Source organism: Rhinoderma darwinii, unplaced genomic scaffold, assembly GCF_050947455.1.
Source record: "Rhinoderma darwinii isolate aRhiDar2 unplaced genomic scaffold, aRhiDar2.hap1 Scaffold_931, whole genome shotgun sequence".
In the NCBI taxonomy this organism is placed as follows: domain Eukaryota; kingdom Metazoa; phylum Chordata; class Amphibia; order Anura; family Rhinodermatidae; genus Rhinoderma; species Rhinoderma darwinii.
Window position 1 is genome coordinate 7126 of NW_027464505.1, and position 124020 is coordinate 131145.

General features: G+C 43.4%; 1 long non-coding RNA gene across 2 annotated transcripts; it reads right to left on the reverse strand.

Annotated features, from left to right (window-relative positions):
• Positions 1 to 41651: 41651 nt before the first annotated feature.
• LOC142732896 (uncharacterized) lies at positions 41652 to 120781 on the reverse strand. Of its 2 annotated transcripts, none has more exons than XR_012879731.1 (6): positions 120680 to 120781; positions 114898 to 115042; positions 99510 to 99607; positions 99230 to 99344; positions 88620 to 88725; positions 41652 to 42909 (listed from the first exon to the last, which is right to left on the reverse strand). It is a non-coding gene; the product is annotated as an uncharacterized LOC142732896 (long non-coding RNA). The 2 variants fall into 2 exon arrangements; XR_012879730.1 differs by lacking the exon at positions 41652 to 42909 and adding an exon at positions 68474 to 69545.
• Positions 120782 to 124020: the final 3239 nt, after the last annotated feature.

The following is a 124020-nucleotide window of genomic DNA, read 5'->3' on the forward strand; positions in this document are numbered from 1 at the left end:
TTACTTATATAGGAGATAGGACACTTATAATGTGGTGACAGAGCCTCTTTACTTATATAGGAGATAGGGCACTTATAATGTGGTGACAGAGCCTCTTTACTTATATAGGAGATAGGGCAGTTATAATGTGGTGACAGCCTCTTTACTTATATAGGAGATAGGACACTTATAATGTGGTGACAGAGTCTCTTTACTTATATAGGAGATAGGACACTTATAATGTGGTGACAGAGCCTCTTTACTTATATAGGAGATAGGGCACTTATAATGTGGTGACAGAGCCTCTTTACTTATATAGGAGATAGGGCACTTATAATGTGGTGACAGAGTCTCTTTACTTATATAGGAGATAGGACACTTATAATGTGGTGACAGAGCCTCTTTACTTATATAGGAGATAGGGCACTTATAATGTGGTGACAGTCTCTTTACTTATATAGGAGATAGGGCACTTATAATGTGGTGACAGAGTCTCTTTACTTATATAAGAGATAGGACACTTATAATGTGGTGACAGCCTCTTTACTTATATAGGAGATAGGACACTTATAATGTGGTGACAGAGCCTCTTTACTTATATAGGAGATAGGACACTTATAATGTGGTGACAGAGTCTCTTTACTTATATAGGAGATAGGGCACTTATAATGTGGTGACAGAGCCTCTTTACTTATATAGGAGATAGGGCACTTATAATGTAGTGACAGAGCCTCATTACTTATATAGGAGATAGGACACTTATAATGTGGTGACAGAGCCTCTTTACTTATATAGAAGATAGGGCACTTATAATGTGGTGACAGTCTCTTTACTTATATAGGAGATAGGACACTTATAATGTGGTGACAGAGCCTCTTTACTTATATAGGAGATAGGGCACTTATAGTGTGGTGACAGAGCCTCTTTACTTATATAGGAGATAGGACACTTATAATGTGGTGACAGAGCCCCTTTACTTATATAGGAGATAGGGCACTTATAATGTGGTGACAGAGCCTCATTACTTATATAGGAGATAGGGCACTTATAATGTGGTGACAGCCTCTTTACTTATATAGGAGATAGGACACTTATAATGTGGTGACAGAGCCTCTTTACTTATATAGGAGATAGGGCACTTATAGTGTGGTGACAGAGCCTCTTTACTTATATAGGAGATAGGACACTTATAATGTGGTGACAGCCTCTTTACTTATATAGGAGATAGGACACTTATAATGTGGTGACAGAGCCTCTTTACTTATATAGGAGATAGGACACTTATAATGTGGTGACAGAGCCTCTTTACTTATATAGGAGACAGGGCACTTATAATGTGGTGACAGAGCCTCTTTACTTATATAGGAGATAGGACACTTATAATGTGGTGACAGAGTCTAATTACTTATATAGGAGATAGGACACTTATAATGTGGTGACAGAGCCTCTTTACTTATATAGGAGATAGGGCACTTATAAGGTGGTGACAGAGTCTCTTTACTTATATAGGAAACAGGACACTTATAATGTGGTGACAGAGCCTCTTTACTTATATAGGAGATAGGACACTTATAATGTGGTGACAGAGTCTCTTTACTTATATAGGAGATAGGGCACTTATAATGTGGTGACAGAGCCTCTTTACTTATATAGGAGATAGGGCACTTATAATGTGGTGACAGAGTCTCTTTACTTATATAGGAGATAGGACACTTATAATGTGGTGACAGAGCCTCTTTACTTATATAGGAGATAGGACACTTATAATGTGGTGACAGAGCCTCTTTACTTATATAGGAGATAGGGCACTTATAATGTGGTGACAGAGCCTCTTTACTTATATAGGAGATAGGACACTTATAATGTGGTGACAGCCTCTTTATTTATATAGGAGATAGGACACTTATAATGCGGTGACAGAGCCTCTTTACTTATATAGGAGATAGGACACTTATAATGTGGTGACAGAGTCTCTTTACTTATATAGGAGATAGGGCACTTATAATGTGGTGACAGAGTCTCTTTACTTATATAGGAGATAGGACACTTATAATGTGGTGACAGAGCCTCTTTACTTATATAGGAGATAGGGCACTTATAATGTGGTGACAGAGCCTCTTTACTTATATAGGAGATAGGGCACTTATAATGTGGTGACGGCCTCTTTACTTATATAGGAGATAGGACACTTATAATGTGGTGACAGAGTCTCTTTACTTATATAGGAGATAGGGCACTTATAATGTGGTGACAGAGTCTCTTTACTTATATAGGAGATAGGACACTTATAATGTGGTGACAGAGCCTCTTTACTTATATAGGAGATAGGGCACTTATAATGTGGTGACAGCCTCTTTACTTATATAGGAGATAGGGCACTTATAATGTGGTGACAAAGTCTCTTTACTTATATAGGAGATAGGACACTTATAGTGTGGTGACAGAGCCTCTTTACTTATATAGGAGATAGGACACTTATAATGTGGTGACAGAGCCTCTTTACTTATATAGGAGATAGGGCACTTATAATGTGGTGACAGAGCCTCTTTACTTATATAGGAGATAGGACACTTATAATGTGGTGACAGAGCCTCTTTACTTATATAGGAGATAGGGCACTTATAATGTGGTGACAGAGTCTCTTTACTTATATAGGAGATAGGACACTTATAATGTGGTGACAGCCTCTTTACTTATATAGGAGATAGGGCACTTATAACGTGGTGACAGAGCCTCTTTACTTATATAGGAGATAGGGCACTTATAATGTGGTGACAGAGTCTCTTTACTTATATAGGAAACAGGACACTTATAATGTGGTGACAGAGTCTCATTACTTATATAGGAGATAGGGCACTTATAATGTGGTGACAGAGTCTCTTTACTTATATAGGAGATAGGACACTTATAATGTGGTGACAGAGTCTCTTTACTTATATAGGAGATAGGACACTTATAATGTGGTGACAGCCTCTTTACTTATATAGGAGATAGGACACTTATAATGTGGTGACAGAGCCTCTTTACTTATATAGGAGATAGGACACTTATAATGTGGTGACAGAGCCTCTTTACTTATATAGGAGATAGGACACTTATAATGTGGTGACAGAGTCTCATTACTTATATAGGAGATAGGGCACTTATAATGTGGTGACAGAGTCTCTTTACTTATATAGGAGATAGGACACTTATAATGTGGTGACAGAGCCTCTTTACTTATATAGGAGATAGGGCACTTATAATGTGGTGACAGTGTCTCTTTACTTATATAGGAGATAGGGCACTTATAATGTGGTGACAGAGTCTCATTACTTATATAGGAGATAGGACACTTATAATGTGGTGACAGCCTCTTTACTTATATAGGAGATAGGACACTTATAATGTGGTGACAGAGCCTCTTTACTTATATAGGAGATAGGACACTTATAATGTGGTGACAGAGTCTCTTTACTTATATAGGAGATAGGGCACTTATAATGTGGTGACAGAGCCTCTTTACTTATATAGGAGATAGGGCACTTATAATGTAGTGACAGAGCCTCATTACTTATATAGGAGATAGGACACTTATAATGTGGTGACAGAGCCTCTTTACTTATATAGAAGATAGGGCACTTATAATGTGGTGACAGCCACTTTACTTATATAGGAGATAGGACACTTATAATGTGGTGACAGAGCCTCTTAACTTATATAGGAGATAGGGCACTTATAATGTGGTGACAGAGTCTCTTTACTTATATAGGAGATAGGGCACTTATAATGTGGTGACAGAGCCTCTTTACTTATATAGGAGATAGGACACTTATAATGTGGTGACAGAGCCCCTTTACTTATATAGGAGATAGGGCACTTATAATGTGGTGACAGAGCCTCATTACTTATATAGGAGATAGGGCACTTATAATGTGGTGACAGCCTCTTTACTTATATAGGAGATAGGACACTTATAATGTGGTGACAGAGCCTCTTTACTTATATAGGAGATAGGGCACTTATAGTGTGGTGACAGAGCCTCTTTACTTATATAGGAGATAGGACACTTATAATGTGGTGACAGCCTCTTTACTTATATAGGAGATAGGACACTTATAATGTGGTGACAGAGCCTCTTTACTTATATAGGAGATAGGACACTTATAATGTGGTGACAGAGTCTCTTTACTTATATAGGAGATAGGACACTTATAATGTGGTGACAGAGTCTCTTTACTTATATAGGAGATAGGGCACTTATAATGTGGTGACAGAGTCTCTTTACTTATATAGGAGATAGGACACTTATAATGTGGTGACAGAGCCTCTTTACTTATATAGGAGATAGGGCACTTATAATGTGGTGACAGCCTCTTTACTTATATAGGAGATAGGGCACTTATAATGTGGTGACAAAGTCTCTTTACTTATATAGGAGATAGGACACTTATAGTGTGGTGACAGAGCCTCTTTACTTATATAGGAGATAGGACACTTATAATGTGGTGACAGAGCCTCTTTACTTATATAGGAGATAGGGCACTTATAATGTGGTGACAGAGCCTCTTTACTTATATAGGAGATAGGGCACTTATAATGTGGTGACAGAGCCTCTTTACTTATATAGGAGATAGGGCACTTATAATGTGGTGACAGAGTCTCTTTACTTATATAGGAGATAGGACACTTATAATGTGGTGACAGCCTCTTTACTTATATAGGAGATAGGGCACTTATAACGTGGTGACAGAGCCTCTTTACTTATATAGGAGATAGGGCACTTATAATGTGGTGACAGAGTCTCTTTACTTATATAGGAAACAGGACACTTATAATGTGGTGACAGAGCCTCTTTACTTATATAGGAGATAGGACACTTATAATGTGGTGACAGAGCCTCTTTACTTATATAGGAGATAGGGCACTTATAATGTGGTGACAGCCTCTTTACTTATATAGGAGATAGGACACTTATAATGTGGTGACAGAGTCTCATTACTTATATAGGAGATAGGGCACTTATAATGTGGTGACAGCCTCTTTACTTATATAGGAGATAGGACACTTATAATGTGGTGACAGAGCCTCTTTACTTATATAGGAGATAGGGCACTTATAATGTGGTGACAGAGCCTCTTTACTTATATAGGAGATAGGGCAGTTATAATGTGGTGACAGCCTCTTTACTTATATAGGAGATAGGACACTTATAATGTGGTGACAGAGCCTCTTTACTTATATAGGAGATAGGGCACTTATAATGTGGTGACAGAGCCTCTTTACTTATATAGGAGATAGGGCACTTATAATGTGGTGACAGAGTCTCTTTACTTATATAGGAGATAGGACACTTATAATGTGGTGACAGAGCCTCTTTACTTATATAGGAGATAGGGCACTTATAATGTGGTGACAGTCTCTTTACTTATATAGGAGATAGGGCACTTATAATGTGGTGACAGAGTCTCTTTACTTATATAAGAGATAGGACACTTATAATGTGGTGACAGCCTCTTTACTTATATAGGAGATAGGACACTTATAATGTGGTGACAGAGCCTCTTTACTTATATAGGAGATAGGACACTTATAATGTGGTGACAGAGTCTCTTTACTTATATAGGAGATAGGGCACTTATAATGTGGTGACAGAGCCTCTTTACTTATATAGGAGATAGGGCACTTATAATGTAGTGACAGAGCCTCATTACTTATATAGGAGATAGGACACTTATAATGTGGTGACAGAGCCTCTTTACTTATATAGAAGATAGGGCACTTATAATGTGGTGACAGCCTCTTTACTTATATAGGAGATAGGACACTTATAATGTGGTGACAGAGCCTCTTTACTTATATAGGAGATAGGGCACTTATAGTGTGGTGACAGAGCCCCTTTACTTATATAGGAGATAGGGCACTTATAATGTGGTGACAGAGCCTCATTACTTATATAGGAGATAGGGCACTTATAATGTGGTGACAGCCTCTTTACTTATATAGGAGATAGGACACTTATAATGTGGTGACAGAGCCTCTTTACTTATATAGGAGATAGGGCACTTATAGTGTGGTGACAGAGCCTCTTTACTTATATAGGAGATAGGACACTTATAATGTGGTGACAGCCTCTTTACTTATATAGGAGATAGGACACTTATAATGTGGTGACAGAGCCTCTTTACTTATATAGGAGATAGGACACTTATAATGTGGTGACAGAGCCTCTTTACTTATATAGGAGACAGGGCACTTATAATGTGGTGACAGAGCCTCTTTACTTATATAGGAGATAGGACACTTATAATGTGGTGACAGAGTCTAATTACTTATATAGGAGATAGGACACTTATAATGTGGTGACAGAGCCTCTTTACTTATATAGGAGATAGGGCACTTATAAGGTGGTGACAGAGTCTCTTTACTTATATAGGAAACAGGACACTTATAATGTGGTGACAGAGCCTCTTTACTTATATAGGAGATAGGACACTTATAATGTGGTGACAGAGTCTCTTTACTTATATAGGAGATAGGGCACTTATAATGTGGTGACAGAGCCTCTTTACTTATATAGGAGATAGGGCACTTATAATGTGGTGACAGAGTCTCTTTACTTATATAGGAGATAGGACACTTATAATGTGGTGACAGAGTCTCTTTACTTATATGGGAGATAGGACACTTATAATGTGGTGACAGAGTCTCTTTACTTATATAGGAGATAGGACACTTATAATGTGGTGACAGAGCCTCTTTACTTATATAGGAGATAGGACACTTATAATGTGGTGACAGAGCCTCTTTACTTATATAGGAGATAGGGCACTTATAATGTGGTGACAGAGCCTCTTTACTTATATAGGAGATAGGACACTTATAATGTGGTGACAGCCTCTTTATTTATATAGGAGATAGGACACTTATAATGCGGTGACAGAGCCTCTTTACTTATATAGGAGATAGGACACTTATAATGTGGTGACAGAGTCTCTTTACTTATATAGGAGATAGGGCACTTATAATGTGGTGACAGAGTCTCTTTACTTATATAGGAGATAGGACACTTATAATGTGGTGACAGAGCCTCTTTACTTATATAGGAGATAGGGCACTTATAATGTGGTGACAGAGCCTCTTTACTTATATAGGAGATAGGGCACTTATAATGTGGTGACAGCCTCTTTACTTATATAGGAGATAGGACACTTATAATGTGGTGACAGAGTCTCTTTACTTATATAGGAGATAGGGCACTTATAATGTGGTGACAGAGTCTCTTTACTTATATAGGAGATAGGACACTTATAATGTGGTGACAGAGCCTCTTTACTTATATAGGAGATAGGGCACTTATAATGTGGTGACAGCCTCTTTACTTATATAGGAGATAGGGCACTTATAATGTGGTGACAAAGTCTCTTTACTTATATAGGAGATAGGACACTTATAGTGTGGTGACAGAGCCTCTTTACTTATATAGGAGATAGGACACTTATAATGTGGTGACAGAGCCTCTTTACTTATATAGGAGATAGGGCACTTATAATGTGGTGACAGAGTCTCTTTACTTATATAGGAGATAGGACACTTATAATGTGGTGACAGCCTCTTTACTTATATAGGAGATAGGGCACTTATAACGTGGTGACAGAGCCTCTTTACTTATATAGGAGATAGGGCACTTATAATGTGGTGACAGAGTCTCTTTACTTATATAGGAGATAGGACACTTATAATGTGGTGACAGAGCCTCTTTACTTATATAGGAGATAGGGCACTTATAATGTGGTGACAGCCTCTTTACTTATATAGGAGATAGGGCACTTATAATGTGGTGACAAAGTCTCTTTACTTATATAGGAGATAGGACACTTATAGTGTGGTGACAGAGCCTCTTTACTTATATAGGAGATAGGACACTTATAATGTGGTGACAGAGCCTCTTTACTTATATAGGAGATAGGGCACTTATAATGTGGTGACAGAGTCTCTTTACTTATATAGGAGATAGGACACTTATAATGTGGTGACAGCCTCTTTACTTATATAGGAGATAGGGCACTTATAACGTGGTGACAGAGCCTCTTTACTTATATAGGAGATAGGGCACTTATAATGTGGTGACAGAGTCTCTTTACTTATATAGGAAACAGGACACTTATAATGTGGTGACAGAGCCTCTTTACTTATATAGGAGATAGGGCACTTATAATGTGGTGACAGAGTCTCTTTACTTATATAGGAGATAGGACACTTATAATGTGGTGACAGAGCCTCTTTACTTATATAGGAGATAGGGCACTTATAATGTGGTGACAGTCTCTTTACTTATATAAGAGATAGGACACTTATAATGTGGTGACAGCCTCTTTACTTATATAGGAGATAGGACACTTATAATGTGGTGACAGAGCCTCTTTACTTATATAGGAGATAGGACACTTATAATGTGGTGACAGAGTCTCTTTACTTATATAGGAGATAGGGCACTTATAATGTGGTGACAGAGCCTCTTTACTTATATAGGAGATAGGGCACTTATAATGTAGTGACAGAGCCTCATTACTTATATAGGAGATAGGACACTTATAATGTGGTGACAGAGCCTCTTTACTTATATAGAAGATAGGGCACTTATAATGTGGTGACAGTCTCTTTACTTATATAGGAGATAGGACACTTATAATGTGGTGACAGAGCCTCTTTACTTATATAGGAGATAGGGCACTTATAGTGTGGTGACAGAGCCTCTTTACTTATATAGGAGATAGGACACTTATAATGTGGTGACAGAGCCCCTTTACTTATATAGGAGATAGGGCACTTATAATGTGGTGACAGAGCCTCATTACTTATATAGGAGATAGGGCACTTATAATGTGGTGACAGCCTCTTTACTTATATAGGAGATAGGACACTTATAATGTGGTGACAGAGCCTCTTTACTTATATAGGAGATAGGGCACTTATAGTGTGGTGACAGAGCCTCTTTACTTATATAGGAGATAGGACACTTATAATGTGGTGACAGCCTCTTTACTTATATAGGAGATAGGACACTTATAATGTGGTGACAGAGCCTCTTTACTTATATAGGAGATAGGACACTTATAATGTGGTGACAGAGCCTCTTTACTTATATAGGAGACAGGGCACTTATAATGTGGTGACAGAGCCTCTTTACTTATATAGGAGATAGGACACTTATAATGTGGTGACAGAGTCTAATTACTTATATAGGAGATAGGACACTTATAATGTGGTGACAGAGCCTCTTTACTTATATAGGAGATAGGGCACTTATAAGGTGGTGACAGAGTCTCTTTACTTATATAGGAAACAGGACACTTATAATGTGGTGACAGAGCCTCTTTACTTATATAGGAGATAGGACACTTATAATGTGGTGACAGAGTCTCTTTACTTATATAGGAGATAGGGCACTTATAATGTGGTGACAGAGCCTCTTTACTTATATAGGAGATAGGGCACTTATAATGTGGTGACAGAGTCTCTTTACTTATATAGGAGATAGGACACTTATAATGTGGTGACAGAGCCTCTTTACTTATATAGGAGATAGGGCACTTATAATGTGGTGACAGAGTCTCTTTACTTATATAGGAGATAGGACACTTATAATGTGGTGACAGAGCCTCTTTACTTATATAGGAGATAGGACACTTATAATGTGGTGACAGAGCCTCTTTACTTATATAGGAGATAGGACACTTATAATGTGGTGACAGAGCCTCTTTACTTATATAGGAGATAGGGCACTTATAATGTGGTGACAGAGCCTCTTTACTTATATAGGAGATAGGACACTTATAATGTGGTGACAGCCTCTTTATTTATATAGGAGATAGGACACTTATAATGCGGTGACAGAGCCTCTTTACTTATATAGGAGATAGGACACTTATAATGTGGTGACAGAGTCTCTTTACTTATATAGGAGATAGGGCACTTATAATGTGGTGACAGAGTCTCTTTACTTATATAGGAGATAGGACACTTATAATGTGGTGACAGAGCCTCTTTACTTATATAGGAGATAGGGCACTTATAATGTGGTGACAGAGCCTCTTTACTTATATAGGAGATAGGGCACTTATAATGTGGTGACAGCCTCTTTACTTATATAGGAGATAGGACACTTATAATGTGGTGACAGAGTCTCTTTACTTATATAGGAGATAGGGCACTTATAATGTGGTGACAGAGTCTCTTTACTTATATAGGAGATAGGACACTTATAATGTGGTGACAGAGCCTCTTTACTTATATAGGAGATAGGGCACTTATAATGTGGTGACAGCCTCTTTACTTATATAGGAGATAGGGCACTTATAATGTGGTGACAAAGTCTCTTTACTTATATAGGAGATAGGACACTTATAGTGTGGTGACAGAGCCTCTTTACTTATATAGGAGATAGGACACTTATAATGTGGTGACAGAGCCTCTTTACTTATATAGGAGATAGGGCACTTATAATGTGGTGACAGAGCCTCTTTACTTATATAGGAGATAGGACACTTATAATGTGGTGACAGAGCCTCTTTACTTATATAGGAGATAGGGCACTTATAATGTGGTGACAGAGTCTCTTTACTTATATAGGAGATAGGACACTTATAATGTGGTGACAGCCTCTTTACTTATATAGGAGATAGGGCACTTATAACGTGGTGACAGAGCCTCTTTACTTATATAGGAGATAGGGCACTTATAATGTGGTGACAGAGTCTCTTTACTTATATAGGAAACAGGACACTTATAATGTGGTGACAGAGTCTCATTACTTATATAGGAGATAGGGCACTTATAATGTGGTGACAGAGTCTCTTTACTTATATAGGAGATAGGACACTTATAATGTGGTGACAGAGTCTCTTTACTTATATAGGAGATAGGACACTTATAATGTGGTGACAGCCTCTTTACTTATATAGGAGATAGGACACTTATAATGTGGTGACAGAGCCTCTTTACTTATATAGGAGATAGGACACTTATAATGTGGTGACAGAGCCTCTTTACTTATATAGGAGATAGGACACTTATAATGTGGTGACAGAGTCTCATTACTTATATAGGAGATAGGGCACTTATAATGTGGTGACAGAGTCTCTTTACTTATATAGGAGATAGGACACTTATAATGTGGTGACAGAGCCTCTTTACTTATATAGGAGATAGGGCACTTATAATGTGGTGACAGTGTCTCTTTACTTATATAGGAGATAGGGCACTTATAATGTGGTGACAGAGTCTCATTACTTATATAGGAGATAGGACACTTATAATGTGGTGACAGCCTCTTTACTTATATAGGAGATAGGACACTTATAATGTGGTGACAGAGCCTCTTTACTTATATAGGAGATAGGACACTTATAATGTGGTGACAGAGTCTCTTTACTTATATAGGAGATAGGGCACTTATAATGTGGTGACAGAGCCTCTTTACTTATATAGGAGATAGGGCACTTATAATGTAGTGACAGAGCCTCATTACTTATATAGGAGATAGGACACTTATAATGTGGTGACAGAGCCTCTTTACTTATATAGAAGATAGGGCACTTATAATGTGGTGACAGCCACTTTACTTATATAGGAGATAGGACACTTATAATGTGGTGACAGAGCCTCTTAACTTATATAGGAGATAGGGCACTTATAATGTGGTGACAGAGTCTCTTTACTTATATAGGAGATAGGGCACTTATAATGTGGTGACAGAGCCTCTTTACTTATATAGGAGATAGGACACTTATAATGTGGTGACAGAGCCCCTTTACTTATATAGGAGATAGGGCACTTATAATGTGGTGACAGAGCCTCATTACTTATATAGGAGATAGGGCACTTATAATGTGGTGACAGCCTCTTTACTTATATAGGAGATAGGACACTTATAATGTGGTGACAGAGCCTCTTTACTTATATAGGAGATAGGGCACTTATAGTGTGGTGACAGAGCCTCTTTACTTATATAGGAGATAGGACACTTATAATGTGGTGACAGCCTCTTTACTTATATAGGAGATAGGACACTTATAATGTGGTGACAGAGCCTCTTTACTTATATAGGAGATAGGACACTTATAATGTGGTGACAGAGTCTCTTTACTTATATAGGAGATAGGACACTTATAATGTGGTGACAGAGTCTCTTTACTTATATAGGAGATAGGGCACTTATAATGTGGTGACAGAGTCTCTTTACTTATATAGGAGATAGGACACTTATAATGTGGTGACAGAGCCTCTTTACTTATATAGGAGATAGGGCACTTATAATGTGGTGACAGCCTCTTTACTTATATAGGAGATAGGGCACTTATAATGTGGTGACAAAGTCTCTTTACTTATATAGGAGATAGGACACTTATAGTGTGGTGACAGAGCCTCTTTACTTATATAGGAGATAGGACACTTATAATGTGGTGACAGAGCCTCTTTACTTATATAGGAGATAGGGCACTTATAATGTGGTGACAGAGCCTCTTTACTTATATAGGAGATAGGGCACTTATAATGTGGTGACAGAGCCTCTTTACTTATATAGGAGATAGGGCACTTATAATGTGGTGACAGAGTCTCTTTACTTATATAGGAGATAGGACACTTATAATGTGGTGACAGCCTCTTTACTTATATAGGAGATAGGGCACTTATAACGTGGTGACAGAGCCTCTTTACTTATATAGGAGATAGGGCACTTATAATGTGGTGACAGAGTCTCTTTACTTATATAGGAAACAGGACACTTATAATGTGGTGACAGAGCCTCTTTACTTATATAGGAGATAGGACACTTATAATGTGGTGACAGAGCCTCTTTACTTATATAGGAGATAGGGCACTTATAATGTGGTGACAGCCTCTTTACTTATATAGGAGATAGGACACTTATAATGTGGTGACAGTCTCTTTACTTATATAGGAGATAGGGCAGTTATAATGTGGTGACAGCCTCTTTACTTATATAGGAGATAGGACACTTATAATGTGGTGACAGAGCCTCTTTACTTATATAGGAGATAGGGCACTTATAATGTGGTGACAGAGCCTCTTTACTTATATAGGAGATAGGGCACTTATAATGTGGTGACAGAGTCTCTTTACTTATATAGGAGATAGGACACTTATAATGTGGTGACAGAGCCTCTTTACTTATATAGGAGATAGGGCACTTATAATGTGGTGACAGTCTCTTTACTTATATAGGAGATAGGGCACTTATAATGTGGTGACAGAGTCTCTTTACTTATATAAGAGATAGGACACTTATAATGTGGTGACAGAGTCTCTTTACTTATATAGGAGATAGGGCACTTATAATGTGGTGACAGAGCCTCTTTACTTATATAGGAGATAGGACACTTATAATGTGGTGACAGAGCCTCTTTACTTATATAGGAGATAGGACACTTATAATGTGGTGACAGAGTCTCTTTACTTATATAGGAGATAGGGCACTTATAATGTGGTGACAGAGCCTCTTTACTTATATAGGAGATAGGGCACTTATAATGTAGTGACAGAGCCTCATTACTTATATAGGAGATAGGACACTTATAATGTGGTGACAGAGCCTCTTTACTTATATAGAAGATAGGGCACTTATAATGTGGTGACAGCCTCTTTACTTATATAGGAGATAGGACACTTATAATGTGGTGACAGAGCCTCTTTACTTATATAGGAGATAGGGCACTTATAGTGTGGTGACAGAGCCCCTTTACTTATATAGGAGATAGGGCACTTATAATGTGGTGACAGAGCCTCATTACTTATATAGGAGATAGGGCACTTATAATGTGGTGACAGCCTCTTTACTTATATAGGAGATAGGACACTTATAATGTGGTGACAGAGCCTCTTTACTTATATAGGAGATAGGGCACTTATAGTGTGGTGACAGAGCCTCTTTACTTATATAGGAGATAGGACACTTATAATGTGGTGACAGCCTCTTTACTTATATAGGAGATAGGACACTTATAATGTGGTGACAGAGCCTCTTTACTTATATAGGAGATAGGACACTTATAATGTGGTGACAGAGCCTCTTTACTTATATAGGAGACAGGGCACTTATAATGTGGTGACAGAGCCTCTTTACTTATATAGGAGATAGGACACTTATAATGTGGTGACAGAGTCTAATTACTTATATAGGAGATAGGACACTTATAATGTGGTGACAGAGCCTCTTTACTTATATAGGAGATAGGGCACTTATAAGGTGGTGACAGAGTCTCTTTACTTATATAGGAAACAGGACACTTATAATGTGGTGACAGAGCCTCTTTACTTATATAGGAGATAGGACACTTATAATGTGGTGACAGAGTCTCTTTACTTATATAGGAGATAGGGCACTTATAATGTGGTGACAGAGCCTCTTTACTTATATAGGAGATAGGGCACTTATAATGTGGTGACAGAGTCTCTTTACTTATATAGGAGATAGGACACTTATAATGTGGTGACAGAGTCTCTTTACTTATATGGGAGATAGGACACTTATAATGTGGTGACAGAGTCTCTTTACTTATATAGGAGATAGGACACTTATAATGTGGTGACAGAGCCTCTTTACTTATATAGGAGATAGGACACTTATAATGTGGTGACAGAGCCTCTTTACTTATATAGGAGATAGGGCACTTATAATGTGGTGACAGAGCCTCTTTACTTATATAGGAGATAGGACACTTATAATGTGGTGACAGCCTCTTTATTTATATAGGAGATAGGACACTTATAATGCGGTGACAGAGCCTCTTTACTTATATAGGAGATAGGACACTTATAATGTGGTGACAGAGCCTCTTTACTTATATAGGAGATAGGGCACTTATAATGTGGTGACAGCCTCTTTACTTATATAGGAGATAGGACACTTATAATGTGGTGACAGAGTCTCTTTACTTATATAGGAGATAGGGCACTTATAATGTGGTGACAGAGTCTCTTTACTTATATAGGAGATAGGACACTTATAATGTGGTGACAGAGCCTCTTTACTTATATAGGAGATAGGGCACTTATAATGTGGTGACAGCCTCTTTACTTATATAGGAGATAGGGCACTTATAATGTGGTGACAAAGTCTCTTTACTTATATAGGAGATAGGACACTTATAGTGTGGTGACAGAGCCTCTTTACTTATATAGGAGATAGGACACTTATAATGTGGTGACAGAGCCTCTTTACTTATATAGGAGATAGGGCACTTATAATGTGGTGACAGAGTCTCTTTACTTATATAGGAGATAGGACACTTATAATGTGGTGACAGCCTCTTTACTTATATAGGAGATAGGGCACTTATAACGTGGTGACAGAGCCTCTTTACTTATATAGGAGATAGGGCACTTATAATGTGGTGACAGAGTCTCTTTACTTATATAGGAAACAGGACACTTATAATGTGGTGACAGAGCCTCTTTACTTATATAGGAGATAGGACACTTATAATGTGGTGACAGAGCCTCTTTACTTATATAGGAGATAGGGCACTTATAATGTGGTGACAGCCTCTTTACTTATATAGGAGATAGGACACTTATAATGTGGTGACAGAGTCTCATTACTTATATAGGAGATAGGGCACTTATAGTGTGGTGACAGCCTCTTTACTTATATAGGAGATAGGGCACTTATAACGTGGTGACAGAGCCTCTTTACTTATATAGGAGATAGGGCACTTATAATGTGGTGACAGAGCCTCTTTACTTATATAGGAGATAGGACACTTATAATGTGGTGACAGAGCCTCTTTACTTATATAGGAGATAGGGCACTTATAATGTGGTGACAGAGTCTCTTTACTTATATAGGAGATAGGACACTTATAATGTGGTGACAGAGCCTCTTTACTTATATAGGAGATAGGACACTTATAATGTGGTGACAGAGCCTCTTTACTTATATAGGAGATAGGACACTTATAATGTGGTGACAGAGCCTCTTTACTTATATAGGAGATAGGGCACTTATAATGTGGTGACAGAGCCTCTTTACTTATATAGGAGATAGGACACTTATAATGTGGTGACAGAGCCTCTTTACTTATATAGGAGATAGGACACTTATAATGTGGTGACAGAGCCTCTTTACTTATATAGGAGATAGGACACTTATAATGTGGTGACAGAGCCTCTTTACTTATATAGGAGATAGGACACTTATAATGTGGTGACAGAGCCTCTTTACTTATATAGGAGATAGGGCACTTATAATGTGGTGACAGAGCCTCTTTACTTATATAGGAGATAGGACACTTATAATGTGGTGACAGAGCCTCTTTACTTATATAGGAGATAGGACACTTATAATGTGGTGACAGAGCCTCTTTACTTATATAGGAGATAGGACACTTATAATGTGGTGACAGAGCCTCTTTACTTATATAGGAGATAGGACACTTATAATGTGGTGACAGAGGCTCTTTACTTATATAGGAGATAGGGCACTTATAATGTGGAGACAGAGCCTCTTTACTTATATAGGAGATAGGGCACTTATAATGTAGTGACAGAGCCTCTTTACTTATATAGGAGATAGAGCACTTATAATGTGGTGACAGAGCCTCTTTACTTATATAGGAGATAGGGCACTTATAATGTGGTGACAGAGCCTCTTTACTTATATAGGAGATAGGACACTTATAATGTGGTGACAGAGTCTCTTTACTTATATAGGAGATAGGGCACTTATAATGTGGTGACAGAGCCTCTTTACTTATATAGGAGATAGGACACTTATAATGTGGTGACAGAGCCTCTTTACTTATATAGGAGATAGGACACTTATAATGTGGTGACAGAGCCTCTTTACTTATATAGGAGATAGGACACTTATAATGTGGTGACAGAGGCTCTTTACTTATATAGGAGATAGGGCACTTATAATGTGGAGACAGAGCCTCTTTACTTATATAGGAGATAGGGCACTTATAATGTAGTGACAGAGCCTCTTTACTTATATAGGAGATAGAGCACTTATAATGTGGTGACAGAGCCTCTTTACTTATATAGGAGATAGGGCACTTATAATGTGGTGACAGAGCCTCTTTACTTATATAGGAGATAGGACACTTATAATGTGGTGACAGAGTCTCTTTACTTATATAGGAGATAGGGCACTTATAATGTGGTGACAGAGCCTCTTTACTTATATAGGAGATAGGGCACTTATAATGTGGTGACAGAGCCTCTTTACTTATATAGGAGATAGGGCACTTATAATGTGGTGACAGAGCCTCTTTACTTATATAGGAGATAGGACACTTATAATGTGGTGACAGAGTCTCTTTACTTATATAGGAGATAGGACACTTATAATGTGGTGACAGAGCCTCTTTACTTATATAGGAGATAGGACACTTATAATGTGGTGACAGAGCCTCTTTACTTATATAGGAGATAGGGCACGTATAATGGCGTCCGGCTATGCCATCGACGGAAGCCTAGTGGGTCCTGACGAAGTCAGGACCCACTATTCTTGCTGTCAGTGAGTAGCTGACCGCTCCAATACACTGCACTACGCATGTAGTGCAGTGTATTAGAATAGCGATCAGGGCCTCCTGCCCTCAAGTCCCCTAGTGGGACAAAGTAATAAAGTAAAAAAAAGATGTGTAAAAATAAGAAAATAAAAGTTTTAAAAGTATTAAAAGTAAAAATCCCCCCTTTTTCCCTTATCAGTCCTTTATTATTAATAAAAATATATAAACAAACAAATAAACTATACATAATTGGTATCGCCGCGTCCGTAACGGCCTGAACTACAAAATTATTTAGTTATTTATCCCGCGCGGTGAACGCCGTAAAAGAAAATAATAATAGACCGTACCACAATCACAATTGTTTGGTCACTTCACATCCCAAAAAATGGAATAAAAAGAGATCAAAAAGTCGCATGTACCTAAAAATGCTCCTGATCGAAACTACAGTTCGTTACGCAAAAAATAAGTCCTCGCACGGCTTTCTTGATGGAAAAATAAAAAAGTTCTGGCTCTTAGAATAAGGTAACACAAAAAGGGAATGGTTTTTTCCAAAACGTATTTTATTGTGCAAACGCCATAATACATAAAAAACCTATAAACATCTGGTGTCACCGTAATCGTATCGCCCCGCAGAATAAAGTCAATGTGTCATTTATAGCGCACGGTGAACGCTGTAAAAAAAATAGAATAAAAACTGATCAAACAGCCGCATGCACCCCATGAAAACTGCAATGAATTCCTCAAGGGGTCTAGTTTCCAAAATGGGGTCACTTTTGGGGGGTTTCCACTGTTTTGGCACCACAAGACCTCTTCAAACCGGACATGGTGCCTAATAAAAAGGAGGCCTCAAAATCCACTAGGTCTTCCTTTGCTTCTGAGGCCAGTGCTTCAGTCCATTACCGCACTAGAGCCACATGTGGGATATTTCTCAAAACTGCAGAATCTGGGCAATACATTTTGAGTTGCGTTTCTCTGGTAAAACCTTTTGTGTTATAGAAAAAAAATTGCATAAAAAGGATTTTCTGACAAAAATAAATATGTAAATTTCACCTCTACTTTGCTCTAAATTCCTGTGAAACACCTAAAGGGTTCATAAACTTTCTAAATGCTGTTGTGAATACTTTGAGGGGTCTAGTTTCTAAAATGGGGTGTTTCATAGGGGTGTCTAATATATGGGCCCCTCAAAGCAACTTCAGAAATGAAGTGGAACCTAAAAAAAAAAAAAAAATAAGGCAATAATTTGCTTCTCCTGATGAGCATGGCCTACTCCAAGACGAACCCAGTTTTGCCCGTTTGTATAAACGGAGACCCCTATTAGACCGTGTCAGTGTCCGGTTTTCCCAAGCATACACCCCCGAGAAGTGTATTTCTATTGAGGAGTCCTTGGTACATTTTAAAGGGAGGCTTCAATTCCGCGAGTACCTGCCGAGTAAGAGGGCAAGGTATGGCGTGAAGATGTATAAGCGGTGCGAGAGTGCATCAGGGTATACCTACAAATTTAGGATATATGAAGGGAAGGACACCAGTATTCAGCCCCCAGAATGCCCTCCCCCCCCTTACTGGGAGTTAATGCAAAAATTGTGTGGGATTTGGTGCACCCACTGCTAGACCAGGGTTACCACCTCTACCTGGATAATTTTTATACCAGCGTCCCTCTCTTCAACTGCCTCGCTTCCAGAAGTCATGCGGCACCGCTAGAAGAAATCTGAGAGGCCTCCCTAAGACTCTGCTTGGGCAAACACTCAGAGGGGGTGAGAGCAGGGCACAATCTAGCAGCAACATATTGTGTGTCAAGTACAAGGACAAGAGAGATGTCACACCAGTACCCATGTACCTGTACGAGGTACCAGTACAAAGACCCCTAAACCAGACTGCATCCTGGACTACAGTAGGTACATGGGAGGGGTGGACTTGTTAGATCAAGCCCTGAAGCCCTACAGCGCCATGCGGTGTGGTATAAGAAGCTGGCCGTGCACATCATACAGATGGCATTGTACAATGTGTACGTGTTACGTCGATGTACAGGCCAGAGGGGAACTTTCCTAAAATTTCAAGAGGTGGTTATCAAGAAACTAATTTTTAGGGACCAAGAAGGGGGGGGGCACCCAGTACTTCTGGAAGCATGGCCACACGCATCATACCAGGGCAACACTTTCCAGGAGAAGTTCCCCAAACTGGCAAGAAAGGAAAAAGTGAAAATAGGTACAAAGTCTGCTATAAGAGGGGGATAAGGAAGGACACAATATATCAATGTGACACGTGTCCCGAAAAACTAAGGCTCCATATGAAAGAGTGCTTCAAAATTTATCATACATCCTGTAAAGGATTTGCCAGACACAGGTTCTGTGTCGACGCCCGTGGGCAATCAGTCTGCACCTGCTCCTATGTCTGTGAGACTGACTCCATCTTCCACCACTCAGGATGTCAGGCTTAGGAGTGGGAGAGCCTATCACAGCCTGGCCAGACGGAGCTAGTTCCCGCCCACTGTCTATTTATAGCTGCCTTTCCTGTTCCTCCTTTGCCTGTGATTCTTCTATGCTTGTTTCCTGGCTTGCTGCTGCTGCTGCTTGTACTACTGATCCTCTGCTTGTTATTGACCTTGGCTTTCTGACAACTCTCCTGCTCAGCGTTTTGTACCTTGCTCACTCCTTGTTTGACTCGGCTCGTTCACCACTCTTGTTGCTCACGGTGTCTCCGTGGGCAGCTGCCCCGTTTCCCTATCTTCTGTGTACCCCTGTCTGTTTTGTCTGTCTTGCACTTACTGAGCGTAGGGACCGTCGCCCAGTTGTACCCTGTCGCTTAGGACGGGTCGTTGCAAGTAGGCAGGGACTGAGTGGCGGGTAGATTAGGGCTCACCTGTCTGTCTCCCTACCTTGTCATTACACATCCCTTGATTTTTAATCTACCCCAGTTTTACTTACCCTGATGCACTCCGCACAGCTTATCCCCCCTTTCCCCTCTGAGCCCTGCTGCATGCCCAGGCAGCTGATAACAGCCACATGTAGGGTATTGCCATACCCGTGGGAACACACATTACAGTTTATAGGGTGTATGTCTCCGGTCAAAATGCTCACTACACCTCTAAATGAATGCCTTAAGGGGTGTAGTTTTTAAAATGGGGTCACTTCTTGGAGGTTTCAACTGTACTGTTACCTCAGGGGCTTCTGCATACATGACTTCGCACCAGAAAATCCCCAGTAGGCCAAATGGTGGTCCTTTCCTTCTGAGCCCTCCCATGGTCCCAAACGTCAGTTTATCACCACAAATTGGGCATTGCCGCACTCAGGACAAATTGGGCAACAAAATGGGGTATTTTATTTCTTGTGAAAATAAGAAATTTTCAGCCAAAACTACATATTATTGGAAAAAATAAATTTTGTTTGAATTCCCAGCCCAATTCAAATAAGTTATGTGAAAAAACTATGGGGTCAAAATGGTCACAACCCCAATAAATGAATTCCTTGAGGGGGTAGTTTCCAAAATGGGGTCACTTCTGGTGGGTTTCCATTGCTTTGATACCTCTGGGGCTCTGCAAATGCGACATGGCACCCGAAAACCAATCCAGCAAAATCTGGACTCCAAAGAACAAATAGTGCTCCTTTCCTTCTAAGCCCCCCTATGGGCCCAAACGGCAGTTTAGCACCACAAATGGGGTATTGCTGCACTCAGGACAAATTGGGCAACAAAATGGAGTGTTTTATTTCTTGTGAAAATAAGAAATTTTTAGCTAAAACTACATATTATTGGAAAATATATATTTTTTTTAAATTCCCAGCCCAATTCAAATAAGTTCTGTGAAGAAACTATGGGGTCTAAATGGTCACATTACCCATCAATTAATTCCTTGAGGGGTGTAGTTTCCAAAATGGGGTCACTTCTGGTGGGTTTCCATTGCTTTGATACCTCTGGGGCTCTGCAAATGCGACATTGCACCCGAAAACCAATCCAGCAAAATCTGCACTCCAAAGAACACACAGCGCTCCTTCCCTTCTGAGGCCACCCATGGGCCCAAACGGCAGTTTATCACCACAAATGGGTTATTGCTGCACTCAGGACAAATTGGGCAACAAAATGGGGTATTTTGTTCCTTGTGAAAATAAGAAATGTTGATGAAAAATGACATCTTATTGGAAAAAATGTATTTTTTTTTCATTTCACAGCCCAATTCAAATACGTGCTGTGTAAAAACTGTGGGGTCAAAATGGTAACAACAACCATAAATTAATTCCTTGAGGGGTGTAGTTTCCGAAATGGGGTCACTTCTGGTGGGTTTTCATTGCTTTGATATCTCTGGGGCTCTGCAAATGCGACATGGCACCCGAAAACCAATCCAGCAAAATCTGGACTCCAAAGAACAAATAGTGCTCCTTTCCTTCTAAGCCCCCCTATGGGCCCAAAGGGCAGTTTAGCACCACAAATGGGGTATTGCTGCACTCAGGACAAATTGGGCAACAAAATGGAGTGTTTTATTTCTTGTGAAAATAAGAAATTTTTAGCTAAAACTACATATTATTGGAAAATATATATTTTTTTTAAATTCCCAGCCCAATTCAAATAAGTTCTGTGAAGAAACTATGGGGTCTTAATGGTCACAATACCCATCAATTAATTCCTTGAGGGGTGTAGTTTCCAAAATGGGGTCACTTCTGGTGGGTTTTCATTGCTTTGATACCTCTGGGGCTCTGCAAAAGCGACATGGCACCCGAAAACCAATCCAACAAAATCTGCACTCCAAAGAACACACAGCGCTCCTTCCCTTCTAAGGCCACCCATGGGCCCAAACGGCAGTTTATCACCACAAATGGGGTATTGCTGCACTCAGGACAAATTGGGCAACAAAATGGGGTATTTTGTTCCCTGTGAAAATAAGAAATTTTGATAAAAAATGACATCTTATTGGAAAAAATTACATTTTTTTAATTTCATAGCCCAATTCAAATACGTGCTGTGTAAAAACTGTGGGGTCAAAATGGTAACAACAACCATAAATGAATTCCTTGAGGGGTTTAGTTTCCGAAATGGGGTCACTTTTTGGGGATTCCTACTGTTTTGGCACCTCAACACCTCTTCAAACCTGGCATGCTGCCTAAAATATATTCTAATAAAAAAGAGGCCTCAAAATGCACTAGGCGCTTCTTTGCTTCTGGGGCTTGTGTTTCAGTCCACGAGCGCACTAGAGACACATGTGGGACATTTCTAAAAACTGCAGAATCTGGCAAAAACATATTTAGTATTGTTTTTCTGGTAAAACCTTCTGTGTTACAGAATTTTTTTTTATACAATTGAAATTCAGCAAGAAAAATTTAATTTGCAAATTTCACCTCTACTTTTCTTGAATTTCTGTGAAATGCCTGAAGGGTTAAATAAACTTTCTAAATGCTGTTTTGAATACTTTGATGAGTCTAGTTTTCAAAATGGGGTGTTTTATGGGGGTTTCTAATACATAGGCCTCTCAAAGCCACTTCGGAACTGAACAGGTACCTTAAAAAAGGGCTTTTGAAATTTTCTTAAAAATATGAGAAATTGCTGTTTATGTTCTAAGCCTTGTAACGTCCAAGAAAAATAAAAGAATGTTCAAAAAACTATGCCAATCTAAAGTAGACATATGGGAAATGTGAACTAGTAACTATTTTGGGTGGTATAACTGTCTGTTTTACAAGCAGATGCATTTATATTTTGAAAAATGCTATTTTTTATAAATTTTCTCTAAATTTTGCAATTTTTCACCAATAAACACTGAATATATCGTCCAAATTTTGCCACTAACATAAAGCCCAATGTGTCACGAGAAAACAATCTCAGAATCGCTTGGATAGGTTTAAGCATTCCGACGTTATTACCACATAAAGTGAAATATGTCAGATTTCAAAAATGCGTCCTTAAGGGGTTAATAATGTAATTCCCCCCAAAAAATTTAGTTCAGGGACATTGGGGGTCCATTATCTGTAATTGATAGCAGTGGGATTTTGTACTGGAAAATGTAATTCCAGGACTTGATCACCCACAAATAAATAAAATCATAAAGAGTAAAATTTGTTTCAAGGTCTGAAAAAATATGCTCTATGACCTTTCCCAAAAGAAATCCTCCCTACTTGGAAATCCCACAAACTAAAAAGAAAATATAAATAAATCGACTCCCTAAAAAGACCCACACCCCCTTTTTTTTTTTTGTGTTAATATTAGTAATTGTAATCTGTGTGATCTGGTTTTGAAAGAGGGGTAGTTTCAAAGGCCTGGTTTTGATAGACACATGGGGAGTAAAAGCGGGTATCCCTACTCCTTCCCTGCTTACTACATACCCGGCACCTTTTTTGGAGATATTTTTGGGTCTCGGTGAAAGGGACGGGGTGTAAAAAGTGGCGCTCTGAAAGTCTGCGCACATATTCAGACTCGCAGGTATAGTGGAATCAAAACTCCTGCTCCTGGTACTGAAAAAAAGTGAGCGTTACTTAGGCCTTTTTAAAAAGAACAAAACTGTTATACGTAGTAATCTGAATTAAGGAGATTGGCACCTTTTTGTACTAGGCATATTTTTTCTTCACCGGGTAAGGTTGAAGCACCTGGTCTGAAAGATCTACACCCCCAATAAATTTGTTTCATTTTTACCCCATATCTGGCTCGTTTGGAGGGGATGAATTGACAAAAAGAAATACGGCCTTTAAAGCTCATAAGTGATTCATCTACAGATAAATCCCTTAGAAGGGCGATTAATGGCATTAATTTATTAAGCCAATCACAGCCTGGGTCACTTCTTGGGGGGACTTGGGAATTATTGGTAAAATACATGAACCGCATTAGGGCTTCATAGCGGTTTCTGGACATCACTGCTACAAATACAGGGATAGCGTGGACAGCACTAGAAGTCCAGTAGGACCGGACAGATGTTTTTGTTTTTTTAACCAAACCCAAATTGAGAGTAATGCCTAAAAATATTTTAATTTCTGGGACACTTGTGCCATTCCACATTCTTAAGTAAATAGATGCAGACTTTTGCAGAACAAATTAAATAGCATAAAGATTAGTCTGCTGGACAATTAATTGTAGGACTGTATCACATACGTATAAATAAAAAAAATCATAGGCTGTAATATTTGCAACATCGACATTAATTCCTGGAGTCGCTTCCATTTGGGGTACTTGGGGAGAAAACTATAGTGCGGGATCCCACATTGCAGGAGGGACTGCAACACTCAGCCCTGCACTTGACACCTCGACAGCGACGGCTGTATCTACCACCATAGGGCTATGGGGTCCAGTGGTAGAATTGGAATCGCCACTGTCGGAAAAAGGTTCCGCTTCTGAAGCGGTGTCGGTCTCTCAGAACTGTCGAAGCATAGTGAGGCTTGCTCCGCACGGTACATTCTCTGAGACATTATGTGTGGGTACATACACAAGCTCTATACGTCCTAATATAACCTAAAGTAAGCCTAAGAATAACACTAAGGCCGAGTTCCTACACGTAGCGGAAATTCCGCAGCATTTTCAGTAGCAGCAAAGTAGGTGAGATTTACCAAATCTCATGCCCACGCTGCGGAAAAAAACCTGCAGTGTAAACGTCAATAAATTTACCTGCGGTGCAGAATTTAATTCCGCAGCATGTCAAATTATTCTGAGTTATTGTTGATTTTCCATTGCGAGTATTCCCATTCAATTCAATGAGGATTCAAAACCCGCAACAGAAAGCCAAGTTTTGCGGCGTAATCGTAAAGATCGCACTTCCGGAAAAAAAAAACATACTTACCCAAAATGCCCTCCTTCCTCCTGGGATGACGTTGCGTCCCATATGACCCCTGCAGCCAATCACAGGCTGCAGCATCACAGTTCTTGCAATGTCATCCAGGGAGGCTGGAGCGGACATCAGAGGAGGGAGGGTGTAAGTATGAACGGCTTTTTTCCGCAGCGAATATTCCGTTAGAAAAACTGCACCACAATGTAGTGCGATTTTGGGACTAAATATACTGCGGGTTCTAGGTTGGACACGCTGCGTGATTTTTACGTAGCGTATCCGCCCCTGTGGGTACCCAGCTTAAAACTTTTTTTTTTCTTTTTTTTTGTTTTGCTTGTTTCGTTTTTGTTTTTTATAACAGACGTAAAAATAAAATAAAGCCCTAACCCTAATAAAGCCCTGATCTAGCCTTACAGCTAGTACTGCTATTACAGCCCTAAATCCTAACCTTAATCTATTATATAATATATATATATATATATATATATATATATATATATATATATATATATATATATATATATATATATATATATATATATTAGGTAGAAAAAAGTTGCACTTCTTGACCGTCATCCACACGGTCCTGAATTGGATACACAAACGAGGAAATAGACGCAGCACTCCAAAAGTAGTTGCAAATATAGTGGTTTATTCACCCATGTACAGAAATAGCTACGTTTCAGTCCTCTCAGCAGGACCTTTGTCAAGCTTGACAAAGGTCCTGCTGAGAGGACTGAAACGTAGCTATTTCTGTACATGGGTGAATAAACCACTATCTTTGCAACTACTTTTGGAGTGCTGCGTCTATTTCCTCGTTTGTATATATATATGTATATATATATATATATATATATATATATATATATATATATATACGTATGTATATATATAATTAGGTGATCGGGGTGTTTTTTTCGTAGTGCACACTGATCTACTTTTGATAGTTCATTGTACGACCGCAAAATAATTCCCAACAGTTGCCGGGTTCCTCGATCAGCACGGGGGGGGGGGGGGGTCTATGGCTCTTCTTGTAGGGACAGTCCATCAGCATTTTGGTGTTGGCTTCCCCGTTTGTATTGGATGGAGAAGCTGTAAGGTTGTAAGGACAGGCTCCACCGCAGTAATCGTCCATTGTCCCCTGACCCTCGGTTCAGCCATGTGAGGGGATTGTGATCCGTTACAATTGTAAAGTCTCTGTCATAAAGGTATGGCTGTAATTTTGAGAGCCCATACGATGGCAGGGCACTGTCTTTCAATAGTGGCACAGGCAACTTCCCGATCTAGTAGTTTACGACTGATGAAAGCAACTGGATGTTCAAGCCCAGCCGCGTTTATCTGGCTAAGAACTGCTCCAATACCGTAGGTGGATGCATCTGTCTGCACAAGGAACCTGTGCTTGTAGTCTGGTGCGGCCAAGACAGGGGCAGTGGTGAGAGCCGTCTTTAATGCTATAAAGGCTTCCTCACAGGCAGGTGTCCACTTCACCATACTAGGCATGTTTTTGCGGGTCAGGTCATTTAGGGGCATTGCCAGGGAACTGAAATCGGAAACTCATTTTCGGTAGTAACTGGCGGTCCTCAAAAAGGCCAGTACTTGTTTCTTATTTTTAGAGGTAGGCCAGTTGCTAATGGCTTCCACCTTGGCAGGCTCAGGTCTTAGGTTCCCCCTCCTACTCTGTGCCCCAGATATTGCACCTCAGCCATACCCAACTGGCATTTATCAGGGCGAATTGTCAGTCCTGCTGCAAGAACATGGTCTAACACTATGCCTAAGTGTTTAAGATGTTCCTCCCATGATGTGCTGAAAATGGCAATATCATCCAAGTATGCACAGGCAAAGTCCTGACATTGTTCTAACAGCCGGTCTACCGATCTTTGGAAGGTTGCTGGGGCATTTTTCATCCCAAAGGGCATTCCCAGGAACTCAAGAGTCCAAAGGGGGTAATAAATGCAGATCGCTTCCGGGTGTCCTCTTTTAGGGGTATCTGCCAGTACCCCTTGCTCAAGTCTTATGTAGTTACAAATTAAACACTGGCCAGCCGATCCAACAGATCATCAATCTGGGGCATAGGGTACTCGTCACATTTGGTGGCATCATTTAGGCTCCGGTAATCTACGCAGAATCGCGTTGTGCCATCCTTTTTGGGAACCAGTATCAGAGGGGAGGCCCAGGGGCTCTGAGATGGCCTAATAATCCCAAGTTGTTTCATGTCCGCCAGTTCATTCTTGATCATGTCCCGAACGGCCTCAGGAACTCGGTAGCGGGCCTGCTGGATCGGGCGTTGTCCTGGAGTTTCCACGTGGTGGTTAGTGAGTGTTGTCCGTCCGGCGCTGAGGAAAACACGGAAGCCCTCGGTCCCAGCAAGCCGAGAATATCACCCTTTTGGATATTCAACAGATGGGGTCCCAGGGGCACTTGGTCCAGAGTACCCCCAGCTCGAGCCAGATATAGAAAGTCCGGGAGGGAGTTGTCTCCTTCCTTATCACTAGGGGGATAGCAAATGGCCAAAACAGGTAGGGACCGGTCGTGGTAATCTTTCAGCATGTTGATGTGGACAGTCTCTTGTCGCCGGCCACTAGGGTTCATGGCAATGACGTAATTAGTGTCATTACATTTTCGGATAACTCGGTAAGGGCCATCCCATGTTGCTTGAAGCTTGTTGGCAGGGGCAGCGATAATCATGAGCACTTGTTGCCCTTCAATAAATTCACGGGTCCTTGCTTTCCGATCATACCAGGTCTTCTGGCTATACTGGGCCCCTTGCAGGCGTTCTTTAGCCAAGGTCACTAGTCGGGTAAGGCGTTCTCAAAATTCCAGAACATAAGGAATGACAGGTACTCCAGTGTCGGTGATATCTCCCTCCCAGTATTCCTTTAGAAGGGTGAGGACCCCACGGACCCTTCGACCATAGAGCAGTTCGAAAGGGGAAAATCCGGTTGACTCTTGGGTAGGCAAACAGGAGATGTGGCAGGTATTGCTCCCAGTCCCGTTCAGTGTCTGCAAAGGCACGTAGCAAATTTTTAGGGTTCCATTAAAATGGTCACACAGTCCATTGGTTCGGGGTGGTATGGGGTGGTGCGAATGGCTCGGACGCCGCAGGAACTGGACCAAGTCTGACGTGAACTGGATCCCTTGATCTGATAGTATTTCACTGGGAAATCCTACTCGGGTGAAGACGGTAACAAGAGCCTCTGCTACCTTTATGGCTGTAATGCTGGACAGAGCCACGGCCTCAGGATACCGGTGGCATAATCCATCACCGTCAGGATATACTGTTTCCCTGTTCTGCTGGGGTGCACTAGAGTTCCTATTATATCTACAGCTAAAAGCTGAAATGGCTCCTCAATGATTGGCAGGGGTTGCATGGGTACCTTGTGACGGGCGCCTGGATGTCGCATCCATTGGCACAAATCACAGGTACGGCAGTATTGAACTATCGATTGCGAAATGCCAGGCCAGTAAAAGTTGTGGGTGAGTCTTTTCTCTGTCCGTTTCCTACCTTTATGTCTCAATAAGGGGATGTCATGAGCCAGTTGGAGTAGTTGCAGCCTATACTTTTGAGGGACAATGAGTTGCTTGGTAGTCACTTCAGGGATGATCCCACCCCGGGCCTCTACTAAACGATAATACAATCCCTTATCTCTGGTGATCCTATCCCCATTCTTTCCCTCCTGCCCAGTTTCTGCCCTTAGTTTAATAGCTGCCAAGGTCGGATCATCTTCTATTTCTTGCCTAAACTCTTCTCGGTCCCAAAAGTCCCCCAATGTAGAATCAGTTGATGCAGCTCTTACCAGTTCGGTTGGGGGTCCTGGAGGCTGCTCCACAGTCAATTCCGAAACTCTCTGTGCTTGGGCAGCTTGGTGTCGGGTGACGGCTCCCACAAAATGGCACTGTAATTCCCCAATGTCATTCCCAAGGAGAACATCCACAAGGAGTCCCCCCATAACACCAATCCAGAGTCTTTCCCCGTAACCATAATTCAAATGTACAGCAGCCTTCTGGATATATTTGCGAGTACACCCTACAAGTTCGATGGGTATTCCTGGGCCTTGATCGATTGCCTCTGGCCGAACAACACGGGGGTCAGCAATGGGCAGGAATGCCCCAGTGTCATCCTGCAGATGGCGCTGCCTTTGCTCTGGGTAACTTTGCGTAAGGGGTTGAATGCTATACATGCCAGAGGGTGTCTCCATGGTGCAGGGTTCAGCAGTCCACTCTGGTGGGGGTGGTGGTAACTCTTCCTCAGGCAGGATGGAGTGCACAAGATGCCGAGGGCGAGGGGGAAAAGATCGGAGCTCCCTTCGATTTCTTGAGGGGCACCTGGACTGTAAAGGGCCCGGCTGACCCCACCTATAACATTTACTTTCTGAGAACCTTCCATATCGTGGTCAGAATTGTGGGGTCCCCGGATTGTTTGGCCTGGTTGTCATCGGCCTGCGGATGGGTTGAGGGGCATATATGACAGGAAGTGCCCGGGGGGCTGGGTTCGGCTGAGGTTTATTGTCCAGCAGACTCCTCCACTGAGGTTTGATGGTTAGTGCCTCATCAGCCAGGGCTGCAGCTCTATTCAATGTTGATGGCTCCCATTCCCGGAACCATTTCCGTATTTCCTGGGGGCACTTGGCTTAAAACTGGAACCCATGCAGAATATCTTCCACAGTGAATCCACTTCCAGCCATCTCCGACACGCCTGGGACATTTTATGGGCATACATCCTAAAAGATCCTCCAGTAGTACAGGGAAGGTCTCAGAATTGGGCCCGATGTGAGTCTGGCATGACTACATAGTAATACAAAATAGTTTGTTTCACAATGTTTTAGTCCCGGTTCCACTGTGCGTCTAGGGTCCGGTATGCTTCTGCGGCTCCACCTTCAAGGAGCCCCACTAAAAAACGCATCCAATCAGAGGTGGGTACATCCAGCAGGGCGCTCTGATGTTCAAAGTCCTAGAAAAACCCTTCCACATCCCCAGTTACCTCATAAAATGTCTTGAAGTACTTCTGGGTGACCCGTAAAGGTTCCTGGATTCTCTGGTTCTCACCCCAGGTAATATTCTAGCCTCTTTCAGCCTCCATTGCAGCTTGTCTCTGTTTTTTGCCATGCGAGCAGCTTCCAACTATTACTCCGGAGTAACGACTGGTCCCAGATCTGCCATTTCCTCCTCTTACCACACCAACCATTGGCTCTTAGTGGTAAGAGCCCCTGTCTCTGGAGCATGTCCATTAGCCACCTGGGAGGAGGTGATCTGGCTAGCACTCACCAGTAGATCAATTAATGGCTTTTTAGATAGTCACTGGTAGTTCAGTCCAAGTTCTCGGGCTCGTTCTTGGAGACTAAGGACGGTCCAGTTACGGAACTCATTCGCTGGGTGGTTCTCCATGGGGCTGCGCTCTGTTGATCCCGCTTCTGACACCAGTTGTCATGGGGTTCGTTAGGTTAATATACGATCAACAGAGCCAGTGAAGACAGGGCAACTCCAACAGGATTTATTGTATCCAATGCTGACAGACCAGGTCGCCCTTCACGCAGGGACAGCACACAGTCCACAAAATCAGGTAAATACAGGAAACTCCTCAGAGCGCTGGCATCAGCTTCAGCTCTCATTAAAGTCTACATCCAGGAGATCCCTCTCTTCCCCACGTCAAGCCCTTATATACCCCTCAGGGGGAGGAACATCTTGGCAGTTTCTAGTCACCATCATTTGTTATAATGACTTTAGTTTGTATTTCTACTGTCTGTATGTGAGTTGTGGTCTTTTGTACTACCGTATTATGTGTATTGTCCAACTATTGTCTGCCACAGCAAGGATGAGAACACAGGTGGGGGAGGTAATTGGATCTGCTTGGTTTGCTGCTCTGCACACTAGCTGAGTGATGGTGGTGCCTCCTGATGATCCCCTGTGGGGACTGGACAATGAGGACACTTTATGTCTTATGGCTGCGCGACCTGTGGTACCTGATTACAAAATGCATCCCTGAGGGCTCACAATAAACCACACAAAATGCATCATCACAACACATATAGCTTTTGAGGCAGGTTTTTTTAACTGAAGCCAGGTATTGATTCAAAGGTCTTTGCTTAAACTTCTCCCTCCTGCTTGATCCACTTCTGGCTTTGGCTCAAAAGAATGCATGTGTGTTTCCAGCCTAATATGAACGTCATACATGTGTCAACTTTGTGTCAACTTTTGTGTTTTGTAACAAAATCACACAATACATTTTTAATCCTTACAGAAATTCCCAGTACGAATTCTGAGGGAAACTTCATGTTATCGATTAATTATAAAGTAGAAGATGAAGAGATCATGCAGCAGTCTTCAGGAGAAAACCTCATTACCCTTAATGTACAGCCAGGACTTCAAAGTACAGATCTGTTACATAATTCCACTAATCATGAGGAATCTTCTCCTGACCAACCACAGATAGTTGCAACAAGTACAGGTCAAAGAGTGGGTAAAAGGTTTCAATGTTGTAAACCGTTCACAAAATGTTCTCGTCATTTTACAAACAGAAGAATTAACGCGGGAGGTAAGCTGTATTCATGCTCAGAATGTGGGAAAATTTTTACAGATAAATCACATCTTGTTTTACATGTCCACTATGTGAGAAATGTTTTTCACAAATATCAGATCTTGTTAGACATGAGAGAATTCACACAGGGGAGAAGCCATACTCATGTTCAGAATGTGGGAAATGTTTTACACAAAAATCAAGTCTTGCTAAACATGTGAGAATTCACACAGGAGAGAAGCCATATTCATGTTCAGAATGTGGGAAATGTTTTAAAGATAGTTCAAGTCTTGTTAGACATGGAAGAATTCACACAGGAGAGAAGCCACATTCATGTTCAGAATGTGGAAAATGTTTTGCTACTAAAGACAAACTTAGGGATCATCAGAGAACTCACACAGGAGAGAAGCCTTATTCATGTTCAGAATGTGGGAAATGTTATACAGATAAATCAAGTCTTGTTATTCATGAGAGAATTCACACAGGAGAGAAACCGTATTCATGTTCAGAATGCAGGAAATGTTTTATAGATGAATCACGTCTTGTTAAACATGAGAGAAGTCACATGGGGAAAAGCCATGTTCATGTTCAGAATGTGGGAAATGTTTTAATAGTATAGGCAAACTTGGGGCTCATCAGAGAAGTCACACAGTGGAAAAGTCGTTTTGATGTTCAGGAGAATCCAGAGTGACAGTAAGGACAATGTGAGTTTTTGTTTTTAAAATAAATGGACATTTTTATATTTGACTTTCATTAAAACAGTATAACAAGATATAGGTGATGGAATTGAACAAAAAAACACTAACAAATTAACTTTGCAGTTAGAAAAAAAAAATGCAAAAGATTTTTTATTTTTTTTGTAAATATCAGAAGTGTATTATCACTACCTTAAACACCTACAATTAGAATCAGGTGTGGAGCACGAAATCACGCACATATGCGGTGGCGAATGGATACATGATTTTTCTGGTAATACCACAGTATTTACCTGCTACATCGTGTACACATTCGTCACTTATGTAAGTAATGTTGCGGCTGGCGATTTCATTTGTTCTTACCCTCAGGTAAGATTCACTTCTGGGAAAGATTTGTAGCAGAAATTTGTGAAACTGAAAACCATTCCATACAGGGTTGTTTCTGCAGCATGCACATGGATACTAGAAAGCCCCATTCAAATAAATGGGACAGCAGCAGACATTTCTGAAACACTACTATTTGTGACCTGGAGTTTGACTCATTCCTTCATTTATATTTTACATGTCTTTTTAATACACTCTTGGATTTGGCTAAAAAAGCTGCAAGTGTGATTACAGCCTTAGAGAGGATCTAGGAGGAATGTGTCTCATTTAAACCTTTGACATTTGGTTTGCCCTTTGTTATTGAAATGTGTGGTATCACCATGCCAGAATGCTCTGAGGCCTTCAGAAAGGTTATGGATGTCTATAATTCAGGAACGGGAAGATGGCCAAAATATTAGATGTCAATCATTCCACTGTCCAGAAAACCATCTACATGTGGAGATTTCAGACAACTGCCAATTGGTCCAGGCCAGTCTGTCTCCGTAAGATCAGCCTGAGAGCAGAACACAAGATGCTGAAATAAGTTTCTGAGAACCCCATAATTTCTTTAAAGAAAACTACATGTGGGTGTGCCAAAAGAAAACCTTAGCTATCCAGAAAAAAACATCAGGGAAAGAGTGAAGTTTGCTCATGAACCCCTTGGAAAAAAGCATGCAACTGTCTGCTATGGAAAGAAGAATCAAAAATGTATTTGTCCCCTGTATCAGAAGACATGTTTGGCATAAATTATAGACTGCATTTCACCAGAAAAATAACGAAATAACATACAACTTGTTATGGTTTGGGACTGCTAAACCGTATCAGGACCTGGGCAGCTCCTCATCCTAGAATCCACTATGAATTCTACATTGGCAGAGTGCCACGAACCTGGCTGGGAGGATGGGATTCCATTTTGTCAGCTTTTAGTGGCGCTTAAAAGCACCGAGGCGTCGATACTAACAGACCCCCCGGTTTTCATCAGGGACCGACGCAAGGCTGTTTGGACTTCTCTGCGGGGAATCTGCAAATTGGGTGCCTTAAAAGAAGTAGCCTTGAATCGTGCAGATGTTACCACAGATGCAGCTCATGATCAGGATATAATAGCGTGGTCAGGATCACAGGCACAGATGCAGAGGTCAGAGATACAAGCAGAGTCGTAACACAGGAAGTTAGATCAGGTATAGTACAATGCTGGAGCTAGGTAGAAATGACCTGATACTCTGGCACCTGTTGGTGCTCAGAGAGAGGCATATATGGGCTGTCCTATAGTTAGGCGTCATGAATTGGGAACTGCGGGCCCAAGAGAAAAGTCTGGGCTTAGAAGGCACCATGGCTTTACCAGGAGGAGGATTTGGCAGCATCACTGATGTAGCTGCCAGGACAATCCTTTTGGGGTCAACTATAAACTCTGGCTCATAATGTACATCCATTGACGTTCTTGGAACCTGCGCAATAAGTGATGGGTAGATTGAACTGTGAGAATAACCACGACCATCTGGCTTGACGAGGGTTCAGATGTCGATTAGAGTGTAGGTACAGGAGATGCTTATGATCGGTATAATTCGTAACAGGATGTGAGGCTCCTTCCAGTAGGTGCCTCCATTCCTCTAAAACAAGCTTGATGGCTAGGAGTTCTTTGTTCCCGATCCCATAATTCTTCTCCGTGGGAGAGAAACTTCTGGAAAAGAACCCACAGGAGTGCATTCTTTCCGAGACCTGCCGTTGGGACAGAACACCTCCCACAGCGAAGGAGGAGGCATCCACTTCCAGGAAGAAGGGAAGAGACGAATCAGGCTGGTTGAGGATTGGAGCAGAGAGGAACTCTGCTGTCAACTGATTTAATCCTTGATTGGCCTCTGGAGTCCACAGTTTGGGATCGGCCGACTTACGGGTGAGGGCTGCAATCGGGGCTATCAAGGAGGAGAATCCCTGAATAAATCGCCGGTAATAGTTGGCCAACCTCTGAACGGCCTTTAGCCTACTGGGTTGCGGCCAGTCTTGAATAGCCTCTACCTTGACTGGATCCATCTTGAGTCTGGTGCCCGACTAAATGTATCCCAGAAATGGAACAGAGGATTGCTCGAAGAGACACTTCTCCAGTTTACAATAAAGCGGATTGTCTCTCAGTTGGGTTAGGACATGGCAAACGTGGTTGCGGTGATCCGAAAGTGAACGGGAAAAGATCAAGATGTCGTCCAGATAAAGGACAATGAAGTGGTACAGCATGTCACAGAAAATCTTATTTATTAAACTCTGGAACACTGCGGGTGCATTACTCAGGCCGAAGGGCATGACTAAGTACTCGTAATGGCCATTCCTGGTGTTAAAGGCCATCTTCCATTCATCGCCAGGCTTGATGCGGATGAGATTGTAAGCGCCTCGCAGATCGAGCTTAGTGAACACTGTTGAACCACGTATCCGGTCAAATGCAGATACTTATCCTATAACATGTCATAATGACATGTCATAAGTTTTTATTGGTGGGGGTCCGAGCATGGAGACCCCTACCAATCTTTAAAACGAAGCGGCAGAAGTGCTCGTGTGATCGCTCAGCTGCTTCGTTTCTGTTTGGCTTTTTCCGGAAAGCTGATGTATCGGAGTACGAGCTCATAGACTTTCTATTGAGCCCGTACTCAGATACATTGTTTTCCGGAAAAAGAGGAACAGAAATGCAGCGGCTGAGCGCTCACACGAGCGCTTCTGCCACTTCATTTTAGCGATTGGTGGGGGTCTAAGTGCTCGGACCCCCCAATCAAAACTTATGACATGTCAGAAGTTTGTTGAACATTTAGTTACCCTTTAAAGTAGGCTTTGGATCATGGCAATACAAGTAAACCCACCAAGGACTGGCCAAAAAAAAAAGAAATGGAGGATTCTTGAATGGCCAAGTGAATGCCTAGTTCTAAATGTTAGCAAGATGCTGGGGGGGGGGGGGGGGTGAAAACTAGTTTTGCATGCTCCCCATGAAAGAGTAGGAAACAAAATCTCCCATATAAGAGACTACTAAACCGTAAAGCCTCATTTACATTTGCATATTTTGGTCAGTATTTTGCATCAGTATTTGTAAGGCATAACTAGTACTAGGTCCAAAGCATGGAAGACATGCAAATCTTTCCATTATACTTTTCTCTGCTTAAGTTCCGTCCCCAGTTTTGGCTTACAAATACTGATGCCAAATGGTAGCCAAAATACAGTGTGAATGAGGCCTTATAAAGGGGCAGAACCAGGTAATTGAGCCATAGAAGGAAGTGGCATATCTGTGAGGTATTTTTTTAAATCTTTTTATACTGTATGAATGAACATTAAATATTGATGCACATGTCAAAATATGTAAAGAAAAAAAGATTACATGGGGTGTCCTTACGTGACTGAAGTCGGAGACACTGCAGGCTCCGTACACGTGTACTTGTGAAGGGTATGATGATTGTGAGTAAGCCCAAAACGACATTAGCGTTTTACCTTACACTTGAAAAAACTTTGTAGTTGTGTTACCATCCACAGAGCAGGTTTTTACATGAACTACCGTTCCTATTCTGACACAGCCGCAATGATCTCCCATCTGACACTAAACCTTATGTGTAACGTGTTGTTAGAATTTTATTTTTTTTAATAAAGTGCTTGTTTTATTCTCCGTGTTTGTTGAATTAGGTTTCATCAATGTACCTAGAAAGGGTTGTCTGTCTGTCTCTGTTTACAAAGCAATGATGTCACATCACATGGTGAAGATTGGCTGCCTTGGAGACAAGACATGGTGCCATCACGCCTCATAATCATAGGGAAGCAGGAAGCTGCAATGTGCGAATAGAGCAGAATAAAGGAGTATTTCCAACGCAGGATGTGCCATAAATTGCTGGTAGATGGAGGTGGTACCCGCACCTATGTGGAAAATAGGGGTCCCCTGACCTGCCTGATGAGTCGACTGCTGCATCATGGCGGAGAATTATTGGAGAAGTGGCTGTGCATGGGCATATACTAGATCCTCAGATACTCAAATCTGGATGTTTCCATCTGAGGAAGTCTGCAACCATGTTTTCTGATCCTTTTAGATGGACAAATGAGAAGAACTGATTTTACCTTGGCCCAGATGACATACAGTTAGGTCCAGAATTATTTGGCCAGTGACACAATCCTCATAATTTGGGCTCTACATGCCACCACATTGGATTTGAAATGAAACAACTGAGATGCAATTGAACTGTAGACTTTCATGTTTAATTCAAGGGGTTGAACAAAAATATCCTGTGAAACGTTTAGGAATTGCAACCATTTTTATTACACAGTGAAGAGTACATCAGGGTATATGTAATATGTAGGAGTATATCAGGATATATGTAATCTGTGAGGAGTACATCAGGATATATGTAATCTGTGAGGAGTATATCAGGGTATATGTAAGATGAGGAGTACATCAGGGTATATGTAATCTGTGAGGAGTACATCAGGGTATATGTAATATGTGAGGAGTACATCAGGATATATGTAATCTGTGAAGAGTACATCAGGGTATATGTAATCTGTGAGGAGTACATCAGGGTATATGTAATCTGTGAGGAGTACATCAGGGTATATGTAATATGTGAAGAGTACATCAGGGTATATGTAAAATGTGAGGAGTACATCAGGATATATGTAATCTGTGAGGAGTATATCAGGGTATATGTAATCTGAGGAGTACATCAGGGTATATGTAATCTGTGAGGAGTACATCAGGGTATATGTAATATGTGAGGAGTACATCAGGATATATGTAATCTGAGGAGTACATCAGGGTATATGTAATATGTGAGGAGTATATCAGGGTATATGTAATATGTGAGGAGTACATCAGGATATATGTAATCTGTGAAGAGTACATCAGGGTATATGTAATATGTGAGGAGTACATAAGGGTATATGTAATATGTGAGGAGTACATCAGGGTATATGTAAAATGTGAGGAGTACATCAGGATATATGTAATCTGTGAGGAGTATATCAGGGTATATGTAATCTGAGGAGTACATCAGGGTATATGTAATCTGTGAGGAGTACATCAGGGTATATGTAATATGTGAGGAGTACATCAGGATATATGTAATCTGTGAAGAGTACATCAGGATATATGTAATCTGTGAAGAGTACATCAGGGTATATGTAATATGTGAGGAGTACATCAGGATATATGTAATCTGTGAGGAGTACATCAGGGTATATGTAAAATGTGAGGAGTACATCAGGGTATATGTAAAATGTGCGGAGTACATCAGGGTATATGTAATATGTGAGGAGTACATCAGGGTATATGTAATCTGTGAGGAGTACATCAGGGTATATGTAATCTGTGAGGAGTACATCAGGATATATGTAATCTGTGAGGAGTACATCAGGGTATATGTAATATGTGAGGAGTACATCAGGGTATATGTAATATGTGAGGAGTACATCAGGGTATATGTAATCTGTGAGGAGTACATCAGGATATATGTAATCTGTGAGGAGTACATCAGGATATATGTAATCTGTGAGGAGTACATCAGGGTATATGTAATATGTGAGGAGTACATCAGGGTATATGTAATATGTGAGGAGTACATCAGGGTATATGTAATCTGTGAGGAGTACATCAGGATATATGTAATCTCTGAGGCGTACATCAGGGTATATGTAATATGTGAGTAGTACATCAGGGTATGTGTAATATGTGAGGAGTACATCAGGGTATATGTAATCTGAGGAGTACATCAGGGTATATGTAATATGTGAGGAGTACATCAGGGTATATGTAAAATGTGCAGAGTACATCAGGGTATATGTAATATGTGAGGAGAACATCAGGGTATATGTAATCTGTGAGGAGTACATCAGGATATATGTAATATGTGAGGAGTACATCAGGGTATATGTAATATGTGAGGAGTACATCAGGGTATATGTAAAATGTGCAGAGTACATCAGGGTATATGTAATCTGTGAGGAGTACATCAGGGTATATGTATTCTGTGAGGAGTACATCAGGGTATATGTAATATGTGAGGAGTACATCAGGGTATATGTAATATGTGAGGAGTACATCAGGGTATATGTAATCTGTGAGGAGTACATCAGAATATATGTAATCTGTGAGGAGTACATCAGGGTATATGTAATATGTGAGGAGTACATCAGGGTATATGTAATCTGAGGAGTACATCAGGGTATATGTAATCTGAGGAGTACATCAGGATATATGTAATCTGTGAGGAGTACATCAGGGTATAGGTAATCTGTGAGGAGTACATCAGGGTATAGGTAATCTGTGAGGAGTACATCAGGATATATGTAATATGTGAGGAGTACATCAGGGTATATGTAATGTGTGAGGAAACATCAGGATATATGTAATCTGTGAGGAGTACATCAGGATATATATATAATCTGTGAGGATTACATCAGGGTATATGTAAGCTGTGCGGAGAACATTAGGGTATATGTAATCTGTGCGGAGTATATTAGGGTACATGTAATCTGTGCGGAGTACATCAGGGTAGTATAATAAGAGGGTATAATAATGGGGTAAATAATACATATCCATACATGTGTGTTATGCTGTAAAACAATCCTTTCTGAAAAGGCCAGTTTTACACTAATAAATAATGTCCTTTCTGATCACCCTTTTGGTCGACACTTTGCACCTCTGTAGTTTGGGGAATTTTGCTGGGAAAGTGTTGTCCTGGTATAATACGGGCGACCTCACTTCCAGCAGATATGTTTGGGCCCTTCTCTTCCTGGTTCCCAAATATTAGAAGGAAAGTTCCCCTCGGGCCTGCTCATCTGCTTATTTTTATCATCCTCGACTAAGGCCCTTATGCACACGCCCGTAGCCATTTGCACGGCCATGATTTTCGGGTCGTTGGGCCGCATATTGTCACCCGCGAGCCGCCCGGAAATCGTGGCCATGTACATGGTCGCGTCCATTATTTTCTATGAACCTCGACCGCAGAACACGGCTGTAATAAGACATGGAGCCTGGACCGCAGAAAGAACGGACATATCTTATTACAGCCGTGTTCTGCGGTCCAGTCTCCTGGGCCATGCACGGACCGTGGAAAACACGGTCATGTGCACGGGCCCATAGAAATTAATGGTGCCGCAAGACTCCCGTGGATTTTAGGGGGCATTGCGGCCGCATAAGCACGTTCCACTTAGGCCCCATGCCATATATGGCATCGCCATACCTGGGGTAACCAGCTTAGCAGTTTATGAGATGTGTGTCTTCTGTGGCACAAACTGGGCACAACATATTGTTCACTAAAATGGCATATCAGCGGAAAATTGCAATTTTCACTTTTCACCATCCGCTGCGCATTAATTACTAATGGAAAAACACCTGTGGGGGCAAAATGCTCACTACACCCCTTAAAATGCCTTAAAGGGTGCAGTTTCCAAAATATGGGTAACTACTTGGGCGTTTGTTTTACTATTTGACCTCAGAGCCCTGCAATTGTGGGCCAATGCTGTGAAAATCACCACAATGGACCTCAAATGCGCATGTTGCTCTTCACTTCTGAGCTCTGTCATATGTCCAGGCAAATGTTTAATGCCTTGAGGGGTGTAGTTTCCAAAATGGGGTCACTTCTTGGGGGCTTCCACTGTACTCTGGTACCTTAGGGTTTTGCAAATGCAGCATGGCACCCAAAAACCAATCCAGCAAAAATCTGCATGCCAAATAGCGCTCCTGCCTTTCTGAGCCCCGCCCTGTGTCCAAACAGCAGTTTATGACCACATATGGGGTATTTCCGTACTCTGGAGAAATTGCTTTGATATGTGCCCTGTATGTCTCACACCTGCAGCAGCGATCAGCATTAGGAAGAGCCAGGAGTTCCTGCGGCACCGTTCTGTGGTCTGTGATGGCCCGGGAGTGGACCGCTCCAGTCACCTGACCTCACAGTGACACGAGGTCAGATGACTCAGGTCCAGTGTTCCCTATAAGGTGCGCGGCTGCCCACATTCCGCGATCTGCACGCTCACTAAACTTTAAAGCCCGCCTCACGGGTGGTGGGCTGATGCAGTGACATTGCGAGCACTGGAGGGGGCACCGGTGCTAGTGACAGACACATTCACTTGTATGTGCGTCCTCAGGACGCACATACAAATGTATACTATAGGCAGCAGGCAGGGCCGGCCTTAGGGATGTGCGAGCGCACAGGGCGCTGCACCCTCCCAGCATGTAGGGGGTGCCACTGGGCTCTGCCTCTACTCTGTGCTCTGCTCTTAGTTACATACACGTAAATAAGAGCCAAGAAGCAGAGGAAGCTCCGCCCAGAGCCCATCCTGTCCGAAGCCTGTGATCCTGTCCGAAGCCTGTGATCCTGTCAGCAAGGAGAGATGGTGAGTATCTATGTGTGTATATACAATGTGTGTCTCTGTGTGTATATAGTATGTGTCTCAGAGACTACCATATTAATACAATACAATTAATAAAGTCTATTCGCATATGAGGTTACTGTGGTTGCACCATTGAAGTTTTTGCTAGGGTGGAGATACTCGCAGGCTTTACATCCTCCACATTTAAAAGAATGTTAGTTTTACCCAGCCATGTGTTTGATGCGGCAGGTGTTGAAAGATGACTTTTAACTAGCCTGTCCCTTAAAATCCATCCCCCGACGATATGTGACAGAAGGATATTTCATAACTTTTTCACTGACATCTGGGTCTAAGCCGAGGATGCCCCAATAGTTTCTCAAAATTTCAAGCGCGTTATAAGATTGTAATTCTATAAACTCCTAATGCATGATAGCAATGGGCTAGGTAATGTCACTATCGGACACCCTCCCACATTTAATGCAAAGGCAACTCCATAATAGATATTTATATATAGAAAAATCAGAGTACGAAGCCAGGTATATATAAAATATAACAAATTGTATTATTTACACATATAAAACAAACATTTAAAAAGGTACATAATGAAATGGAGAGACTCTATAATATTGTATAATACAAGTAAACAGGCTATCCACGTGTATATAGCAATAAATATTGCACTGTATTCCTTACACTGAGGAGATATGAGATGGGAGGTGTGTTGTCCTATAAACAGCTAATCCCTCATGTGAACACCCATAAAGTAATATACATAATAGTCCTAGGGGCAGTTTTTCAGAAGGGAGAGCTTGAATATCATAAATAGGTATGGAGAACCTTACCCATGTCAGTATTCCTGGAAGGCTGGATAGCAAGTATTAAACCCAACACGCGTTTCGCGATGTCTGCTTCCTCAGGGGATGTATAGTGTCTTGTTGCAGTCTTGGTTTTAAATAGTGCAATGCCCAGGTGTTTTCTGTTTATTCAGCGTCCATAGAATAGCGGCGCATGTCCACCGACGCAACCGGAAGTGAGGCATGCCCCACTTCCGGCCTCCAGCTCCGTAGCGCACATCCGGGTTCCTGACGTGTACCAGGAATACCAGACATGCACATTGCGCTATGGGAGGTGGAAACGGAGCAAGCAACACACCCGGTCACGTGCACTTGGAGTGCGCACCTCATAGGACAACTGGGACAAGGAGAATCGCAAGTAACATGTTGCTAAACTAATGACGTAGCAAACCCCACCCATTCAATATATCCCCAAGGACCAAATGATAGCCAATGAGTATTGCGTGTATTGCCAAGGATTGTGATAGATGCGTGAATGTTGACATTCAGAAGAGGGGGAGAGAAATAATCTCCCAGAGAATGCTTATATACAACTCGATGACTAGTGGGAAAATATAGTGAACATAATACAACATTAATTATATTAGACCTCGTGAGACAAGTTTGGTTACACTAATTAGTGAGGTCACTGTGTAAAATTTAGGGGAATATAGATGTGGATGTGATTACACATCACACATATATCCCACGGCAAAGAAATATGCAAAAGAGACCACAGTTAGGGTCATTTCATAAAAAACAACAACATGTGACATAAAACACTTCTCAAAAGGAAACTAAAAAAAAGAGGAAGACATAGCAGGGTATCAATATTGAGCTACGTCACTGTACACGAAATTTATTGGCATTTTCTCAGTCCGTATTATAGGGGGTCATCTGGGTCCAAAGCTCATATTTCCTATATACAGGCACTCAGACTGAAGAGAGATGGTACATCAGATACCTAATAAAAAAATATTGTTTAGTACAAGACACAAAAACAATTGTAGGGTTAAAAAACGTGCTGATGGTAGGGTGGTTACACTTATTTAAAGAGAAGGGGGCAGAGCTTGACAGCGAGCAGAGAAGGTGGCTTGATCCGGAGCTACTGCTGCAACCCGACTTACCCGAACTCATAGCGAGATAGGACACGGCAGTATGGTGAGGACCATCAAAGATAAGGGCAAAGACCCCTCAATCACCCCCAAACCGGGGAAAAACCAAGCCAATTTGGACAAGTTTTTGAAGAAAACTCTAGAGCGCTCTCCGACGCGTACATCCAAGATGGCGCCGGAAGCACAGGAGATCAATCGGAGGCTGGGGGTGAGTCTACTTATGTCCCTGTGTCAAGAGGATTCATTAAAAGAGTTATTTTTAAAGCCCTGGGCCCCTTAGCCTTAGATTTGGCAGATATAAAAGCAGTCTTGCGACATATAGGGGACAGGGTGCACATGCTTGAGTCCACACATACGGAGGAGGTCAAATTTGGAGAGGCTGTACAAAAGACTTATACATATACAACATGACCACATTAACATGGCTTTATTGCTTTATTGCAAGCTGAAGATCGGGAAAACAAGTTGCCGCAAGAATATTAGGATTCGCGGCCTTCCGGAATCCATTTCACATGAGGTTTTGCCTAAAGTTGCTCGGGAGATTTTTGTTTCTATATTGGGAGAGGATAGAGCTGCATCAATTCACATTGAACATATACATCGGGCCTTGAGAGCTAAACCACGTTTGCAAGATCCACCTCGAGATGTAATCTGTGGTCTACTTAGCTATGTGGATACAGCTGCACTTCTGAAGCAAGCAAGGGCTTCAGAAGGAGTTTGTTATGAGGGAACCCCTATTCTTCTTTTCCAAGATTTGCTGTCCTCAACTCTTGCCAAACGTAGCATATTGAAGCCGCTGTTAGATATGTTGCGGGCTAACAACATCCCGTTTCATTGGCTGTATTCTTTTGGAGTGGCAAACATTAAGCAGGATAAGCAAATTGTGATTAGGAAACCAGAGGATCTTCGTGCTGCTTGGCATTTACTTGGATTACAACCTATAGACATTCCATCATGGCTTCCTTTAGCTCAACCTCTGAGGATACCTGCTCTACGTGAGACTGATCCCTGGACAAGGGTGTCTGGACATCGCTCGCCGTGAGGAAAGAAAAGCACTCCCATGACCCAAAGAGTGGATTCGACCTGAGGACTCTTGGTCGCTCCGTAGTAAATATATATCTACATAACTCCTTGCACTAATTGATGACTTCCCGTTCAGTTTCCTTACTCCTGTATGGGCTTTGGGGAGATTTATAGTCATAACTGCATTGTTATAAGTTGACTACGGATTGTTTTATGGTCCTCACATTTGATTGTATAATGTATTATAAGTGTACTTGAAGTGTCTTATTGGTATTACACTTGAAATATAAAAAGCTGCTTGGGTGGGGTTTGGGTTGTTATGCCTTGAGGTTAATCTCATGTATTCTATAGTGACCCCCCAACTTGTATGTGTATTTCTCCTTTCTTTAGGGTGATGCTGCTTGTTCCTCTAGATGCTGGAATTACACCCTTTTCCATAGCTTTTGTTTTATTCCTTTATGGAATACGGTTATTTACTATTCTATTACTTTTTTGTTATTTTTGTAATGTCATGTGGTCTGAAAAGATATTGAGGTGGATTTTTGGGGGCTATGGCGGAACTTAAGATTGTATCGCATAATGTGAGGGGTCTGAATGTGCCACATTGTAACGTTCCCCGCCTTCCCCACGGCCTCTGCTCCGGTTCCGGCGTCCTCGATTACCACATGCTCATCCCGAGCTCCACTTACCCGATCCGGACGCTCTGCTGGCTCTGGACAGCGTCAGGTAAGTGCATCCCTTACCTCCCTCCGCGGCCGTCATCCTCGATGTGCGGCTGCAGTCACTAGAGGGCGCGCGCGCTGACTCGTCCTGTCATAAAGGGTCAGCGCGCGCCTTAATTAATAAGACTTCCTATTTAAGGTTCCTCCTTCCCTGCATCCATGCTTGTTCAACCAAGTTCCCCGTGAGTTTCCCTGTGCCCTGGTTCCCTGTTTCCGTCCCTTCTGCCTTTTGTCTGGATTTCCCGTTACTGACCTCTGCCTGAACTTGACCATCCTTGTCTGCCGCCTGCCTTGACCTATTGCTTCCATACCCGTTACGACGTCTGCTGCCTGCCTTGACCTATTGCTGCCATACCCGTTACGACGTCTGCTGCCTGTCCTAACTTCTGCCTATCCATCCGACCGCCTCTACCCACTGTGTCAAGTGTTGCCTGGGTTCCAAACACCATCTCCCAGGCGACACCGAGGAGCCACGAACAACCCGGTGAGAACCGCTATTGGTTGAACAAGCCATGGATCCCCTTGACACAGCCCTGATTGACACGGCTGATATGGCTCAGGAGCTTTCCAGACAACGAGTCCGCCAAGATCAGCTGTTTCAGCTACTGCAGAATGTGTCCACTCGTTTGAACGAACTAGCGCCTCCGATACCACCACCGCAAGCTACTGTCTACAGTCCGGGACTACATTTACCTACGCCTGCCCACTATGAGGGAGACCCCAAGACCTGCAGGGGATTTTTTAAACAGTGCACCATCCACTTTGAAGTCATGGCGCATCATTTTTCCTCAGACCAGGCTAAGGTGGCCTACATCCTGTCCCTGCTGTCTGGTGAAGCGCTGGCTTGGGCATTTCCCTTGTGGGAGAGAAACGACCCCATCATGTACAACATTCAGAACTTTCTCTCCACGTTTAAAAGGGTGTTTGAAGAACCAGGTCGAGCCTCTTCTGCAGCTTCCTCTCTACTCAAGCTCCGGCAAGGAACCTCCACTGTAGACCAATACACCATTCAGTTTCGCACCCTGGCTACTGAACTCCAGTGGAATAATGAGGCTTTGGTATCTACCTTCTGGGAGGGTCTGGCGGGCCGAATCGAGGATGAACTTGCTGGCCGAGACCTTCCACTGTCCTTGGATGACTTGATTACTCTTGCCAATCGTATAGATATACGTTTCCGTGAGAGACAACAAGAATCTGCTCGAAGCAATCGGACATCACGGTTGGCACCAACCTTCCAAAGACCTTTTCTGGCCTCATCTTCATATCGGTCGGACAAACCCATGCAGGTGGAGAGAACAAGACTCAAGCATGAGGAGCGTCAGAAAAGACGCAAGTTGAATTTATGTTTGTATTGTGGTGGTAAAACGCACTTCCTTAGAGACTGTCCAGTGAGGCCGGAAAACTCCAATGCCTAGGGCAAGTAGGAGAGGCTACACTAGGTGGAAAACCTTCCTCTCAGAAGATGACCATACCAGCGAAGCGGTCCTTTGCAGAAACCACTTTCTGCATTCAAGCCTTCCTAGATTCCGGATCCGCTGGGAATTTTCTGTGCCAGTCCTTGGTAAATCGCTACCAAATCCCAGTGCAAAAACTAACAAAACCGTTGTCCATTGCTTCTGTAGATGGGAGGCTTCTACAGGAAACTATCTCGTCACCGAACCCATTCTCCTGTTAACTGGGGCACTGCACCAGGAACGTATCTCCTTCTATGTTTTAAAGAACTCTAAACTCTTTGCTACTAGGTCTACCGTGGTTGCAGAAGCACTCTCCTGTTATTGACTGGACTGGAGGTCAAATTACCAGCTGGAGTGACTTCTATCACCAACATTGTCTACAATCTATTCGCCCACCCATGCCTCAGTCTACAGAACCTAACTCAGCAGGACTTCCTACTCCATACAAAAGCTTCTCGGATGTTTTCTGTAAACAACAAGCTAAATCGCTGCCTCCTCACAGGCCATATACCTGGTCCCCAACTCGACGCCTCCCAGAGGCAGAGTCTACCCTCTGTCTTTGCCCGAGACGGAGACCATGTCTCTGTATATCCAAGAAAATCTGGAGAGAGGATTCATCCGTAAGTCCTCCTCTCCTGCTGGCGCAGGGTTTTTCTTTGAGGGAAAAAAAGACGGCTCCTTGCGTCCTTGTATTGATTACCGAGGATTGAATAATATCACGTTGAAGAACAAGTACCCGTTACCATTGATCTCGGCACTCTTTGACCGCCTACAGAGGGCGAAAATCTTCACCAAACTAGACCTTTGTGGAGCTTATAACCTCATCCGCATCCGCGAGGGTGACGAATGGAAAACCGCCTTCAACACTTGTGATGGGCATTTTGAATACCTTGTCATGCCCTTTGGACTTTGTAATGCTCCTGTAGTTTTCCAGGCTTTTGTTAATGACATATTTCGAGATCTGTTGTACAGCTGTGTGGTGGTATACCTAGATGACATTTTAATCTTTTCTCCCAATATTCAAACTTATCGTGTGCATGTGCGCCAAGTGTTACAGCGGCTGCGTGAGAACACTCTGTTTGCCAAGCTAGAGAAATGCCTCTTCGAGAGAACCAGCCTGCCTTTCTTGGGGTATGTCATTTCCGACCAGGGACTTCAAATGGATCCAGCCAAGCTATCTTCTATTCTCAACTGGCCTCGTCCACAAGGACTCAAAGCGGTCCAACGCCTGCTGGGATTTGCAAATTATTACCCCACCAGATTATTCCTCATTTCTCCTCTATGATAGCTCCTATTTCTGCTCTGACCAAAAAAGGGGTTAATGCTAAAGACTGGACCACGGAGGCTGAAACTGCATTCCAAGCTCTTAAAGTTGCCTTCTCTTCTGCTTCAGTCCTACATAGACCGGATTCCACCAAACCCTTTGTTCTAAAGGTCGATGCTTCATCTGTGGGAGTCGGAGCTATCCTTTCACAAAAGACTTGTGGAGGGAGACTGGTGGCCTGCGTTTTTCTCCAAATCGTTCACATCCGCTGAAAAAAATTATGGAATTGGAGATAAAGAACTTTTAGCTATTAAATTGGCCCTGGAGGAATGGAGACATTTGCTTGAGGGTGCACGGCATCCCATCATCATTTACACAGATCATAAGAACCTCCTATACTTACAGACTGCTCAACGCCTAAACTCTCGTCAAGCTCGGTTGGCATTATTCTTCTCCAGATTCGATTTTCAGCTTCACTACAGACCCGCTGGAAAGAATACCAAGGCTGACGCTTTATCTCGATGTTTTGACCCCACAGACCAATAGCCCAGCCCACAGTTTATTATAGATCCTAAACGTATTGTGAATGCTGCTCCAGCTGAAGTGGTACACATTCCTCGATTAAAGACCTACGTACCCCCTAAACAAAGGGATTGTGTTCTTCATTGGGGTCATGCCTCAATTTGATTGGCCGTCAGTACTGGTGGCCTTCCATGTCCCAAGACACTAAAGACTTTGTTTCAGCCTGCTCCACCTGCTCTCAAAATAAAGTCTCCCATTCAAGACCTGCTGGCCTTTTGCACCCTCTGCCCGTGCCTGACTCTCCCTGGTCGCACATTGCCATGGACTTCATCACTGATCTGCCTAGTTCTGCTGGGTGTACAGTGATCTGGTTTGTAGTGGATCGCTTTTCTAAGATGGCGCACTTCGTACCTCTCTCAGGCCTTCCGTCATCTTCCCGACTGGCAACGCTGTTTATCAAGCACATCTTTCGCCTGCATGGTCTTCCTAAGCATATTGTTTCTGCCAGAGGAGTTCAGTTCACATCAAAGTTCTGGATAGCCTTGTGAAAACTGCTGGAGGTCAAACTAGACTTCTCTTCCGCGTACCATCCTCAATCCAATGGTCAAGTAGAGCGGATAAACCAAATACTTGAACGTTTCCTCAGGAATTTCGTGTTTCCGCAACAAGACGACTGGGCAAGTCTGCTTCCATGGGCCGAATTTGCCTACAACAACCATACGGGGGAATCTATCCGCTCTTCTCCCTTCTTCTTGGTGTTTGGCCAGCATCCAGGAATTCCCCTACCAGTCTCTGCACCTTCTGAGGTTCCAGCTGCTAACACGGTCCACCGCGACTTTGTATGGATATGGCAAAAGGCCAAGGACTCCATCCAGAAAGCCGTAGCCAGGTTTTAGAGAGACACGGATAAAAGAGGCAGGTTTCCCGCCGCAGCTCCTTCCTAGGGATAAAGTCTGGCTGTCCACCCGGTACATACGTCTGAAGACCCCTTGTTACAATCTAGCTCCTCGGTTTCTGGGCCCCTATGAAATAACAAAACAAATCAATCCAGTAACTTTCAGACTTCGCCTTCCTCAGTCTCTGAAAATCTCTAATTCCTTCCATATTTCTCTGCTGAAACCCACTATACTCAACCGTTTTTCAAAGAAAATTCCTGTCCATCCTCCGCTGGCAGGATAATGCCAAATTTGAAATTCAAGAGATCCTGGATGTCAAAAGTTCACGGGGGAGATTATGGTACCTAGTGGACTGGAAAGATTATGGTCCTGAGGAGAGGTCATGGGAGCCCGTGGAGAATATCAACGCCCAAGCTCTTATCAAGGTCTTTGAGCGAAGGTTTCCAAGCAAGCCTAAAAAGAGGGGGCGTAAATGGGGGGTACTGTAATGGCTGCCGCACCGTTCCCCACCTTCCCCACGGCCTCTGCTCCGGCGTCCTCCATTACCACATGCTCATCCCGAGCTCCACTTACCCGATCCAAACGCTCTGCTGGCTCTGGATGGCGTCAGGTAAGTGCAGCCCTTACCTCCCTCCGCGGCCGTCATCCTCAATGAGCGGCTGCAGTCACTAGAGGGCGCGCGCGCTGACTTGTCCTGTCTTAAAGGGCCAGCGCGCGCCTTAATTCCTAAGACTTCCTATTTAAGGTTCCTCCTTCCCTGAATCCATGCTTGTTGAACGAAGTTCCCCATGATTTTCCCTGTGCCCTGGTTCCCTGTTTCCGTCCCTTCTGCCTTTTTGTCTGGATTTCCCGTTACTGACCTCTGCCTGAACTTCACCATCCTTGTCTGCCGCCTGCCTTGACCTATTGCTATCCATACCGGTTACGACGCCTGCCTTGACCTATTGCTGCCATACCCGTTATGACGTCTGCTGCCTGTCCTGACTTCTGCCTATCCATCCGACCACCTCTACCCGCTGTGCCAAGCGTTGCCTGGGTTCCAAGCACCATCTCCCAGACGACACAGAGGATCCACGAACAAACAGGTGAGAACCGTTATACACAGAAGCATAGTCAAGTTATTAGAATGTTGAAAAAGCAGACTGCAAACGTGGTCCCCTTACAAGAAACCCATTTCAATCGTACAAAACTCCCTACTCTTCCTACCAGAGATTTTAATTTATGGTTCCATTGCCCTTATCAGTCTGCAGCTCGAGGTGTTAGCATAGCTATACATAAATGCATTCCATTTTCGTTGTTAACGCAATTGGAAGACTCGGATGTTAGATACTTATTTATAAAAGGGAAAATATGTAATGATGTATACCTTCGTATAATTTTTATTTCATAGCTATCTAAAAACAGGGGTAAAATCACCACTGTGAAAAGCCCAACCGTGTATTTAAAAACGTATTAAACAGAATACTCCCAGTCCTAGTTCGTTTGCGAACCCTTAATGACTGGGTATGTAAACAGAGATATCAAAATATGGAATCAGCGTATAACATTGGTAAAGCAGTGGTTTGGACCCTCGTTCACACAGGAGCCTGCGTTAACCGCACCAGATTCTTCCAATGTACAGATGCACAACAATGCCACTGCCCCCTACGCAAAATTCCCTCACTTCACCCGACCCTACGCGTTTCTATACTTATCATCAGGGGTCTGTCAGTCTGGCCAGGATGCCAGCGATATATCTTCAGCAGCAGATATTCTACTGCACAACACGGAAGCATGCACGCATAGATGTCAGCGGCATGCTTCACTCTGGGACTCTGAGTCACTATGAACTGAATACTCCGCCCCCTGGCTCCGGCAGCATACATCAAACAGCCAATCACACTGGCCCAGCACATCCATGATGCTCAACCATGTGACTCCCGGCTGTCAGCTGACATACCCGGAAGTAACAATGTAAACAACACAGAGCATGCAGACTCAATGGGAGGCTGTAGAAGTATCTATTTACTACACAAAGCCTCATGCTATTCAAGGATGGAGTATAACACTATAAGGTTGGATATATGTTGCGGATCAGCTCAGGGCCGCAATTGGACTACCACGATAGGAGCACCTACCCTGAAAATACATAATATATGGATAGAAGAACGACGTAATTGTAAACCTCACTTAAACCATTTGACACACTCCTGGACTCAATTGCCATACCTGCTACTTATTGATTGATATATTTCAAGTGACTACACTGGGACTAGGAATGCATTACCATACCCCCACCCAGAGGACCAAAAAAGCCCTATGACTTGATATGGATTGTGTATTAAATAAAACAGGTATAATTTGTTTGCTCGTTTAAACCTTCAGGATGTACGCAAGCCAGTCTGTAGATCCATTGGGCCTCTTTACGCAGAATTAGGTTATCCCAATCCCCCCCCCCCCCCGTTTAGGAGGACGTACCAATTCAATTGCCTGAAATTTTAAACATTCTTCCCTGCCTTGATGTTTTGCATGCACATGTTTTGATATGGAAGTATCTCTTTCATTTGTAACATCTCCAACATGTTCCCTAATCCGGCGCCGAAACTGCCGTATCGTCTTGCCCACGTAATTCAGTGGGCACGGACATGTGATTAAATAGACAACTCCAGCCGTTTTGCAGTTCACAAAATCTCGGATATCATACTCAACCTTGGTGGTAACACTTTTGAATTTTTTTCCACTTTGAATGAAATCACAGGCTCTACAACTACCACATCTGTGTGTACCCGGTATCTGCCTGTCTAACCAAGTACCCTTTTGGATTATTGGATCAAAACAACTCTGCATCACCCTATCCCTGATGTTTTTACCTCTACGGAACGTGACTGAAGGCCATTGTGTTATCTGATCCGCCAAGTCCGCAATTATACATTTTACTCATTTATCACTTCAGTGAATTTTCAAATGTTCATATTTGTGGGAGCACAATATATATCGTTAAAATACAGTGATGTATACCTTCGCTAATCTATATTCTCCTAATGTTGGCTTATTCGGACTCTGAACATGTTACGTGATTTTTCTGAAGGGATTTTGGTGGTGGGGGAGACCTGAATTTACCCCTTAATCTGATTTTAGACACCACGGGATCACAGCATGCCTTGTATAAGACGCTAGCACACTTGAACAAGGCTTTGAATTCCCTGCACTTGACAGATGTCTGGAGACTGCTGCATCCGTTAGATAAGGATTATTCTTATTTCTCACCCACCCACAATACATATCACAGATTAGATTATATTTTTCTTTCGCAGCAGTATACTTCACTAGTCCGTTCTGCGGATATAGGCCATATTTTATTATGAGACCTTGCCCCGATTTTAGTGTCTATAAGTTTAGTAGGTATTCCTAAGGGAGATTGGTGTTGGAGACTTAATGACACTCTTATAGCGGATAAGACTAATGCCCAGATTATTGAAAACCATTTATCTCAATATTTCACTCATAATGTTTCAGATTCTATTTCGAATCCGATTGTGTGGGAGGCTCATAAATCGGTGATCAGAGGTGAGCTTATTTCCCTGGGAACGCATGTAAAGAAAAAGACCAATGCTGTACTAAATTCTTTATTTTCTCAGATTGCCCTTTTGGAGGGAGTACACAAGAAGACAGTAGCCATCTCTTCATTAGCGGAATTGACTAGTCTTAGAGATAAGGTGAAAGACATTCTTAATGTTAAATCCGCCCACCTCATCCAAATTTCAAAATATAAGCAATATGCTCATGGTGACAAGGGGAATAAAATGATGACGGCCTTAATTCGCAAACAACAAGCGAAGACTTTTATCCCAAAGATTAAAAAGAGACAGGGGGAATGGTTTCAGACACTGCTCATATTGCAGAGGCGCTGGTGCACTCCTGTTCCAGAGAGGTCCCAAGGGCAAGTAAATGGTATGTGGTTACTTTTCCAAGCTCTTCTCTTCCGCAGAACGCAACTACTCGCATCAAATTGGCCCTGGAGGAGTGGAGACATCTACTAGAGTGCACAGCTCATCCAATCTTGATTTTTACGGACCACAAGAATCTGACCTACCTCCAGACGGCCCAACGGTTGAACCCTCGTCAGGCCAGGTGGTCACTGTTCTTTGCAAGGTTCCAGTTTGAGCTTCATTATCGCCCGGCCGACAATAATGTGATGGCCGATGCCTTGTCCAGGTCTTTCGAGACAGAAGACACCATTGAGAGTCCACAGAACATTATCGATCCATCTTGCATTGTCTCGGTCAACCCCCTGCAAATTGGGGACATTCCTCCTGGGAGGACTTTTGTGCACCTGGCTGATCGTGGAAGAATCCTCCGCTGGGGTCACTCTAGACTGGCAGGTCATGCAGGGTTACGCAAGACCCGGGATTTGATTGCTCGTCATTTCTGGTGGTCCACTCTGCCCAAAGATATTGTGGACTTCGTTTCTTCCTGTGCTGTATGTGCAGCCAACAAGGCCACCCACTCCAGAGCTGCTGGCCTGCTCCAGCCATTGCCTGTGCCCAATGCTCCCTGGCAGCATATAGCGATGGACTTTATCACGGACCTGCCTCTCTCTGCTGGTGGTGGACCGATTTTCGAAGATGGCCCACTTTGTTCCTCTTACCGGTCTTCCTTCTGCTCCTCAGTTGGCCAAGTTATTTATCCAACACATCTTCCGCCTGCACGGCTTGCCGCAGCATATTGTGTCTGATCGGGGGGTTCAGTTCACCTCGAGGTTCTGGAGAGCCCTCTGCGGACTTCTTGGCGTGAAGTTGGACTTTTCTTCTGCCTACCATCCTCAGTCTAATTGTCAGGTCGAGAGGATCAACCAGATTTTGGAGAACTACATACACCACTTCATCTCCAAGTAGCATGATGACTCGGTGAAGCTGCTCCCGTGGGCGGAGTTCTCCTACAATAACCACACCAGCGAGTCTACTAGGAATACACCGTTCTGCATTGTCTACGACCAACACCCACGAATTCCTCTCCCGGTGCCTGATACTTCCAAGGTACCTGCAGCTGATTCCACGTTTAGAGACTTTTTGAAGATCTGGCAGCAGACTCGATCCTCCATCCTAATGGCAGTGGAACCGCATGAAACAGAAGGCTGACACAAGGCGAAGAGAGCCTCCTCGGTTTCTTCCTGGCACTAAGGTCTGGCTGTCATCCAGGAATATCCGACTGAGGGTGCCGTCATGTAAATTTTCCCCAGGTTCCTCGGACCATTCGAGGTTCTGCAGCAGATCAATCCTGTCGCCTACAAGCTCCGGCTGCCTCCTACCCTCAGGATTCCCAACGCCTTCCATGTCTCCCTCCTGAAACCTGTGATCCTGAACCGCTATTCCAAGACTCCCCTTTTTATTTGGTGGATTGGAGGGGGTTTAGTCCTGAAGAGAGGTCCTGGGAGCCAGAGGAGAACCTCAATGCCCCTACTCTTCTGAAGTTTCTCTCTCGCTCTGGTCCCAATAAGAGGGGGGATACTGTTATGTCCGTGGCTGCGGGCTGTCAGCTCCAACCTCCCGTTGACAGCCGCAGCCACGAGTCGGCAAGTGCTGGCCCCAGCCTCCTCAGGAGACGCCAGTGCTCGGATCCACTCACATCTGCCGAACCCCGTAGGGTGCGCGCGCACGCTCGTGCCCGCTCTTAAACAGTCCCTGTCCCTGTATCTATACTTGTTTCCAGTTCCTGTACCTAGCAATCCATACATTCCAGGTTTAGCACCGAGCCGTGCCAAAGTCATGCTGCGCTACATCCACGTCTGACCTGCTCCACCTTTCCTGACGTCTGCCTGCTACCTAAGTCCCAGCCAAGCCTGCCCTGCTGCTGTCTGAGCTGCCACAGGTACCTATAGACCTATAGACTCTCACCTGCTCTCTGTTGGCCAGCTGCCTTACTGCCAAGGCGGTACGGCCGAGTGGGTTCACAGACCCTTCGTGACAGTTAGACTTACCTGTCTCCAAGCACTTCGCTGAAATGAACCATACGGAGAAACAGTTAAAATTCAGGATAATTGACCACATCCCACCCCTAGGTTGAGGTGGTGACAAAGTGGCTTTTTAAAAAAAAAAAGGGAACTCGAATGGATATTCAGGCTGAATACTCTTAGACCCTTAGAGATAGCTCCGATTCCTGGCATTAACCCCTTCGATGCAGCAATCCATTGTGATCGTTGCATCCTAGGGATTTGTAACAAATCGGCAGCCTTGCCAAGCGATCGCTAGGCTGGCGACTGCTACTATGGCAACAGGAGCCGTAACAATGGCCTCCTGTCTACCATTACGGAAGCTGATTAGGCCCCGCCCAGAGGCGGAGCCTGATTGGCTTGCTGTCAGTGAACAACTGACAGTTCCAATACATTGCACTACATAGGTAGTGCAATGTATTAGAACATCAAACAAACAGTTGGACCTTCAAGTCCCCTAGTGGGACTAAAGAAAAGTGTAACAAAAAAAAGTTTCAATAAAAGTTGTAAAAAATACAATAAAAGTTTCAAGTAATAAAATAAAACACAATCTCCCCCTTTTTCCCTTATCAAGTCATTTATTATTGAAAAAAATAAATAAACAATACATATTTGGTATCGCTGCGACCGTAATGACCTAAACTATAAATATATTATGTTATTTATCCAGCGCAGTGAATGCCGTAAAAAAAACAACTAAAAAATAATGGCAGAAAAAAATACAAAAAAATTAAAGTTATGTCTCTCACAACATGGCGACAGAAAAAAATACATTCTCTTTCCAAAAGTAATTTTATTGTGCAAAAAGTTATAAAAAAGTTCTATAAATTAGGTATCGCCGGAATCATACTGACCCGCAGAATAAAGGTAACATGTCGTTTATAACGCATGTTGAACACTGTATAAAAAAAACCCTAAAAAACGATGCCAGAATTGCTGTTTTTTTTGTCACGTTGCCTCCCAAAAAAAGGATAACAAGTGACCAATAAGTTTCATGTACCCCAATATGGTACCAATAACAACTACAGCTCGTTCCGCAAAAAAAAAAAAGCCCTCATACCACTACGTCTATGAAAAAATAAAATAATTTAAGGCTCCAATAAGTCAGGAAAGAAAAATATCCAGTTGTGCAGCCCGAGGGGAAAATTTCTTCTGTTTCAAAAGGCGATGTATCAAGGCACTAAAATTAGGGAACCAGGAAGGGGAGGGCCCAAATATATCCGCTGGAAGCGAGGGCGCACGTATTATACCAGGACAACACTTTCCCGGCAAAATTTTTTTTTTTACCTTATTATTATACTACCTGACTATGCCCCTGATATACTCTGCCCAGCTCACATATGCCCCAGATTATAAACGGAAACACCAGTAAAACTCCAAACAAACTATTACCAAGCAAAATCCACGCTCCAAAAGCCAAATGGCGCTCCCACCCATCTGAGCCCTACAGTGTGCCCAAACAGCTGTTTACTTCCACATATATGGCATCGCCGTAACCGGGAGAACCCTTTTAACATTTTTTGGGTGTGTGTCCCCAGTGGCACAAGCTGGGCACGACATATTTGCCATGGAATTGGCATATCTAGGGAAAAAATTTAATTTGCACCTTCCGCAGCGCAATCATTTATGGAAAAGACACGTGGGGTGAAAATGCTCACTACGCCCCTTAATAAATGCCTTGAGGGGTGCAGTTTCCAAAATGGGGTCACTAGTCAGGGGTTTCTTTTATTATTTCACATCAAAGCCTCTGCAATTTTGAACCAATACTTTATATGTTGCCAAATTAGGCCTCAATTTTACATGGTACGCTTTCACTCCTGAGCCCTGTCGAATGTCCAGGCAAAAGATTAGGGCCACATGTAGGGCGTTTCTAAAACCGGGAAACACAGCATAATTATAGAGCTGTCTTGTTATGGTGGCACAAGCTGGGCACCACATATTGGCGTATCTAAGGAAAAATTCCCATTTTCACTATCCCACATCGAGTGCACACGAATTTCTGCAAAACACCTGTGGGGTTAACATGCTTACTACACCCCTAGGTGAATACCTTGAGGGTGTTGTTTCCACAATGGGGTCACTTCTGGGAGGTTTCCACTGTTTTGGTCCCACAGGGACATTGCAAATGTGCCCAAACAGCAGTGCTCGGATCCACTCACATCTGCCGAACCCCGTAGGGTGCGCGCGCACGCTCGTGCCCGCTCTTAAACAGTCCCTGTCCCTGTATCTATACTTGTTTCCAGTTCCTGTACCTAGCAATCCATACATTCCAGGTTTAGCACCGAGCCGTGCCAAAGTCATGCTGCGCTACATCCACGTCTGACCTGCTCCACCTTTCCTGACGTCTGCCTGCTACCTAAGTCCCAGCCAAGCCTGCCCTGCTGCTGTCTGAGCTGCCACAGGTACCTATAGACCTATAGACTCTCACCTGCTCTCTGTTGGCCAGCTGCCTTACTGCCAAGGCGGTACGGCCGAGTGGGTTCACAGACCCTTCGTGACAGTTAGACTTACCTGTCTCCAAGCACTTCGCTGAAATGAACCATACGGAGAAACAGTTAAAATTCAGGATAATTGACCACATCCCACCCCTAGGTTGAGGTGGTGACAAAGTGGCTTTTTAAAAAAAAAAAGGGAACTCGAATGGATATTCAGGCTGAATACTCTTAGACCCTTAGAGATAGCTCCGATTCCTGGCATTAACCCCTTCGATGCAGCAATCCATTGTGATCGTTGCATCCTAGGGATTTGTAACAAATCGGCAGCCTTGCCAAGCGATCGCTAGGCTGGCGACTGCTACTATGGCAACAGGAGCCGTAACAATGGCCTCCTGTCTACCATTACGGAAGCTGATTAGGCCCCGCCCAGAGGCGGAGCCTGATTGGCTTGCTGTCAGTGAACAACTGACAGTTCCAATACATTGCACTACATAGGTAGTGCAATGTATTAGAACATCAAACAAACAGTTGGACCTTCAAGTCCCCTAGTGGGACTAAAGAAAAGTGTAACAAAAAAAAGTTTCAATAAAAGTTGTAAAAAATACAATAAAAGTTTCAAGTAATAAAATAAAACACAATCTCCCCCTTTTTCCCTTATCAAGTCATTTATTATTGAAAAAAATAAATAAACAATACATATTTGGTATCGCTGCGACCGTAATGACCTAAACTATAAATATATTATGTTATTTATCCAGCGCAGTGAATGCCGTAAAAAAAACAACTAAAAAATAATGGCAGAAAAAAATACAAAAAAATTAAAGTTATGTCTCTCACAACATGGCGACAGAAAAAAATACATTCTCTTTCCAAAAGTAATTTTATTGTGCAAAAAGTTATAAAAAAGTTCTATAAATTAGGTATCGCCGGAATCATACTGACCCGCAGAATAAAGGTAACATGTCGTTTATAACGCATGTTGAACACTGTATAAAAAAAACCCTAAAAAACGATGCCAGAATTGCTGTTTTTTTTGTCACGTTGCCTCCCAAAAAAAGGATAACAAGTGACCAATAAGTTTCATGTACCCCAATATGGTACCAATAACAACTACAGCTCGTTCCGCAAAAAAAAAAAAGCCCTCATACCACTACGTCTATGAAAAAATAAAATAATTTAAGGCTCCAATAAGTCAGGAAAGAAAAATATCCAGTTGTGCAGCCCGAGGGGAAAATTTCTTCTGTTTCAAAAGGCGATGTATCAAGGCACTAAAATTAGGGAACCAGGAAGGGGAGGGCCCAAATATATCCGCTGGAAGCGAGGGCGCACGTATTATACCAGGACAACACTTTCCCGGCAAAATTTTTTTTTTTACCTTATTATTATACTACCTGACTATGCCCCTGATATACTCTGCCCAGCTCACATATGCCCCAGATTATAAACGGAAACACCAGTAAAACTCCAAACAAACTATTACCAAGCAAAATCCACGCTCCAAAAGCCAAATGGCGCTCCCACCCATCTGAGCCCTACAGTGTGCCCAAACAGCTGTTTACTTCCACATATATGGCATCGCCGTAACCGGGAGAACCCTTTTAACATTTTTTGGGTGTGTGTCCCCAGTGGCACAAGCTGGGCACGACATATTTGCCATGGAATTGGCATATCTAGGGAAAAAATTTAATTTGCACCTTCCGCAGCGCAATCATTTATGGAAAAGACACGTGGGGTGAAAATGCTCACTACGCCCCTTAATAAATGCCTTGAGGGGTGCAGTTTCCAAAATGGGGTCACTAGTCAGGGGTTTCTTTTATTATTTCACATCAAAGCCTCTGCAATTTTGAACCAATACTTTATATGTTGCCAAATTAGGCCTCAATTTTACATGGTACGCTTTCACTCCTGAGCCCTGTCGAATGTCCAGGCAAAAGATTAGGGCCACATGTAGGGCGTTTCTAAAACCGGGAAACACAGCATAATTATAGAGCTGTCTTGTTATGGTGGCACAAGCTGGGCACCACATATTGGCGTATCTAAGGAAAAATTCCCATTTTCACTATCCCACATCGAGTGCACACGAATTTCTGCAAAACACCTGTGGGGTTAACATGCTTACTACACCCCTAGGTGAATACCTTGAGGGTGTTGTTTCCACAATGGGGTCACTTCTGGGAGGTTTCCACTGTTTTGGTCCCACAGGGACATTGCAAATGTGCCCAAACAGCAGTTTATGACCACGTGTGGGGTATTGCCGAGAGAAGCTGCTTTACAAATGTTGGGGTACTTTTCTTTTTTTTTATTTGTTGAGAAAATGAACAATTTGGAACTAAAGCTACGTCTTATTGAAGAAAAATGATTTTTTATTTTCACTGCCCAATTCTAATAAAATCTATGAAACACCTGTGGGGTCAAAATGCTCACTACACCCCTAGATGGATTCCTCAAGGTGTGTAGTTTTCTCAATGGAGTCACTTTTTTGGTGTTTTCACTGTTTTGGTCCCCTCAGGGGCTTTGCCAATCTGACCTGGCCTCCGCAAACCATTCCTGCTAAATTTGAGCTCCAAAAGCCAAATGGCGCTCTTTATCTTCTAAGCCCTGTTGTGTCTCCAAACAGCCGTTTATTACCACATGTGGGGTATTGTTTTACTCGGGAGAAACTGCTTTACAAATGTAGCTGTGCTTTTTCTTATTTAGTCCTTGTGGAAATTAGAAAAAATTAGCTAAACCTACATTTTCTTTGAAAGAATGTAGATTTTCATGGCCCACTTTCAATAATTTCTGCAAAAAACCTGCGGGGTCAAAATGCTCACTATACCCCTAGATAATTTCCTCAAGGGGTGTAGTTTCCCAAATGGGGTCACTTTTGGTGGATTTCCACTGTTTTGGCACCACAAGAGCCCTTCAAACCCGACATTGTGCCTAAAATATATTCTAATAAAAAGGAGGCCCCAAAATCCTCTAGGTGCTCCTTTGCTTCTGAGGCCAGTGCTTCAGTCCATTACCACACTAGGGCCACATGTGGGATATTTCTAAAAACTGCAGAATCTGGGCAATAAATATTGAGTTGCGTTTGTCTGGTAAAACCTAGTAAAAATAGATTAAAAATGAATTTCTGCAAAAAAAAAATTTGAACATTTCCCCTCTATGTTTCTTTTATTCCTGTGAAACGTTTAAAGGGTTAAGAAACTTTCTAAATGCTGTTTTGAATACTTTGAGGGGTGAAGTTTTTAAAATAGGGTGATTTATGGGGGTTTCTAATATAGAAAGCCCTAAAAGCCGCTTGACAACTGAACTGGCCCCTGTAAAAATAGCCTTTTGAAATTTTCTTGAAAATGTGAGAAATTGCTGCTAAAGTTCTAAGCCTTGTGATGTCATAGAAAAATAAAAGGATGTTCAAAAAACGATGCCAATCTAAAGTAGACATATGGGGGATGTTAGTTAGCAACAATTTTGTGTGGTATAACGGCCTGTCTTACAAGCAGATACATTTAAATTTAGAAAAATGCTAATTTTTGGCATTTTTCACGAAATTTTGGTGTTTTTCATTAATAAATATCGAATTTATCGACCAAATTTTTCCACTATCATAAAGTACAATAAGTCACGAGAAAACAATCTCAGAATCACTTTGATAGGTAAAAGCATTCCCAAGTCATTACCACATAAAGTGACACATATCAGATTTGAAAAAATGGGTCTGGTCCTGAAGGCCAAAATAAGCTTTTTCCTCAAGGGGTTCATAATTCACGGTGGGTGTTAAAAGCACGATCCGGGTGTCTCAGACTAGCGCTGACACCTGGATCGCGCTGTTAACCCCTGCCTCTGGTCCCGGAGACATGACCGGGACCTAATTGGTTCAGATCCTGGTCATGTGATCGTAGGGAAAGTTTGTTGTAGCAACGAACTGGAAAGTTTGTTGCTACAACAAACTTTCCCGGGGACCGATTGGAGGTGCTGCAATCGGTTAAAAGGCAAAACCGGGGGCCATACAACAGCCCCCGGGTCTGCCATGCACAGCAGCTTATGAGAACCAGCCGGAGGCCGGTCCTCATAAGCTTCCTGTCAGTGTGACTCTCAGCGTCACACTGACAGTTTATAATACGTTATACTACCTAGGTAGTGTAATGTATTATAGCAGCGATCAGTGCTGCCAGGCTTGAAGTAAAAAATAAAGTAATAAAAATGTTTTATAAAAGTGTAAAAACAAGTTATAAAAGTTACAAAACAAAAAATGCTTTTTTTTCCTATAAGAAGACTTTTATTATAGGAAAAAAATGAAAATGTTAAAAAAAAGTACACATATTTGGTATCACCGCGTTCACAACGACCCCAACTATAAAACTATAATGTTATTTTTCCCGCACAGTGAACAGCGCAAAAAAATAATTAAAAAACAATGTCAGAATCACAATTTTTTTGGTCATCAACCCTCCAAAAATATAGAATAAAAAGTGATCAAAAATTTGCATGTACCCTAAAATAGTACCAATAAAAACGACAACCTGTCCCGCAAAAAACAAGCCCTTACACAGCTTTTTGACTGAAAAATAAAAAAGTTATGGCTCTCAGAATATGGCGACACAAAAAATAATTTTATCGAAAAGTGATTTTATTGCGCAAATGCCACAAAACATAAAAAAACTATATACATCTGGTATCGGCGTAATCGTATCAATCCGCAGAATAAAGTAAAATGTCATTTATAGCGCGCGGTGAAAAGTGTAAAAAAAAAAAGACAAAAAACATTGTCAGAATTTGTTTTTTTGTCACTTTGATTGCCAAAAAAAATCTAATAAAAAGTGATAAAAAAAGCCCTCGCACGGCTCCGGTGAAGAAAAAAAGTTCTGTCTCTCAGAATATAGCGACAGAAATTGTGCAGTGTCCAAAAGCAGATAAGATCGGGCGCCATTTATCAGTGCGACATTGGCCACATATCTGCGGATTATTATTTATTTATTTGATGTACTCTGCCCAATTTGCACATACCCCCACATCATAAACTGAAATACCAGCAAAACCCAAAACAGAACAGTTACCAAGAAAACTCTGCGCTCCGAAAGCCAAATGGCGCTCCCTCCCTTCTGAGCCCCACAGCGTGCCCAAACACCAGTTTACGTCCACATATATGATATTTTATATCCGGGAGAACCCGCTCAACATTGTATGAGGTATTTGTCTTCAGTGGCACAAACTGGGCACAAGATATTGTGCATTAAAATGGCATATCAGTGGAAAATTTAAATTTTCACTTTGCACCATCCGCTGCGCATTAACGCCTTCGCGCACCACGACTTAATAGCATGTTGTGGTGCGGGGGGTTATATATGGAGCGGGCTCATGCGCTGCGCTCGCTCCATATTCTGCAGGTGTCCACTGTGTATTACAGCTGACACCCGGGACTAATGGACAGGAACAGCGATCGCGCTGTTACAGGAGTCTGTATAAATGATGATATACTGCAATACATTAGTACTGCAGTGTATTGTACCAGCGACCTAATGATCGCTCGTTCCAGTCCCCTAAAGGGACTTTTGGGAGGTTTCCACTGTTTTGGTACCTCAGGGGCTTTGCAAATGCGACATGACACCCGAAAACCATTCCAGCTACATTTGAGCTCCAAAAGCCAAATATTGTTCCTTCCCTTCTGAGTCCTGCCGTGGGTCCAAACAGCAGTTTATTACCACATCTGGCGTATTGCTGTAATCAGGACAAATTGCTTTAAAAATTTTAGGGTGATTTTTCTCCTTTATTCATTGTAAAAATTAAAAATTTCTATGTTTTTTAGAAAAAAGTAGATTTTCAATTTCACGGCCTAATTCCACTAAATTCAGCAAAAAAAACTGTGGGGTCAAAATGCTAACTATACCCCTAGAAAAATTCCTTGAGGGGTGTAGTCTACAAAATGGGGTCACTTTTGGGGGGTTTCCACCGTTTTGCTCCCTCCAGGGCGTTGCAAACGCGACATGGCACTGAAAACCAATCCAGCACAATCTGCGCTTCACAATCCGAATGGCGCTCCTTCCCTTCTGAGCTCTGCCGTGGGTCCAAACAGCAGTTTAGTACCACATATGGGGTATTGCTAAAATTGGGAGAAGTAGCTTTACAAGTTTTGGGGTGCTTTTTATTCTTTATGCCTTGCAAATATTTTTTTTTTATATATTTTTTCAGAAAGTAATTTTCACTTTCACATTCAAACTCCAATAAATATAGCAGAAGACCTGTGGGGTCAAGATGCTAACTATACCCCTAGATAAATTCCTTGAGGTGTGCAATTTCCAATACCGTGTCACTTTTGGGGGATTTCCACTGTTTTGGCACTACAAGACCTCTTCAAACCCGACATGGTGCCTAAAATATATTCTAAAAAAAGGAGGCCACAAAATCCACTGGGTGCTCCTTTGCTTCTGAGGGTGGTATTTCAGTGCATTATCACACTTGGGCCACATGTGGGATATTTCTAAAAACTGCAGAATCTGGGCAATAAATATTGTGTTGCGTTTCTCTGGTAAAACCTTCTGTGTTACAGAAAAAAAATGTATTACAAATGAATTGCAGCAAAAAAAATAAAATTTGTCAATTTCCCCTCTACATTGCTTTAATTCCTGCGAAACGCCTAAAGGGTTAAGAAACTTTCTGAATGCTGTTTTGAATACTTTGAGGGGTGCAGTTTTTAATATGGGGTGATTTATTGGGTCTATCTAATACAAAAGGCCCTCAAAGCCACTTCAGAACTGAACTGGTCCTTGAAAAATAGCCTTTTGAAATTTTCTTGAAAATGTGAGAAATTGCTGGTAAAGTTCTAAGCCTTGTAACGTCCTAGAAAAATAAAATAATGTTTAAAAAACTATGCAAATATAAAGTAGACATATGGAATATGGGAAATAGTAACTATTTTGTGTGGTATTACTATCTGTTTTACAAGCAGATACATTTAAAATGAGAAAAATCATAATTTTTGCAAATTTTCTCTAAATTTGTGTTTTTCAAAAATAAACAATGAATTTATTGACCTAATTTTTCCACTAATATAAAGTACAATATGTCACGAGAAAACAATCTCAGAATCGCTTGGATAGGCAAAAGCATTCCAGAGTTATTACCGCATAAAGTGACACGTCAGATTTGAAAAAATGGGGCTGGTCCTGAAGGCCAAAATGAGCTCGGTCTTGAAAGGGTTAAACACTGTATACACTGTACTGCTATACACACTGCTATAACAGAGGGCTCTCTGCGCAGATGCCTCATGCTCACTGAGGGTATGTTGACACGCAGTGACCAAAAACGTCTGAAAATACTGAGCTGTTTTCAGGCGAAAACAGCTCCTGATTTTCAGACGTTTTTGTAGCAACTCGCATCCCAAGAAGTGACATGCATTTATTTTTCGTGGGCGTCTTTTTAAGCGCCGTATTTTGACAGCCACGCGTAAAATTACACCTCGTGGGAACAGAGCACCGTAAAACCCATTGAAAGCAATGGGCAGATGATTGTAGGCGTTTTTTCAGGCGTAATGCGAGGCGTAAAACGCCCGAATTACATCTGAAAACACTGCGTGTGAACATACCCTGAGGTTGTTATGTTGTAACCACGGTAACCACTAATGTATCACCTGTTCCTACTTGTTAACTCAGGTTGAATCACTGATTGTATTACCACACTGGTTTATATATACCGTTAAGATTGTTGGTCATTGCTTGACAAAGATCCCATAGCGACGGATCGAAACATTGCCTGCCTGGGGTGAATAAACACACCACCTTTTCTCACCAATTTTCTTGGAGTGCTGCCTCTTCTTTTTGGGGGGGATTATATATATATATATATATATATACACACATATACATATACACACACACACACACACACACACACACACACACACACACACATATATTATATATACACACACGGTGCAGGTTTAAGCTTCCTACACAAGCAATTGGGCAGCTGAATTTTGGGTGCCCGTCCGTCAAAGACTGCCAGGGACCCCGGAGAGAAGATCCCGGTGGTTTTCACCACTTCTGTCTTCTCTGTACTCATGTACACATTTATAGAGTAGAGGTTGCTTCCGCTATTGGTCCCGGTGGTCATGTGACTGGTCACATGATTGCCGAGATGCGGGTAGTAGGAGCCTGCTGCAGGGTCTAGCTAGACCCAGCACAGCCCTATCAGTGACCATAGTCAGTGTAACACGGCTGATCTCCCCTTCTGTGCACAACCAGTTACAGAGGAAAAGTATAGTGTAATAAAAATAAAATGTAATAAAAATTCCCCAAATGTCTTTTCTTACCTTTGAGGGAAAGGCCATTAAAATAAAAAGGTAAAAAAATAATTACACATATCACCCCCCCCCCCACCCCAATCATTGCCATTGACACAATTACATTTACGGTAGATAATGACGATCACAAATAAAAAGTCTAGTTTTCTCTTCAAGATATAAGCCTAAAAATGCTGAAAAAGCAAAAGCATTAATAATAGAAAACGTCAAAGACCAACAAATAAAAATATTGTAGCCGTTTAACTGAGAATCAAATCAGAGACATCAGTCAGCTGAATAAGGGTCCGACACACCGCCTAATGGAATGCTTTGTTTTATAATAGGGGTCATCTCAAATAAAAGAGGCGTGCAGCAGCAAGGTCATCAAATTCACCTTAACCCCTTAACGCTCCAGGACGTACTATTATGTCATGGTAAGTGCATCATTCCCGCTCCATGACATAATAGTATGTCATGGATGAAACATGGTGCCGTTCGCGCGGGGCGCGTTTATGAGCTGTGATAGCTGCTGTTTCCGACAGCAGCTATCACAGCTCAGTGTGCAGGGACCAATCGCGGTGGTCCCCGCAGATTGACCCCTCAGAAGCCGCGTTCAATAGCGATCGCGGCTTCTTAGAGGTTAAACCGCCATCGACGGCCCGCTACATGATAGCGGCCAGCGATGGTGGCTATGGCAACCAGAGTCCTAACAATGGACTCCGGCTACGCCATCGACGGAAGCCTAGTAGGTCCTGACATAGTGAGTAGCTGACAGCTCTAATACACTGCACTACGCATGTAATGCAGTGTATTAGAATAGCGATCAGGGCCTCCTGCCCCCAAGTCCCCTAGTGGGACAAAGTAAAAAAAAGTAAAAAAAAAGTTGTGTAAAAATAAGAAAATAAAAGTTTTAAGAGTAATAAAAGTAAAAATCCCCCCTTTTCTCTTATCAGTCCTTTATTATTAAAATAAATAAACAAATAAACTATACATAATTGGTATCGCCGCGTCCGTAACGGCCTGAACTACAAAATTATTTCGTTATTTATCCCGCACGGTGAACGCCATAAAAGAAAATAATAATAAACCGTACCAGAATCATAATTGTTTGGTCACTTCACCTCCCAAAAAATGGAATAAAATTAGTTCAAAAAGTCGCATGTACCTAAAAATGGTCCTGATCAAAACTACAGTTCGTTACGCAAAAAATAAGTCCTCGCACGGCTTTATTGATGGAAAAATAAAGAAGTTCTGGCTCTTAGAATAAGGTAACACAAAAAGTGAGTGATTTTTTATAAAAAGTATTTTATTGTGCAAACGCCATAAGACATAAAAAACTATAAACATCTGGTATCGCCGTAATCGTATCGCCCCGCAGAATAAAGTGAATATGTCATTTATAGCGCACGGTGAACGCTGTAAAAAAAATAGAATAAAAAACAATAGTAGAATTGCAGTTTTTTAGTCACCACGCCACTTAAAAATAGAACAAAAACTGATCAAAAAGTCGCATGCACCCCAAGAAAACTACAATGGATTCCTCAAGGGGTCTAGTTTCAAAAATGGGGTCACTTTTTGGGGGTTTCCACTGTTTTGGCACCACAAGACCTCTTCAAACCGGACATGGTGCCTAATAAAAAAGAGGCCTCAAAATCCACTAGGTGGTCCTATGCTTCGGAGGCCGGTGCTTCAGTCCATTACCGCCCGAGGGCCACATATTGGATATTTCTCAAAACGGCAGAATCTGGGCAATAAGTATTGAGTTGCGTTTCTCTGGTAAATCCTTTTGTGTTCTAGAAAAAAATCGTATAAAAAGGATTTTCTGACAAAAATAAATAAATATGTAAATTTCACCTCTACTTTGCTCTAAATTCCTGTGAAACACCTAAAGGGTTCATAAACTTTCTAAATGCTGTTGTGAATACTTTGAGGGGTCTAGTTTCTAAAATGGGGTGCTTGATAGGGGTTTCTAATATATGGGCCCCTCAAAGCAACTTCAGAACTGAACTGGAACCCCAAAAAATAAATAAATTAGGCAATTCTTCGCTTCTTACATTATACTGATAATGAGCCGTGCCCACCCCGAGATGACCCCAGTTTTAAATGTTTGTATAAACTGAGACCCCTATTAGACCATTTCAGTGCCCGGTTTTCCCAAGCATACACCCCAAGAAGTGTATTTCTATTGATGAGTCCTTGGTACATTTTAAAGGGAGGGTTCAATTCCGCCAGTACCTGCCGGGTAAGAGGGCAAGGTATGGCGTGAAGATGTATAAGCTGTGAGAGTGCATCCGGGTATACCTACAGATTTAGGATATATGAAGGGAAGGACACCAGTATTCAGCCCCCAGAATGCCCCCCCCCCTTACTGGGAGTTAATACAAAAATTGTGTGGGATTTGGTGCACTCACTGCTGGACCAGGGTTACCACCTCTACCTGGATAATTTTTATACCAGCGTCCCACTCTTCAAGTGCCTCGCTTCCAGAAGTACTGCGGCATGCGGCACTGCTAGAAGAAATCTGAGAGGCCTCCCTAAGACTCTGCAGGGCAAACACTCAGAAGGGGTGAGAGCAGGGCACAATCTAGCAGCAACATATTGTGTCACGTACAAGGACAAGAGAGATGTCACACCAGTACCCATGTACCTGTACGAGGTACCAGTACAGAGACCCCCAAACCAGACTACATCCTGGACTATAATAGGTACTTGGGAGGGGTGGACTTATCAGATCATGTCCTGAAGCCCTACAGCGCCATACGGTGTGGTATAAGAAGCTGGCCGTGCACATCATACAGATGGCATTGTACAATGCGTACGTGCTACGTCGATGTGCAGGCCAGAGGGGAACTTTCCTGGAATTTCAAGAGGTGGTTATCAAGAAACTAATCTTTAGGGACCAAGAAGGGGGATACCCAGTACTTCTGGAAGCGGGGCCACACGCATCGTACCAGGGCAACACTTTCCAGGAGAAGTTCCCCAAACTGGCAAGAAAGGAAAAAGTCAAGAGGTACAAAGTCTGATATAAGAGGGGGATAAGGAAGGACACAATATATCAATGTGACGAGTGCCCCGAAAAACCAGGGCTCTGTATGAAAGTGTTTTAAAATGTATCATACATCCCTTGATTTTTAATCTACCCCAGTTTTACTTACCCTGATGAACTCCGCACATCTTATCCCCCCTCGTCTTTCCCCTCTGGGCCCTGCTGTGTGTCCAGGCAGCTGATAACAGCCACATTGAGGGTATTGCCATACCCAGGAGAACCCACATTACAGTTTATGGGGTGTAGGCTTCCGGTCAAAATGCTCACTAAACCTCTAGATGAATGCCTTAAGGGGTGTAGTTTTTAAAACGGGGTCACTTCTTGGGGGTTTCAACTGTACTGGTACCTCAGGGGCTTCTGCATACATGACTTAGCACCAGAAAATCCCCAGTAGGCCAAATGGTGGTCCTTTCCTTCTGAGCCCCCGATGGGCCAAACGGCAGTTTATCACCACAACTGGGATATTGCCGCACTCAGAACAAATTGGGCAACAAAATGGGGTATTTTATTCCTTGTGAAAATTTTACATTTTTAGCCGAAACGACATATCATTGGAAAAAATTACATTTTTGTTAATTCACAGCCCAATTCAAATAAATTCTGTGAAAAAATGGTGTGGTCTAAATTGTCACAACACTCATAAATGAATTCCTTGAGGGGTGTAGTTTCCAAAATGGGGTCACTTCTGGTGGGTTTCCATTGCTTTGATACCTCTGGGGCTCTGCAAATGCGACATGGCACCGAAAACCAATCCAGCAAAATCTGCACTCCAAAGAACACACAGCACTCCTTCCCTTCTGAGGCCTCCCACGGGCCTAAACGGAAGTTTATAGCCACAAATGGGGTATTGCTGCACTCAGGAGAAATTGGGCAACAAAATGGGGTATTTTCTTCCCTGTGAAAATAAGAAATGTTGAAGAAAAATGACATTTTATTGGAAAAAATTTAATTTTTTAAATTTCACAGCCCAATTCGTGCTGTGTAAAAACTGTGGGATCAAAATCGGAACAACAACCATAAATTAATTCCTTGAGGAGTGTAGTTTCCAAAATGGGGTCACTTTTGGGAAATTCCTACTGTTTTGGCACCTCAACACCTCTTCAAACCTGGCATGCTGCCTAAAATATATTCTAATAAAAAAGGAGGCCCCAAAATGCACTAGGTGCTTCTTTGCTTCTGGGGCTTGTGTTTTAGTCCACGAGCGCACTAGAGCCACATGTGGGACATTTCTAAAAACTGCAGAATCTGGACAATACATATTTATTAGTGTTTCTCTGGTAAAACCTTCTGTGTTACAGAATTTTTTTTAATAAAATTGAAATTCAGCAAGAAAAATGAAATTTGCAAATTTCACATCCACTATGATTTAATTCCTGTGAAATGCATAAAGGGTAAAAAAAACTTCTAAATGCTGTTTTGAATACAATGAGGGGTCTAGTTTGTAAAATGGGGTGTTTTATGGGGGTTTCTAATACATAAGCCCCTCAAAGCCACTTCGGAACTGAGCAAGTACCTTAAAAAAAAGTAACTATTTTGGGTGGTATAACCATCTGTTTTACAAGCAGATGCATTTAAATTCAGAAAAAAAAATTTTTTTCTAAATTTTCTCTAAATTTTGCAATTTTTCACAAATAAACACTGAATATATCGACCAAATTTTACCACTAACATGAAGCCCAATGTGTCACGAGAAAACAGTCTCAGAATCGATTGGATAGGTTTAAGCATTCCGACGTTATTACCACATAAATTGTAATTTGTCAGATTTGAAAAATGGGCTCTGAGCCTAAAGGCCCAAACTAGGCTTTAATCGTACCAACAACGGAATGTAATGGAGTTTTCTGCTGAAAGCACCTGCTCTAGCACTACAAACACTGATGAGCATTAACCCCTTTGCGACATTTTACGTATCCATACGCCAAAGTCGGGTAGGCGAAGTATGGAGCGGGCTCAACAGAGACCGCAGCATTTAAATAGTTAGAAAGAGGGGGGCGACCCCCTCTAACAGCTTATCGCGCCCCCGCAACACAATCATGGGAGGACGATGGTTGCTACGGCTGCCTGGGGGCCTAATGAAGGCCCCCAGGTCGGCCATCTTTGTACACCTATTAAGACCTGCCTCCGGCAGGGCTTAATAGTTGTATTGCAGTACATCGTAATTCTGACAGTCATTAGTATTGGGGTATGTTCACACGGCCAAATTTCAGACGTATACGAGGCGTATTTTGCCTCGTTTTACGTCTGGAAATACGTCTCAAATACGTTGGCAAACATCTGCCCATTCATTTGAGTTTGCCGACGTACTGTGCAGACGACCTGTTATTTACGCGTCGTCGTTTGACAGCTGTCAAAAGACGACGCGCAAAAATACAGCCTCGTCAAAAGAAGTGCAGGACACTTCTTTGGACGTTTTGGAGCGGTTTTCTCATAGACTCCAATGAAAACAGCTCCAAAAACGGACGTAAAAAACGCCGCGAAAACGGCGTGAAAACGCTGCGAAAAATGCGAGTTGGTAAAAAAGCGTCTGAAAAGCAGGGTCTGTTTTCCCTTGAAAACAGCTCTGGATTTTCAGACATTTTTGTTGACTACGTGTGAACATACCCTTGCAGTATATCGTGAAAGTGATCTAGCGATCGCTGGTTGAAGCCCCCTAGGGGCACTAATAAAAAAAAAAGTAAAAATGAGTTAAAGTTTTTTTTTATGTAAAAAAAATATATGTATATTAAAAGTAAAAAAAAAAACCTTTTCCCATTTTTCCCCTAGAGCATAGTAAAGAAATAAATAAACATAATTGTTATCGCCGCGTCCGTAAAGGTCTGAAATATTACAATATATCTCTATTTAACCCGCATGGTGAACGCCGTAAAAATAAATAATTGTAAAACGCCAGAATCTCTATTTTTTGGTCCCCTAATCTCCCACAAAAAATGAAATAAAAAGTGATCATTTACACACTGAATGGTATTATTAAAAACGACAGCTTATCCCGCAAAAAATAAGCCCTCATACCACTTAATCGACGTTAAAATAAAAAAGTTGTGGCTCTCGGAATTTGGCGACGCAAAATAAATTCTCTTTTTTACACTTAGGTTTTTACTTGTAAAAGTAGTAAAATATAGAAAAAACTATATATATTTGGTATCGCTGTAGTCGTATTGACCCGCAGAATAAAGTTATCATGTTGCTTTAATTGCACAGTGAATTCCGTAAAAACGGCGTGCAAAAAACCATGGAGGAATCGCTGTTTTTTTCATTTTCTACCCCACAAATCATTTTTTTCCTGTTTCCTAGTACATTATATGGCAAAATAAATGGTGCTACAAAAAACGACAACTCGTCCCGCACAAATCAAGCCCTCATAGTACTATATCGATGGATAAATAAAAGGCGTTATGGCATCTGGAATGTGGAGAGGAAAAAAACAAAATGAAAATCTGAAAAAGGGCTGCGGCGGGAAGGGGTTAACGAAAGGACCTCGAATATATATATTAGGGAATTGTTGATAATATGGTATTTAACCCCTTCCCGCCGCAGCCATTTTTCAGATTTGGTTTTTTCCTCCCCACCTTTCATAACCCATAACCTTTTTATTTTCCCATCAATATATCCGTACAATGGCTTGTATATTGCAGGACAAGTGCTTGATTTTCACACCACCATTTCACTGGCATTTGCGGGGTGGAATAGGAAAATAACAGCAATTCCTCAATCTTTTGGGGGGTTTCATTTTTACGGCATACACCGTGCGGTAAAAGCGGAATGTTTACTTTATTCTACCAGTCAATACGATTACGGCGACACCAAATTTATATAGTTTTATAGTATTTATATCGGTTTTTTTTGTTTTACTACTTTTACAAGGAAAAAACTGATTGTTACAAATATAATATGAAATCTGTCGCCATATTCGGAAATCCATAACTTTTTTTTCCGTCGATTGATCGATATGAGGGCTTATTTTGTAGTTTCTATTAGTACCACCTTGGGGTACATGAGACTTTTTGTTAAATTTTATGTGGGAGATGAAGTGACCAAAAAAAACAGCGATTCTGGCGCTTACATTTTTTCAACGTTCACCTTGCGGGTTACATACACGATGTTCCTAATTATTATGCACATTACAGGGGGCCGCCCCTATTTCTAACCTCTGAAATGCCGCGGTCGCTATGACCGTGGCGTTTAAGGCGTTAAACAAGCGACATCGCGCTCGAGATAGATACAGCCGACACGCTCGTTCAATGGAGCTCCATACTCCACCATGCAATGTGCACTGTATATACACGGCGGATGTCGGGAAGAGGTTAACCCTTAATGGAAATGTGTCGCGAATTAAACCTTTTTTTTTTAAAGTAAGTTACTTATTTCTATTATATTTTTTACGTTTTTTGCTGTATTTTTTTTTCTTCCACATGGTGGAAAGTATTAAAAATTAAATAATAATTTGACATGTTTTCCTATGTTGGCCACCAGAGGGAGCACTTCCCAGAATTACAGCAAGGTGAATAAGGCAAAGCAACCTGACTCACAGCTGCCGTAAATGTGGGAGGGAATCTCACCCCCTCTCATACAAGCCAGGAAAAGGTGTCTTCAAATTGCTAAGCAGTGTCCGGCTGCCATTTTGGGTGTGATTGTCCAAATGGCAGAAGCTATAGGACACACCAAAAGGCTAAGGGTACGTTCACACGCTTACGAAACAGAGGGAAAACAGCTCCTGATTTTCAGCCATTTTTTAATCAAACTCACGTTTTTGGCGCTGTTTTTTACAATAGTTTTTGGAGCGGTTTTTCTATAAAGTCAATGAAAAACCGCTTAACCCCTTCAGGACCCAGCCTGTTTTGGCCTTCAGGACCCAGCCAATTTTTTAAAATCTGACATGTGTTACTTTATGTGGTAATAACATTGGAATGCATTTACCTATCCAAGCGATTCTGAGATTGTTTTCTCGTGACATGTTGTACTTTATGTTAGTGAAAAAATGTTGTCGATAATTTTGGTATTTATTTCTGAAAAACACCACAATTTAGAAAAAATTTCCAAAAATTAGCATTTTTCTAAATTTAAACGTATCTGCTTGTAAAACAGATAGTAATACCACACAAAATAGTTACTAATTACCATCCCCCCATATGTCTACTTTAGATTGGCATCATTTTTTGAACGTCCTTTTATTTTTCTAGGCCGTTACAAGGCTTAGAACTTTAGCAGCAATTTCTCATATTTTAACCCCTTCCCCCTGCTTGCATTCTGGGCCCTAATGTCCAAGCCATTTTTTACATTTTTCCATTGTCACATTCGAAGAGCTGTAACTTTTTTATTTTTGCGTCGGCATAGCTGTATAAGGTCTTGTTTTTTGCGGGACGACTTGCAGTTTTTATTGGTACCATTTGAGAGTAGATGCGACTTTTGATCACTTTTTAGTCAGGATTAACAGAAAACAGCAATTTTTCCATTGTTTTTTATTTTATTTTTTACGGCGTTCACAGTGCGGGTTAAATAATGTAACAGCTTTATAGTCGGGGTCGTTACGGACGCGGCGATACCAAATATGTCTAACTTTTTTGCTTTATTGTATTTTTTTTTAATAGTAAAGCATTTTGTAAGGGGAAAAAGTGGGTTTTTCATTTTTTTTTTCACTTTTTTTTAAAATTAACTTTATTAAACTTTTTTTACTTTTATACTAGTCCCACTAGGGGACTTCACTATCCTCCGATCGCTATTGTAATACACTGCAATACTTTTGTAAGCAGTGTATTACTGCCTGTCCGTTTAAAACGGACAGGCATCTGCTAGGTCATGCCTGCGGCATTATCTAGCAGGCATTCGCTCCAGGCAGACCTGGGGGCCTTTATTAGACCCCCGGCTGCCATAGAAGACACTGACACTCGGCGATTTTATCGCCGGGTGTCGGTGGGAGAGAGAGGGAGCTCCCTCCCTCTCTCCAAAACCATTCAGATGCGGTGCACGCTATTGTGCACCGCATCTGAAGGGTTAAACGGGTGAGATGGATACGAATATCGATCTCACCCGGCAAAGCCTCTGGCAGCTGAGAGCAGGGAGATTTGACGGCTCCCTGCTCCGTTTACTTTATTCTACATAGAATGGCGGCGCTGTAGAATAAAGCCCATTAATGACCGCCGTGAAAAGGCTTATCGGCGGTCATTAAGGGGTTAAAGAAAATTTCAAAAGGCTATTTTTTCAGGAACCAGTTCAGTTCTGAGGTGGCTTTGAGGGCCTTATATATTAGAAAATCCCCAGAAGTCACCCCATTTTGAAAACTGCACCCCTCAAGGTATTCGAATCAGCATCAACAAAGTGTTTTAACCCTTTAGGCGTTTCACAGGAATTAAAGCAAAGTAGAGGTGAAATTTACAAATTTAATTTTTTTTGCCGAAATTCATTTCTAATAAAAAAAAAATTGTAACACAGAAGGTTTTACCAGAGAAACGCAACTCAATATTTATTGCCCAGATTCTGCAGTTTTTGGAAATATCCCACATGTGGCCCTAGTGTGATAAAGGACTGAAGCACAGGCCTCAGAAGCAAAGGAGCACCTAGTGGATTTTGGGCCTCCTTTTTTTTTTAGAATATATTTTAGGCACCTTGTCAGGTTTGAAGAGGTCTTGTGGTGCCAAAACAGTGGAAACACCCCAAAAGTTACCCCATTTGGGAAACTACACCCCTCAAGGAATTTATCTAGGTGTATAGTTAGCATTTTGACCGCACAGGTTTTTCCGCTAAATTTATCAGAATTAGTCTGTAAAAATGAAAATCGACTTTTTTCTGAAAAAACATAGAAATTTTTAATATTTACAAGAGATAATAAAGAAAATGCACCCCAACATTTGTAAAGCATTGTCTCCCGATTACGGCAATATCCCATATGTGGTAATAAAGTGCTGGTTGGACCCACAGCAGGGCTCAGAAGAAAAGGAGCGCCATTTGGATTTTGGAGCATGGATTTTGCTGAATTGGTTTTCGGTTCCATGTCGCGTTTGCAACACCCTGGAGGGACCAAAAAAGGGGAAACCCTCCAAAAGTGACCCCATTTTGGAAACTACACCTCTCAAGGAATTTATCTAGGGGTATAGTTAGCATTTTGACCACACAGGTTTTTTGCAGAATTTAGTGGAATTAGGCAGTGAAAATGAAAATCAACTTTTTTTCTGAAAAAGCATAGAAATTTTTAATTTTTACAAGGAATAAAGTACCACAACATATGTAAAGCATTTTCTCCTGATTACGGCAATACCCCATATGTGGTAATAAACTGCTGATTGGACCCATGGCAGCGCTCAGAAGGGAAGTAGCGCCATTTGGATTTTGGAGCACGGATTTTGCTGCATTGTTTTTCGGTGCCATGCCGCCTTTGCAACACCCTGGAGGGACCAAAACAGTGGAAGCCCCTCAAGTTACCCCATTTTGGAAACTACACCCCTCAAGGAATTTTTATAGGGGTATAGTGAGCATTTAGACTCCACGGGTCTTTTGCAGAATTTATTAGAATTAGGCGGAGAGAATTAATATCACAATTTTTTTCCACTAAAAGGTTGCATTTTCTCATTTTCAAAAGGGATAAAGGAGAAATAAACAACCAATTTTTATAAAGCAATTTCTCCCGGATACGGAAATACCCCACATGGAGTCATACATTTTTTTCATTAGAAATGAATTAACCCTTTAAGGACTGATCCATTTTTTGCTTTCTTATTTTAGTTTTTCACTACCCGCCTTCCAAGAGCCATAACTTTTTTCTTTTTCCGTCAGTAGAGAGATGTGAGGGCTTATTTCTTGCGGGAGGAGCTGTAGTTTCTACTGACACCATTTAAAGTGCCATAAAAAGTACTGGGAAACTGAAAAAAAAATAGTTAAATATAGGAATATAGGAAAAAAATCTGATTCCATTTTTCAGGGTTTTCGTTTTTACAGCTTTCGCCGTGCAGTAAAAATGAAAACGACAGCGATTTTGGCGGTTTAAATTATTTAAGTTTTTTACGGTGTTCACCGTGCGAGTTAAATGATGGTATATTGTAATAGTTCGGCCTTTTACGGACGTAGCGATATCAATTCGGTTTATTTTTTTACATTACTTTTGAAGAAAAATGGGTAAATCAGGGTAAATGCAATATGTGAGGAGTACATCTGGATATATGTAAGCTGTGAGGAGTACATCAGGGTATATGTAATATGTGAGGAGTACATCAGGGTATATGTAATCTGTGAGGAGTACATCAGGGTATATGTAATCTGTGAGAAGTACATCAGGGTATATGTAATCTGTGAGGAGTACATCAGGGTATATGTAATATGTGAGGAGTACATCAGGGTATATGTAATCTGTGAGGAGTACATCAGGGTATATGTAATATGTGAGGAGTACATCAGGGTATATGTAATCTGTGAGGAGTACATCAGGGTATATGTAATATGTGAGGAGTACATCAGGATATATGTAATCTGTGAGAAGTACATCAGGGTATATGTAATATGTGAGGAGTACATCAGGATATATGTAATATGTGAGGAGTACATCAGGGTATATGTAATCTGTGAGGAGTACATCAGGGTATATGTAATATGTGAGGAGTACATCAGGGTATATGTAATATGTGAGGAGTACATCAGGGTATATGTAATATGTGAGGAGTACATCAGGGTATATGTAATCTGTGAGGAGTACATCAGGGTATATGTAATCCGTGAGGAGTATATCAGGGTATATGTAAGATGTGAGGAGTACATCAGGGTATATGTAATATGTGAGGAGTACATCAGGGTATATGTAATATGTGAGGAGTACATCAGGGTATATGTAAGATGTGAGGAGTACATCAGGATATATGTAATCTGTGAGGAGTACATCAGGGTATATGTAATATGTGAGGAGTACATCAGGGTATATGTAAAATGTGAGGAGTACATCAGTGTATATGTAATCTGTGAGGAGTACATCAGGGTATATGTAGTCTGTGAGGAGTACATCAGGGTATATGTAATATGTGAGGAGTACATCAGGGTATATGTAATCTGTGAGGAGTACATCAGGGTATATGTAATCTGTGAGGAGTACATCAGGGTATATGTAAGATGTGAGGAGTACATCAGGATATATGTAATCTGTGAGGAGTACATCAGGGTATATGTAATCTGTGAGGAGTACATCAGGGTATATGTAATATGTGAGGAGTACATCAGGGTATATGTAATATGTGAGGAGTACATCAGGGTATATGTAATATGTGAGGAGTACATCAGGATATATGTAATCTGTGAGGAGTACATCAGGGTATATGTAAGATGTGAGGAGTACATCAGTGTATATGTAATCTGTGAGGAGTACATCAGGGTATATGTAAGATGTGAGGAGTACATCAGTGTATATGTAATCTGTGAGGAGTACATCAGTGTATATGTAATCTGTGAGGAGTACATCAGGGTATATGTAAGATGTGAGGAGTACATCAGGGTAAATGTAATCTGTGAGGAGTACATCAGGGTATATGTAATATGTGAGGAGTACATCAGGATATATGTAATCTGTGAGGAGTACATCAGGGTATATGTAAGCTGTGAGGAGTACATCAGGGTATATGTAATATGTGACGAGTACATCAGGGTATATGTAATCTGTGAGGAGTACATCAGGGTATATGTAATCTGTGAGGAGTACATCAGGATATATGTAATCTGTGAGGAGTACATCAGGGTATATGTAAGATGTGAGGAGTACATCAGTGTATATGTAATCTGTGAGGAGTACATCAGTGTATATGTAATCTGTGAGGAGTACATCAGGGTATATGTAAGATGTGAGGAGTACATCAGGGTAAATGTAATCTGTGAGGAGTACATCAGGGTATATGTAATATGTGAGGAGTACATCAGGATATATGTAATCTGTGAGGAGTACATCAGGGTATATGTAAGCTGTGAGGAGTACATCAGGGTATATGTAATATGTGAGGAGTACATCAGGGTATATGTAATCTGTGAGGAGTACATCAGGGTATATGTAATCTGTGAGGAGTACATCAGGGTATATGTAATCTGTGAGGAGTACATCGGTATATGTAATCTGTGAGGAGTACATCAGGGTATATGTAATCTGTGAGGAGTACATCAGGGTATATGTAATCTGTGAGGAGTACATCAGGGTATATGTAATCTGTGAGGAGTACATCAGGGTATATGTAATCTGTGAGGAGTACATCAGGGTATATGTAATCTGTGAGGAGTACATCAGGGTATATGTAAGATGTGAGGAGTACATTAGGGTATATGTAATATGTGAGGAGTACATCAGGGTATATGTAATCGGTGAGGAGTACATCAGGGTATATGTAATCTGTGAGGAGTACATCAGGGTATATGTAATCTGTGAGGAGTACATCAGGGTATATGTAATATGTGAGGAGTACATCAGGGTATATGTAATATGTGCGGAGTACATCAGGGTATATGTAATATGTGAGGAGTACATTAGGGTATATGTAATATGTGAGGAGTACATCAGGGTATATGTAATATGTGCGGTGTACATCAGGGTATATGTAAGCTGTGAGGAGTACATCAGGGTATATGTAAAATGTGAGGAGTACATCAGGGTATATGTAATCTGTGAGGAGTACATCAGGGTATATGTAATCTGTGAGGAGCACATCAGGGTATATGTAATCTGTGAGGAGTACATCAGTGTATATGTAATCTGTGAGGAGTACATAAGTGTATATGTAATCTGTGAGGAGTACATCAGGGTATATGTAAGATGTGAGGAGTACATCAGGGGATATGTAATCTGTGAGGAGTACATCAGGGTATATGTAATCTGTGAGGAGTACATCAGGGTATATGTAATCTGTGAGGAGTACATCAGGGTATATGTAATCTGTGAGGAGTACATCAGGGTATATGTAATCTGTGAGGAGTACATCAGGGTATATGTAATCTGTGAGGAGTACATCAGGGTATATGTAATCTGTGAGGAGTACATCAGGGTATATGTAATCTGTGAGGAGTACATCAGGGTATATGTAATCTGTGAGGAGTACATCAGGGTATATGTAAGATGTGAGGAGTACTGTAATGGCAGGAAGGAGGTGAAGGGAAGGTGAGCCCTAATCTACCCACCGCCCTGTCCCTGCCTACTTGCAACGACCCGCCCTAGGCGACGGGGTACAACTGGGCGGCGGTCCCTACGCTGTCTAAGTGCACGGGAGAACAAACAGGGAACACGCAAGGGAAGGGGCAGTAGCCCACGGAACGCCGCGAGGAAACGGAGCGGTGAAGAGTTGTCAGGACCAGGATGAAGTGGAGTATACCCAAGTGAGCACGGAGGAGGAAGCAAGCCGGAGGCAAAGCAAAGCGGGTTAAGCAGAACAGCAGCAAGGCAGAAGCACGGCAGAAGCAGGCTGGAGCAAGCAGCAGTGGGGCCAGGAATCCAAAAGAATTACAAGCACTGAGGAGGAGAACACAGCAGGTAATAAAGGACAGGGGGCGGAGCTAACTCCGACTGACCAGGCCGCGATAGGCTCTCCCACTTCTGAGCCTGCCACCCTGGTTGGTCGGAGATGGTGTCAGTCGAACAGGTCTGGCCTCAGGTGTGGATTAATTAATCCCAGGAGTATACCTAGACGTAGTACCTGGCAGATCCCTAACAGTACTCCCCCTTTTATGAGGGGCCACCGGACCCTTACTAAGAGGACCCGGTTTAGTAGGGAAGAGAAGGTGGAACCTCCTGATCAATACCCCAGCGTGAACATCACGGGCAGGTACCCAAGTCCTCTCCTCCGGCCCGTACCCTCTCCAATGGACCAGGTACTGGAGGGAGCCCTGGACCATCCTACTGTCCATAATCTTTGCCACCTCGAATTCCACCCCCTCAGGGGTGAGAACGGGAACAGGAGGTTTCCTCGAGGGGAACCAGGACGGGGAGCAGCGTTTAAGGAGGGAGGCATGGAAGACGTCATGTATGCGAAAGGATGGGGGCAGCTCCAGACGGAAGGATACAGGGTTGAGGACTTCAATGATCTTATAAGGCCCAATAAATCGGGGAGCAAACTTCCTGGACGGGACCTTAAGGCGCAAGTTCCTGGACGACAACCAGACCAAATCCCCGACGACAAACCGGGGGTTAGCAGAACGTCTACTATCCGCCTGAATCTTTTGTGCGCTCTGGGACACCTCTAGGTTCTTCTGAACCTGGGCCCAGACAGTGCACAGTTCCCGATGAACATCCTCTACCTCAGGATTATTGGAGCAACCAGGGGAAACGGAGGAGAACCTTGGGTTAAACCCGAAATTACAGAAAAACGGGGAGACCCCTGACGAGTTACTGACCCGGTTATTCAGGGAAAATTCAGCAAGGGGAAGGAATGAGACCCAATCGAATTGACAGTCAGAGATGAAACACCTTAAATATTGTTCCAGGGACTGGTTAGTCCTCTCCGTTTGGCCATTAGTTTCGGGATGGAAGGAGGAGGAGAAGGACAGATCAATCTCCAACTTTTTACAAAAGGCTCTCCAAAATAAGGAAACAAATTGTACCCCTCTGTCAGAAATTATATTGACTGGGGCCCCATGGAGACGCAGGATGTGTTTCACAAACAAAGAAGCTAACGTCTTGGCGTTAGGTAGCTTCTTAAGGGGCACAAAGTGGCACATCTTGCTGAAGCGGTCTACTACCACCCACACCACCGACTTGCCCTGAGATGAAGGCAAATCGGTGATAAAATCCATGGAGATATGGGTCCAAGGTCTCTGGGGAATGGGCAAGGAACGTAGTAGGCCCGCAGGTCGGGACCTAGGGGTTTTGGACCTAGCGCAAACCTCACAAGCGGCGACGTAAGCCCTAACGTCTTTAGGCAACCCAGGCCACCAATAGTTTCTGGTAATGAGGTGTTTGGTGCCCAAGATGCCAGGATGACCAGATAGAGCGGAGTCATGGTTTTCCCTGAGTACCCTTAGCCGGTATTGCAGGGGAACAAACAGTTTGTCCCCAGGGACGTTCCCGGGAGCTGCACCCTGATCAGCCGCGATATCAGAAGCTAAATCAGAATCCGTGGCAGAAACGATTATACCAGGGGGTAAAATACAAGCAGGATCCTTCTCGGAAGGAGGATTGGCAATGAAACTACGTGACAGGGCATCAGCCTTAATATTCTTGGACCCAGCCCTATAGGTAACCAAGAAATTAAATCTGGTAAAGAATAGTGCCCACCGAGCTTGTCTAGGATTAAGCCTCCGGGCCGATTCTAGAAAAACCAGATTCTTGTGATCCGTAAGGACCGTTACCTGGTGTCTGGCCCCCTCCAGGAAGTGCCGCCACTCTTTAAAAGCCCATTTAATGGCTAGAAGTTCGCGGTTGCCAATATCATAGTTACTCTCCGTGGGCGAAAACTTCCTAGAGAAGTAAGCACAGGGGCGGAGATGGGTGAGGGAGCTGGTACCCTGGGACAAGACGCCCCCACTCCCACCTCGGATGCGTCAACCTCCACAATAAATGGCTCCTCTTGGTTGGGCTGAATCAGCACGGGGGCCAAGATAAAGCACTTCTTGAGGGTCTCAAAGGCCTGGACGGCCTCAGGGGACCAATGGAGGACATCAGCACCCTTGCGAGTAAGGTCTGTAAGAGGCTTAGCGACGACCGAGAAGTTGGCAATAAATCTCCTGTAATAGTTGGCGAACCCTAAAAAACACTGCAACGCCTTAAGGGAGGCAGGTTGGACCCATTCCGCCACAGCCTGAACCTTGGCAGGGTCCATGCAGAATTCATGAGGAGGATTTGCCCTAAAAATGGTATCTGCTGTACCCCAAAGACACATTTTTCAGTCTAAGCAAACAGATTATTCTCCCGAAGGACCTGGAGCACCTTCCTGACATGCTCCACGTGGGAGGACCAGTCCTTGGAAAACACCAGTATGTCATCAAGGTACACAACAAGAAAATTACCCAGGTAATCTCTCAGGATTTCATTAATAAAATTCTGGAAGACCGCAGGGGCATTACACAACCCAAAGGGCATGACCAGGTATTCGAAATGACCCTCGGGTGTGTTGAACGCAGTTTTCCACTCATCCCCCTGTTTGATGCGGATAAGGTTATATGCCCCCCGTAGATCGAACTTAGAAAACCATTGGGCTCCCTGAACCTGATTAAAAAGATCCGGAATCAAAGGAAGTGGGTACTGGTTCCTTACGGTGACCTTATTCAGGTTACGATAATCAATGCACGGCCTAAGACCACCATCCTTCTTCCCCACAAAGAAGAAGCCAGCACCTACAGGAGAAGTCGAGGGGCGAATGAAACCCTTGGCCAGGCATTCTTGGATATACACCCTCATAGCTTCACGTTCAGGACATGAAAGATTAAATATCCTACCCTTAGGAAGCTTGGCACCAGGCACCAAATCGATGGCGCAATCGTAATCTCTATGGGGGGGCAACACCTCGGAGGCCTCCTTAGAAAACACATCGGCGAAGTCCTGAACAAACTCAGGAAGCATGTTTACCTCCTCCCGGGGAGAAATAGAGTTAACAGAAAGACATGACATAAGACATTCACTACCCCATTTGGTGAGATCCCCAGTATTCCAATCAAACGTGGGATTATGCAACTGCAACCAGGGAAGACCTAATACCAGATCAGACGATAATCCCTGCATCACCAGTACAGAGCACTGCTCCAAATGCATGGAGCCAACCAGGAGTTCAAAAACAGGAGTATGCTGAGTAAAATAACCATTAGCAAGGGGAGTTGAGTCGATACCTACTACAGGGATAGGATAAGGTAAATCAATAAAAGGCATTTTTAGAGACATAGCAAATTCCACAGACATGATATTAGCAGATGAGCCAGAATCCACGAAGGCACTGCCAGTGGCAGACCGGCCAGCAAACGAGACCTGAAAGGGAAGCAAAATTTTATTGCGTTTCACATTAACGGGAAATACCTGTGCGCCCAAGTGACCTCCCCGATGATCACTTAGGCGCAGAAGTTTTCCGGCTTTTTATTCTTGCGCCTGGGACAGGTGTTCAGAAGATGCTTGTCGTCCCCACAGTAGAAGCAGAGACCATTCATTCTGCAAAACTCCCTACGTTGTCGAGGGGACATGGAGGCCCCGAGTTGCATAGGTACCTCCGAGTCCTCCGTGGAGAGGCGAGGAGACGGGACCTCGGGGGGAATCGCAGAAAAGTCAGAGGGGAGCACATTGAAGCGTTCAAGCTGACGTTCCCTGAGACGTCGGTCAAGTCGTACTGCTAGGGCCATAACCTGGTCAAGGGAGTCAGAAGAGGGGTAACTAACCAGCAGATCCTTCAGGGCGTCAGATAATCCTAACCTAAACTGGCACCTTAGGGCCGGATCGTTCCACCGAGAAGCTACGCACCACTTTCTAAAATCAGAACAGTACTCCTCAACCGGTCTCCTACCCTGACGTAAGGTCACCAGCTGACTCTCGGCTAAAGCAGTCCTGTCAGTCTCATCGTAAATGAGTCCGAGGGCAGAGAAAAAGCGATCAACAGAGGAAAGTTCAGGGGCGTCAGGAGCCAAGGAGAAGGCCCACTCTTGGGGCCCTTCCTGGAGTCGGGATATGATGATACCCACCCGCTGGTTCTCGGAACCTGAGGAGTGGGGTTTAAGGCGGAAATACAGTCTGCAACTCTCCCGGAAGGAGAGAAACGTCTTACGGTCTCCTGAGAACCGGTCAGGTAACTTGACGTCGGGTTCTAGAGGTGAGGTGAGGGGAACTACTATGGCAGCGTCACCCTGGTTGACCCTCTGGGCCAGGGCCTGGACCTGTAGGGAGAGGCCCTGCATCTGCTGGGTCAGGGTCTCAAGGGGGTCCATGATAGCGTCAGCGTAGGGGAAATGGTAGACTAGGTAAGTGGCTTGTAATTATGTAATGGCAGGAAGGAGGTGAAGGAAAGGTGAGCCCTAATCTACCCACCGCCCTGTCCCTGCCTACTTGCAACGACCCGCCCTAGGCGACGGGGTACAACTGGGCGGCGGTCCCTACGCTGTCTAAGTGCACGGGAGAACAAACAGGGAACACGCAAGGGAAGGGGCAGTAGCCCACGGAACTCCGCGAGGAAACGGAGCGGTGAAGAGTTGTCAGGACCAGGATGAAGTGGAGTATACCCAAGTGAGCACGGAGGAGGAAGCAAGCCGGAGGCAAAGCAAGCGGGTTAAGCAGAACAGCAGCAAGGCAGAAGCACGGCAGAAGCAGGCTGGAGCAAGCAGCAGTGGGGCCAGGAATCCAAAAGAATTACAAGCACTGAGGAGGAGAACACAGCAGGTAATAAAGGACAGGGGGCGGAGCTAACTCCGACTGACCAGGCCGCGATAGGCTCTCCCACTTCTGAGCCTGCCACCCTGGTTGGTGGGAGATGGTGTCAGTCGAACAGGTCTGGCCTCAGGTGTGGATTGATTAATCCCAGGAGTATACCTAGACGTAGTACCTGGCAGATCCCTAACAAGTACATTCGGGTATATGTAATATGTGAGGAGTACATCAGGGTATATGTAATCGGTGAGGAGTACATCAGGGTATATGTAATCTGTGAGGAGTACATCAGGGTATATGTAATCTGTGAGGAGTACATCAGGGTATATGTAAGATGTGAGGAGTACATCAGTGTATATGTAATCTGTGAGGAGTACATCAGGGTATATGTAGTCTGTGAGGGGTACATCAGGGTATATATAAGATGTGAGGAGTACATCAGGGTATATGTAAGATGTGAGGAGTACATCAGGGTATATGTAATCTGTGAGGGGTACATCAGGGTATATATAAGATGTGAAGAGTACATCAGGGTATATGTAAGATGTGAGGAGTACATCAGGGTATATGTAATATGTGCGGAGTACATCAGGGTATATGTAATATGTAAAGAGTACATTAGGGTATATGTAATATGTGAGGAGTACATCAGGGTATATGTAATATGTGCGGTGTACATCAGGGTATATGTAAGCTGTGAGGAGTACATCAGGGTATATGTAAGATGTGAGGAGTACATCAGTGTATATGTAATCTGAGGAGTACATCAGGGTATATGTAATATGTGAGGAGTACATCAGGGTATATGTAATATGTGAGGAGTACATCAGGATATAGGTAATATGTGAGAAGTATATCAGGGTATATGTAATATGTGAGGAGTACATCAGGGTATATGTAATATGTGAGGAGAACATCAGGGTATATGTAAGCTGTGAGGATTACATCAGGGTATATGTAAGCTGTGAGGAGTACATCAGGGTATATGTAAACTGTGAGGAGTACATCAGGGTATATGTAATCTGTGAGGAGTACATCAGGGTATATGTAATATGTGAGGAGTACATCAGGGTATATGTAAGATGTGAGGAGTACATCAGGGTATATGTAATATGTGAGGAGTACATCAGGGTATATGTAATCTGTGAGGAGTACATCAGGGTAAATGTAATATGTGAGGAGTATATCAGGGTATATGTAATATGTGAGGAGTACATCAGGGTATATGTAAGATGTGAGGAGTACATCAGGGTATATGTAATATGTGAGGAGTACATCAGTGTATATGTAAGATGTGAGGAGTACATCAGGGTATATGTAATATGTGAGGAGTACATCAGGGTATATGTAATCTGTGCAGAGAACATCAGGGCATAATAAGAGGGTATAATAATGCGGTAAATAAATAATAATTCATAGATGAGAAAACTTCACAGTAGGGGAGACTTAGATGTGGGCTTGAATAGCACCCTGGAAAACGAAACTCTAGCAGCTCTAGAGGAGTTATTACAAGAACAAATTTCCCCTCAACAAGGTGGGTTTCCAACCTCGATAGTCCCTAGGTCAACAAGGTTTCCCCCCATGTCCCTGTGTCCACAAGTGGAGATTTTCACTAAACTTGTGATGGAGGACTTCCAACAAATTTCAATTATTAAACAGTATGACAATTTGACAGCAAATCAAAGGTCAGCTTTGAAACAACTACAATCTTATAAAGATGTGGTATATAAACCAGCGGACAAGGGGGGGAACATTGTGATCTGGCCAACTAACCTCTATGAGAGGGAGGCTTTCCGTCAGCTGAGGGATAAACGGACATATGAGAAACTCATATAATCCGATGAGTACCTACTCCTCTGAATTGGGTAAAATATTGAATAGAGCCTTGGAGAAAGGGATAATCCCAAAAAAGGTGTTTGATGGCCTTATGGTCCAATACCCTAGAATTCCTACTTTCTATCTGCTACCCAAGGTTCACAAAAACGCATTTGAACCCCCGGGGAGACCTATAGTTTCGGGGATAGAGGGCCTATGTGACCCGATATGCAGGTTTATTGATTTTTACCAAAAACCCTTGGTTGAAACGTTGCCCTCTCACATAAAGGACACAACTGACATGCTTACAAGAATTGATGGGATAATATTGGAGTCGGATATGCTGTTGGTAACGGCTGATGTCGAGTCACTATACACAAGCATTCGACACCAAGACGGGGTGAAGGCGGTCCGCTTCTTCTTGGAGATGAGCAACTGGGACAGCCAGATGAGAGATTTGATTATTGAACTTTTAGAATTTATTCTTACCCACAATCTCTTCGTGTTCAAGTATACCTTCTATGTACAAAAGCAGGGCACTGCGATGGGTGCGGCGTGTGCTCCGGCATATGCGAACCTGTTTCTCGGTTTCTGGGAGAGACAGGTTCTGCAGGGTGACGGCGCCCACACCGCTGACCATGTGCAGTGCTGGTTGCGCTACATAGATGATGTACTTATCATTTGGCAAGGTACGGAACAACAGCTGATTGAGTTCATGGAGGTACTGAATGTGAATACATTCAATATCAAATGGACATATACCTGTGATAGATATAGAGTGGATTTTTTTGGATGTGACAATTGAGGCTGATACAGAGGGAGTATTACAGACTGATGTCTATAGAAAGGAGACGTCGGTCAATTCCCTTCTGCACGCTACCTCAGCACATCCACATTCCACTACTAGGGCTGTCCCAGTTGGTCAATTTCTGAGAATGAAGCGGATCTGCTCTTCTGAGGATAAATTTGAAGAGCAATCACAGGACCTCAAAGAGAGATTTCTAGCCAGGGGATATAGCCACAGATGCATCAAGCAGGGATACAGTCGTGCCAAAAATACGGAACGAAAGAACCTGTTACATTCGACAGGTATAAAAAAGAAAGATCAGAAGGATAATAAAATTAGATTCATCTCCACTTTTAACAACCAGTGGCAAATGCGATCAGTTCTGGAGAAACATTGGCCGATTTTACATACAGAACCTGCATTCTCAAAGGCTTTACCAACTAATCCTCAGATGACGGCTAGAAGGAATAAAAATCTGAGAGACTTATTGGTGAAGAGCCATTATGTACCATTACAATCTAATCCTTTCTCTACACGAGGCCCTATTCAGGGGTGTTACCCCTGTGGTGACTGTGTGGCATGTGCCAACATAGTGCGGACAACCTCTTTTAATTCCGTTAAAAACAAACGTCATTTTAAAATCCTGCATTATATATCATGCAGCACAACCCATGTTATTTACTACGCAACATGTGGATGCCCAAAGGTCTACGTTGGCTTAACATCTAGACAACTCAGGGTCCGGATTCGTGAACATGTGAGGGATATCCTGGCTGCGAAGGATGTCAGCGATTTAACACTTTTGAAGACTATCCCGAAACATTTTAAATTACACCATGGATGTGACCCTAAAACCTTTTTGGCGTGGGGCATAGACATGGTACATTGTGGTGTTAGAGGGGGAAATGCGAATAAGATCTTGGCACAAAAGGAGTGCAGATGGATCACTACCCTTGGAACTATGACCCCCCTAGGTCTTAATGAGAAATTGAGCTTCTCTGTTTTTCTATAAAATATAAATAATGGTAGCCTCGTCCATTGCAAATAAAATATTTTAGGCGATTTTAATTTATACTATATACATGTCCTACCTTGATTTGCTATTAACTGCATATTCTTGTGTCCAGGTTTAGATTCTGTTGAACTTTTTCCAATGTGAGGTGTTCTTCCGGACGGCTGTGACGTTATTGGAAACATCTGGAAAATAAATATTCGATTTATCACAGATTGATATAGTGATGAGAGAACGAACATTCAGTCCTTATACTAAAATATGTCTGAAACAAATATCTTGTATGTTACTTCATGATGCTACTCTTTTGAATATTATTGTAACAATTTCCCCTCCCCCCCCCCTTTTTTTGTTCTTAATTATTGATTTAATATGTGCTTTTTCTGTACACTATAGAGATATACTCTGTATTTTATAATAAACAGTATAATTTCACTTTTTCACCCCCCCCTTTTTCTTTTCACTTAGTCACGATTCACGATTTACGTTTATTCCACATATTTGCTGTATTTAATATTTATATATATATTTATTTCACTGACTTATTGTCACTTTATATCTTAACTCATTTTTTCGTTATAATTTTTATAACGATTTATGATGTGATTATTATGAGTAATATTTTCACTTTTTTTCACTGTTCTGCATATATTCTTATTATTTTTTGAATATACCTAGTTTTGTCCATTTTCATATCACTTTTTCACATTTTTACATTGTACACTTTATGTTTGCGTTATGTTTCGCTGATATATATAATTTGCCCTGGGGCATCTCCTTTTTTTACATGTATCATAAGGGGTATATACCGTGTGAGTTTTTCCAGAGGAGTAGCATCGATCACTAATAGAGATAGAGACATACGTAGTTGTAAGATACTTACCTCACTTTGGGGCTGCGCATGCTGCAGGGATGTCGGGTCTGTCCCTCGGTCTCCTCTCTTCAATACGCCGTCTGTGCGCTTGCGCCATCTCCATGGAGACGCGTCTTTGGAGACGCGCGGGCGCAACAGCGGTGTGACGACAGGCGATCGAGGTATTGTGACCTTTGACACAATCTCGCGCATGCGCCGTGGACCAATGAGGAGTGAATCTACACGGAACGTTCAATCTAGTATGATGAGGGACAATATATAAGGAGGACAGGATATAGTTTAGATTATACCCCCTGAGGAAGCTAGAACAGCGAAACGCGCGTTGGGGTGTTATTCTTTGTTACGTGGACCACGTGGATCGCAGGCTCACCATTACATTTATGGGTAAGATCTGATTTATTGGCTCCTTCTGGTTTTTTCCAGATTGGCAATCTTTTCACCACTGGGTACATTCACGGTATATTCCCTTTGGATATATGGCACCGGGGATTTCCTCGGAGTACTTTATTTAGACGGCCAAGTGATACGCTCATTATATGTGGAGACATGACTGTGTGATTTTGTAGCATGATGGGCAGCAGATTATATTGATAATGCACTATTGCAGCTTACTTACTGACGTCATGGGTTTTTTGTATACTACTTTTGTCTATCACATATATGCCCTTGTGTTATGTATACCATCTCCCTTTGGTAAGGTATAGCATTTATACCATTCCTGCGATTCAATATACTGTGGAGTGATCCATATATAACTTTCCTTTTTTTAGAAACCTCGCTTTGTTTATAAATACGTATGTTATATGGTGATATATTTATATGCAATAACATTTATTTTTTACATTATGTGTAGCCTTGTGACTCTTGGTTCTCAATTTCTTTATATGATGTAGTGGAGTCCTGCTACTCTTTGATTTGACATTTTGGGGGTACTGTGTACATATATGTTGGTCGTACCTAACCGCTTACTCTCTCCTGTGAGACATTTATTCATAATAGATGTGTGGCCGGTGTCGCACTGATAAATGGTGTCGGATCTTATCCGCTTTTAGAAAACACTGCACATTTTGTATCTCCATAATCTGAGAGCCAGAACTTCTTTATTTTTTCTCCACCGGAGCCGCGTGAGGGCTTATTTGTTGCGGGACAATCTGTACTTTTCATTGGTACCATTTTGGGGTACATGCAATTTTTTTGATCACTTTTTATTACATTTTTTTGCAAGCCGGGTGACCAAAAACAAGCAATTCTGAGAATGTTTTTTAGTTTATTTTTTGCGGCGTTCACCGTGCACTATAAATGACCATTATATTTTATTCTGCGGGTCGGTACGATTACGGCGACACCAGATGTATATAGGGTCTTTTATGTTTTGCAGCGTTTGCGCAATAAAATCACTTTTTTATAAAATAATTTATTTTCTGTGTCACCATATTCTGAGAGCCATAACTTTTTTATTTTTCCGTCAAAAAAGCTGTGTAATGGATTGTTTTTTGCGGGACGGGTTGTAGTTTTTATCGGTATTATTTTCGGGTACATCCGACTTTTTGATCACTTTTTATTCTCTATTTTGGGAGGGGTGGTGACCAAAAAATAGCGATTCTGGTGTCGTTTTTTATTGATTTTTTTTGGGGTGTTCATCGTGCGGGAAAAATAACATTATAGTTTTATAGTTGGGGTCGTTACGAACGCGGTGATAACAGATATGTGTACTTTTTTTAACGGGTTTATTTTTTTTCTATAATAAAAGTCTTATTATAGGCAAAAAAAGCATTTAGTGTTTATAGAACTTCTAACTTTTATTTTTACACTTTTTTTAAAACATTTTTATTATCTTTTTTTTTACTTTTTTCACTTGTCCCACTAGGGGACACTTAGACTTGCAGCTCTGATCGCTGCTAGAGTACATTACACTACACACGTAGTGTGATGTACTCTAACTGTCATTGTGACGTGACTGTCACACTGACAGGAAGCCTCAGAGGAGCGGCCGGAGGCTGCTCCTCCGAGGCTTCCGTACATGGCAACCCAGAGGTCATTGTCTGACCTCCGATTGCCGTGACAAGCATCGGTAGTCCCCACGATCACTTCGTGGGGGCTGCTGATGTGCTTCAAACCACTTAAATGCGGCGACGGCAATCCGTCGCCGCATTTATGGGGTTAATTGCCGAAATCAGCGGCGATGGTCCGCTTACCGGCAAGGCTGGAGTGTCAGCTGTCGGGGACAGCTGACTTCCCGGTTCCCGGACACTGTCCGTTAGGACAGTGTGCGCCGGGAACTACTCCGCAATAGTACGTCTGGATGCGGGAACTAACCCCTCTGCAGGACGTACTATTGCGGAGCAGCGCGTGAAGAGGTTAAAAAAACGTCCCAAGAAGTGATATGCACTTCTTTTGGCGGGCGTCTTTTTACGGGCGTCTTTTTACGTGCTACGTACATACACACTCAGCAATGCTACTTATACACACACACACACACACACACACACACACACACACACACACACTCAGCTCTGCTGCACAGACACACACTCAGCTCTGCTGCACAGACACACACTCAGCGCTACTACACAGACACACACTCAGCACTGCTACTTATACACACACACACACACACACACACACACACACACACACTCAGCTCTGCTGCACAGACACACACTCAGCTCTGCTGCACAGACACACACTCAGCGCTACTACACAGACACACACTCAGCACTGCTACATACAGACACACACTGTAATGACCGGGGGTAGGGAAACAGACAAGTGAGCCCTAATCTACCCGCCACTCAGTCCCTGCCTACTTGCAACGACCCGCCCTAGGCGACAGGTTACAACTGGGCGACGGTCCCTACGCTCAATAAGTGCACGACAGACAGACAAGGGAACACAGAAGCTAAGGGAAATGGGGCCGTTGCCCACGGAAACGCCGTGAGCAACAAGAGTGGTGAACGAGCCGAGTCAAACCAGGAGTGTACGAGGTACCAAACGCAGAGCAGGAGAGTAGTGAACAAGCCGAGTCAACCAGGAGTGTACGAGGTACCAAACGCAGAGCAGGAGAGTAGTCAGTAAGCCAGGGTCAATATGAAGCAAGGACAAATAGTTCAAGAAGCTGCAGCAGGGCAAGGAAACCAAACGAGAAGAATCACAAGCAAGGAGGAACAGGAAAGGCAGGTATAAATAGACAGAGGGCGGGAGCTAGCTCCGTCTGGCCAGGCTGTGATAGGATGGCAGGCTTAGGAGTGGGAGAGCCTGAGTGGTGGAAGATGGAGTCAGTCTCACAGACATAGAAGCAGGTGCAGACTGATTACCTATGGGCGATGATACAGAAGCTGTGCCTGGCAGATCCTTTACACACACACTCAGCACTGCTACATACGGACACACACAGACGTGCTACATACATACACACAGTCAGCACTACTACATACATACACACACAAACACTCAGCACTATTACACAGACACACTCAGCTCTGCTACACAGACACTCAGCTCTGCTACACAAACACACTCAGCTCTGCTACACAGACACACTCAGCTCTGTTACACAGACACACTCAGCTCTGCTACACAGACACATACTTAGCTCTACTACACAGACACACACAGTCAGCACGGCTACATACAGAAACACACACACTCAGTACTGCTACATACAGACACACACAGCACTGCTACATACATACACACGGTCAGCACTGTTACATACATCGACACTCAACACTGCTACACACACACAAACACACACTCAGAACTCCTACATACATACACATACACACTCAGCTCTGCTACACAGACACTCACTCAGCTCTGCTACACAGACACACACACTCAGCTCTACTACACAGACACACACACTCAGCTCTACTACATCTGACAAGCTTAGCTCCGCACACCGTCCACACTGACAATACATCTAGCGCCAGGGGGGGGGCCGGGGGTCCGCCAGGGGGGGGTAGTCGGGGGTCACGAGAGCGGGTGTCTGTGAGAGGGGGACAGACAGAGACACACACTCAGCTATACTACATCTGACAAGCTTAGCTTCGCACACTGTCCACACTGACAATACATCTAGCGACAAGGGGGCAGGGGCCCTACGGGGGGCCGTCGGAGGTCACGAGAGCGGGGGTCTGTGAGAGAAAGGGATAGACAGACACACACACACACACACCTTACATGCAGTGCAGCCGGTCTTCATAATGGCGCCTGCTATCTCCCTACAAACAGCTTCTCTGCTGTGTGACTCTGACCTGCGTCTGTGCAGTACAGAGCCAGATAGCAGAGGCAATGGACAGGAGCCGTTCATTGTGTCCTATGCATTGTGCTGCCGTATTCCATCTCTGTATGTGTCGTTAATCAACACATACAGAGATGGAAAAAAAAATCGGCAGAGAAATTATAGAAGTAAAAGTATGAATACATTAAAAAGTAGAAAGTGACAACACAAATAAATAATTTATTTCTTTACATTATATTAAAAGCAATATAATAATAATAATAATAAATAAAAATCATGACACCTTCCCTATAAAATGTTGGCCTTAACCTGCCTATTGTAGGTCTTTAGGGCCAAGCATTTTTGGATTTTTCATCCTCACATTCCAAGAGTCATATTATTTTCATTTTTCCATCAATGTAGGAGCGCCTGTTTTTGTGTGGCAAGTTGTATTTTTCAATGCCACTATTTGGGGGTACATAACATTTTTTCATTAGCTTTTCATTTTGGGACGAAAGAAAGAAAAACCCCCACAATTCCACCATTTGTTTTTGATTTATTTTTTTTACCATACATCAAAATGTTACTTTATTCAATGTGTCTGCATGATTATGGTAATACCAAATATAAATTTTTTTATGTTTTATTACTTTTACACAATAAAAACATGTTTTATGGAAAAAAAAGTCATTTTTGTGTTGATGCATTCCGAAATACATAACTTTTTATATTTTTCATAGATAGAACTGTATGAGGGCTTGTTTTTTGCGGGATGAGTTGTAGTTTTCATTGGTACCATTTTGGAGTACATATAATTTCTTGACTAATTTTTATTTAAAAAAAATTGTGGAACAATTTTTTAAAAATTTTATTTTTAATTAAAATAGTCTTTTTTTAAAACGGCTTACCGCCTGCACCACGTAAATTAACAAGCTAATAGACTGGTCCCCGCACCTGCAGCCTGTCAATTTACGCGCTGTATTTAATAGAACAGCGTGCTTCTGCACACAATGCCATTTGCAGGATCGGGGTGTCACACTGCCAGCTCCATCCTGTACTGTGAATTTATCAGTTCCCGGTCACAAAAACCCTAAACACAGTTTGTAGTGATTTACATGGGGAAACGGCAGGGAACACACAGATCATGTGTCCTCTGCTAACCTGTGCCACCACAGTAAGGGCAGATACAGACGGACGTTGCGTTTTTGCGCGCGCAAACAACGCAGCGTTTTGCGCGCGCAAAAACCATTTGACAGCTCCGTGTGTCATCCGTGTATGATGCGCGGCTGCGTGATTTTCGCGCAGCCGCCATCATAGAGATGAGGCTAGTCGACGCCCGTCACTGTCCAAGGTGCTGAAAGAGCTAACTGATCGGCAGTAACTCTTTGAGCACCCTCGACAGTGAATGCCGAACACAATATACAGCAACCTGTTAAAAAAAAAAGAAAAAGTTGGTACTTACCCGAGAACTTCCCGGCCGTTGCCTTGGTGACGCGTCCTTGGTGACACGCCTCTCTTGACATCGGGCCCCACCTCCCTGGATGGCGCGGCAGTCCATGTGACCGCTGCAGCCTGTGCTTGGCCTGTGATTGGTTGGAGCTGTCACTTGGACTGAATTGTCATCCCGGGAGGTCAGACTGGAGGAAGAAGCCGGGAGTTATCGGTAAGTGAGAACTTCGTTTTTTTTACAGGTTCATGTTTATTGGGATCGGTAGTCACTGTCCATGGTGCTGAAACAGTTTAACTCTTTCAGCACCCTGGACAGTGACTATCTCCTGACGTCGCGTACCGGAAATTTTTTTGCCGGGTTCATCTCAAAGACACTCCATTTGGATGTTTGAAATTCATCCTTTTGACAGCTGGTGCGCTGTTTCAGTCGGTTCGCACGTAAGTGTTTCCGTGCGACCTGCGTGGTTTTCACGCACCCATTGACTTCAATGGGTGCGTGAAATACGCGGAGATATTGAACCGGTCGCGTTTTTTGCGCAGCAGTCAAACGCTGCGCAAAAAGCACGGACTGTCTGTACTGCCCCATAGACTTGTATTGGTCTTTGCGTGGCGCGTGAAAACCACGCGGCCCGCACGGACCGAATACACGTTCGTGTGAATCCCCCCTAAAAATAATAATAATAATAAATCATAAAAACAGTAAACCATAACTATACGTTTAGCAGCAATTTCCCACATTTTCAATAACATTTCAAAAGTCTATTTTTAGGGAACAGTTCAGTCCTGACGAGGCTTTGAGGGGCTTATATATTAGAAACCCCCATAAATCACCCTATTTCAAAACCGCATTTACAACGCTTTCTAACCCTTTAGGCGTTTCACAGGAACTAAAGCAAAGTGGAGGTGAAATTTACTAATTCAATTATTTTTGCAGAAATTCAATTTGAATCCATTTTATTTTTGTAACACAGCAAGTGATAACAGAGAAACACAACTCAATATTTATTGTCCAGATTCTGCGGTTTTTAGAAATATCCCATATGTGGCCCTAGTGTGCTACTAGACTCAAACACAGGCCTCAGAAACAAAGGAGTACATACTGGGCTTTTGGGCCTTCATTTTACACTCAACATTGCAATTGCAACACCAAGTAGGACAAGCCATAAGGTTATGCAAATCGAGGAAGTAGCAGGTGTCGAAGATCTGCAAATTATCACATTTTCAAGTACCTACGTAGCTCCAATCTGTGGCATGTGGGACAGGCATGAACGCCAGATTGAGAGCAAAGTTTTTCAGCCACATGAAACCTCAAAAATCGGATCAAGTGTTATTTGATGATTGTGCAATGTCTCCTGTTCATTGACGTGCCCGTTATCGCCACTTGTCGCAAACGGAGAGAGACAGAATCCTTGAACTGAGAGACATTGGTTTATCACTCCTGCAGATCGCTACGCACCTAGGCCGAGATGTCAGCACTGTTCAACGTTGAGTGTCCCGGAGGTTAGGAGAAAAACAACGAACGGGAATGACAGAAAGAGGTGCGCGGATGCGAATATATGCACGAACCGATCGTCTGATTGGAAGAATGGCGCATAATGATTGACTCTGTATTGCAAGTGAAATTGGACATCACATCAAAAAGCCTAGGGCCGCAACCAGTGTCGACACAAACCATCAAAAGGCATTTGAACGACATTGGGCTATGAGCCAGACGTGCCATTGACTACACACCACTGCTCTCAAAGGCTATCATGGTGCACAGCAAGACGGCAATGGAGGATGGAATGGAGGTCTATCCTCTTCAGCGATGAGTCCTGCTTTTGTCTCGGGCACAATGATAGCCGGAAATTGGTCTGAAAACCACGTAGGCAATGCCATGAAGAGGCCTTCACAAGGGAACGTGACACCGGCCCTACTCCCGGGATTATGGTGTGGGGTGGCATAATGTACAGTAGCCTGACCCCTCTAGTCTTCATTTCAGGTAAACGAACAGTTCGGCGTTACATTCATTTGGTTGTGGAGCAATTTCTCCAAAGTGTCCCAGAAGCCAGTTTTCAACAGAACAATGCCAGGCTGCATGTTGCTCATGCTACTGTGAGCAGCCTGTGTGGCCTAAACGTGCTACCATGGCCTGCAGCGTCTTTTGGACTTGTCTCCCATCTAGCACCTCTGGGACGTCATTGGACAGCAAATGCAAGGGAGCTGCCAACAGCCAATCTTGATAATTTGCGTGCTCAAGTGCATTCAGCGTGGCATAACAGCTATTAATAACCTCATTGATAGAATGCCAAGGCATGTACGTACGTGTATTTCTGCACTTGGCGCTCATACTCGGCACAGAATAAATCAAGGCGTTTGGAATATTTTGTTTCCATTTTTTTATCATTTGCATATTATTAACATGTCGATCGATCCTGTGATTTCCACAATTCCAAAACGTTTCCTCCTTGGTGTTGCAATTTTAATGTTGAGGAATCGGATATAGGTGTAACCCGTCAGTGTAATCCTGCCTGTGATGATACTGAGAGGACTGCTGAGAAGTGATCTCTAAAGAACAGGAAGGATCAGTCTCTTATAAATGGTGGATCCTGTGTTATCTATATATAGGTGTAACCCGTCAGTGTAATCCTGCCTGTGATGATACTGAGAGGACTGCTGAGAAGCGATCTCTAAAGAACAGGAAGGATCAGTCTCTTATAAATGGTGGATCCTGTGTTATCTATATATAGGGGTTATCTGTCAGTGTAATCCTGCCTGCGATGATAAAGAGATGACTGCTGAGAAGTGATCTCTAAAGAACAGGAAGGATCAGTCTCTTATAAATGGTGGATCCTGTGTTATCTATATATAGGGGTTACCTGTCAGTGTAATCCTGCCTGAGATGATAATGAGGTGACTGCTGAGAAGCGATTTCTACAATATTGTCACAATACCAGAATTTGGACTTCGATACCGATACTTCGTGTAGAATTACAATTTGAGATACCAAAACGATACTTTGCTAACAATAATAATAAAATAAAAAAAACCCCAAAAATAAAAAGTCCTTCCAATTTCTGATTTGAGGCTCATGGTCTTATGAATTTTGAACCTCCATTAATGTAATTAATCCCATTATGTAGCTCACAGTCATAATGGGCAACATTGAGTTAATGTGTGAGAGAAGGTGTATGGGCAGCACAGTAGAACAAAAACCTCCAGGGCATAAGGGTGCCGGCCTCCAGGGATCCGACTTGTAAATCCCCAATGGTATACAAATGTAAGGAGAAAGAGGCAGCCTGTCCTGCAAGAAACCTGTGATCCTGTCAGCAAGGAGAGATGGTGAGAATCTATGTGTGTCTGTGTGTGTGTATGTGTGTGTATATGTTACAGTGTGTGTGTGTGTGTGTGTGTGTGTGTGTGTGTATGTATGTATATGTATATATATATATATATATATATATGTGTCTACATATTTACCTGTAAGTATATATTCCAGATGTGTGTATGTATAATTGCCTGTATGTCTAAATATCTGTCTCTATGTATGCACAGTATATATGTTCCAGTATGTGCGTGTCTATATATGTGGTTCATATTTGGTTTGTGTAGGGGGCGGCAACAGGGAGTCCCGCACAGGGTGCCATCCAACCTAAGACCAGTCCTGATCATGTGATATCTATATATAGGTGTTACCTGTCAGTGTAATCCTGTCTGTAATGTTAATGAGATGTATGCTGAGAATTGATCTCTACAGAACAGGAAGGATCAGTCTATTATAAGACTCAGTGGCCAGAGGGAAAAATGCAAGATTTTAGGATTATTTTGAAATAAAGATGACTTAAAAGAAAACAAATCTTAAAAATATTTTTAACATAAAAACTTGATTTAAACAATAGGTAATTTTCTGAGTAAGTGGTTAAACGGAGTTTCCTCAGATCCCGGCTGTTAATCACAGCTGGTGCCTCCAAAATCTGATACTAAGCCTAGTGCATGACCGGATTCATAGATCACCTTGTAGAGAACTTCTATGTGCAGTCACAGCTCCCTCAGGTCCTGCACTATGTATAATACAGTGTCTGACGTGTTACTGTAATGTAGAACTAAGGAGGAACCCCACCTTAACAAACCTCCCAATTCACTTTCTAAATTCATTATCACTTACCTCTGGTAACACCTCCTGGAATTTCCTCCTCCACTTCACTGTTATATGGTTGATCGCCCCTCACCCGCTCTTCTTCTTCTTCATCCTCCACTTTAATATCAGTCAGATCTTCCCCCTGATTTCACATATGTAACAATTCAGTACAATACAGCAGAGAGTGCGAAGAATCTAACAGATCAACATAAGAAATCACCAAAATCTATGACCACATCTATGACCGCAGGACCAAAAAGCTCCGCACCCCCTATATAGATCTGGTATACGGCTCAGCTTCATCTACCTGATGATTCTCTGGGACATTGTGATTTTCCTCTGGACAGTCCTGGGAATACAGAGGACTGGGACATCTCTCTGGTGGATTTCTCCTACTGGATCCATCTGTAGGAAACACACAGTGACTGAATACATGACTACTGTATATCTGTCTATATATCAGACACTTCTCTCTACACTTCTATGTTTACTGATCAGAGCCGGAATTACAATGTTGAGGTCCTCACTACCGGTGTCGAGGTCCCTGCACCTTGTAAGCCACAGGCCTAAAGGAGACTGTGCCCTACCAGAGCGAACGGCGGGGCGTAACTGGCTCCCTGCTCCACCATAGTATTTACCTGTATCTGCCTTCTATGGACACAGTTACACATGAAAGTGGCGGGACACAGGGGCCTCTATTTTGAGAGTGCCCTGCAACCCAAAAAAATTGTCAGTGTGTCAAATGCTTATTAGCCTCTTAAAGGCTGTGTACACCTTTATAGACAATATTTCTATATGCTTTTATTAACCCCTTCACAACGGCCATACAGCAATATTCGTTCAAACCGCTGATGCCCCGGGCAGTTGTCATATAAATAAACATTGGCAGAATGGAAAGGGGTTTAATGTGTGCAGCGCTGCACTTTCCTGTCTGCCGGCTCTCTCCACAAGTGCCGGCACATCTCCCCCTTAGTTTAATCAAACTTATATGCCAAACCCCTGCAGATAGCACCCCAGCACCTGTAGATAGCGCCACTGAAGCTCCCACTAGGAGCAGAATGCTTTGCCAGAGCGTTGCCGTCAACTTGGCTAGGAATTGTGATCCTAGAGGGAGCCCCTGACGTCTCTGTCCATATATGGACAGTCACGACAGGGACTCCTCTGGGAGTGGAATCCACGGCCTATTTTTGACCTGTTTAAGACAGAACCATTTCTCAAGTCTGACGTGTCACTTTAAAGAGGCTCTGTCACCAGATTTTCAAACCCCTATCTCGTATTGCAGCAGATCGGCGCTGCAATGTAGATTACAGTAACGTTTTTTTTTCTTTCAAAAACGAGCATTTTTGGCCAAGTTATGACCATTTTTATATTTATGCAAATGAGCCTTTCTTAAGTACAACTGGGCGTGTTTAAAGTTAAGTCCAAGTCGGCGTGTATTGTGTGCGTACATCTGGGTGTGTTTACTTCTTTTACTAGCAGGGCGTTGTGAATGGAAGTGGATGATGCTGATTCGTCAGCATCATACACTTCCATTCACAACGCCCAGCTAGTAAAACAAGTAAAAACGCCCCGATGTACACACATAATACACGCCGACTTGGACTTAACTTTAAACACGCCCAGTTGTACTTAAGAAAGGCTCATTTGCATAAATATAAAAATGGTCATAACTTGGCCAAAAATGCTCGTTTAAAAAAAACCAAAAAAAACGTTACTGTTATCTACATTGCAGCGCCGATCTGCTGCAATACGAGATAGGGGTTTGAAAATCTGGTGACAGAGCCTCTTTAAGGGTATGTGCACATGGGGCGGATAAGATGTAGATTTTCTGTTCTCCACATAGAGGTGGGACCCCCATATATCAGACATTTATGGCATATCTCTCAGATGAGAAGAGTAAAATGAAGACATTCCCCCCAGACAATGAAGACCTGACTCCTGACAACCTGACACATGACGGATACTGGGGAGACATTGCTGACATCGCACAAGACGTGGTGCACACTATGCAGTCAGTGTTTTGATATGAACTGTGAGGTTCTGCAGCAGCTGAGGTGACATTATATATAAAGGGCACATGCAGTGTGATCTCTTATCATCATGTTATAGCGCAGGTGGAGCAGAGCAGAGTGATACATTGTTTTGTGGGATAAGATTCAGTATAAACTTGTATTTTACTCATTTAACCCCTTCCTGAACAGGACATTTACCGACATAGGGAACACCTGACACCCTGGGCTGGAAACCTGCAAAGGCTGGAAACCTAAGAGAACTGTGATTAAGGCCATTTATATACTTAGATTCTGTGGTCAACAGCGACTGCAGAAACTAAGCTGTAAGAAAGACGGGGGTCCTCCCTGACAGCTCATCGTCCCCACGTGACACGATGGATGGTTGTCATGGCAGCATGGGGGGCAATGAAGGTCCGCCATCTTTCTGCTCCTATAAACCCCTTAATATTAATCACGATATATTGCGATACATTAGTATTACAGTGATTTGTACCGGAGATCTAATCATCACTAGTTCAAGTCCCCCAGAACAGGAATACATTTTTTTTTGAAAAAACAGTAAAATAAAGTTTTCATTTATGAATAAAAATAATTTAAAATGTAAAAAAAAAACCTCCACAAACCCTTTTCCCATTTTTTCTCTAAAGTAACGTAAAAAACATAAACATAACTGGTATCACCGCATCCGTAAGAGTCAGAACGATTACAATATAATGTTATTTACCCGCACGGTGAACACCGTAAAAACATAAACATAACTGGTATCACCGCATCCGTAAGAGTCAGAACGATTACAATATAATGTTATTTACCCGCACGGTGAACACCGTAAAAACATAAACATAACTGGTATCACCGCATCCGTAAGAGTCAGAACGATTACAATATAATGTTATTTACCCGCACGGTGAACACCGTAAAAACATAAACATAACTGGTATCACCGCATCCGTAAGAGTCAGAACGATTACAATATAATGTTATTTACCCGCACGGTGAACACCGTAAAAACATAAACATAACTGGTATCACCGCATCCGTAAGAGTCAGAACGATTACAATATAATGTTATTTACCAGCACGGTGAACACCGTAAAAACATAAACATAACTGGTATCACCGCATCCGTAAGAGTCAGAACGATTACAATATAATGTTATTTAACCCGCACGGTGAACACCGTAAAAACATAAACATAACTGGTATCACCGCATCCGTAAGAGTCAGAACGATTACAATATAATGTTATTTACCAGCACGGTGAACACCGTAAAAACATAAACATAACTGGTATCACCGCATCCGTAAGAGTCAGAACGATTACAATATAATGTTATTTACCCGCACGGTGAACACCGTAAAAACATAAACATAACTGGTATCACCGCATCCGTAAGAGTCAGAACGATTACAATATAATGTTATTTACCCGCACGGTGAACACCGTAAAAAACATAAACATAACTGGTATCACCGCATCCGTAAGAGTCAGAACGATTACAATATAATGTTATTTACCCGCACGGTGAACACCGTAAAAACATAAACATAACTGGTATCACCGCATCCGTAAGAGTCAGAACGATTACAATATAATGTTATTTACCCGCACGGTGAACACCGTAAAAAACATAAACATAACTGGTATCACCGCATCCGTAAGAGTCAGAACGATTACAATATAATGTTATTTACCCGCACGGTGAACACCGTAAAAACATAAACATAACTGGTATCACCACATCCGTAAGAGTCAGAACGATTACAATATAATGTTATTTACCCGCACGGTGAACACCGTAAAAACATAAACATAACTGGTATCACCACATCCGTAAGAGTCAGAACGATTACAATATAATGTTATTTACCAGCACGGTGAACACCGTAAAAACATAAACATAACTGGTATCACCGCATCCGTAAGAGTCAGAACGATTACAATATAATGTTATTTACCCGCACGGTGAACACCGTAAAAACATAAACATAACTGGTATCACCGCATCCGTAAGAGTCAGAACGATTACAATATAATGTTATTTACCCGCACGGTGAACACCGTAAAAACATAAACATAACTGGTATCACCGCATCCGTAAGAGTCAGAACGATTACAATATAATGTTATTTACCCGCACGGTGAACACCGTAAAAAACATAAACATAACTGGTATCACCGCATCCGTAAGAGTCAGAACGATTACAATATAATGTTATTTACCCGCACGGTGAACACCGTAAAAACATAAACATAACTGGTATCACCACATCCGTAAGAGTCAGAACGATTACAATATAATGTTATTTACCCGCACGGTGAACACCGTAAAAACATAAACATAACTGGTATCACCGCATCCGTAAGAGTCAGAACGATTACAATATAATGTTATTTACCCGCACGGTGAACACGGAAAAAACATAAACATAACTGGTATCACCGCATCCGTAAGAGTCAGAACGATTACAATATAATGTTATTTACCCGCACGGTGAACACCGTAAAAACATAAACATAACTGGTATCACCGCATCCGTAAGAGTCAGAACGATTACAATATAATGTTATTTACCCGCACGGTGAACACCGTAAAAACATAAACATAACTGGTATCACCACATCCGTAAGAGTCAGAACGATTACAATATAATGTTATTTACCCGCACGGTGAACACCGTAAAAACATAAACATAACTGGTATCACCGCATCCGTAAGAGTCAGAACGATTACAATATAATGTTATTTACCCGCACGGTGAACACCGTAAAAACATAAACATAACTGGTATCACCACATCCGTAAGAGTCAGAACGATTACAATATAATGTTATTTACCCGCACGGTGAACACCGTAAAAACATAAACATAACTGGTATCACCGCATCCGTAAGAGTCAGAACGATTACAATATAATGTTATTTACCCGCACGGTGAACACCGTAAAAACATAAACATAACTGGTATCACCACATCCGTAAGAGTCAGAACGATTACAATATAATGTTATTTACCCGCACGGTGAACACCGTAAAAACATAAACATAACTGGTATCACCGCATCCGTAAGAGTCAGAACGATTACAATATAATGTTATTTACCAGCACGGTGAACACCGTAAAAACATAAACATAACTGGTATCACCACATCCGTAAGAGTCAGAACGATTACAATATAATGTTATTTACCCGCACGGTGAACACCGTAAAAACATAAACATAACTGGTATCACCGCATCCGTAAGAGTCAGAACGATTACAATATAATGTTATTTACCCGCACGGTGAACACCGTAAAAACATAAACATAACTGGTATCACCGCATCCGTAAGAGTCAGAACGATTACAATATAATGTTATTTACCCGCACGGTGAACACCGTAAAAACATAAACATAACTGGTATCACCGCATCCGTAAGAGTCAGAACGATTACAATATAATGTTATTTACCCGCACGGTGAACACCGTAAAAACATAAACATAACTGGTATCACCGCATCCGTAAGAGTCAGAACATGCAAAAAAGCCAAGGTCTGAACATGTAGGACCCCTAGATAATGGTAATGGGGAGTTGATCACAGGGGATCAAGAGAAGGCAGAGTTACTAAATGGGTTCTTTAGCTCTGTATATACAACAGAAGAAGGAGCAGCTGATGTAGCCGGTGCCAGTGCTGTTAATATATCAGTTGATATACTGAATTGGATGAATGTAGAGATGGTCCAAGCTAAATTAAATAAAATAAATGTGCACAAGGCTCCGGGACCAGATGGGTTACACCCTGGAGTTCTTAAAGAGCTTAGTTCAGTTATTTCTGTCCCCCTTTTCATAATATTCAGAGAATCTCTAGTGACTGGTATAGTGCCAAGGGACTGGCGCAGGGCAAATGTGGTGCCTATTTTCAAAAAGGGCTCTAGGTCTTCCCCGGGTAATTATAGACCAGTAAGCTTAACATCCATCGTGGGGAAAATGTTTGAGGGGCTATTGAGGGACTATATACAGGATTATGTGACAATAAATAGCATTATAAGTGACAGCCAGCACGGTTTTACTAAGGACAGAAGTTGTCAAACTAACCTAATCTGTTTTTATGAAGAGGTGAGCAGAAGTCTAGACAGAGGGGCCGCTATGGATTTAGTGTTTTTGGACTTTGCAAAGGCATTTGACACTGTCCCCCATAGACACCTAATGGGTAAATTAAGGACTATAGGTTTAGAAAATATAGTTTGTAATTGGATTGAGAATTGGCTCAAGGACCGTATCCAGAGGGTTGTGGTCAATGATTCCTTCTCTGAATGGTCCCCGGTTATAAGTGGTGTACCCCAGGGTTCAGTGCTGGGACCACTATTATTCAACTTATTTATTAATGATATAGAGGATGGGATTAATAGCACTATTTCTATTTTTGCAGATGACACCAAGCTATGTAATATAGTTCAGACTATGGAAGATGTTCATGAATTACAGGCAGATTTAAACAAACTAAGTGTTTGGGCGTCCACTTGGCAAATTAAGTTTAATGTAGATAAATGTAAAGTTATGCATCTGGGTACCAACAACCTGCATGCATCATATGTCCTAGGGGGAGCTACACTGGCGGATTCACTTGTTGAGAAGGATCTGGGTGTACTTGTAAATCATAAACTCAATAACAGCATGCAGTGTCAATCAGCTGCTTCAAAGGCCAGCAGGATATTGTCGTGTATTAAAAGAGGCATGGACTCGCGGGACAGGGATGTAATAATGCCACTTTACAAAGCATTAGTGAGGACTCATCTAGAATATGCAGTTCAGTTCTGGGCTCCAGTTCATAGAAAGGATGCCCTGGAGTTGGAAAAAATACAAAGAAGAGCAACGAAGCTAATAAGGGGCATGGAGAATTTAAGTTATGAGGAAAGATTGAAAGAATTAAACCTATTTAGCCTTGAAAAAAGAAGACTAAGGGGGGACATGATTAACTTATATAAATATATTAATGGCACATACAAAAAATATGGTGAAATCCTGTTCCTTGTAAAACCCCCTCAAAAGACAAGGGGGCACTCCCTCCGTCTGGAGAAAAAAAGGTTCAACCTGCAGAGGCGACAAGGCTTCTTTACAGTGAGAACTGTGAATTTATGGAATAGCCTACCGCAGGAGCTGGTCACAGCAGGGACAGTAGATGCTGCAAAAAAGGGTTAGATAATTTCCTAGAACAAAAAAATATTAGCTCCTATGTGTAGAAATTTTTCCTTCCCTTTTCCCTTCCCTTGGTTGAACTTGATGGACATGTGTCTTTTTTCAGCCGTACTAACTATGTAACTATGTAACTATGTAACTATGATTACAATATAATGTTATTTACCCGCACGGTGAACACCGTAAAAACATAAACATAACTGGTATCACCGCATCCGTAAGAGTCAGAACGATTACAATATAATGTTATTTACCCGCACGGTGAACACCGTAAAAAACATTTTTAAAAAATAAAAAAACACTAGCAGCTCTAAAAAAAAAAAAAAAAAAAAAAAAAAAGAAGATCAAAAACTGCAGCTCATCCTACAAAAAATAAGCCCTCACTCCGCTACATCGACGGAAAAATAAAAAAAGTTCTGGTTCTGATTATACAGTTTTTTTTTTTTCCAAGGACAATTAGGGTGTGGCTTCTTTGGTGGGTGTCTTATAGGGCGTGGTATATCTCATGGGTCTGGCTAATGGGGCATGGTTTTCTTCCCAGAATTTCTGCATCCAAATAAGCAAACAAAACCGTCTGCACTAGTTTGGCTGACAACCACTATGGTGGCCGGTATCTCTCTGGTTATCTGGTTTTTACAGGCAGGTGATGTCTCACTTTATCACTAGGGCGAGGTGATATGTGCTGACCACTACTGGCAGCGTAAATACCAGCGCAGATAGTGTCACACTGTAGATGGTGTGCTCCTTGTAGATGGTGCTCCACACTGCCCCCTGTAGATAATGCCACACACAGCCCACTATAGATAGGACCACACACTGCTCCTTGTAGATATTACCACACACGCCGCTCCCTGTAGATATTACCACACACGCCGCCCCTTGTAGATATTACCACACACGCCGCCCCTTGTAGATATTACCACACACGCCGCTCCCTGTAGATATTGCCACACACGCCGCTCCCTGTAGATATTGCCACACACGCCGCTCCCTGTAGATATTGCCACACACGCCGCTCCCTGTAGATATTGCCACACACGCCGCTCCCTGTAGATATTGCCACACACGCCGCTCCCTGTAGATATTGCCACACACGCCGCTCCCTGTAGATAGGGCCACACACGCCGCCCCCTGTAGATAGGGCCACACACAGCCCCCCTGTAGATAGGGCCACACACAGCCCCCCTGTAGATAGGGCCACACACAGCCCCCCTGTAGATAGGGCCACACACAGCCCCCCTGTAGATAGGGCCACACACAGCCCCCCTGTAGATAGGGCCACACACAGCCCCCCTGTAGATAGGGCCACACACAGCCCCCCTGTAGATAGGGCCACACACAGCCCCCCTGTAGATAGGGCCACACACAGCCCCCCTGTAGATAGGGCCACACACAGCCCCCCTGTAGATAGGGCCACACACAGCCCCCCTGTAGATAGGGCCACACACAGCCCCCCTGTAGATAGGGCCACACACAGCCCCCCTGTAGATAGGGCCACACACAGCCCCCCTGTAGATAGGGCCACACACAGCCCCCCTGTAGATAGGGCCACACACAGCCCCCCTGTAGATAGGGCCACACACAGCCCCCCTGTAGATAGGGCCACACACAGCCCCCCTGTAGATAGGGCCACACACAGCCCCCCTGTAGATAGGGCCACACACAGCCCCCCTGTAGATAGGGCCACACACAGCCCCCCTGTAGATAGGGCCACACACAGCCCCCCTGTAGATAGGGCCACACACAGCCCCCCTGTAGATAGGGCCACACACAGCCTCCCTGTAGATAGGGCCACACACAGCCCCCCTGTAGATAGGGCCACACACAGCCCCCCTGTAGATAGGGCCACACACAGCCCCCCTGTAGATAGGGCCACACACAGCCCCCCTGTAGATAGGGCCACACACAGCCCCCCTGTAGATAGGGCCACACACAGCCCCCCTGTAGATAGGGCCACACACAGCCCCCCTGTAGATAGGGCCACACACAGCCCCCCTGTAGATAGGGCCACACACAGCCCCCCTGTAGATAGGGCCACACACAGCCCCCCTGTAGATAGGGCCACACACAGCCCCCCTGTAGATAGGGCCACACACAGCCCCCCTGTAGATAGGGCCACACACAGCCCCCCTGTAGATAGGGCCACACACAGCCCCCCTGTAGATAGGGCCACACACAGCCCCCCTGTAGATAGGGCCACACACAGCCCCCCTGTAGATAGCGCCACACACAGCCCCCCTGTACATAGCGCCACACACAGCCCACCTGTACATAGCGCCACACACAGCCCACCTGTACATAGCGCCACACACAGCCCACCTGTACATAGCGCCACACACAGCCCACCTGTACATAGCGCCACACACAGCCCACCTGTAGATAGGGCCACACACAGCCCCCTTGTAGATAGGGCCACACACAGCCCACTTGTAGATAGGGCCACACACAGCCCACTTGTAGATAGGGCCACACACAGCCCACCTGTACATAGCGCCACACACAGCCCCCTGTAGATAGCGCCACACACAGCCCCCTGTAGATAGCGAGACCAAAAGAGAAAATAAATGCTGAGAAACAAAGAAGTAATGAAAATACAAAAATATTTTATTAACATATAATAAGACATGTAAAAAGAATCCATAAACCCACAGTAAAAACACGGATCCTTGACTGGAGCATTAACCAAACCATGTATCTATATATGAACGGTTAGTGAGACACATGTGTATCCCTTGATGGAAAATAATATGACATGAGTGTGTGAGCGTCTTTGAGAGTATAGTCTATTAAAGTAAATAGGTCAGCTATGTGCATATGTGAATGCAAAGTACTGTAGACTAAATAGAATCACACCCTATAGTCAAAAAATAAGTTAGCAGTACTATGGTACAATAAACGTAACAACACACATGTCATTTATCAATGCAATGGGATCAAACATGCAGAGATTCCGTAATAAGGTAAGTAAAGTACACAAAATAGATGAGGTCTCACATACCCATAATGAATGAACAGAATGAATGCAGCCAAGGTCCACCCCAACGCGCGTTTCGGCGCTAATGCCACACACTGCTCCCTGTAGGGAATGCCACACACTGCTCCCTGTAGGGAATGCCACACATTGCTCCCTGTAGGGAATGCCACACACTGCCCCTTGTAGATTGGGCCACACACAGCCCCCCTGTAGATAGGGCCACACACAGCCCCCCTGTAGATAGGGCCACACACAGCCCCCCTGTAGATAGCGCCACACTCAGTGCCCCTTGTAGATGGCGCTCAACACTGCCCCTGTAGATAGCGCCACACACAGCCCCCCTGTAGATAGCGCCACACACAGCCCCCCTGTAGATAGGGCCCCATACAGCCCCCCTGTAGATAGGGCTCCATACAGCCCCCCTGTAGATAGGGCCCCATACAGCCCCCCTGTAGATAGGGCCCCATACAGCCCCCCTGTAGATAGGGCCCCATACAGCCCCCCTGTAGATAGGGCCCCATACAGCCCCCCTGTAGATAGGGCCCCATACAGCCCCCCTGTAGATAGGGCCCCATACAGCCCCCCTGTAGATAGGGCCCCATACAGCCCCCTGTAGATAGGGCCCCATACAGCCCCCCTGTAGATAGGGCCCCATACAGCCCCCCTGTAGATAGGGCCCCATACAGCCCCCCTGTAGATAGGGCCACATACAGCCCCCCTGTAGATATGGCCACACACATCGCACCTGTAGATAGGGACACACACAGCCTACTTGTAGATAGCGCCACACACAGCCCACCTGTAGATAGCGCGACACACAGCCCCCTGTAGATAGCGCCACACTCAGTGCCCCTTGTAGATGGCGCTCCACACTGCCCCCTGCAGATGGCGCCACACACAGCCCCCTGGGACACACACAGCCTACTTGTAGATAGCGCGACACACAGCCCACCTGTAGATAGCGCGACACACAGCCCCCTGTAGATAGCGCCACACTCAGTGCCCCTTGTAGATGGCGCTCCACACTGCCCCCTGCAGATGGCGCCACACACAGCCCCCTGTAGATAGCGCCACACACAGCCCCCTGTAGATCGCGCCACAAACAGTCCTACTGTGGATAGCGCCACAAACAGCCCCCCTGTGGATAGCACCACACCCCCCCCTTGTAGAAAGCACCACACCCTCTTGTAGATTGCTCCACACACAGCCCTCCTGTAGATTGCGCCACACACAGCCCCCTTGTAGGGAGAGCCACACACATCACCTTGTGGATAATGCCACATACCCCCCTTGTAGATAACACCACATACCCCCCTTGTAGATAGCGCCACAAACATCCCCTTGTAGAAAGCGCCACACCCCCCCTTGTACATAGTGCCACAAAGGGCCGGCCAGAACGGTGTGCCATTGCACTGGGTGCATCACTCTAGCAGGTGGAAGGGGGCGCTGCACTGGCTACCTTTCCCCTGCTTGTTTCAGAAGCGCCCGGGCCCGGTGACTCAGCATCCGCCTTTCCGCCCATAGTAGCCATAGCGGCGACACCGGGAATGAGGACGCCCATGCTGCCAGTCGGGATCGGCCCCCCATGGCCGGCGGCACTGCTAGCAGCTGCTACAGCTGTAGCAACGCCACATTCAATAGTGTCTGCGTGATCAGTACACAGGTACTATTAAATACTATAGCAAAGCAGGAAGGTATCTCCCAGCTCTGCTATCTGCTAGCGCCACTGTGTGGCTGGGGATTCCGCTCCTGGATGGAGCGCTTGAGTCATCAAGCGCTCCGTCCAGGAGCGGAATCTCCAGCCACAGGGGGATTCCGCTCTTTCAGGGAGCTACAGTAGCGCTATGTACAGGAAGGGGGGGGGGGTTCTATCACCTACAATGGGGCTGTGTGGCACTATCTACAGGGGAATCTGTGAGTGGTGGGCTGATGGTCATTTAAGTGAGAGTGGCGGGCTGATGGTCTTCAAGTGGTTTTCACCTCTGACCTCCAATTAAAGTTAATAGGAGGCAGAAAATACCTGTGGCGTTCGTTTGGAGCTTTCTTTGCCTACGTCTTTTCCGTTAGCTTCAACGGCTTAAAAAAAAAGTCAAACAACGCTCTCAATTTAAAATCTGCCTTAAAATTCCTGAAGGAATTTTGGGGGGAGTATGGCACTGTCTACATCGGGAGGTGGGGGGCTGTATGGCACTGTCTACAAGGGGGAGGTGAGGGGCTGTATGGCACAATCTACAGGGGGCACTATCTACAAGGGGGGCTGTGTGTGTGCCAGCGAGGGGAGGGGGGCATTATAAAATTCCTGAAGGAATTTTGAGGAAGATATTTTCTGCCTTACAAAAAACGCTGTGTGAACATATTCTCAGTGTAGTGCTTGTTTTTAGCTGTTTTCTGTCTTTCTCGAAACAATTTTTGGTAGGGGTGCCCTGAGGAAATTTAATTTTTCCAGTGGTGCCTCGAGTCCGAAAAGGTTGGGAAACTCTGCACTAGGCTACAGGATCACGCCGGCCTACGCAAGGATCCCGTCGCGGAGCAGCTCAGTTCCTCTTGGGAACGGGGCCTAGAGGAGTACAATTTTTTTGTGTTTGGGGCACTGTCTACAAGGAGCAGGTGGGGGGGTTGGGGGGAGTATGTCACTGTCTACATCAGGAGGTGGGGGGCTGTATGGCACTGTCTACAAGGGGGAGGTGAGGGGCTGTATGGCACTGTCTACATGGGGGAGGTGGGGGGCTATATGTCATGATCTACAAGGGGGAGTTGCGGCTCTGTATGGCGCTGTCTACATGGGGGAGGTGGGGGGTTGTATGTCACGATCTACAAGGGGGAGGTGGGGGAATGAACAGCACTGTCTACAAGGGGGAGGTGGTGGGCTGTATGACACTGTCAACAAGGAGGGGTGGCGGATTATGGCACAGTCTACAGGGAGGCTGTATGGCACAATCTAAAGGGGGCACTATCTACAAGGGGGGCTGTGTGTGTGCCAGCGAGGGGAGGGGGGCATTATACTGTGTGAAGGCCACTAATCAGACATTATTCTGTGTAAGGGCACTACAGGGGGAAATCTACTGTGTATGGCACTTAGGGCGCAAAACACTGTGTGGGCAAAATTAGAGGATAAAATACTGTGTCCTTAAAGGGGTAATAATATATTATATTATTAAATATTATTATTATTTTTGGGGCGTGGCCAGCAAGCAGCATGGATAGTCGTATCTGAGCTGAGCTCCCGGGGACCGTAACCTCTCCTGCTGATTATCCTGTCATCCTGGCTGGTAAATCTTTTTACTGGGACCAGACAAACTCTGGGCATACCTCTCCCCCTCGCAGGCTACCTGGGGACATTCTTCGGTGACTTCGTCGGCCCTGCGGACGGAAACAGTGCACGACGGCCTGGTGTTCTGCTGCAGCCTGCACTCGACGTACTTCCACTTGATATTAACCCAGCCCAGGAGACAACGAAGGACTTGCATCCACTTGCATCGGAGGTACACTGTTTATGCCCGACATCTCTTGCTTCTCCCAGGTGTCTTTTGGTCCTCTCTGTCAGACTCCGTGGTCCTGGTTGCATGGGCTTCTGTTCCTCGTGGCGGCTGGTGGTTAATGGTGGCCTGTCTGTGTCTGCAAGGCACGCATGGTGAAACATTCTTTCTCTGTCTCCCCTGACAGCCGGTGAAGGTACAGACCTCAGGGTCAGTTGGGGACGACAGTTTTGATTTCTCTCAAGGGAGACCCTGAGATTCCATTGTTACCAGTATCTGGATGGTGAGTTGCGGCCTAACGGAGCCATTTTGCATATATGCCTGTTATACATCTATGTCACTGATTTGGCTCACCTGCTCACTATACTTTCTGGGACTGCCTGCCTACCCGGTTCTTTGTCTATAGAGCTTACTTACCATATATAACTTCCTACCAGTGTGCCATACTCTGTTAAAAGGAGACTGTATCTGCTGCCTTACTTTTCCTGCTACACTATTGGTGGGGTGAGACCTACCTATTTCAGCTATACTGTGCACCATGCGTAAATCTAAACCTCAGTCTGCAGTGGATAAGCTAAAAGATTTTGCTCGTACTGATCAGGACGAAGATAATTCCTCTCCACGTAAAACGAGATCTATTCACCTCAAAATTAAAGAGGACGATGCCCGACCGAGTGGCGGCATGGATTCCGACACTGAGCCTAAACCTACGTTACGTCAGGTTTCATTGCAACTTCTATCGGCCATTGATGCTTGCAAAACTTCTTTAAACAGGCCAGATTGATGAGATAAACCTTGATGTCAGTTTGCTCCGTCACAACATGCAGAACCTGAGAGGCTGTATGGGAGAGATGGAGGGGCGACTTTCTCAAGTAGAGGACAGGATTGGTCCTCTTGCTACTACCCTGGCTGCTACTACACGGAAGGCGGATGCTTGTCAATCCAAAACTGATGACCTTGAAAATAGACTGCGTCGTAATAATTTACGTATAATTGGCTTACCGGAAAAATCTGAGGGCAAAACTCCTGAACCGTTTATTGAACAATGGCTCAAGACTAACTTAGAGGCGTCAGCCTTTTCCACTTGCTTTGTGGTTGAGAGGGCACATCGTGTTCCGGCTAAGCCGCTGCCTCAAGGTGCAGCCCCTCGGCAATTCCTGGTTGGGATTCTAAATTACAGAGATCGAGACACGTCTTTGCGTCAGTCCAGGTTGAAAGCTCCATTGAAATTCAACAATTCCACTATTTCCATATTCCCTGACTTTTCTGCAGACCTCCAGAAGCAGCGCGCCATCTCTATGGAGCTCAAAAGAAAGTTTAAGGAGTGAAACATTCCATACTCAATGGCATACCCTGCTCGTCTCCGAATTGCCTATGATGACAAAGTGGTCTTCTTGCATAGCCCGGCGAGAGAGTGGCTCCAGATGCATCCTCCGGTGGCTTGAGTGACTCTTCAGCATTCACCTGTGGGCCCTTCGAGAATGCTCCGTTGATCAGCCTGACATTCTTCACATGATGAACGTTACTGGGTGATATGTTGTATATTTTATGATGTTATACCGTACCTTATGTCGCTATATCTACCATTGGCTATTCAGGTCAGTTGATCCAGAGGGGGATCTCTCTCCTTTCTATATATTGTTCTCATCTGATTCACTGGTAAAAAACAAACAAAAAGACCCAGAACATTTTTCTTATATGCTTACTGATGCCAGGATGGATGCCTGACCAAGACGTAGTCGAGTATTCCCCAATCTAATTTTTCTACCCCAAATGTCTGCCCTACCTATGGTTCTTGGTGGGGACATTTCTGGGTTCTTTTCCTCGGTTACTTTGTTATGTTTGATAGTTGTTCATGTGTATGTCTATGCCACTGACTCTGATAACTCTGTCCATACCTTTTTCTGCTCATCCATTGTATGCTGCTGTACTGCCCAGGACTGGCAATTGATCCTTGATGACGGGCCTCGGGGTTCCCTCATATTAGGCGATCCCGTCCCCCCCTAATCTGTTTACAGGAGATGCACCTCATTAGTGAAAGATCTAGTTACCTTAGGAAACCTTGGATACAATGGGCGTGCCACTCCTTTCACACTTTTTATTCTAGAGGGGTTTCCCTGCTGATACATCGCACTGTACGATGGAATCCAATACAGACGCGAAGAGACCCAGCTGGAGATTTCGTTTTTGTTTATGCTGAAATAGACACGAAGCCATATGTTATTCTGTGTATATATAATCCACCACAGGCTAACACCTCCGTCCTTCAGGCAGCTATTGCTTTTGTACATCAAATTAGGTAATGTCTCCGGCTATAGACCGTTTCTCACAAGATCCCGCCCATAATTTAACACCCACTACTCCTTTGTGTCAGCTGATAGAAGGTTTGGGCTGGATTGATCTATGAAGACATTGTCACCCACAGGTTCTGGAATACACTTGTCATTCTCCTGGGAGACAGGCTCTCTCCAGGATTGATCTATGAAGACATTGTCACCCACAGGTTCTGGAATACACTTGTCATTCTCCTGGGAGACAGGCTCTCTCCAGGATTGGTCTATGAAGACATTGTCACCCACAGGTTCTGGAATACACTTGTCATTCTCCTGGGAGACAGGCTCTCTCCAGGATTGATCTATGAAGACATTGTCACCCACAGGTTCTGGAATACACTTGTCATTCTCCTGGGAGACAGGCTCTCTCCAGGATTGATCTATGAAGACATTGTCACCCACAGGTTCTGGAATACACTTGTCATTCTCCTGGGAGACAGGCTCTCTCCAGGATTGATCTATGAAGACATTGTCACCCACAGGTTCTGGAATACACTTGTCATTCTCCTGGGAGACAGGCTCTCTCCAGGATTGATCTATGAAGACATTGTCACCCACAGGTTCTGGAATACACTTGTCATTCTCCTGGGAGACAGGCTCTCTCCAGGATTGATCTATGAAGACATTGTCACCCACAGGTTCTGGAATACACTTGTCATTCTCCTGGGAGACAGGCTCTCTCCAGGATTGATCTATGAAGACATTGTCACCCACAGGTTCTGGAATACACTTGTCATTCTCCTGGGAGACAGGCTCTCTCCAGGATTGATCTATGAAGACATTGTCACCCACAGGTTCTGGAATACACTTGTCATTCTCCTGGGAGACAGGCTCTCTCCAGGATTGGTCTATGAAGACATTGTCACCCACAGGTTCTGGAATACACTTGTCATTCTCCTGGGAGACAGGCTCTCTCCAGGATTGATCTATGAAGACATTGTCACCCACAGGTTCTGGAATACACTTGTCATTCTCCTGGGAGACAGACTCTCTCCAGGATTGATCTATGAAGACATTGTCACCCACAGGTTCTGGAATACACTTGTCATTCTCCTGGGAGACAGGCTCTCTCCAGGATTGATCTATGAAGACATTGTCACTCACAGGTTCTGGAATACACTTGTCATTCTCCTGGGAGATAGGCTCTCTCCAGGATTGATCTATGAAGACATTGTCACCCACAGGTTCTGGAATACACTTGTCATTCTCCTGGGAGACAGGCTCTCTCCAGGATTGATCTATGAAGACATTGTCACCCACAGGTTCTGGAATACACTTGTCATTCTCCTGGGAGACAGGCTCTCTCCAGGATTGATCTATGAAGACATTGTCACCCACAGGTTCTGGCATACACTTGTCATTCTCCTGGGAGACAGGCTCTCTCCAGGATTGATCTATGAAGACATTGTCACCCACAGGTTCTGGAATACACTTGTCATTCTCCTGGGAGACAGACTCTCTCCAGGATTGATCTATGAAGACATTGTCACCCACAGGTTCTGGAATACACTTGTCATTCTCCTGGGAGACAGGCTCTCTCCAGGATTGATCTATGAAGACATTGTCACCCACAGGTTCTGGAATACACTTGTCATTCTCCCGGGAGACAGGCTCTCTCCAGGATTGATCTATGAAGACATTGTCACCCACAGGTTCTGGAATACACTTGTCATTCTCCTGGGAGACAGGCTCTCTCCAGGATTGATCTATGAAGACATTGTCACCCACAGGTTCTGGAATACACTTGTCATTCTCCTGGGAGACAGGCTCTCTCCAGGATTGATCTATGAAGACATTGTCACCCACAGGTTCTGGAATACACTTGTCATTCTCCTGGGAGACAGGCTCTCTCCAGGATTGATCTATGAAGACATTGTCACCCACAGGTTCTGGAATACACTTGTCATTCTCCTGGGAGACAGACTCTCTCCAGGATTGATCTATGAAGACATTGTCACCCACAGGTTCTGGAATACACTTGTCATTCTCCTGGGAGACAGGCTCTCTCCAGGATTGATCTATGAAGACATTGTCACCCACAGGTTCTGGAATACACTTGTCATTCTCCTGGGAGACAGGCTCTCTCCAGGATTGATCTATGAAGACATTGTCACCCACAGGTTCTGGAATACACTTGTCATTCTCCTGGGAGACAGGCTCTCTCCAGGATTGGTCTATGAAGACATTGTCACCCACAGGTTCTGGAATACACTTGTCATTCTCCTGGGAGACAGACTCTCTCCAGGATTGATCTATGAAGACATTGTCACTCACAGGTTCTGGAATACACTTGTCATTCTCCTGGGAGACAGGTTCTCTCCAGGATTGATTATGATTTTGGTTCTCCTGCCTTATCTCTTTATGTGTCCTCCAGATCACTCTCTTCCAGGGGGATTTCGGACCACAGTGCGATACTGGTCAGGTCGGAATTTCCTGGACAGCGATTGTTACCTACTTGGAAGTTGCATCCTTTCTGGTTGACACTTATTGGACCCTCTGATCGCATCCCAGACCAAATTATACAATGTTTACAAGTACATGATGCACCTATTTCTCATACCCTGAAGTGGGATACCTTTAAGGCGTACTTGCGTGGTTGTTTGCGATCTACAATTTCTTGTATTATAAAGTCCACGGCTCACTCTGAGAGGGAGGCGGGGGAATGTGTGGCCTCCGCAGAGTTGCTGTATATTTCGGATCCCACGGACGCACACAAGGCTAGTTGGTTACATTTCACTCGTTTATATAAACATGTGCTTCACCTTAAGACTAAGCGCAAATTGTTTTATTACACGTCAATATTATTTTGAGATGGAGAATCAATCCAGTCAGTTATTGGCCCACTTAATTAGACACAATAACTCCTCCAATTCAGGATAATGAGGGTGGTCTATTAACAGAGGGGGATGCCATTGCTACCAGATTTAGAAAGGACTATACCATTTTATATAGTTCCACCTCTAATCATACCATCGCAGACGTTGTAGTTTATCTGAGTGATCTGACTTTTCCTACTCTCTCTTCATCGCAGGTTACATTGCTTGACTCCCCTATGATGATGGCGGAACTTCAAGAGGCTATTCGGGAAATGTCTCTCCATAAATCCCCAGGTCCTGATGGGCTCCCTATTGAAGGTTATAGGAGGTATCGGGAACATATGGGCCCCATGTTGTTAGATACTCTTAACCAGGCTTTACTCAGCCACTCACTTCCCTCTACATTTGATGATGCTTCTATTATTGTGCTACTGAAGCCGGATAAAGACCCTGTTGATTGAGGTTCTTATAGACCAATTTCCCTAGTTAACGTAGACTATAAAATCCTACCTAAGATCCTGGCAAAGCGACTGAATCAAGTTGTTCTAACAATGATTCACCCTGACCAAACTGAATTCATGCGCGGTAAATCTACATCTATAAACATTACACGTGTACAGACACTTATGCAGATGGCTAGAATGCGTCATTTGCCTTGGGCTGTCGCTTCATTAGATACTATGAAGGCGTTCGACTCTGTTGAGTGCTCCTTCCTTCTGGCCGGCCTTCACAGCTTTGCTCCTACATTTATCTCATGGATCCAACTTCTCTATAAATCCCTTATGGCTATTGTGGTGGTCAATGGCATCCCCTCGGATTCTTCTCCTCTGGCACGGGGTACGCGGCAGGGATGTCCCCTCTCACCGCTTTTATTTGCTATTGCCATTGAAGCTATAGCTATTAGATTGAGATCCACCCCTATGGTAACTGGTGTGCAGTGGGAGGGAGGGTCTGCTGTGGTGGGCCTGTACGCTGACGAGAAGGTCCTTTTCCTGCGCAGCCCTCATGAGTCTTTTGGTCACGCTGTCCGCTTGCTAGATGCCTTTTTGCCATTTTCTGGGCTTAGGGTTAATTGGCAGAAGTGCCCCATTTCCTACATCAGGAGATCGGCGCTGTAATGTCGGTGACAGTAATGCTTTATATTTAGAAAAACGATCTATATTTACCACGTTAGGAGCGATTTTACATTTATGCTAATGAGTTTCTTAATGCCCAAGTGGGCGTGTTTTTACTTTAGAGCAAGTGGGCGTTGTACAGAGGAGTGTATCACGCTGACCAATCAGTGACCAATCAGCGTCATGCACTCCTCTCCATTCATTTAGTCAGTGCATAGTGACACTGCGTTGTTCACGATCTGCTGTCTTATACTGACACATTAACGTCACTGAAGTGTTTAGACAGTGAATAGACATTCCTTCCAGCCAGGACGCGATGTCTATTCACAATCCCGACACTTCGGTAACGTTTACAGCAGAGCAAAGCGTAATCTCCCTGTAACCGGTCATTAACAGCGAGATCTCGCGAGATTACACTTTGCTCTGCTGTAAGTACCACAGAAACGTTACCGAAGTGTCGGGATTGTGAATAGACATGGCGTCCTGGCTGGAAGGAATGTCTATTCACTGTCTAAACACTTCAGTAACGTTAATGTGTAAGTGACTGAGCCCAGGCTAAGTGTAGAATCCCCAGTCAGAGGGTTGCCGACGCTCTGGCCGGGTATTCCGCTCCCGGAGGAGTGAATGGCAGAGCAGGGAGCGGAGAGTTTCCTGCTCCGCCACAGTATTCAGTAGTACCTGCGTCCTGAGGATGCAAATACAATTGAAAATGGCCGGGACAGTTATTTGCCGGGACTGTCTCTGTAAATTTGGGACAGTCCCGGCAAATTCAGGACTGTTGGCAACTATGAGAATATGGCGACACTAAATAACATTGTTTTCTAACAAAAAGTTATTTCTATGTAAATATCGCACATCATGAAAAAAACCATAGAAATTTGGTATCGTCCGGCAGAATCTAATCCTCGCACCGCGGGACCGGCAGAAAAATAAACAAGAAATAGATCTGAGGGAACAACTAAACCCGTGCTGGTGGTGAAGGGGGTTAACCTGCGGTGCGGATTATAGACACGCAGGATATCGCATTTATACCGCGGATTCGCGGCGCATTTGTTGCAGAATTTCCCCATTAAGTGAAATGGAAAGTCAAGTTCCGCAACAACCGCCATTGTTCCCAGAATCCTCTGCGGCTCCACCGCGTGTTCACAGCAACGCTGCAGGTTACACATATATAAAAAAGAAGGCGTCATGTGACCCCTGCAGCCAATCACAGGCCGGAGAGGTCACATGTCATTATAGGGGTCACCTGGACACGGCCGGAAGAGCAGGGACGTGTTGCTATGGTAACGCTGGGAGAGGTGAGGATCGGCCTTGTTGTATTTCTGGAGTAGATATTCGGGGGGATTATACGGCCACCATTTGGGGTGAATATTCGGGTGATTTCCTTGCGTGTTGTGGGTCGTATTCGCTACGTGTGAACATTCCCTTAAACCGCACGGTGAACGACATTAACAAGAAATGTATAAAAGTCAGTGAATAAGTTGTATGTCCCGAATATTATGTCATTACAAAACACGACTCGTCCCACAAAACATCCGACCACTACAAAGACCAGAAATAACCACTTACCCCAAAGAGGCCGGCACTGGAGGGGTTAAATCCGGGCTAGGAGTCCAGTGGGCGGGGTCACTCAATGATTGACAACAGAGAGAACACCCGACCAGCGCTGCACTTTACCTCATCACGTAACAGCGGAAGGACCTGTGATGACGTCACCACCAAGTGACAGGAAAAGGCGGAGCTTATTAGTGGAGAGAGGCGGAGGTGGAAGGACCTTGGATATCAAGGTCACGTGACCGCGGCATCAGGGGCGGGGAGCTTAGACGTTTGAGCGATGTATGAAGGACCTGTGTGATGATCAAGTGACATGAGGGGTCCTGAGCATCATATATCGGTCATAACAGTGCAAAATATAATGTGTTATGGTAAAAGGACCTGTGATGACATCACCACCACGTGACTGGGACGGGTGGAGCTTATCATTTGAGAAAAGAGGTGGAGACCTATGAAGCTGATCACGTGACATGTGGGGGCGGAGCTCTGTGAGTGGTCCGGTCTCCTGTGCTATGTTGAGAAGCGTTCATGATTACGTCACATGAGGGGTGGGGCTATGCCTCCTCTCCAGTTATAAGCTCCGCCTCTCTTCTCCCGGTCACATGGTGGTGACGTCATTACTGGTCCTTCAGCTGTTGCCGTGTATGATGTAGAGAGCAGCGCTGGTCGGGTGTACGTGACTTCCGGTCACCGCTGTTGTTTAGTGTTCTCTCTGTTATCAGTCAGGAGATTTCCCATGATGCAGTAGTAAGGTTACATGAGGTCATTTCTGTCCGGTTTTGGTGCGTTTTTGTCTGGCACAGTGTTGGTGATTATTATTATTTATTTTAAGTGGTGTAAATATAAAATACAGGAGGGATTAACCCCTTGGTGACATCAGATCTATAGTATTATGCTGTACGTGCGCCGTCACACTAGAAGGAGCGGAGCCTGCACCGTACACGGCTACTGACAGCCGCCTGCAACCGCCAAGATCAGAGACAGCGCAATCCCGGCCGCTTAACCCCTCGTGATTAATAGTGATGGCGGCGTCTGATCAGTTAGAGATCGCGGCTTCCTCTGTCCTCCGAAGAAACTGCGCGATGCCGACCGGTTATATAAACCCCCCTCACACCGCGCAATTACCGGAAATATAAACCCCCTCACACCGCGCAATCACCGGAAATATAAACCCCCCACACCGCACAATCACCGGAAATATAAAACCCCCCACACCGCGCAATCACCGGAAATATAAATCCCTCACACCGCGCAATCACCGGAAATATAAACCCCCCACACCGCGCAATCACCGGAAATATAAAACCCCCTCACACTGCGCAATCACCGGAAATATAAAACCCCTCACACCGCGCAATCACCGGAAATATAAACGCCTCACACCGCGCAATCACCGGAAATATAAACCCCCTCACACCGCGCAATCACCGGAAATATAAAACCCCTCACACCGCGCAATCACCGGAAATATAAAACCCCTCACACCGCGCAATCACCGGAAATATAAACCCCTCACACCGCGCAATCACCGGAAATATAAAACCCTCACACCGCGCAATCACCGGAAATATAAACCCCTCACACCGCGCAATCACCGGAAATATAAACCCCTCACACCGCGCAATCACCGGAAATATAAACCCCCCCACACCGCGCAATCACCGGAAATATAAACCCCTCACACCGCGCAATCGCCGGAAATATAAAACCCCTCACACCGCGCAATCACCGGAAATATAAACCCCTCACACCGCGCAATCACCGGAAATATAAAACCCCTCACACCGCGCAATCACCGGAAATATAAACCCCTCACACCGCGCAATCACCGGAAATATAAACCCCTCACACCGCGCAATCACCGGAAATATAAACCCCTCACACCGCGCAATCACCGGAAATATAAACCCCTCACACCGCGCAATCACCGGAAATATAAAACCCCTCACACCGCGCAATCACCGGAAATATAACACCCCCTCCCCACACCGCGCAATCACCGGAAATATAAACCTCTCACACCCCGCAATCACCGGAAATATAAAACCCCCCCCACACCGCGCAATCACCGGAAATATAAACCCCCTCACACCGCACAATCACCGGAAATATAAACCCCTCACACCGCGCAATCACCGGAAATATAAACCTCTCACACCGCGCAATCACCGGAAATATAAACCCCCCCACACCGCGCAATCACCGGAAATATAAAACCCCTCACACCGCGCAATCACCGGAAATATAAAACCCCTCACACCGCGCAATCACCGGAAATATAAACCCCTCACACCGCGCAATCACCGGAAATATAAACCCCTCACACCGCGCAATCACCGGAAATATAAAACCCCTCACACCGCGCAATCACCGGAAATATAAAACCCCCCACACCGCGCAATCACCGGAAATATAAACCCCTCACACCGCGCAATCACAGGAAATATAAACCCCCCACACCGCGCAATCACCGGAAATATAAACCCCTCACACCGCGCAATCACCGGAAATATAAAACCACTCACACCGCGCAATCACCGGAAATATAAAACCCCTCACACCGCGCAATCACCGGAAATATAAAACACCTCACACCGCGCAATCACCGGAAATATAAACCCCTCACACCGCGCAATCATCAGAAATATAAACCCCCTCACACCGCGCAATCACCGGAAATATAAAACCCCTCACACCGCGCAATCACCGGAAATATAAACCCCTCACACCGCGCAATCACCGGAAATATAAAACCCCTCACACCGTGCAATCACCGGAAATATAAAACCCCTCACACCGCGCAATCACCGGAAATATAAACCCCTCACACCGCGCAATCACCGGAAATATAAACCCCTCACACCGCGCAATCACCGGAAATATAAAACCCCTCACACCGCGCAATCACCGGAAATATAAACCCCCCACACCGCGCAATCACCGGAAATATAAACCCCCCACACCGCGCAATCATCGGAAATATAAACCCCCTCACACCGCGCAATCACCGGAAATATAAACCCCCCACACCGCGCAATCACCGGAAATATAAAACCCCTCACACCGCGCAATCACCGGAAATATAAACCCCTCACACCGCGCAATCACCGGGAATATAACCCCCTCACACCGCGCAATCACCGGAAATATAAAACCCCTCACACCCCGCAATCACCGGAAATATAAACCCCTCACACAGCGCAATCACCGGAAATATAAACCCCTCACACCGCGCAATCACCGGAAATATAAACCCCTCACACCGCGCAATCACCTGAAATATAAACCCCTCACACCGCGCAATCACCGGAAATATAAACCCCCCTCACACCGCGCAATCACCGGAAATATAAACC